Below are 102501 nucleotides of genomic sequence, written 5' to 3'. Positions count from 1 at the left end.
TATTGGCTAACTACAGACCGATCTCTAACCTCCTTCCTCTCCAAGATCCTTGAGAAAGTGGTCGCAAATCAGTTGTGCGACTTTCTACATCATAATAGTTTATTTGAGAAATTTCAATCAGGATTTAGAAAACACCACAGCACCGAGACGGCACTGGTGAAAATTACAAATGACCTCTTAATGGCAGCAGATAAAGGACTCCTCTCTGTCCTGGTCTTGTTAGACCTTAGTGCTGCATTCGACACCATTGACCATGACATCCTGTTACAGAGACTGGAGCAGTCGATTGGCATTTCAGGCACGGCACTAATTTGGTTTAAATCCTATTTATCAGATCGATCTCAGTTTGTATTTGTAAACGATGACGCCTCGATAACCACCAACGTTAATCACGGAGTTCCACAAGGTTCTGTGCTTGGACCAATTTTATTTACCTTATACATGCTTCCTTTGGGCAATATTATCAGGAAACACTCCATAAACTTTCATTGTTATGCAGATGACACTCAACTATATTTATCGATAAAACCAGAGGAGAGCAACCAACTCTGTAAAATTCAAGCATGTCTTAAAGACATAAAAACATGGATGACCTGCAACTTCTTGATGTTAAACTCAGACAAAACCGAAGTAATTTTAATCGGCCCTGAGCACCTCAGAGATCAATTATCTGGTGATGTGGATTCTGTAGACGGCATTGCCCTGGCATCCAACACCACTGTAAAGAATCTTGGCGTTATCTTTGATCGGGACTTGTCCTTTAACTCCCACGTAAAGCAAATCTCAAGGACTCCATTCTTTCATCTACGTAATATTTCAAAAATCAGGCACATCTTGTCTCAAAAAGATGCAGAAAAATTGGTTCACGCGTTCGTTACTTCGAGACTGGATTACTGCAACTCCTTATTAGCAGGCTGCTCTAATAAATCTCTTAGGTCCCTCCAGTTGATCCAGAATGCTGCAGCTCGTGTTCTCACTAAAACTAAGAAAAGAGATCACATCACTCCTGCACTAGCTGCTCTGCACTGGCTCCCAGTAAAATCAAGAATCACTTTTAAAATTCTTCTCTTAACCTACAAAGCCTTGATTGGTGATGCTCCATCATATCTTAAGGAGCTTGTCGTACCATATTGCCCCACTAGAGAGCTACGCTCACTAAATGCGGGACTACTTGTAGTTCCTAGAGTCTTAAAAGTAGAATGGGAGCCAGAGCCTTTAGTTATCAAGCTCCTCTTTTATGGAACCAGCTTCCAATTTCAGTCCGGGAGGCAGACACAGTCACCTCGTTTAAGAGTAGACTTAAGACCTTCCTCTTGACAGAGCTTATAGTTAGGGCTGAATCAGGTTTGCCCTGGTCCAGCCCCTTGATATGCTGCTATAGGCTTATAGCTGCCGGGGACGTTTTAGGATGCACTGAGTACCTCTCTCCTCTTTTTCTCTCCTTAAGGATGCATTTTCATCTCTCAATCACACGTTACTAACTCTGCTTTCTCCCGAAGTCCTTGACTTTACGTCTCATGGGGTCATCGGACCCTATGAGACGGCATAGATCCTATCTGCCTGATGGATCGTCTGGGTCGTGGAATTCCTGCTCATGACTACGCCACTGTCCTGTTGAGACTCCGCCACTCCTCCTCCCCACCGCCATCTGCCTGATGGATCGTGGAGGTCTCCATCGTGGAATATGCCTACTATGAACTATTCATACACTCTGTCATATTCATTGAATGTATTTTAACTCTAAATCTGTCCTTCTGTACACATTACATCTATTGCATCTGTCCATCCTAGGAGAGGGATCCTCCTCTGTTGCTCTCCTCCAGGTTTCTTCCCTTTTTTTCCCCTGAAGGGTTATTTGGGAGTTTTTCCTGGTCCGATGTGAGGTTTTGGGGCAGGGATGTCTATGTGTACAGATTGTAAAGCACTCCGAGACAAATTTGTAATTTGTGAAATTGGGCTATACAAATAAACTGAATTGAATTGAATTGAATATATACCGTGTATATATATACTGTGTACACAGATATATACAGTATATATATACAGTATATATATACACAGTATACATATACTGTGTATATATATACAGTATATATATACAGTATATATATACTGTATATATATACTGTATATATATATACTGTATATATACTGTATATATATATATACTGTGTATATATACACAGTATATATATATATACACAGTATTGTGTATATATATACACAATACTGTGTATATACACAATACTGTGTATATACTGTATATACTGTGTATATATACACAATACTGTGTATATATACTGTATATACTGTGTATATACAGTATATATATACTGTGTATATATATATACTGCGTATATATATATATACAGTGTATATATATCTCTCTCTCTCCCCCCCCCCTCTCTTCCTCTCCTTCTCGCCTCACTCTCTCTCCCCCCCCCCCTCTCTCTCTTCTCTCTCCTCTTTCTCCTCTATCTCTCTCTCTCCTCCTCCTCCTCTCCCCCTCCTCTCTCTCTCTCCTCTCTCTCTCTTCTCTCTCTCTCCTCCCCCTCCTCTCTCTCTCTCCTCTCCCCCCCCTCTCTCTTTCCGTCCTCTGCAGTAATTCCCTCTCTCCGGTCTGTGTGTGATCCTCCCTCTCCCCTCGTTCCCTTGCTCCCTTCCCAGTGGGCGGGTCAGAGGTCCTGTCCTCTCCACTGGAGCCGGTCGGAGTGACGGCCGGCAGCACCAACATCAACAGAAAGGGGGGAGGAGGGGGGAGAGAGATGAAGAGGAGTGGAGGGAGGGGCGATCTCACGTTATGAATCAGTGCAGAAAAATGTACTTAAAACTAGAAATTAAGCGGATTCCCAGATGAGCAAATGACACATTGAAGACACGCCCACAGAAACAGAGAGGCTCCTCCCCCTTTTACATCACATGAACATCTGTTTACCTCCACAGGGAGACGAGTCACCGACACTATACGAGTATTAATAATTAGATTAATACAATTCAGTTTATGTTTTATTACCCAATAGCGCAAATTATGAATTCCCCTCCGCGGGCTCGACAGTCGACATCCCTGACCTTTGACCTCACAACGGCCCGGGAACAATGTTCACGGGGAAAAATGGAAGAAACCTTCAGTCAATATTAATATTATTCAACATGTCGGCATCTCTGTGTCGCGTGAAGATATTAAACGTGCTTTAGGCTCCGAGTGAATAATTCATATTTAATGCAGAGTTTTACAGATTATTGCAAATTATTTATTTGCATTTTAATTGCATGAGATCTCGAGTGAAAAGAGGCGGAAAAGGAAATCGTGACGTCATGGATCCACGTCCAGGTGAGACTGAGAGACTCAGGTGATGATTACCCAGCATCCTTCAGGGGCCTTTGCTTGATACTTACATAAGACTGTGTGTCTCTTTGTCTCTCTCTCTCTCTCTCTGTCTCTCTCTATCCCTCTCTCTCTATCCCTCTCTCTCTCTCTCTGTCTCTCTCTCCCTGTCTCAGTAAATCTTCCCTCAGGGCCGGTCGTGAGTTTCCTCTGAAGCCACGTCTGACTTCGCTGCTCCAGAAACACGACGAGGCGGCGAGGGTCAGCGGCTCGATGTTTAAGGTTTAAGAAATGAACGACTTATTTACAGGGTTGATGGTGTAGGGACTCACAGGGGACACACACAGACGCACACACACACATACACACACACACACACACACGGAAAACACACACAAAACATTTCTCTTTTCACACACACACAGACACACACACACACACACACACACATGCACACACATAGACTCACACACACGCACATCTTGTTCACATACACACATACAGACACACACACACAAACACACACACAGACACACACTCACTCCCTGTCGCCGCCTCAGCCATCACTCTGAATGATGTCAGTCACATTAATTGCTGCTTCCTTTGCACCTCGAGGACGTTTCCACAAGGACGGAGAACCCTCAAAGGACAACGGCCCGGAGAACCCTCATAGAACCCTTAAAGAACCCTGAAAGAACCTTCAAGGGAACCCTATAAGAACCCTTAAAGAACCCTCATACAACCCTTAAAGAACCCTGAAAGAACCTTCAAGGGAACCCTATAAGAACCCTTAAAGAACCCTCATACAACCCTTAAAGAACCCTGAAAGAACCTTCAAGGGAACCCTATAAGAACCCTTAAAGAACCCTCAAATAACCCTTTAATTAAGAACCATTTAAGAACCCTTTAAGAACCCTCAAAGAACCCTCAAAGGACAACGGCCTGGAGAACCCTCATAGAACCCTTTAAGAACCCTTTAAGAAACCTTTAATTAAGAACCCTTAAAGCACCCCTAAAGGACCATTAAAGAACCCTTGAAGAACCCTTTAATTAAGAACCCTTAAATCACCCTTAAAGCACCCCTAAAGGACCATTAAAGAACCCTTTAAGAACCTGTAAAGCACCCTTTAAGAACCCCTAAAGGCCCCTTAAAGGACCCCTAAAGGACCCTTAAAGCACCCTTTAAGAACCCCTAAAGGACCCTTAAAGCACCCTTTAAGAACCCCTAAAGGCCCCTTTAAGAACCCATAAAGGCCCCTTAAAGGACCCCTAAAGGCCCCTTAAAGAACGACTGTGTTCATGTGTGCAGCAGAGAGAAGAGGCGTCATCCTCACAGCATGTTTCACTTCATCAGATTCCTAACGAGCAGCAACTCTCCGTGATGAGACTCTGTCCTCGACATCTTGAGCGACTCGTTTAACGTCGATGAGACGAGCCGTAACAACTGTTCCACTCCCAAATTAATCTGATCCACAGCTTTATGGTTATTGAAGACGGCTGCAGAGATATTAATCAGGTCTGGGAGACTAAAGACGCATTTTTTAATCTTTAAATTTTGATTTAATTCATCATTTAAGAAACGCGTCGCAGAAACCCGCTCGTCAGATTCCTCCAGCATTTAATCTGAATAGCTGAGCAGCGCAGCTCACTCCTCTCCTTCCTTCAGCTCTGACCCAAAATGCATGTTTAGTTCCAGTGTATCGATTGTTGCAGGAGTTCAGTCCATTGTTCGGGGTGGAAAAGCACTTTAGTGCAGCGAGCGCCCAAAAGGTGAGACGCCGCGTCCTGATTGGTCCCTTTACCAACGGCGGTTATGTCACAGGGACGTGAGACACAGCTGATCCCGTTAAGTTTGACCCTTTAGACTCATGGTGTGAAAAGTGCTCCGGGAGGTTTGATCTGTGGCGGTCAAAGTCACACACACACACACACGCACACACACACACACACACACACACACACACACACACGCACGCACACACCCACACACACACACACACACACACACACACACACACACACACGGTCTATTTCACAAGCTGGTCACATAGACTTCCATTAAGCTGCTTCCACATGGCTGAAGCAGACAATTCACAACAGTTTCTGTTTTTTTCTCCTGACGGTTTATTCTGCCACGAATAGAACAAAACAAAACACACATATTATAAATATATTGTTTCAGCCAGGTACAAACATCTACGTCTTTTGTTTGAGTCACTGAAGCTAACGAATGAAGCTAGTTAGCACATGTAAAAATAAACACAGTATAAATTCATCCTCTTCCCCCAACGCGTCGTCTTATAGGATCATTCTTGGGTCGTAGACTCTAATATCTATCTGTCATGAAACTATTGCACTCATTGAGTTAAAGGACCGCTTTCACATTTAGTTTATTCCAGAAGATCAACGTCACGCTCATATTTGTGAAGCTAGTGTTAGCTTATAGCTTAGCATAAAGAATTGAATGAGTGGGAACCGGCTATCCTGGCACTGGCTAGAATATAAAATGTACAAAGTGCTCCAGCATCTCTAAAGATAACTTATTTACTTGTTATTTCTTATTTGTTAAACCATATTATGGGGTTATGCCTATTGTTGCGCAATGACTTCCTCGAGTCTCCACGTCTCTGTCAGGTTGTCACACTTCAAAAAGACAGGAATTATTTATTTAAAGAGAAAGTCGTCCACTTTTTACGTTTCTGTGTAATTATTGTCGATGGTAAACGTGGTGAGTTGTGTTTTCCTCCATGTACCAGGATGCATTGTGGGCCAGCTGCTCATTCCAGAGCTCCCTACACATCCTGATGCACGCCGTCGTATTGATTCAGCCGTGTGTCGATTCTGGCTCGAATTAATACACAAGAGTCAGAAACCCTGAAGAGTTTCCATCCTCGCCCACAACATCTTCTGAACTCATATTTTGGGATTCCATCTTTGCTTCTTCGGGAGCGTAGACACACAAGAACAATGTTAGCTGTTGAGCTTCTTCTCGTGCACGGCCTCTTGGCGATATATCACATTAAAATCAACATCCGTTTCATTTTTTGAGGCTATATTTAGATGTTTTTCAGCGCTTTATCTGACTGAGTGAAGATACATCAAAAGATCTGGATTTCTCGAGGAGGGATTTTCTTGTAAGAGTCTTAAATACCGATCCGTCATAATTTAGTGAATTACAATTCTTTATCAGCTCCTAAAACGAGCACAACAGTCAAACGTAGGAGCAACACTTCTCCTTTAAACACACGACACACAACGTGTTATGAGAATCTCTGCTGCGTCCGTTTGAGGTCGTGATGATTCCACGTGAGGAGGAGACGTCGGCGTGGCGAGCTGCGTCCTCCACGTTCACTCCCCAAACAGATCCAGACCTCAGTTCCCACGAGCGTCGACTTCACAGAACGCTTTGAAAACCACGGCGTTGACGGATGGATCCAGATGTGGAATAACATCTGCTGTGGAGGTCGTCCTTGAGATGTAAACGTAGCGAGGGACGCCATTTCCCCGCGTGCACGCTGGGCGCCGCCGCCACGCTGTATCGGGAGCAGCGTGTTCTGAGTGTGTGTGTGTGTGAGATGGTACTGAAGAGTGGTGCGTGCTGCCCGGTCGTGGGATTATCCATCCCAGGGGCATGTCGGCGCCCCATGGCACATCGGCGGGCCGCCTTCATCTCAATCCCTAAATCCCCCCCCCTCCCCCCCGCCGCCTCATGCAAACAGGGGGGTACGTGCGGGGTCGCCGCATCCCTTCAGTCGCACCGAGAGTCTCCAGCGATCAGACCGGCGTCCGCGGGAAAACGGCGAAGATGAGTCAGCGCTGCGAGAGGAGCGAGAGAGAGAGAGAGAGACAGAGAGACAGAGAGAGACAGAGAGAGAGAGAGAGAGAGAGAGAGAGAGAGAGACAGAGAGAGAGAGAGAGAGAGAGAGAGAGTCAGAGACACGAGAGAGAGAGAGAGAGAGAGAGAGAGAGAGAGAGAGAGAGACAGAGAGAGAGAGAGACAGAGAGAGAGAGAGAGACAGAGAGAGAGAGAGAGAGAGAGAGAGAGAGAGAGAGAGAGAGAGAGACAGAGAGAGAGAGAGAGAGAGAGAGAGACAGAGAGACAGAGAGAGACAGAGAGAGACAGAGAGAGAGACAGAGAGAGAGAGAGAGAGAGAGAGAGAGAGAGAGAGAGAGAGACAGAGAGACAGAGAGAGAGAGAGAGAGAGAGAGAGAGACAGAGAGAGAGAGAGACAGAGAGAGAGAGAGACAGAGAGAGAGAGAGACAGAGCGAGAGAGAGAGAGAGACAGAGAGAGAGACAGAGAGAGAGAGAGAGAGAGAGAGAGTCACTTCTTGTTGTGGCCTCCTGGATGCAGCCGGCTGCAGCCCAGCAGGATGGAGAAGGCCTTGCGGAAGTCGGCGTTGAAGGCGTAGATGATGGGGTTGAGGGAGGAGTTCGCCCAGCCGAACCACACGAACACGTCGAACGTGGCGGGGCTGATGCAGGGGAAGGCCTCGCCGCCCTCGCCGCCCTCGCCGCCCTCGCCGCCGCTCGGCTGCTCGCAGAAGGGCACCATGCAGTTGAGGATGAAGAACGGCAGCCAGCAGCACACGAACACGCCCATGATCACCGACAGCGTCTTCAGCACCTTGGTCTCCCTCTTGAACGTCGCTTTGAAGGAGCTCTCGGACTCGCCGACGCTGGAGGCCCCGCCCACGCTGTCGTGTCGGTTCTTGGCGCTCGCCGCCGCTCGCTCCAGGGCGGAGATGCGGCGGATTTGCCGGTGGGCGATGCGGTAGATCTGCGTGTAGGTGGCCACCATGATGGCCACGGGGATGTAGAAGCTGATGAGGGAGGTGGAGATGGCGTAGCTCCGGTTCAGGCTGGAGTCGCAGTTCTCAGACGTGGCGTTAGCGCCGGAAGAGGAAGAGGAGGAGCCGGGGAGGTGAGCCGCGTGGGGTTTACTTTGGGCCTTGTGCCAGTTGAGCTGCACCGGGATGAAGGAGATGAGCACGGACAGCGTCCAGGCCACGCCGATCATCACGCAGGCCACCCGGGGCGTCATCTTCCTCTCGTAGCGGAAGGGGCTGGAGATGGCCCAGTAGCGGTCCAAGCTGATCACGCAGAGGTTCAAGATGGACGCCGTGGAGCACATGATGTCGAAGGCCACCCAGGTGTCGTAGAAGGAGCCGAACGGCCAGAAGCCGGCGATCTCCGTCGCCGCCTTCCACGGCATCACCAGCACGGCGACCAGGAGGTCCGACACGGCCAGCGAGATCACGAAGAAGTTGGTGACTTTGGAGCGCAGGTGGCGGAACTTGGTGACGGCGGCGCAGACCAGCGTGTTGCCCAGCAGCGTGGCGAGGATGAGCAGCGAGAGGAAGCAGCCGGTGAGGACGCGGCTGGGCGGAGCCTCGTCCAGGAACCCGGCGTCCGCGACGGTCGTGAGGTTCACGAGATCCATCCCCGAACAAGTTACATCCGCGCCGAGCAGAACCTCGGAGGCTCCCGCGCTTCAACCTCGCCATATATGGCCATCGCCGTGTCTTCTGATAAGGGATGAGGGACGAGGCGTCGGAGGCAAAGCGTCGCCGGGCAGAACTTCTTCCCTCCGACTCGGTGATTCGACATCATTTGAGCTGCAGAGAATAAGTCAACGTGATGACCTGAGCGCCTCTGCCTGTTCGCTCCTGCGGAATTACACACACGCATTACGCAACATCGGATACATCTGTTTTCATTTAGATAATTCATTGTTGTCTTGTAAAATGCAACACTGGTTAAAAAAACAACTTTATTTTAGTTAATTGTTCATAAATTCTGATTGTGTAGCGGATTATATTGCGCTTTGGCATGCAGATGTTCCCAAAAATGGATTTTCCAAATGTTATTACAAAAAGTTACACACCTTACGTGCAAAAGCATGAGCACATCTCTTTAATCTCCATCCTCACAGACTCACCTGCCAGCTGTCGCTCGGGGTTCTAGATTTCAAAATAAACGTCCCGTCGCGTCCGCGAGGAGCGCAAAGTAAATCCAAAGCGCACCGAGTCCCCAAAGCCAACCGGAGAGCGGCCCCGGTGGATTCTCCGGTGGTTCCACGCAGTGGCGTCCCTAGGCTAAAAAACCCGGGGCTAAAGCCCCGGATGTTTTATCATTAGCCCCGAATGTTTTCAACCAAAACAGCGGAGTCAGACTGGCAGCAGGCGCACGTAACAACGCTCGCACTGGCTAAGCCCCGGATGTATCCAAATCCTAGAGACGCGCCTGGTTCCACGTCGCTGAGTGAAGTCATCACACACACAGCAGCGTCCACATGTCGCAGCCGCCGACCGACGCGCTCTCACTGGAGTCCTCCCCGCCGATCTGCTCGCGTCTGCGCCGCAAACCGTGCGCTGCGCTCTCCTGCGGCTCCGACGCACAGCCGCGCTGAGACGTGGTCCCATTCAAAAGAAAGTGAAGTGGGGATGAGGACGCGGGATTGTGGCCCCCCGCGGCGACCGACTCCAGTGTGCACGTAACGCACAGCCCGACATGCGCACGGTGTTCTCGTGCGGAGTTTAGAGGTTTTAAATATCGTATTTCAGATTAAACCCACGTGTCGTCATCAGTGTTCTTAAGTTTGCACCCTGTAGTTTAATTGCATTTAAAAAGTTCGTTATAAAACTGACTCAGGACCAGGGGGGCAATGGCCCGCTGAGGCCACCTACTGGAGAGAGTGAGAGTTGCGCCTATACGAGATATGCCCCCCCCCCTCTGAAAGGATTTTACATTGACTAAAAAGAGATTTTTTTTAATGAAAGACAGATTTATGCTGAGACATAATATTATATGACAAACTCCCCTTCTCCATCGAGCCGTGGCAGAATGTTCATGTGCAGACCAAAGTCACCTTCATCATCATCATCATCAGCATCATCATCATCATCATCACCCTTCGCTCTGCTCTGACCCATAAACTGCGAGCCGCCTGTCAGAAACCTGGCCGTGTCTGTCGGCGGCGGCGTTTCCTTCGGTGTCTTCGCGTGCCGAGCGTCACCAGCGGAAACAATCGTGACATGCCAGCTGTCACCTCGCGGTGACTTGAGCGGTGCTGACAGGAGCAGAAGAAACAGCTTCTGCTCCTTCTCGAGCAGCCGCACCGCGAGGCGGGAAGAAGCCAATCAGGCACCAAGGGAACAATAAGAGAGCGTAAACATCTCACTACAGTTTATCCTTTAATGCTTAACCCAAATCATACAAACATAAACACTCCTGAAAGGGAATTGTCACATGATATTAAATATTTACCTATTTCATGTTAGGATGCACATTTTGCTTTTATTTGACAAATAATAGAACATTAATCATTATCTATTTTTGATAATCCACTGACCATCAATGAGGATGTTCTGCAGTCAGCATCTTAGTGATGGTCATATTCATATATTTAGACTTGGATCTCACGATAATGTCTTTTTATACACAATCAATGGATGTATCCAAAGAGTCGATGACAACAATGACATGAACCTTAACAACAACAACAACAACAACAACAAGGAAGACGGGACAGGTGTCTGCTAGCAGGATGCCTTTAGTTGTTTTTCACATATCAGAGACTATATCTGTTAATGAATAGTGATCTTTAGAGGAGTTGGTGTCTGTGGTCACAATCGGGCGAAGCAAAGATAACCTTGTATTGTAGAAAAACATTTTTTGTATATTGTTTGCATTCTTTCTTTGTTTATTGTTTGCCTTATTCTTTTGTATATTGTTTATATAATTTGTGTGTATATAGTTTGCATTCTTTTTTTGTATATTGTTTGCATAATTTTTGTGTATATTATTTTCATTTTTTGTATATTGTTTGCATTATTTTTTAGTTTATTGTTTGCATTATTTTTTAGTTTATTGTTTGCATTATTTAAAAAAATATTATTTTCATTCTTTTTTTGTTTATTGTTTGCATTATTTTTTGTATATTGTTTGCATTCCTCCATAAAGAAGATGTTCTGTTCTTCTTTTTCCCCAGATGTGTTTCTGGGGTTCAAAGTGCTGCCCACGAGCAGCCGAGGCACAGCAACAGTGTCCAGAGGTCAAAGGTCAGAGGTGAGACCAGGGGGAGACAGGCAGGCTGAGGTGCATTGTGGGTCTCCTCCACCTGCCTCCTGCTCCACCTCTCCGGGTGAGCGGAGCAGCTGCTGCTCCCCGGCTCAGAGGCCTCTGTGTCGCCTTGTGTGGAATGTTGTGTCTTCTTTTTGTTTGTTTGTTTGTTTGTTTTATGGTTTTATTTACTTTAAGATCTCCTGCTCAGCGGTTTGAGTGCTTTGTGTCTGATGAGGGACGACAGGTACCTGGCAGGTAACCGGCAGGTAACCGACAGGTCCATGCTGCTGCTACATGCTGCTAGATGCTGCTGCTACTGCTGCATGAAGCATGCTGCTGCTGCTATATGCTACTACTTCTGCTACTGCTACATGCTACTACTGTTGCTGAATGCTGCATGGTTCTACTTCTGCTGCTGCATGGTGCCGCATGCTGCTGCTGCATGGTGCTGCGTGTTGCTGCTGCTACTTCTCCTGCCTTCATGTGTGACAACATAACGCTGCCCATGTGTCACTCAGACATGTTTCTGCGAGGAGTCCATAGTTGTTGTTTCTGCCATCATGGCAACACGTGACGGTCCACTGCTGTCCAGATGATCAGAGGCAGAGGGGCAGAGATCAGTCTGAGCTTTCTCCTCTGAGTGAGGTCGACTTGCTTTGCTTCTGGCTTCCTGCCTGTGTCACCGTCTTGTTTCAACACAGCAGAGACAAACACGCAATTAAAGTTGATTTATTGGACAGCAGAACAATATCCCTGAACTGTGAACACGGTTTCTCACAGAGTGAATACTCCATCCAGCTGATCACGTCACAGGATCGCTGAGGGAATCAGTTTTATGTCAAGATATAAATAAGTACACTTTGAAATAAATAGATACTGTCAATAAATAATACTGATAAATACATAAATGCACATTTTGAATCAATTCCGAATTGGAAACGGCTTAAAATGTCATATCCAATACATTCATTTGAAATATCTCGTGCAGCTCTGCAGAACATCGTCGTCTTCATCTTCATCTTCATCTTCTCGTTGAGGAGTTTAGTTTCTGGAGGAATTTCAGGAATGGCTGAAAAGGCCGCAAATTTCGACATTTTCTTACTTGGCATTTGTGGTCAAGCTGGAAAAGAAATGGAAAGTGTTTCAGTCGTGTTTCTGTCATGTTTCTGTTGTGTTTCAGTCGTGTTTCAGTCGTGTTTCAGTCGTGTTTCAGTCGTGTTTCAGTCGTGTTTTCACTCGTGTTTCAGTCGGCTAACCTCTTGACGTGAAACGACCAGTTCCTGCAGGTTGGCCTGGAGTTCCTGGAGAACGTGCTCGTCGGCTCTGTGCAGCGTCACGCGGTCCAGGACGTGTTTCAGCTGCTCCACGAAGACGCTCACGCAGGAACTCTGCGATGGAAAAACAACACGTCGCTAAGTTATCGCGTCAAACAAAAGACGCACTCGTCAGCGTGAACTCAACGAAACGGGAAGACTCTTCTCCTGAGAAGCTTCAACACTTACCGCATGTTTGTAAAAGTCGCTCGTGAACATGAGGCCGGCGTCTTCTGGCTGTGAGGAGAGAATTCATTGATGAAGCAGTGGAGACTTCACTTGTGTCAGATGATGATGTAATCATTCAGAGACGTGAGGGCGTGTTATATATTAATATATTTATATAAAGTATCAATGCGTTATACTTACTAAAGTGATGCTGCCGTTTCGGGCTTCGTGGAGGCTCCTCAGGGTCTGCAGTCCTCTAAGAATCTCTGAGTTCAAGGTCATGTTGGACTTGTATCCACAGCAGAGATGCAACAGGACGACAAGAGCAACCAGCAACTTCATCATACTGCAGCGTAGTCTCTCTCTCTCTCTCTCTCGCTCTTCCTCAACAGCTTTTCTTCGTTGTTTTTTCTTCACGTGAGTAATTAAGTGATCGCTATCTGCCCATTCTTGTTTATATACAGTGCATCCGGAAAGTATTCACAGCGCTTCACTTTTTCCACATTTTGTTATGTTACAGCCTTATTCCAAAATGGATTAAATTCATTATTTTCCTCAACATTCTACACACAACAACCCATAATGACAAAGTGAAAACTGTTTTTTGCAAATTTTTGCACATTTATTAAAAATAAAGAACGAAAACATAACATGTCAATAAGTATTCACAGCCTTTGCCATGACACTCAACATGTAGCTCAGGTGCATCCTGTTTCCACCGATCATCCTTGAGATGTTTGATTGGAGTCCACCTGTGCTACATTCAGTTGATTGGACATGATTGAGAACACACCTGTCTATATAAGGTATCACAGTTGACAGTGCATAAACCAAGCCATGAAGTTCAAGGAATTATCTATAGACCTCCGAGACAGAATTGTATCGAGGCACAGATCTGGCGAAGGGTACAGAAAGATTTCTGCAGCATTGAAAGTCCCAATGAGCCCAGTGGCCTCCATCATCCGGACATGGAAGAAGTTTGGAACCACCAGGACTCTTCCTAGAGCCGCCCAGCCAGACTGAGCGATCGGGGGAGAAGGGTCTTAGTCAGGGAGGTGACCAGGAACCCGATGGTCACTCTGACAGAGCTCCCGCATTGTTCTATGAAGAGAGGAGAACCTTCCAGAAGGACAACCATCTCTGCAGCACTCCACAAATCAGGCCTGTTTGGTAGAGTGGCCAGACGGAAGCCACTCCTCAGTAAAAAGCACATGACAGCCCGCCTAGAGTTTGCAAAAAAGCACCTGAAGGACTCTCAGACCATGAGAAACAAAATTCTCTGGTCTGATGAAACAAAGATTGAACTCTTTGGCCTGAATGATAAGCGTCATGTCTGGAGGAAACCAGGCACTGCTCATCACCTGGCCAATACCATCCCCACATTGAAGCATGGTGGTGGCAGCATCATGCTGTGGGATGTTTTTCAGCGGGAGGAACTGGGAGACGAGTCAGGATTGAGGGAAAGATGAATACAGCAACGTACAGAGACATACTCGATGAAAACATGCTCCAAAGCGCTCTGGATCTCAGACTGGGGCGACGGTTCATCTTCCAACAGGACAAGGATCCGAAGCACACAGCCCAGTAACAAAGGAGTGGCTTCAGGACAACTCTGTGAATGTCCTGGAGTGGCCCAGCCAGAGCCCTGACTTGAACCCCATTGAACATCTCTGGAGAGATCTGAAAATGGCTGTGCACCGACGCTCCCCATCCAACCTGATGGAACTTGAGAGGTTCTGCAAAGAAGAATGGGAGAAACTGCCCAGAAATAGGTGTGCCACGCTTGTGGAATCAGACCCAAGAAGACTTGAGGCTGTAATTGCTGCCAAAGGTGCTTCAACAAAGTATTGAGCAAAGGCTGTGAATACTTATGTACATGTTATGTTTTCCTTCTTTATTTTTAATAAATGTGCAAAAATTTGCAAAAAACAGTTTTCACTTTGTCATTATGGGTTGTTGTGTGTAGAATGTTGAGGAAAATAATGAATTTAATCCATTTTGGAATAAGGCTGTAACATAACAAAATGTGGAAAAAATGAAGCGCTGTGAATACTTTCCGGATGCACTGTATATAGAGGTCAGAGAGGAAGTCGTATGCAATACACCTACCTGGAAATGCATATAGTTTTTTTCAGTTGAGTGGTTGTGTGTTATGTGCCAGTTTCACATTTTGCAAGTGAGCAACACAAATTTAAATGTTGTGGCAAAAGATTTGAATCTTGAGTCCAGCAGAGCAGAGTCCATCATTTCATCACGTCGGTTCTGAAACATCTTGTTTCCCTGCATTGTGTAAGATGGAGATGATAAAGCTCCGTGTGAAACTCACCCTACACACCACGGTCTGGACGCCACTCTGTTTCAGACTGAAACACGACAGAAACACGACTGAAACAAAGTAACGTGACGTGTTTCTGTCGTGTGTATTTTAGTGTATTTTAGTGTATTTTACTGTATTTTACTGTATTTACGTGTATTTAAGTGTATTTTACTGTATTTAACTGTATTTACGTGTATTTTACTGTATTTACGTGTATTTTAGTGTATTTACGTGTATTTTAGTGTATTTTATTGTATTTACGTGTATTTACGTGTATTTTAGTGTATTTAAGTGTATTTTAGTAAGGAATTCAGGTGTTCACTGTTACATTGTGAATTTCCTGCAAATATTTTAAACACACTATAACACACTTCTCTCTGTTGTATTATTACACTGTAGGAAATCTGAGTATTGTGATCCAGGAGCGGTTAATGGACGACTTCTAACAATGACATCACCTCCGTAGTTTCTGTGGTCAGTTATATCTATAAATCATTAGTTACGGTGAGCAGCTTCATCCTCAGAGAGTGAGAGAGTGACGTCATACCACCAGACGGTCACATGACTACTCACCATAACTGTTTAGATATGTCAACAGTCCTCATAACATCCTCTCTAATTCACTCCTCGCTGCTCCAGGGGATCCGATATTTACCGGGAATACATATTACATGTGGACGACAGCTTATGGATGACAAACGATTCATCCTCACTGCTGCAGGTGATGGAAACAAAGTCATGAAGCGGTGTTTCTTTGAGAGGAAGAGTGAAAGATAACAAGTTCTTAGCATAAAAGGAAGTGTGTTAAAATAAACTGAGAAACTCTTCTTCTGCTTTTTCTTCTCTCACTCGCTCCGAAAATATCCTCAGACTCAGATTCATGGTCAGAAAAAAACCTATTATGACTGTGTTTCCTATTCTAATTCATTATTAACTACGGGTAATGTCATAGTTTCTGTTGGTCTTTCCCCGAGTGGACAGCAACGCTGATGAGGAAGAGGAGGAGGAGGAAGAGGAGGTGATGGGGACATCCCGAATGCGAGCGCTGACCTCATGTGCCGTGACATTAACGTTGCTGCAGTTTCTCTGGGAAATGCCTAAAAAGCTCAATTTAATATGAAATGTGTGATTTTTACCAACACTTATAAAATAAACATGAACAATTAGAATTAGAGACAGTTTATGGAACTTAATATCCATTATATTATATATTTTTTTCATTTCAGAACAACCTGTGTAACTGTAGGTGTGCTTTTCTAAAATTAGAGAACTTGAATAATAATACAGTCTCCTCTTCCATGCATCATGACCACCATCATTGGACTCAACAGCCGCCCTGAGCAGCACGTTCTCCACCTCATCTGGCAGGAAAACGTCTTTATTGTCTCTCAAGCATGTTTTTTTAACAGCGATTGCATAAAACCTTCACCGATGAGGCCCCTGTGAGACATCTCCCTGTTCCACTTGTCCTTTATTTCTCTTCATTCCCCTCCGCGGCCCGTCCATGTGCTTCTCTTCTAGCCGTTTTCCCTCAGTGCCTTCAATGTGATGCTCAACCCTCCGGCGTCGCAGAGCCTGAACTCCTCCTCCGCTGCGTCGTCGTGCTGAGGGGCAGCGCGGCGAGCTTCGTCCTCGTCTTCTTCGTCCACGTCGGCTTCCTCGAAGTCGTCCGGGTACTCGACTTGCTCCGAGACGTCAGACGCCTCCGAAAATACTGCGAGAGGGAGAGAAGAGAGAAGAAGAGTGTTTGAGGCCTTTGCTCTGAGAAACTGTCAAACATCATAAAACAACTCATGAAGAATCTACAGTCCTCTCCATGTCGCTCAAAGTAAAACATTGTTGTTGAGATTTTGGTTAATAAATAACTATTATTTTCTAGGGAGAATATTTTGGAGGCATCCTAAATTTAAAGTCCGTGAGACCATTTTCCAGAGAATCGCAGCTTCCTGTTTTTCTCTCTCAGCGTTGACCTGAAACGACCTTTGAGAATGACGAAATGATTTAGAGAGATGTCCAGCGAGTGGTGACATCATGCTTATGGATGATGCACGACAGTCCCCAATAACAATGTAACAGGCTAAATATAATAACACATGCACATTGTACTCTTTAGGTGTTGTTCGTTACCAAGAGGCTCAGCAGACTCGCTCCTCGTGGGCGACCCCACTTTCTCCTCGAGAGAGAGAAAGCTTTCATCTTCATCGAAGTCCTCCGGATAGTCGCAGTGGTTCGATCCTCCCGCGCACGACGCATCGCGCTCGGCCTCCTCGTCGCTGGAAGCGGCCTCCGGGTCGAGCTGCTGCTTTTCTTCCTCTCTCTTCGTGACGTGTTCGGCAGACTCCAGGTGGCCTCGCACGCAGGCGGAGTCGAGCAGCCGGGCGGCGGTGGGCCTGTCGTCCGGGTCGAGGCGCAGCATCCTCCGGACCAGAGAGGAGACGTCGTCGGAGTAGACGCTCGGCACGCCGTCGTACTCCCCTTTGGTGATCTTGTAGAACAGACTCAGGAGGTTCGAGGCCGCAAACGGAGGCCTGAGGGCACAGATCTCATACAGCAGGCAGCCCAGAGCCCAGATGTCCGACTTGGAGCTGTAGGGGACGTCCTGGCACAGCTCTGGACTCAGGTAGCTGGGCGTGCCCACGCACGTGGACGACATGTCCGCCGTGTCCGTCATCACCCTGGAGATCCCAAAGTCTCCTAACTTCACCACACCGTCCTTTGTGAGCAGCACGTTTGACGTCTTGATGTCCCTGTGCAGTATCCTCACCCCGTGGATGTAATTTAAAGCCACAACCAGCTGTGAGAACCAGCCCATCACGGTGCACTCTGGGAAATAGTCCGTGGGTTTCCTCCCCTTCACTTGGTCGTCCAGCGTGCCCCCGTCGCAGTAGCTCATCACGATGTAAATGAAGCCGTCGGTGGCGAAGGCTTCGTGGCATTTGACCACGTGAGGGTGCTCGAGCCTGCTGAGGATCTCCGCCTCCTGCAGGAGCGCGCGCTGGGTTTTGGCCGTCCCGGTGTCCGGGACCTTGATCCTCTTCACGGCGCGCAGGCTCTTGGCCTCGACGTGCCTCATCAGGAACACGTCGGCCGCTCCTCCCCGGCCCAGACACAACACCTGCTCGTACTTCTCCATTGGCGTCGTTCCGAGGAGCGTCGACACGTGCTTTTGTGTGTGTGTGTGTGTGTGTGTGTGTGTGCAGTCTGGTTGCCGTGGCAACGCGCCTCGCTGCGACGAGAGTTCAATGCTTCTCTGTTTATTTCAATGACAGATTTTTTTCTTTATATTTTCTTTATCAGGGTTACTATACTATCTGTCTAGCTCATTTACATTCTATTAAAATCCATGTCGCGGCTAAATAAATTAGATATTGTTTAATAAGTAATGCAAGCTAACGTTTTAATCACATAGAAAAGCATAGTAAACGTCTAGAGTAGGTCCATAACAATAGTATAGGCCAGGATAGATCTTGAAACTAAGGATTGAAAGATAATATACGTGCCTATGTTCCTATTTGTGTGTTTGTTTATGTTATATTTAGGCCGGTTGTGTCGTTTGAGGTACATGCCACTAGGTGGCGGTGTAGACGTGGAGGGGCTGCAGTCTGCCAACACACGAAGAAGAAGAATACAAACCGCCTGTGAGCAGCTTACTGCGCATGTCAGGAACACACGCTGCTGCCGTGTTTACTTTTGCATTAGGGAGCCTACTATTTAACTCTGGCGCATTCACATCCCATTAAAGCCTATGTCGTATAGCTAAATAATTAAGATATTGTTCATTAAGTAATCCATGATAACGTTTTAATTACATGACAAAAGGATAGTAAACGGGGTCCATAACAATAGTATATGCCAAGATAGACCTTGGACTGCACTTGAAACTCATGAATTAAAGATAATATACGTGCCCATGTTCCTATTAGTGTGTTTTTCTATACCTTTCGGTCGGTCGTGTCGTTTTACGTACATGCCACTAGATGGCGGTGTAGGCGTGGAGAGGCTGCAGTCTGCCAACACACGAAGAAGAACACAGAGCTCTGTGCGCAGCTTACTGCGCATGTCAGGAAGCTAGCGCAGTGTTTTCTTTTTCACTCACTCTTGAATTTCAGTAAATGTTGATCTAGAAATGCCACCGAAGGGAAAAGGTGGCAAAGGCGGTAAAGGTGAGTGTTCCACGAGCTCCGTGTTGGTATGAGCTGTAGTCACCACCTGTTTGAATAACTACACGCGTCCACGTGATGACGTGACGTGGTTGTGGGTTTACGTCGGCGTAACGGTTGCTGTGTTGCGTGTTGTGCAGGAGCAGCTGCAGGAGGTGCAGACGCTGAGAAAAAGGAGAAAGCACCCAAGGGAGGCACCGCTGTGAAGGTAACGTCGATTACACCTGCAAACACGTCTCATATGACGTCACGAGGACTGTTCTTAAAGTCATGTTTAGCTCAAAGGAAATTAAACCTGAACGAGAAGTAAAACAACAAAGTGAATCAATAAATACCATGTAGCCTACACGTTGCTGTGTTCTAAAATAGACGATATAGAAACCTGTTGAAATAATTCAATAGTAAAATAATTTGACTTGTCCTGACACATTAACAATTGCAATTTAACTGGCAATTATGGGAATAGGTATTATTTGGTATTATGTCCACACCAGAGCTGTAGTTTGTTCTCTGAACATATTTGGATGTATTTAGTTTTTTCTATCTCTCCACTATTACTGGAGGGGGGAAAAGCATTATGGCTGGAAATACATGCACACAGAAGAGGGGGAATAATGTATCTACATCATATCCTGTATCCATGATTTAGAAGTTCCAGGTTGCCTCCCAGCCTGTTCATTCATTGACGTCTGACTGTGTGTTCCACAGGTTCGACACATCCTCTGTGAAAAACATGGGAAATGCATGGAGGCGATGGAGAAGCTGAAAGCTGGAGTCCGTTTCAGCGAAGTAGCGACGCAATACAGTGAAGACAAAGCGAGACAAGGAGTAAGAGCACGCAGTCACAATCAGTAATAGTCTGTTTGTTTTTTAACACAACTGTGTTTGCTTTTTTATAGCTTGATTTACAAGATGCCACAGTATTATTGGCTGTAAGCGTTAACTGCGATGGTCTTTTCTATTGTTTCCTGTCTCCACAACACACAATTATGACTGCATTCTGTTTATTTGGTAAAAGCTTGTGTTGAATATGAAATACAATAATCAGGCCGAAACCACATAATAAGTATTCATGGGTGATGAATTCCAAACTGGTGAATAATACCTCCCATTACTCATCATATAAATTTGGCTGAGCAATTGCTATTTTTTACCAACTTTGTACATCTTTTCACTGCACCACACCAGAACACTACAACAGGTGTGCTTATATATAAGCGTACACATCTATAGAAACTGGGAAACCTCAGTGGAAATAAGGCTGTCACTTGCAACAAAGCTTTTACCTCACATCCTTATATGTGACCTAATTGGGCCTTATAACTGAAGCCATTATAATAGTTTAAATAATGTTCTTAAATTCCTGCACTAGTTCTGCAATAGTTTTATATATATTTGTAATACCTGCACACATGTGTTTAAAATCTCCCTTTGCCTTGGTTGCACGTCTTCACTCGCTTGGTCCCAATATTAGGTGCATAGTATGTTTTCTTTCATCATGATTGTTCTGTTTATGACAGGGTGATCTGGGATGGATGACTCGAGGATCGATGGTTGGACCTTTCCAGGAAGCAGCGTTTGCCCTCTCTATCAGTACCATGGATAAACCAGTGTACACGGACCCTCCTGTCAAGACAAAGTTTGGGTACCACATCATTATGGTGGAGGGGAAAAAGTGACATGCTGACATATAAATAACACAGGGTGCTATATTGTGAATTTCCTAATTTTACCATTTCAACGCAATGATTGCCTTTTAATTTACAGACTGTTTAAGAAGAGAACAATTAAATGATCTTTGTGTGTCAACTTTGTCTTTGTCAAATGTACAATTCAACCTGAGGGAATATTCTTACACGTTTAACCTTTTTCATTTACACAATTCACCGGGGATCTTTAACAGTGATATAGTTGGTGGAAATCAAACCACAAACGGCAAAAATAAATGTATTTACACTCAAGTAGCACAACATGCGTTAGGTTTGTTTCTGTGTGTATGAGAGCGACAGAGAGACGCGATAGAAGTGGCATTTAAAGTATTTCAGAAAGGGAAGTATTTTTCACCATTTACATAAATATAACTCATATCTGATGGCAATAACGTACGTTTATGTATATTAGTTATACAGCAAGTGGGGTGCTCACTGAACAATTATAATAGTTTTAGAATTGTTCAGATAAAACACTGATATCTAATAAATAAAGCAGCAACCGTGACAAAAACATATTAACTGAGTAGGGCTGCTGCAAGCTAAATATCATTTTCACAATAATCCGCCGTTTAGTGTCTCGGTTAATTATTTGGTCCATCTTAATAAGGCCACGGTGACGCCATCAAACTGCATCAATTTTGTGTTCTCATTGTTTCACAGTTAAGGACCAAATGTGACATTGACGTAGATAGTTTCCAGTATTTTTGGGAGACCGCGGTATTAATAAAACCCCGGTACCCGTCCGGTGTCGCGAGCCCACCGATGACATCCCGGAAGCTAGGCGGCGGGAGACCGCAGACCTCGCGAGAGCTCGGGGAGCATCAGGAAGAGACCGCAGACCTCGCGAGAGCTCGGGGAGCATCAGGAAGAGACAGTCACGTCGTTACGCCTCGCTAGATGATTGGCGAGGTAAGATGGCGGCGCCAGAGGAGCCAGAATTATCTCAGGCGCAGACAGAAAAGCTCCTTCAATTCCAGGTAGACGGCCTGAATTCAGCACTAACATTCGTCCACCCTACCCCCGCGTGTCGATTACACGACCGTTGACACCGAGTCGGCCGTAAATAAGTGGAACCGTTCACGTTTAGATTTTTTTTTTTTTGCACAGTCAAGTTGCGCGAGCCCCCTAGCGGCCGCCGTTAACTTGAGCCCGAGCTAACGCTAGCATAGCTAGCTGATATTAGCTAGCTAAGCTAGCTGGCTGGTGGGACTCGGGAGGGCCGTTGTTTACTTTAAACTGCTCGATGCTTATGTTACACTCAACACACCGAATCCAACCGTGTTAACCGACATCACCCGCGCTGCATTTTAATGAAATGTATGTTATCCTCGGCTAACGGTCACGGCGGCGTCCAGCGGCGATGGTGAAGACTCGCTGAGTGAACAGCGGCGTCGCTGAAAGTTCATCAGCCACAGAATGGCGATTTTGGGAAACTCAATTTAATTTAGTTTTGTTTGTGACGATACGAGCGATGCGACCGTCTGCTCCGTTCGATCCCGTAGATGTAGTCCATTCTAACGGTGCCGGTTCACGTCGGTATCTCCCGTTAGAGGAGCGAACCGGTAACGCGCTGCTGCTTCAGGATGGACGTGAGGTTTCTCTGGGAATGTTGACCTTAGTTTCGATCTTTGTCAACCGTTTAATTTGGGATGATTCTTGTCATATTTTCATTAAGAATTTGACACACTGCGACGTACGGAAGCGTTATATAAACAAACACACTCGCGTGATTATCTGATCAATTTGAGGCCTTTAACTTCTTATTTTTTTATTGTCTAACAGGACCTGACTGGTTTGGAATCGATGGACCAATGTCGTCGCACATTAGAACAGCATAATTGGAACATAGAGGTAAGTCACACGGTGAAAGACTCAGTCATACATGCTATCTTTCTATTTTTAGGCTGAATATCTGCACATCGTGTATCTCAGTGTTTTAAAAAGATAACGTGAGATATCACGAGCGCTGTTATCAACATGTGTATTGTGTGGCTAAGCTATGTTTGAGACACATAATGAAGCTTTGCTTTAATTCAGTAAGTTCAGTCATATAGTCATGCCATTTTCAACAAACAGGCGTATATATTTATATAGTTTGCATCCTATAATAATTATGAACATGGCCACAGCCTCACGTGTTGCTCATCAGGAGCTGCATCCACATGCAAACTGAGAGATACGTTTACTGTTGATGTCCGTGCGTCTTCTGTTGCTCTGTCACTCGACCACAGAGCTACACCATGTACTCTTATAACATATGCATCTAACTGTGTCGGCACCCTACAATGACACATTTTTTTTTCTAAATACATATACAAGAAACTACATTTTATTGGCCTACAGAAAAAAATCCATCTGTATCTATTGTATGATCGATCAGAAACTTTATCATGAAACTGCCGATGGTGTAATGTAATCGCTGACTTCAACCGTTGCATCATCGCTCTGGCATACTTTTGCGTTTATCGGCCCCCGCTTAGCTGGAGCTCAGCCAAAAACGGGCGAGCGGGGTCAAGTTTGTGCTCATGCATGGAGAGCGGGACCGGGATGGGGAGGAGGGATGCCAAGAAAAAGATTAAATCAACATCAAGCTATATCGATGTGAACAGGATTGTCTCAAGATATATTAATATGAAGATATATCGATATACCTTAAAGCTTTTTACATGTTTAGTCCTATTTACATATAGTGAACTGTTCCGTCTTTCTTTTGGTTTATTGAAGGACTTCTCTCTAACATGATGGACTTTAATGCTTCCGTTTCAGGCGGCAGTACAGGACCGACTTAATGAACAGGAAGGAATGCCCAGTGTGTTTAACCCTCCGCCAACCAGACCATTACAGGTTAACACAGCAGACCATAGAGTACATAGTTACATCGTCTCGAGGCCACAGCCCAGGGTGAGTCTGCAGGTTCTTTTAATGTTTGTATTCTAAAAGTTTATTATTTTTGCCCCACAAATGATACTGTATTTCTCCTACAATATTCAGTAAAACTATTGCTAATGCTTGACACACAGCCACATGGTGGCGTGTGTTTCTTTGAAACCAATCATTAAAAAATGTCATTTACAATTGTATTTTACTGTCTTCTTGAATTTGTTTTTCTACCTATTTTCTACTGTCTTAATCTCATGGACTGCTTTGTGTCTTTTCAGGGATTATTAGGATGGAGTTACTACATGATAATGCTACCTTTCAGATTTACATATTACACACTTCTGGACATATTCAGGTAATCTAGGCACATTTAAACCGCGTAGCTGCAGATGAGAGACAGGTCTCTAATCACCACGATGTCCTCTTCCCTCAAGGTTCGCTCTGCGTTTCGTCCGGCCAGATCCTCGTGGCCGTGTGACGGACCCGGTGCGTGATGTCGTGTCCTTCATGCATAGTTTTGAGGAGAAGTATGGACGCTCGCACCCTGTATTTTACCAGGGAACGTACAGCCAGGTGAGTTCCGTGAGCAGAACATACACCTGTCCTGCTCTGAATCAATTGTAGTTATTATAATGTTGCTTTTGTTCTCCCTGGAACGCGTGTAGGCACTGAATGATGCCAAACGGGAGCTCCGCTACTTATTAGTGTACCTTCATGGGGAGGATCATCAAGACACGGACCAGTTTTGCCGGTACGATAGTTATTACCTTACGTCCCATCGATTGTCAGCCATCAGAATGTGTCACAGAGCGACTCGGTGTCGGTGCATTTCTGTGACGTACGGAAACCCAAGACCGATATTGGTATATTTATTTAAAACCTGTGTTTTTGTATCCATGTTCACTTCTAAATGGTTCATTTTGTGACTTTCCTAGCTCCACGTTATGTACAGAAGAGGTCGTAACCTTCCTCAACACACATATGCTCTTCTGGGCATGCTCAACCAGCAAGCCAGAGGGCTACAGAGGTAACCACATCTATTGTTATGCAACCATTGCGTGTTTCCGCTGATGAATATGTCACATGAGCATGACAGAAATCTATCCCTCACGCATGTAGGCACACTTCATATATTCATCTACTTCTGTATGAAGGAGGTAAGAGTCGTACTAAAACTGAAGGATTTGAATCTGGGTGAAAGGCCTCTCGTCTTTGATCTAAGCTGTTGGTTCTGAGTTCATTGAACCTTCTGTCACCACACACACAAGGAAAGATGTTTGTGTTGTGAAGATCATCAAAAGAATAAAGGGTGCAATGAGTCCTGTGGATTATCATATTATCATTAGTAACTGGGAGGTGGAGGTTGACTTTCTCTAAAGTCTCTATCCACCCCTCCTGTGTCGCAGTAGCTACTGGGAGGCGAGCTAACATCCTGCTAGCTCCCACAGGGACTCAGTGGGATGTGGTCTGTGTGTGTTTCAGTGTCCCAAGCGCTGCGAGAGAACACCTACCCATTCCTGGCCATGATCATGCTGAAGGACCGCAAGATGACCGTGGTGGGCCGGCTGGAGGGTCTCATTCAGCCGGAGGACTTCATCAACCAGCTCACGTTCATCATGGACGCCAACCAGACGCACCTGATGTCGGAGCGCCTCGAGCGGTAAATCAACACGCTCACATTCGATTGCTTGACATGAGATATCTCGTCACACATCGGAGGGCTTTACAATCTGTACGCACACCTCACACCACCTTCCAAAGCACAGGTGTGAAACACGAGGCCCGCGAGCCAAATGTGGCCCCTGATGGCTTGAAGGACGTATGATCGTCTTTTCTTAAAGAAATGTAAGAAAAATATCCTGTGCTTTTATTTTGAAGGTTTCAAATTAAATCGATTTATGATATAAGAGAACATTTCTTATGTACAATATTTCTACACTCAAATAAACAATAATCAAATGCAAAGAGTTATTTAACAAAATGTTGTGGAGTATTTTATACGTGTATATGTTTCAGTTACGACCCTTTGAGGGCAGCTGATGTTTCCCACGGTGAAAATGAGTTTGACACCCCTGTTTTAAAGGATCCCTCTCCCAGAATGGAAAGTGTAATAGATACCATGTGTATAGAATGAACTATTTAACAGAGTTACAACACATATGACATGTCTTATTCCTATATTCAGAGTGGTAAGACAGTCATTTATATATCCTGTTTTGTGGTTTCAGTGATATTTGACCACCGTGATTCCAAATGGATGTTGGTGCCTAATTTAAAGAACGGCATTAATAGAGTGGTGGGAGGTTTCATCTTCGTCCCGTTTGGTCACGGCGTGGATTTTATTAGTACCGTTTTTTATTTATTACAATAATTTAAAAATCAAAAGTGGATCTTTGAGCTCATCTGTGACACGACGCGTCACCCAGCAGGCAGAGAGCGATCGGCGCGGCGGGACTCTCCTCGCAAATGAAAATGAGTGACATCATGTTGGGATGGAGCATTTACAACCCTGCACCCAGCCGCTCCGCCAAAGCTTCCCCGGGTTCCTTGAACGCATCGTGTGTTGCAGGGAGGAGAGGAGCCAGACGCAGGTGCTCCGGCAGCAGCAGGACGTGGCCTACCTCGCCTCCCTCCAGGCCGACCAGGAGAAGGACCGGAAGAAACGGGAGGAGGAGGACCAGATACGGCAAGAGGAGGAGAAGGTCCGACAGAGCGCTCTCGCCGAGGAGCGCAGACAACGAGTGAGTTCTCCACGACTAATTATTAGTGTGTAGTTTAATGTTATCATGTATGTTTTCTGTATTTTTAAATATCTTGTCATTGTTTTATGTATACGTTTAGTCTATAACCAGAATGAGCGGCGATATTTGACGGCAAGGCTCCAGGCAAAATAGTTTTTACCATAATCCTGGAAAATCATTAAAATTATTCAGTGGAAACTGTTAATAATAAATACTATCCCTTTACTTTGTTATTGGGATTAAAAGTGGCGACTTGAATGAAACAATTAAAATGATAACAAAATTAATTATTGTATTTTTATTTAAATATATATTTTTATCAATATACGTTGCCTTCAAGGACTACTGGGGCGAAAATTCAAGGAAATGTTATCTTATCAAATTTAGTTTTTAAGTGAGAAGTGTGTGATATATTTTCACAGCAATATAAATTAGATATTAGGAATTTACACGAGCTCCAAGCAGTTTATAATAGATTATTAATACTAATGATCACACGGTTTTATTTATGTATACACAGAATAATTTATCTTTAGCATTATAATTGTGTATTTTTATGCAATAGTTGACATTGATAAAGTAATAGAACACCATCTTGAATTGTGTGGAAAAAGTAAATTATATTTCTTGGGAAGAAAATCCTAAACAACTAATAAATAAATAAATAATCTGAATTGGCCAGTATTTGGTGCATCCATAATTATGACCCATGACGTGTCGATGGGCTTCACCATGGGGTTATGTCATATAGTGTGTATATATTTACCGGTAAACCTGCTTTATTGTGATGTATTGTTAACCCTCACTGCTCGATGCTCCACACTGTCGCTCTTCAACATCGTCTTCTCTCCTTTGTTCGGACTGCAGACCCTCGAGGAGGAGAAGGAGAGGAAGTCCGAGTGTCTTCCCCCGGAGCCGCCGGCAGATGATGCAGAAAGTGTCAAAATCGTGTTCAAGCTGCCCAACGACACGCGAGTCGAGCGCCGGTTCCTCTTCGGCCAGTCTCTGACGGTGAGTCATCGCGAGGACGCGCCCGGCGGTCTCCAGGAGCTCTGAGACCTGCTCCACGCTGAGAGGATGGGAGCGGCCGAGCTCCTGGAGGCGCTCCAGCCTTTATCCGGAAGTTTGAGTCCACGCATACAAACACCGTTCTACACGGATCCGACACGATGCGCGTTAAAATATGACTCACAAAGCACTTAAAATAAGTTCATAATTTAATGAACTTGTCAAAAACATCGTCGCCTATATGACCCGGTCCAGAATCTATTCTTAGACTACGGCCTATTAGTCGTATTAATGCCATTTTCATGACAATTGCTCATATGCTGGAAGCCTAAATAAGTATATTTAGTATTTTTGAACAAAGTTTAAAAAGTGCCCCCAATTTCTTTTTAAATGCACCTCGTTTGTTTGTGAAAACATTCATTCTTTGGCAATAAACCTGTTTCTGATTCTGATTCTGATTTCAGTCAGTGGGGCAAAAATTGCCCCCTAAAAAATATGTAAATGTTCCTACCCTGAACACACGTATTTATGACTATGATACGTGCAGGGTGTTGCGTAATAGTACACGCGGTCATGGAAAACCTGGAAAAGTGATGGAATTAAGAAACTGTTACCTCCAGGCCTGGAAAAGTCCTCGGGGGGGGGGGGGGGGGGGAAGTCATGAAAATGTGTTTATATTTATTTGTTAATTTACACTGTTTGATTAAAAGAATAACATTTATATTTATTCTTTTAATCACATTATTGTCTCTCATTCATGTACGGTTAAAGTCATGGCTTCACGACATGCTTACAACATGTCCTGTAAATCTATTGGTCAACATGTGAATAAACCCTGTATGGAACATGCAGGGTGTTGCGTAATAGTACACGCAGGGTTCGTACGGTCATGGAAAACCTGGAAAAGTCAAGGAATTTTAAAAAGGTGATGTCCAGGCCTGGAAAATCCTCGGAAAAATGAAATCCCAGAAGTTTTAGAAAAGTCAGGAAATGTTGTCATATTATTTTTTTCATTTAGGCAGTTTGATTAATAGAATAAACATTTATATATTTATTATTGTAATCAAACTATTGTCTATACGGTAATATACTTGTGTGTACATGGGGTTTCACAGAATGTTTGTTCCTGGAATCCCATTGGTCCCCGCGTGTACGGACCCCGTGCGTCACTCGTGGTGATTTGACTTTATTTTGTCTTCCCGCAGGTAATTTACGACTTCCTGTTCTCTTTGAAAGAAAGCCCCGAGAAGTTTCAGATCATCACAAACTTCCCCCGTCGGGTCTTGCCGTGCCTTCCGACCGAAGAGCGGCCCAACCCCCCCACGCTGAAGGAGGCGGGACTCAGTCGCTCTGAAGTCCTTTTTGTTCAGGACCTAACAGACGATTGATGGATGACGTGCACTCCTGTTTTCCTCCAGATCCCAACCCCCCCCCCCCTTTTTGTTTTCTTATTTTGTTAAATGGCCATTATGCACACAAGTTATCATTCAAGATTAAATCATAACCTGGAGAGAAGAAACAGACCCACATGTAACCACCCTGCATCCAGTCCTTGTTTGGTTGTGTGTGTGTGTGTGTGTGTATACAGGGTTCCCAGTAGCCTGGAAAGTCTTTAATTTGATCAAATAAATATTTCTTGAAATCGTTCCTGGAGCTCCTCTTTGTATCCGCGTGGACAAAGAAGTTTGTTTTCCATTTTCTCTGCTAGCTAGCAAAGTAATTATCGTCCTTCTCTCACCAGGAATGTTAGCATCATAAATCACCTCCTGACATTCCCTGGAATGTTAGCGTAGCTTCATGCTAACCTAGAAGCCCATCCCAACTCCTTATGTGGGAGCAACTGTCACCGGCTGCTGGTCTCTCCCAGCATGCAGTGCGGCGCGGTAGAAGCGAGGGATTCCACCTCGGACCGGATGTGAGCCACGTGGTCCACGATGACGGCCGAGCTCAGTGCTGGTCTTGAGTGGTTGTCATGGCGACGATGGTTAATCCATGTGGTGGTGAGAGCTAATGCACTTGTAGGCAGCAGGAGAGTGGATTTGGACTTGAAGTCAATATGGGAACCCTGTTGTTAAATGAGCCATGCCCTGTACATATGTTTAGATATTTAAAATCCCCACATGTACCTTTACATTTTTCTTTTTTAAATGTTTTTCTTTGACTCGTGTCATAAAATGACCAAATGCAGGTTGTTTACTCTGAAGCAGACCGCCTCGAGCGACTGCAGGAAACACGATCCTTACGGAGGCCACAGTTTTGCAGCCGTCTGCCGTAGCGCCTGTGATTACTCGCCACGCCCGCTTCACCTGTAACACCTACATGGGCTCGTATGAAAAGACTATAAATTAAAGAATTTAAAAAATGTGGGTTTATTGAGGAAATGTGTGTTAATGGTGCAAAACACAAGCAGAGCTTCACTGGACTGTTGAGTGAAGAGACACCCGGATGTTTGAGTTTGATATCTAACATTTTGTAATGATCATAGTATTGTCAATAGGGCTGCAATCAGCTGTTAAAAGATACACAATTATATATATATACATATTTGGATCTATAAATATATATAAGTGTATATATATTTGATTTAAATTGAAATATTTAAAAAAACATTTAAATATAATATTTATATTTTATACATAAATATATAAAACTTTATATATATTTATACATATAAATATATATGTATATAAAAGAATATATTCATTTATCATATTTTTGGACCTATTTTTTTTCTTTCTTAACTGACATTTATGTTGTACTTTACTATGATTTCAATACATTTTTCAGTAAATATATCATGAAATATGACATAAGTAAAATAAGACAATAGTAATATTGGTATACATTATACATTTATTAGTGAACAACCCTTTCAAATCAGCCACAATTAGGAAAAAATGATTGCACTACTTGGTAAAGCATAACTAGCAACTTTCATTTAAAAAAAGTACAAATCTTAAAAATTTCAAACAGTATACAGATGTCTATATAATACACTAACTAGGTATGTTAAATGCTACAAACAATATGATTCCAATGGAATGAAAAAGTATAACATTAATAAGAACCATTTCCTATATATAATATATATTAGTTGTTTCTCCCCCCCCAATACAAACATGGAAAACATGAGGTAACTGTAAATGTGCAAGTACCAAAGCAAAACATATCTTCCTATCACAGATCACGTGACCCTGGCTCTATGGCAGGTGGGTAGTCTGGTGTCCAGGCGAGGCCCCCTACAGGCCAGGGAGTGTAACAACAGCCAACCACTATCCCACCACAGCAAGTCATTGGTAAACAATACATGGCATCTACGGAGCAAACAAATCCTAAATAAAGGTTTTTTAGATGCTTATCGGAAACAAATCATTTTTTGCACCACACAAGCTGTGAGATTATTTAATAACTCTTTAAACAGAAAGACTACAAGACTCTATTCTCAGTTCAACGTCACCGGGGGGGTTGTCTCTTTTTTTTCTTTTTAAAAAAAAAATCTATTCGGGTAGAGCCGCATATTGTCAATTAAATATTAATTCCAAAAAACAAGTGTTAATATTAAACATCAATTAAGGTATGTATATGTGAACAATACATGTTAAGATATTGATACACAGAGCAAGAGCCTGATCGGCAGGTACAATACACTGAAATAAGTATGACATTATTCATTTGTAATCCCTTAAAACTATATTGATCTTCACCGACATTGTTCAGGGGTATTAGTATAACATGCTGGAAGAATACATGGGATTCATGACAAACTATTGCATGTCTTCATAGCTAAAAGCAGAACATCTAGCACCGGGTCACTATGGCTTTTTGATTAACTACAGTAGTTTCAGAGCAAGTCATCTTCAGTCGCCGGGGCGAGAAACAGAAACACGACGCGCGCGACAATTCTGGATTTGAGGACCATCTATCAAATGAAAGTTAGCGCGATAAGATAAAATCTTGTAGTCATTCGGTTCCATTACAAAACGTGTGCAGTAACAATGCATGGCAGTTATCAGCTGAGCGGTACGATCCAAAAAAAAAACTCCGGGACCCAAAAGAGAGCTCAAAACCATTCGGGATCCGGTTGACAAGCATGCATGTTGTGCACCGTTCAATAAGTCTCCACCAGAATCGGAGATATCCTCCACCGGAACAAACTCCTTTAACTTATTATTTTTAAAATGTCATGCAAAACACCTCTGAAGTAGATTTAGGAGAGAATTAGGTAGGATAGTGTTAGAAAACATGTGGTCTGAGCAGAAGGACGAGCGTGTGCACTTGTAATGAGGTGCAGTGCACGTCCGCCTCTTTTCAGAGAATATTAATAACATATTTACTGATCTTATTTTTCTTGCATGCCTGTCTTTAAATTATGTAATATCTACCGTTTCCAACTAAACTGAATATTATAATCGATTACATTAAATTATTTGTGGTGCGAGGAAAGAAATAAAACAAAACGACCACCACTAAATAAAATCAAGATATACTTTTCATGGCGACCTTTCCATTAGAAATGGACTGTTCTCCTTTAAGTTTATATACCGAGAGGCCCTGAGTGAGTTCTATTTTTTTCCTTCTTTTTAACTTACAATATATGGCAGCGGGAAAAAAAGAAGATATGTACACGTAGGTTAAATTCTCAAAGCTGTGGGGTTATAACTCATTCAATGGCTTCTTTTTTTCTCTCTTGAAGGTGGAACACACACACGAAAGAAAGGACAACATCCCTTTACACCTACAAGCAAAAAGGTCACACCTGCCGGTTAGTGCTTAGTGGGGCAGTTAGGAGATGAGTGAATTCAAGGAATCCACTTGTTGCTTTTTTTACCCGAAAAAAAACGCATCCCGTGTTATTTTGCGTGAAGTCGAAGCCGACAGAGCGTCCGCGCCGCCGAACATCGGCTCCGGGGTGGAGGGACAGCGGCTTTTAGACATTCTTCTGTCTTCAGACGTTTTCTCAAAGCTTTCACGCGGACTCCAAACATAAAGTTGCTCGTCTTCGTCACAGAGACACGCGAGCTGACGAAGACGCTAGAACTCAGACATCACGACAACGTGTTCGTGCTCTCACCGCTTCCTTCAACGCATTTCTTTCTAGAAGATAAAACAAATATATCAACATTTTCTTTTCTTCTTCTGCTTTTGTTTCTTCTTTTTTGTCCTACAGCATACTTTAAAAAAACCAAAGTGGAAATGACAAAGTGTTTTCAGGAGTAGTAATAATAGTTTTGTGCTTGTCGGGGTCGTACGAAGGCAGATCTGAAATCTTGGACCAGGAGGCTATAATCTGGATCTTGGCTCAAAATTTCCTTAAAAAAAAAAAGAAAAGGAGGTGGGGGGGGAACAAAAGTTCATTTAAAACTCGCCTCTCGCTGCACATATTGCTGTCTGCACGGAGTGTTATGGCATCGGCCTCCGGACGAAGGGGGGGGGCACGTGCTTCCTTCACAGCGCTCTCAGAAACAGCGAGCGTTTATTTTTTCTTCTTTTTTTTCGCTCATCAGTCTCTCCATTTTTTCTTAATTTTGGTGGCAACGCTCGATTAAAATATTGCTCGTCTGAATCAACAGTTCATGCAAAAAAAGAAATCCCAGCATGCTGCCGTGGATCCAGTGGTTACACAATGCATTGGCTCCGCCCACAGGACACGCATACACACTATATGTACACACACATACACACTCGCCAGAGGAACAATGCTGACCGTGTGGGGGGTGTAGCACTTGTGCAGTTATGCCAGATGACCTCAAAAAAAAAAGAAGATGCGGTCCATTAATCCGCGACTGTTTTTTTTTTTTTTAACAGCTCCGTGTTTCGGAGAGGATGGTCGGGTCGGGGGTCAAAAGAGACCCCGGAGTCACGTGTCCCCCCCCCCCCCATCACTCGCAGTCCATAAAACTAAATGGGGCGTAGCGGAATCTTCATCCGCTCTTCAACCACAGCAAGTCAGTCACAAGAGAATTAGCAAAAAAATCAAAAAAACAAATTTTAAAAAAGGGTCAAACTGTTAAAAGGATCAATACATTATTGCAGAACATACATTATTAACAAAGTCACATTGCCCGACATCTACACAAACATGCATCTATGATGGCCGGGCGTCGCCCCCCCCCCCCATGTCCTCCTATTATTTTTCTGCTAATTGCACAAAAGGTGTCCAGCCTCTCGTCCTCCTCCTCTTCCTCCTCCGACTCACCGCCTCCAATGCAGGACTTTCCCTCTTTTCAATGAACCCCACGACCAAATCCACACGGAAAAAAACCCTAAAATGAAACCCTGTAAACAAAAGCAGCAAATAATGCATTGTAGGGGGAAATCTTTGGAATCTGCAACGAGGGGGGGGGGGGGGGGCAGCAGAGAAAGAACTGGCCGGTGCTCCCAGAACTCTGGCTATAGGCTGCGGTAGGCAGTGGGTTTCATGAGACGTGGACGGCGATGCACAGCAGAGGTCCGACGGGCCCTGGAGAACCGTCCTGGGACGGGCCCGCTGTGGTGGAAGGGGCAGGAGTGGTGGGGGGGGCAGCTGGAGGACGTTGTGGTGGACGCAGGTCAGGTGGCAGGTGGCCCCAGAGTTTCTGGGTAATGTGCAGCTTTCCAGCTCAGCACTCGAGAGACGTCTCACTCCGCCTCCCGCTGGACCTCAGAGGCGTCGGCTCGGCAGATGGGACACGTGCGATTGGTCTGGAAGTGTAAACATTAAAAATGAATGCACACTACTGTTCAACAGTTTGGGGTCACTTAGAAACTTCCTTATTTTTAAATGAAGATAACATTAACTGAATCCTAAATACTCTCTCTCCATAGTTAATGTGTAGATGACTATTCTCTGGCGTTAGTGAAGTCTCTACAGAGGTGTGTAGAGGCCCATCTCCAGGGTTCTAGTGGTACATTGTGTTATCGCCTTAGAAGACTAGCGGAGGGGTAGAAAACCCTTTTGATGTGAGCGCAGCTGAAAACAGTTATGCTGTCGAGAGAAGCTATAAAACTGGCCTTCCTTTGAGAACAAGAAGAACTACATTAATATTTACTATAAAAATCATTATTTATAACCTCCTCAACGTCTGGAGTAGATTTTATATTCATTTTATTTTCATTTGATAAATATAAAAGTGAGTTTTCATGGACAACACCAAACCTTTGATTGGTAGTGTACGTACAGATATTAATGTAAAACTATGAGAACACGATGTCATATTTGAATGATCAAACCTGTCGTGAACTCACCTTCAACCATTTGTCCACACACTTGGCGTGGAACTCGTGGTTACACGGTAAAACACGAAGTAGCTGCCGGCACTCGAAGTCACTAAAGCACACGACACACCTGGGGAGGAGACGGAAAGGAGTTATGAACAGGTGAGGAAGAGGAAGAGGAGGCAGCCGATCGGACCACAAGGCTTACAGCGTCTGCTCAGAGAGACGATTCTCAGAGTTGAATCTGTAGGACGGAAGTTGCTCGATGTCGGCTTTAGAGAGTCCTCGAGGTTTAGCTTCCCCCAACCGCTCCGCCAGGTTCAGCAACGCCTGCACGGACAAGATGTGGGGGGGGGGTGTAAAAGCCATGCCGTGGAGACAGCATCGAGTAAAAACGTGTTTTAAAAAAGAGGGAAAATGCTCCTTAAATATGATTTGTGCTATTTATAGCTTTGAGAATGCATAAATTAAAATGAATAACTTTATTGTAACACTAGGTCAGAATTCCAATTTTTTGCATTTCATCAGATGAAATCTTACGTGAAATAAGTCGGCCTTAAAATACAATATTATTGTTTTGCCTGGGCTACATTACATTAATATTTCAGTCAATGCAGTGGAGCATCGATATGAATCTATATAATCTAAAGAAAAAGGAACTCATCGACTTAAATCGGGGAATTAAATCTACACTAAAAGGTGCAAAGATAAAGACTAAAATAGAGCAGTAGTGTCTAAAACAATGGCGGCCAGAAGGGAACTCGCCTCATAGTTCTCCATCTCCACGTCGTCCACGTCCAGGTCCAGGCTGATGGCCGGGCCCACGGCCGTCGGAGGCACAGGAAGCATCGAGCTGAGGAGAGAGGAGCACGGCGTGCACCGCGTTAACACGACTTCAGCGCCCCGTGGAGCTCTGAGGGGGAACCGGGCCGTGGAGCCCTGAGGGGGAACGGGGCCGTGGAGCTCTGAGGGGGAACCGGGCCGTGGAGCCCTGAGGGGGAACCGGGCCGTGGAGCTCTGAGGGGGAACCGGGCCGTGGAGCTCTGAGGGGGAACGGGGCCGTGGAGCCCTGAGGGGGAACGGGGCCGTGGAGCTCTGAGGGGGAACCGGGCCGTGGAGCTCTGAGGGGGAACCGGGCCGTGGAGCCCTGAGGGGGAACCGGGCCGTGGAGCTCTGAGGGGGAACCTGGCCGTGGAGCCCTGAGGGGGAACCGGGCCGTGGAGCCCTGAGGGGGAACGGGGCCGTGGAGCTATGAGGGGGAACCGGGCCGTGGAGCCCTGAGGGGGAACCGGGCCGTGGAGCCCTGAGGGGGAACCGGGCCGTGGAGCTCTGAGGGGGAATGGGGCCATGGAGCTCTGAGAGGGAACCGGGCCGTGGAGCTCTGAGGGGGAACCGGGCCGTGGAGCTCTGAGGGGGAACCGGGCCGTGGAGCTCTGAGGGGGAACCGGGCCGTGGAGCCCTGAGGGGGAACCGGGCCGTGGAGCCCTGAGGGGGAACGGGGCCGTGGAGCTCTGAGGGGGAACCGGGCCGTGGAGCTCTGAGGGGGAACCGGGCCGTGGAGCCCTGAGGGGGAACCGGGCCGTGGAGCTCTGAGGGGGAACCGGGCCGACCCCCGGGCTGAAGAGGAGAGGCGCAGTAACCAGGATGTAAAGTATTCAGTGGGGTAGTCGACTGCTGAGGCCACTTCTTAGTTTACATGCAAGTAAATAACCACAAGATTAAAACTTCACAAACGGGGTTAATTAATTAATAATAATAATAATAATTATAATGACACTCAAGCACAGGGGAGTCAAACTCATTATCACCGAGGGTCACATCCACATATAAATATATAAACTACTTAAACATGTTGTTAAATAACTCTTTGCATTTGTTTATTTGAGTGTAGAAATATTGTACACAAGAGAATTCCTCTAATATTATAACGTAAATCCATTTAATTTGAAACCTTCAAAATAAAAGCACGGGATATTTTTCTTCAATTTCTTTAAGAAAGGTGATCAGCTGCTGTCAGGCTGCACAACACACTGCATACATCCCCAACACACTTACACACTCAACACTTCAACCTGGACACTTTAACCTGCTGACTATTCACTTTAATCACTATCTTGTATATACATATATTTTGTATTCCTCTTTATATTTAATATTGTTATTGTATCTTTTATTAATGCTCTAATGTGCACCCGCTGCTGTGCACCTGCAATTTCCTCACTGTGGGACTAATAAAGGAATATCTAATCTAATCTCATCGTACTTACAGGAAGTACGGCAGGAAGCCTGGGTAGTAGGACGGAGGGGGGGGAGGAGGGGGGAGCGGCTGCTGCAACCGGTATCTCTGTCCGCTCACTCTCCGGGGCAGCATGTGGGGATATGGCTGAGGGGGAAACACGCAGAGACGCAAGAGTGAGACTCGGACACAGGTGGAGTCGACACAAAGGTGAGAACAGGACCTCCGGAGGGTCTCACCACGCCAAAGGGAAGCTCCTGGTGCAGAGGCTCTTGAGGAAGATACTGCAGCGGCAGAGGAGGAGGCAGCGCTGGTGGGCGATGGGCTGGAGGGTAAGAGAAGGTCCCCAACGGGTGCTGGTCCCCCCGAAGGTCAACTTCATTGTCTACCCTCTGTAGAGGCTGGGGGGGGGCAGACTTTTAGACACAACACACGCACAATAGAAACGTCCTTATTTTTCAAAACAATGAAGATAACATGAATGAATCATGACTCTCTACATGGTTAATGTGTACATGACTGTTCTCTGGTGTTTAATGAAGTCTCTACAGAGGTGTGTAGAGGCCCATCTCCAGGGTTCTCGTGGTACATTGTGTTATAGCCTTAGAAGACTAGCGGAGGGGTAGAAAACCCTTAAAACCCTTTTTATGTGAGTGCAGCTGAAAACAGTTATGCTGCTGAGAGAAGCTATAAAACTGGCCTTCCTTTGAGCCACAAGAAGAACTACATTAATATTTACAATAAAAATCATTATTTATAACCTCGTCAACGTCTTGACTAGATTTTATATTCATTTGATGAATAAAGGTGAGAGTTTTCATGGCAAACACCAAATTTTTCTGGGTGACCCTAAACTTCTGAACTGTAGTGCATGTATGCAAATAAATGAAACACAGGTCACATGTCACTTGACCTGTGTGTTCATCGCCGTGGACCGCTCACCATGCGTGGGTGCTGAGGCTGTAAAGGGACGAACTGGCTCAACGGAGTAAGGTGCGGCGGCGGCGGCGGCGGGACCGAGGGGGGCGGGTGCAATACAAAATGTTCGCTGGAGATCAGCGGTGGGAAGGCTTGGTAAGACACGGGCATGTGCTGCATGGTACACGCCTGGATGAGCTGCACACGGAGAGAGAACACAGGGGCACACAGATATTTAAATAAATACACAGATTTAAATGAATACAGATATTTGTCCCCTTCATTTTATGGATGTTGTAGTGGCCATTTATCCTTAGAAATCAAATAAAACTATAAATTAAATGGCCACTGACGCACCGCGGGGGGTTTCGGAGTTGACGCAGCCAAAAATAAAGTAATGTCCATTTTGGTACGTTATGATTGTGATAATTTATTTCCTAAACAAACAAAAAGAAAACAACAAAACGCTGACACTTCCTCTCTTTGCTGATGCTGGTAAAAAAAAACATCGGCCACCCAGGTGCATGCTGGTCCTGTGCCTCCCCCCCTCTACATATAACCACAGGTGCCCAGTGTTACCCAATCAGTGAACCCTAAAACTAAATACATTTAAAACAACAATCACAATGAACTAAACTAAAACTAACATAAGAAGTTGGCTCTTCTAACAAATCAAAATATAACCTAAACTAGAATGGGCACTCGGTAGAGCGCATACCTTCGCATATCACAAGATTGGGCATTGAATTATGAACATTTTGGCATTATTTGCATGCCAATTGGATAGAAATTGACCGCGCTATGGTAAAAAGAAGATGTTGACCTTTTCATGACCTTGACCATGACCTTTGACCCGATCGATCCCAAAATCTAATCAAATGGTCCCCGGATAATAACCAATCATCCCACCAAATTTCATGCGATTCGGTTTAATGCTTTTTTACTTATGCGAATAACACGCATACAAATAAATAAATACACGGCGATCAATGCGAAGGTAATAAGCAATGAATAAACAATATTGCTTTACAAATACAAAATAAATAGCTCCAACCGATGTTATAATCTAAATTACACTTAAATAAAGCAAATGTGCTCCTTACATAAGGCCATGATAATGAAAGCATGTTATAAGCATGTAGTGATGCGTGACATTAAAAACACCACAGCACCTAAGCACTGGCACAAGACCAAATATTATTTCACGACACATTATAATTATGTTTAATGTAGCGTCACAGTTTCTAATGTAAATATTAAACCCCTTTAACCCTGCACAGCAACACCAGCAGACACGTGTTAGTCATGAACGGCGACGGCGTGCATGGCGGCTATGGCGTGCTACACGGACATGTTTCTGGGCTCTTCCTTTTCAAACTCACAGGAGGAGGAAGGCAGCAGAGCAGAGAGAGCTGTCCGCTGAACATTACCGAGCATGCTGGGAGCTGCTGAGCGCCGCACCCCGGGAGGGGCGGCCCGCCGGCGTGGATGGGGAAGCCGTGGGTCGTCACCGTGGTGACGGTGTACGATATCGGAACGGATCCCGGGTGCATCTTTAGGAAGAAAGAAATGGGGGGGGGGGACTTATGTTGACCAATATATTTACAGGACATGTTATAAGCATGTTATAAGCATGTCGGGAACTGAAGCCATGACCTTTCCATGACTTTAAACCAAAATAAACCAAATTTACAGAACCAAACATTTTGTATACACGAGTATAAACCTTTAATGAATGAGACAATAGTGTGATTAAAAGAATAAATATACATGTGTATTCCTTTAATCAAACAGCGTAAATTAACTTATGAATATAAAAAATGTACATGACTTTTTCAAAACTTTAATGATTTTTTTCCTTCGAGAACTTTTCCAGGCCTGGAAATATATATATTTTTTAATTTCTTTACTTTTCCAGGGTTTCTATGACCGCGTGTACTATTACACAACACCCTGCATTTATCATTGTAATAAATACGTGTGTTCAGGGTTGGAACATGTAAATATTTTTTATGGGGGCATTTAAAAAGAAATTGGGGGCACTTTTTAAACTTTGTTCAAAAATACTAAATATACTTATAGCATATGAGCAATTGTCATGAAAATGGCATTAATACGACTAATAGGCAGTAGTCTAAGAATAGATTCTGGACCGGGTCATATAGGCGACGATGTTTTTGACAAGTTCATTAAATTATCATAATTATTAGAGGAAGTCACGGGGGCATTGTTTGCCTCTCCTCATCATATCAGGGGCAACACGATATTTCACAAGGGCAGTTGTGCCCTCTTCCCTGGTGTATTGCTGTGGTTCAGCTACCTGGTCGTGTAGATCCACCATGATGGGGCTCTGCGGGGGCAGGTGGAGCATGCGAGGCGGTGTGCTGGTGCGGTCGTACTGTCTGGACTCATCTAAAGGGACCGGCTGGTGGTGCTGGGCGAACAGCAGGTGGTGGAAGTTCTCATCCTGGATCAGAGGCAGCGCCGCCGCCGCCGGCCGGTCGCGTCTCCCCCACTGGCGCCTCACTGGTGGGCTGAGGAAACACATCCCATACAGTGAGACCAGTGAGACGAGGGTAGTGCTATACAAGTGTAGTGCACGTAATTGACCATTTATTACCAGCACACTCTTAATAAACACCGTTTATATGTTTTAGATTGGATATTCCTTTATTAGTCCCACAGAGGGGAAACTGCAGGGTCAGAGCAGCAGGTGCACATTAGAGCAGCAGTAAAAGATAAAAATACAACATTAAATATACAGAGGAATACAACATATATACATGGTAGTAATTAAAGTGCATCGTCAGCAGGATGAAGTGTTGAGTGTGTTTAGGTGTTTTAGTTTACTATTTTTATCCTTTGGAATCTGAAAGAACTTTGAGGAAACGAGCAAGTCATACTTTTGAGTTTTAATTTGTCTATGTTGATTTAAATGAGTCGGTGTTTTGCTGCTAAACATGTTTAAGTGTGTATACATGTGTATATAAATGTGTGTATGTATGTATAAATGTGTATATAAATGTGTTTAAATGTGTGTGTAAATGTGTATATAAATGCGTGTGTAAATGTGTATATAAATGTGTTTAAATGTGTATATAAATGTGTGTATAAATGTGTGTGTAAATGTGTATATAAACGTGTGTGTAAATGTGTATATAAATGTGTTTAAATGTGTGTGTAAATGTGTATATAAATGTGTATAAATGGGTGTTTAAATGTGTGTGTAAATGTGTTTAAATGTGTGTGTAAATGTGTGTATAAATGTGTTTAAATGCGTGTGTAAATGTGTATATAAATGAGTTTAAATGTGTGTGTAAATGTGTATATAAATGTGTTTAAATGTGTGTGTAAATGTGTATAAATGGGTGAACGCTGCCTCGTACATCTAAAATCAAACACGGTGCACATTTCTCATATTATTGGAATAACAATTTAAAGCCACAGTAAAAAGGGGCTTTACTTCCTGAGGAAGGGCAGCAGTCCAAATTTGTTGGGAGTTTATTCTCGATTCACATCTATAAAAAAAACCTCAGAAAGTCGAGCATTCTGGAGCAGAATCAAACACTTCTTTCTCCTCCTGGTCCGAAGTGGACCAGGAGGAGACGCGTTTGTCTCCGTGGTATTCGATGAGCTCGCTGTGAGGTGCCCGATAATGCTCCGGACTCGTTTGATATACCTTCTGCACGTCCCTCTTTTTGAGTTTACTTTTGATTCATTTATCTGGTTGATGAACATGTTTTTTTTAGGGCTGTGAAACGATTAACATTTTTAATCGGATTAATCACAGGTTTTTGTGGATTAATCATGATTAATCACATATTACCGATATTCTCGGTATATTTTGTGAGAACATAGAGATTTATGACAAAAGACGGATATATACATTTATACATTCTTCTATACAATGGTGCTGCAACTCAGCAGTTATTTAGCAGTTTTCTTCCATATGGAACATTAATACATCTTCATCCTAAACAGAATGTTTAACCCTCCTGTTACCTTTCGGGTCAATTTGACCCCATTCAATGTTTAATGTCGGTGTTCTTTGGGGTCAATTTGACCCCAGGCTGTTTTTCACTGTGTCAAACATATCAGAAATATCAACTTTTTTATTTATTTAAAGGGCTATTTAGGTAGTCAACAAACAAACATAAAGTACCTCACACTTAAAATTGGGAAGCAATATTAATTCTAATAATTTTCTGGAGGTTTTAATTGCTGGGGTCAAATTGACCCCGAGGGTAAAATATGTTAGTAAATGTAAAGGTAACAGGAGGTTAAACAGAGCATTTTTCTCTTGTTTGTCAACCATTAACTCCACCATGATACAATCTAAAGGCCTCTAGTCTTCCTCTAGCAGCTGCTGAGGCAAACTGACTGTGTGGGTTTTCTTCATGAACTGGGCCGTGATGAAAGGGACGGCGGGGACACCGCTGCAAAGCTGAAACCTCACCGGCCCGGACAGGTGGACAGGTGACTTTTTTTTTTGCTCGGTCCCGATGCGCGCGCACGGAGCTCTGTGGCGCGTGAGACGGAGATCGATAAGTGTTAACGCAACGCGAAGAGACAGAAATGACATGCTGCTGTGGAGATACGATCAACAACAGACGTTTAGTTTCATAAAAGAACAAAGACGTGCTCTAGAGAACATGTCAGGGGGCGGGCCAATCTCTTTAATGTCATGCGATCTACCGACACTACGCCGCGATCGACTGGCAGGTCGCGATCGACGTGTTGAGACCCTGATCTACAGGAAGTAGAAGTCGTAACAAGGTTTCCGGAGGTGAACCTGCGGAAGGATCATTACCGATGAACAGACCGTCTGCATGAGAGCGGACAGAGTTCAGATTGAAGTGGTGGATTGGAAGCTCATTTTGCAAGTGACTTTTTTTTCGTCCCGACGACCAACAACAGACGGATTGGAAGCTCATTCTGCGCATGCGTTAAATGCGTAAAAAAATAAATAACTAGTTAAACCTGTAATTGAATTAACGCGTTATTTTTCACAGCACTAGTTTTTTTGTCTGTATGGAACACACAAAACGAGTATCCCAGACAATCCTACCTTCTCCTGAGCTGCACCGGGATGTTGCACGGCTCTGCGAGGAACCTCCGGGGGTCTAAGGGGGCTGTTGGTGGCAGCCTAGTTACTGCTACTTCCCATGGTCGCATTGGTGACGGCGTGCAGACGGGTCACACTCTGGGAACGGGAGCGGAGCGGCGAGGGCGCTCGGACCGGGCCTCTGATGTGGCGTCTTAACCCTGCAAACACACAACGACAACATCACAACCAGCTTCAAGATGCCAGGGAAACATTGAGGTCACATCTTTACACACTGTATAAAACCATACAGACGTTCAGGCCTGGTTCCCCCCGATGGGATTAGATGCGCCCCTGGAACTGATTTATACCATTATGTGCAAATAAAATGGGGGTTAAAATAATAAATGGGTCCTTTGAGGAGCACTCAAGGTATCTGGACCACATATTGGTGACAGCTCTACTTTACACTTTAGGTTTAATCTCAAACAATCCAATAGTACATTAAATTATAATATAGTTATATTAATTATAGTTAAACTGGGTTAAATGTAAAAAGTAGATCTGGATTGTTTGTGGAGTCACATTTTACAGGAGCAGCTGCTTTTTTTAAGGTAAAATGTGGATTTCAACGTCTTATATTTTATTAGTGGTCTAAATTGAAATAACTGTAGGCACATTCAAAGTGATATCGAGCTCTTTATGACAGCGGGTTTTTAAAGTTTTTTTTTTTTACACCTGCTTTATTAATTTACTTGAAAACAATCTTTATTTTTTATAATACACAAATTATATAAAAGACAAATAAAAAACATGGTGTCGAACTAAAGTGATCAATATTTGGGCCTTTTGAACCCAATTCAATGCAATTTTGAACAGAAAGTCACATGCGTCAGTTCAGTTGTTCAAATCCCATATTTAAATTTGTTTTAGGGTTTGACAGAGTACACATGCACCGCGCGACAATTGGCAATGTTAAAAAGTGAATATCGATATATATTGTTTAAACCGGCTTCATTAATTTACTTGAAAACATCACTGCATTTTAGAAAAACACCAATTATAAAAGACAAATAAAAAAGGATGATGTCAAATAAACCTTTTGAATATAAAATGAATGGAATTTCTAGTGAGTTCAGTTTAAATCCCAGTTACATTTATAATTTTAGGGTATGACAAAGAGAACACAATTGGCAATGGTAGAAAGTGGATATCGATATATATTGTTTAAACCTGCTTCATTAATTTACTTGAAAACGTCACTACATTTTAGAAAAACACAAATTATAAAAGAAAGAAAAAAGGATGATGTCGAAAAGTTAATGCAATTTCGAGTCAGTTTAGTTTAGTTATATAAATCCCATAGTTACATGTTTTATTTTAAGCTGTGCCAAAGAGTCCTCGTGCACCGACACGTCCCTCCGGTGTGTGCACCGTGCACGCGCCGGTGTAACGCCGCGGGTCGTCGGGGTAAAGAGGGGTCGCTGCAGCCCGGAACACAAACAGGAGAGCCATGTGCTCCGGAGACAAAGCAACAACAAAGAGGATAACCCGACCTGCGCCGCGGGGGGGCCTCTTCCCCCGTTACACCGCGGATCACACACCGCCGCGGACACACGCGCCCGGTGTCACGGTGACAGTCGGTTCGGTACCGCCCGGATAATCAACGGGTGAACACAAGGAGCGAAGCTAACTTTAGCGCGGCTATGCTAACGCTTTGTCCCGAGAGCAGCGAGACTCGCCCGGCTGCAGACGCCTCGAGAACACGGTACTAAAACACATTTTGGGGACACGTGCACGGTCCCCGGTGCACGTTAACGTGAGACGACCCCCCCCACACACACACACACACACACACACACACACACAGAGCAGCTTTGTGTGCACAGGTTTGACGTGAGGCCACGTGAGTCGGGCAACAACAGACCGGAGCTTACTTTATTCTGCTGGTCTCGACGAGAAGAGCCGAGGTGGGAGGAGTTCCAGCCCTCCGGTTCTCCTCTCACCGAACCCCGGTATAAAACCACCGCGAGCTGACTGTCAACCGACTGTTGTTGTTGTTGTTTTCTTTCCCAGCCGACCGCTTGTTTGTGTTTAGCCGCCGTTAGCTCGCTAACGCTCGTTAAGCTAGCACGCGCATCCGGAGCCGCTGCATGTACACAATCACGGTTCTTTTCTCCCAGAAAACCCGCGAAAACTTCCATGAATGGCGGCGTTTACCTGCGCAGGTGAGCCCGCGTTACACATGTGGGAGGAAGACGGCTACACGACGACGGCGGACATTTCTTGGCGCGTGTGCTCCTTGAATGCATTGTTATGACTAAGCCACGCCCTCCTGTCGGGGCCGACCAATCACAGCGCAGCTGGCGGACGTCAAGACGGTCTGAGCTACAATGTATCAAAACAAGCCCGTTCGCGTTGTGACGTGGAGCTTCACAACAAAGAGGTCACGGGGTCACCCGACAGACCATAATACACACGTCCTTCACCCAGTCGACCCCATGTCAGACTGACCGGACCTACAGCCTCCGAGCGCAGAGGAGTTATAGTATTTAAAGGTGTTATCTATAACTGCTTCTACTTTTATTTCTATTTCATACATTGATGTTTTATTGTTATAGAGTAAACTACATTAACACGCTTGCATGGATGCATTAGTATTAATGATCCAGAGACATCCAGCACCATTAATATTTAATAACAAATATCACTTTAACTCACACTCCTTGTCTACAGCACACTCGTGTGTGCACTTTTATTTTAAAACATTGTAAATATAATGTTTATTATTTATAATTATTGCACTATGTTGACTGTTGATTGTTGTTGGTGTTAGACACAAGAAGAATTTGACTTGGCGGCTGGTGTGTATGCCGATTCTGATTAATGGGGCCATGAGTATACTTTTACTTTGAAATGCACTATTGTGCATATACTTTGACTTGTGATGTATTTATTTTTAGTGAGGTATATAGTTAAATAAATTATGTAATACTATACAAAATGTTGTCCACAGGTCAAAATGAGGAACGTACTATTTAATTTTACTGACCTGAAAAGCTGTTGAGGATTTCTCAACTTAAGCATCTCTCTTGTGGCAACCTGTCTCACTTCAAAAACAGAGAAAACAGAAAAGTGATCAATTTAGCAATTTTAAGCATTTTTTTATAATGAGATATGATATGCAGCCCAATGAAAACACTACGCGTCTCTTTTGAGCGTGAGCCTTTGAAAAGTCTAAACATGTTGGTCTGAAACTTTACTGGAGGCCACACTGTCCGGTACCCAGACGGTTATGTAATATTCCACTTGCATGATCAAGTGAGAAACACACTTCATCATCCATACTGTATATATATATATATATATATATATACGAGTGTTTGTATTCCAGCTGCAACATACTTGATGTGATGCTTCAGTTGAACCCTGCCCAGCTGTAGTGGGCTGAATAAGCTGCATATCAGGCCCTTTATCTGCACTAAGAGTTCATGTCCTCGCATGGTGTGAATGCCCCAGTGCAAAGCACGTGAACGCATCACCGAGTGTTCACCTCACCCAGAGCCGTGCAAGGACAGCGCCACTGACTGCATGTAAACATCACACCATCGCACTAGAGCAGCTAAACAAGGAGGGGCTGGAGCTCCAGCCGGGATGACCGCTCCTAAAGCCCGTAACCCTCCCCGGTAAACACGCCCTGTGCAGCTCACCAACGCCACCGGGCCACCGGGCCACCGGGAGGAGCGACGCAGTTACCTGGTTGTTCATGTGCACACACCTCATGGCCGACGCTCCCCTCGGAACGTCCACATCCCGTCAGGCTGCGCGCTGCGTCCCGCGGTCAGCTGTTCCGGTGTGGTGGAACATTCCGGTGGATTTCTCCACTGGCGTCCCAAGAAAAGGTGTTCGCCGTCAGCCTGTCGTTTCACCAGCGCGCGCTCGTGTGCACGTGGAGCGGGTTTAAGGTTTCGTGACGCGAGAGATTCCTTCCGTCGTCGCCACTTGTTGGTGTTGGAGACGTTAATCCGGTCCCAGGGCTGCTTTGAGTGCCTCCCGGTCCCGGTTACACCCCCCCATGTCTGCGCGTTTCAGGAGCGGAGAGCGCGAGCGGCGCCGCCATGTTTACCGTAATGCACAGACAGGAGGCGCACCGGTCCGGCCAGGAGATCCAGCGCCACCTTGTGGACAGAGTTATTAGGCCAGAGTAGTTGTAAAAAATTAATGGGACAAAAAAAGAGTCGTTAGGCCTATTTTAGGAGGGCTTCAGCTGTAAATCCAGGTAGTTACAAGTTACAGAATGTGTCTGTATATATAATATAATACATCGGTAGTTAACGAGTGTTACCTGCTTATATTTAGCTTTACGTGAGCTTTAAATGAAAGGGAAGAGTTAGAAACTGTCTCCAGTGAGCGAGAGTGAACAAGTCAATTCGAAATATAAGAAATAACTATCGACATCTCTCTATTCTTTGCATATATGTATATTATTATTGTATTATGTTCCATTGAATGGTATATTTGAGACTTAACTATCTCAGTGATAGTCCCCCCCCCACAAAAAAAGCCCTTTGGGGCTTTGCAGTAGTATTATTATTATGGAGTTTATTTTATACCGACAGAGCCATTAGTGAGCATCATTCCCCTAGTAGTGATGAGTGATGACCTAAAACATGATTTTAACCCATGCTTCACATTATTAATGGAGACTTTTGATTTATTCACATTTGTTTGATTAGTAATTTTTTCACATTTTGGCATTCAAACTATCCAGTATAAAAAAGTTTTTAAAACACACACAAATAGATACACAAGTATTCCCCAAAAAAGTCATAAAGACAAATATCCTCAGTCGTAAATAAGTGCATCATAAGTCAACAGAAATAATGTTCCAGTATTATTGGCACAATATAACTATACAGTTATTGGCATGTGGCGTTCTCATCAAATAAATATGTTTCTTCATCGATGACCCGGTGTGCGTCATTATTTATCGATACATCATTCCATCACGCTGTTCATGTGGAACGCCCTGACCCTCCCTCAGAGGATCAGTTAATCAAGTTAGATTGAGTTTGTTATGTTTCTGTTTACTGGAACTGCTCCGGTGACGTTGCCATCTAGTTATACAACTGCAGGTGCAGCGTGTGAACCATAAACCAAAGTCTAATTGGTTTAGAATCAGATGAGACCAGACTGACGTCGCTCATGAGGATGTGAGTGAGAATATTCTGGATTATATACGTCTTTGTAGTTGTGATGTTGATCCTCACACACACTTCTACTTCTGACTAAAGACACATGACATGTCAGGTCAACACATCAACTTTGATAATTACCTCCGGGTTCAAATGTAATGTTGCGCAATACTTTGGTTCCCATCGGCCTCCGTTGTTCTGTGCTCAGCGCTAGCTGTGAAGCGCTCGCATGCTAACACATTAAAGTAAGACGGGGAATTTGGCGAACGCCATATTGTCGTGGTGAACATGCTAACGTTAGCATTTAGCTCAAAGAGCTGCGAGCGTCGTGACTCGGTGGTTAAATCATGTAAATCCACTTTTCAATTGTCTCTCTCAAGGGCAGCTGATTTATTTTATAACTTCACTTTGACGACTTTAAAATGACACTGGGAAATGTTTTCTGTCGGGGGGGGGTTAATGAATGAATGCAGTGTGTAGAGGAGAAGGTTCTCCTTTGTGTAAGAGCCTTTAATTAGGAGGGCAGACAGAGGGGGGGGGGGGCTCATTAGGGGCGCACATGGACCGCCGGGTCCACTGATTGGTTCCGATGAGGCGTGTTTTCAGAATCACACACACACACAGAAAGGTCCCGCCCCCTGGTTCTGCCGACCCGTCATGGCATGCTGCCACATGGTGACGGGCCGGCCCACGATGGCGTGAGACGCTCGCCGTTCCTCTCATGGCTGGAACAACCGGAACGCAGTCACAGCCAACAGGCGGACGTTTCTGTTGATCTGCTCCGTTTCCCTTCAGTTCAACTCTCTCCACCAGGTTTACTGCCGCCGTGTATTTCTGGCCCGCGTTAATCATTCATGTTTACAACCGGCAGGCAGTAACCGCAAGGAAGAGGCAAAGGTCTCGTCTCCTCAGAAAGGAGAACCTCGTCCGTGAGAGTCGGCCGGTGAGTCTGATGGCTTGTGTTAGCGTCATGTTTTTAGTTCCCGTATAGCACGTTAATGGTGCCGCTCAACTTAATCTGACTTTAGCGTAACGCGTGACATCGTCAACTATATCGTAACGTGTGACATCGTCAACTATATCGTACCGTGTGACATCGTCAACTATATCGTAACGTGTGACATCGTCAACTATATCGTAATGTGTGATATCGTCGACTATATCGTAATTTACCGTGTGACATCGTCAACTATATCGTAATGTAACGTGTGACATCGTTAACGATATCGTAATGTACCTTGTGACATCGTCAACTATATCGTAATGTAACGTGTGACATTGTTAACTATATCGTAACGTGTGACATCGTCAACTATATCGTAATGTGTGACATCGTCGACTATATCGTAATGTAACGTGTGACATCGTTAACTATATCGTAAGGTGTGACATCGTCAACTATATCGTAACGTAACGTGTGACATCGTTAACTATATCGTAATGTACCGTGTGACATCGTCAACTATATCGTACCGTGTGACATTGTCAACTATATCGTAATGTAACGTGTGACATCGTCAACTATATCGTAATGTAACGTGTGACATCGGTAACTATATCGTAACGTGTGACATCGTCAACTATATCGTAACGTAACGTGTGACATCGTTAACTATATCGTAATGTACCGTGTGACATCGTCAACTATATCGTACCGTGTGACATCGTTAACTATATCGTAATTTACCGTGTGACATCGTCAACTATATCGTACTGTACCGTGATATTTAAGTGAAACAGTTCTCAGATACGTGCGATATCAAAGTGATTCATCCACTGAAGTCCTACAACAAGAAGTTTATTCTCATATTATTAATTAATTCTAACATTATAACATCCAATAGAATGCCGATAACATTTTCTTATGAGACACTCAGTGATATCACAACAGCTGAACACACCTGATATGATGTCGTGGGTGTGGCCATTTGCAATTTGCTGTTAAATGTTAACCCGTGAGCCAGAATCGTCAAAAGATCGTGCATCGCGATGAGAACGAGAAGTTAAAAAAAGAGAAAAGCAGCGAAGACTCACATTTGAGAAGTTTACAAGCTGAAGTTATAGATTCATCATTTTTAGCAGCGTGTAAAGGTCTGACAGTCCAACTCTCTGGTGCCGGACTGAAATATGGTTTTCAGAATGAATTTAATGAATGCAACGAAGACTCAATAGTGTCAAGTAATACGTCATGAATTGACTTGTGTCAGATTCTTTTCATTTGCAGCGATGGAGCGTCTCACAGGACTCGTGCTCGTCTTGTGTCTTATCGGCTTCAGTCATGGTGAGTATTCACCTCATTTTATTGCAATTTTGCCGTTATGTCTTTATTACATGACGTTTTACTGAAACTGTATGTTTTCCACAGCGAACCTAAGTCCCACGATCAACATTAAGATCTACGAGGTGTGTGAAGACGCCCCCGTAGGTACAGTATATATGTGTGTGTGTATCAAAAAGTTTTTTGTTTCATTTTTGTGACATTATACGTCAAAAAATACTGACATGTTGATATGGCTATAATGTTGTTCCCACAGGCGCCTACGTGTTCACTGTGAACGCAACAGACAATGAAAATGACCCGCTGACTTATTCATTTACTGCCCCCAACGACGGATTCTTCGTCATCAACAAGAACACTGGAGGTGTAACAGTCAGTCGGCCCCTAGACAGAGAGCAGGTGTGCTGGCTCTAGGGAGCGTTCACTATTCAACAGTTTCTAATTTGGATTCTGGATGTGTTGATCAATTCCTCAGCGTTGTGCTTATTTCCTTTATTCTAGGATAAAGGCCTGATAGAACTTGGAGTTCGTGTCTCGGATGGTTCCAATATTGTACGTTTCAGTTTATGTTAATCATCCATTCAAATCAGAGTGAGCTCTTTATATTCAGAGTGCATCCCCCCATTGTCTTTCAGGCAACTGCAAAATTAATTATAGTACTAAATGAAGCCAATGACAACCGACCCATATTCCAGAAATCTTCCTACGATATTACGATCCCAGAAGTAAGTCACACATGTGCCGGTTCATTATTTGATCTTCAGTTTATCCACTTCAGCATCGCGCCGTTTACCCAGTTGATAGTGCTGAGTCATGTGTTTTTACCGCCTTCCTTCTCCCTAGAACACCACCGTGGGGGCGATTCTCTTTCGGGCATATGCCTCGGATCGAGACACTTCCACCGGTGCAGAGGTTAATTACAACATTGATGAAGTGAGCTTTCTTGTGTGTGAACCTTGATTCATATCACAATCTGCTGATCCATAAACTTTATTCAAGTACACTTTTGCTTTTTCCAGGTTACTCCAAAATCTGGATCGGGTCTTTTTGAAATATCCCCGCTTGGTGATGTGAAATTAATTGGATCCCTGAATTTTACTTCTAAGAGCTCTTTCTACCAGCTGAAGATCAATGCCACGGTGAGTACCGCTGAACCGGCGCGTTTCCCCAGAGCGACGTCGTTGGACCCGGTTGTTTTTCCCACGATACATGTTACGGCCTCTCGTTTGTCTCGGGGTGCACAGGCTGAAACATACAAATAACTAGAATGGGCACTCGGTAGAGCGCATACCTTCGCATATCACAAGATTGGGCATTGAATTATGAACATTTTGGCATTAGTTGCATGCCAATTGGATAAAAATTAACCGCGCTATGGTAGAAGATTTTGACCTTTTCATGACCTTGACCTTGACATTTGACCCGATCGATTCCACAATCTAATCAAATGGTCCCCGGATAATAACCAATCATCCCACTAAATTTCATGCGATTCGGTTTAATACTTTTTGAGTTATGCGAATAACACGCAAACATGCACACACGCATACAAATAAATACACGGCGATCAAAACATAACCTTCCGCATTTTCAATGCGAAGGTAATAAGGGATCCAGCTAAGGGAGGAACAAAGGAGGCGAACAATAAACTGGAATACTTCAGAAAATAAGGAATATTTATTTAGCAGAGTTAAGGCTGAACAAAGGTAAACAAAAACAGAAGCAAACAGGCGTCAGGGTCTCCAAGGCCAACACAACAAAACAAAACCCCCATGCTAACTAGCAACCAGAAGATCCCACTGACCTACCAGAGAAGAAAGGAAAAACAACTCTGAGCTCCCTGTCTGACCACAAAACAGGAGAAAATGGACACAACAAAAAAATGGCGGAGAACCCCAACACAGCTTCACCCACAGAGACACACATGGTGGCCGACACTTCGGCACCATGCCACAGAACGCTCGGAGGTCAAGAGAGAGACGGAAACGCTTGATATCGAAGCGTATTTGTGTCCCGCCCACTGATCATGTGATGCCTCTCAGGTGGTGTTGCTCCAGACCTGAAAGAAATAACTCCACCCTCTTCCTGGATGAGGGCTTTCTAAGTCAGGGGACGTAACACGACATTTGTACACGTCACCTCCATCATGGCGTCAAAAGTCGAGCGATTAAAAGAAGAGTTTCTGTTCCTTTGTGAATCGAAGGCAAAAGTGACCTCTGGGAAAAAATATTAGAACGAGACGAATAACGACGAGAATGAAATGCAATGTTACGAATCAAGAATTATAATTGCGGCATTACATTTCAACACGTCGACCACCTTGTTTGTCCCACGGCAGGATGGCGGCGGCCAGTGTTATTACGACACAGTCAATTACTTCTCAAGCGTCGTTTACTCCTTCATCACGGTGGAGGACGTCCCGGACCTCGACCCCCTGTTCATCAGCGTTCCCTACGTAGGGAGCGTGGAGGAGAACTCTCCTCTGGTAAGTGCGGATACATTTTTATTGCATAACTGGACTGATGTTAATGTTCAAAGAGTATTTAGAAAGAAGAAGATGGACAACACATATGTTATCCGGTGCATTTCATTCAGTTGTTGCACATTTTGACATTTCTTTGTGTTATATCTGCTGTGAGTTCTGGCGTAGCCGCGTGTTCTTGTGCAAGTCCGGAATGATTCATATGTGTGTTATTATATACACGACCGGCTACAAGTTTGGGGTCACTAGAAATGTCCTTATTTTTCAAAGCACTGTTTTTTAACATTAAATGAATCATAAATACTCTCTCTCCATAGTTAATGTGTACATGACTATTCTCTGGTGTTAGTGAAGTCTCTACAGAGGTGTGTAGAGGCCCATCTCCAGGGTTCTAATGGTACGTTGTGTTATCGCCTTAGAAGACAAGCGGAGGGGTAGAAAACGCTTTAACCCCTTTTAATGTGAGCGCAGCTGAAAACAGTTATGCTGGTGAGAGAAGCTATACAACTGGCCTTCCTTTGAGCCTCAAGAAGAACTACATTAATATTTACAATAACAATCATTATGTATAACCTCCTCAATGTCTGGACTAGATTTTATACTCATTTTATATTCATTTTGAATTCATTTGATGAATAAAAGTGAGAGTTTTCTTGGAAAACACCAGATTGTCTGGGTGACCCCCGACTTTTAAACAAGTATAATAATCTGCAGGCAGTCGTCGTGGGTAGATGATGACGTGGTTTTTGTCTCTTTGAGGGCACGACTGTGTTGGTAGTGACCGCCCTGGATCAGGACAAAGGCGTCGACGATGTCATCACCTACAGCATCGAAGGTGAGCTTCACGAACACAGCGACAACAATGGCTTCTTTGTAGCGAGCGAGTGAAAGACGTTTGTGTTTCCTCCTCAACGCTCCACAGAGTCCACGGCAGAGGGCCTGTTCCACATCGCACCGGAGACCGGCGTCATAACTGTAAAGAAGAAAATCGACAGAGAAGACACCGGAGACTCTGCTACCCTCACCGTGAAGGTACACTCCTTCACACCTCGACTTTGCATCTGTATTCTATGAATTTACATAAAACACTTCTTTAACGGTAATGAGAGACGCGGAGGTTAAAGGAAGAATACAAACGAGTGTAAGAACAAACGTATAGACGCCCTGGTGGAGGGAGACAGGCACAGGACGTCAGAGGAAGAAGAAGGAGGAGAAGAAGAAGAAGAAGGAGAATGAGAAGAAGAGGAAGAAGAAGAAGGAGATGAAGGAGAAGAAGACGAAGATGGAGAAGGAGAAGATGAAGAAAAAGAAGAAAGAGAAGAAGAAGATGAAGAAGAAGACGAAAATAAAGATGAAGGAGAAGGAGAAGAAGAAGAAGAAGAAAAAGAAGAAGATGAAGACAAAGAAGACAAATAAGACAAAAATAAAGATGAATGAGAAGAAGAAAAAGAAGAAGAAGAAAGAGAAGAAGAAGAAGAAGGCGTTTGTTCTTCTCCTTCTTTAGAGCCAGGCTTCTCTCGTTCACAGAAAACAGATCTTCTGGTTCTAGAGAACTTTATTTAATGGAGAACGTCTGTCTGTGTTTCTCTCCTTTAGGCGACTGAGGCTCACCTAAACGTCCACGGGTTCCAGGCCATCGCCACGGCAACCGTTCAGATCAGCATCATCGACCTCAACGACAACAAGCCCGAGTTCTACCGATGTGGAGCGGAGTGTGTGAAGGAGAGCAGCTTCACGGGGGAGGTGGTGGAGCACCTGCTGGGCGCCGTCTCCTTCAACATGACCGTCAAGGACCTGGACAAGGTGAGAGGAGAGAGGGACCATCCCTCAGAGAGGAAGAGAGAGAGAGAGAGATCACCCCTCAGAGAGGAGAGAGAGAGAGAGAGATCACCCCTCAGAGAGGAGAGAGAGAGAGAGATCACCCCTCAGAGAGGAGAGAGAGAGAGAGATCACCCCTGAGAGAAGAGAGAGAGAGAGAGATTACCCCTCAGAGAGGAGAGAGAGAGAGAGGGACCATCCCTCAGAGAGGAGAGAGAGAGATCACCCCTCAGAGAGGAGAGAGAGAGAGAGAGATCACTCATTAGAGAGGAGAGAGAGAGAGATCACCCCTCAGAGAGGAAGAGAGAGAGATCACCCCTCAGAGAGGAGAGAGAGAGAGAGAGAGAGATCACCCCTCAGAGAGGAAGAGAGAGAGAGAGAGATCATCCTCACAGAGAGAGAGAGAGAGATCACCCCTCAGAGAGAGAGAGAGAGAGATCACCCTCACAGAGGGAGAGATCATTGCATGGTGAGTGGATTAAGGAATATTCTTTCCTGGCTCCTCCCAGATGAAGCGCGTGTCTCTCAGCCTGGAGGGAAAGTACCAACACGTGTTTTCTGTCCAACCACCAATCACAACGTCCGACAGCGCCGTCCAGCTCCAGGTCCTGCAGCCCCAACTCCTGGATTTTGAAACAACCCACCGAATGGTTCTGAAAGTGAGAACATGTAAAAAGCCTCATCGTCGTGACAACAGTGCCGTTGGTCATCTGTTGGTCTGAGCTGCTCCCCGTGTGCTGCAGGTCATCGCCGTAGATCTAGACGAACCCACCTTCAACTCCACCGCCACGGTGACGATAAACATCCAGGACGCCAACGACCAGAGCCCCACGTTCCCACAAGGCTCGTATAAGTTGAACGTTTCCGAGCACTCTGCTGCGGGGACAGAACTGGGCACCTTGATTGTAAGAGTTTCACTCTCCACATTCTGACTCACACAGTAACATTGGCACAGGGCCAAGTTAACACTGAAAGAGGACGTTAGAACACTCAGTCACATCCCTGATGCACAGAGTTAAAGTTACTCTGATCACAGTGTTAACATTTCAGAGTTAACTCTGGTAAGAGTTATTATTTTACTCTACACTACACTGAGAAGTGTTCATTTAGATTAACGCTAGTCCCAGCGTCAAATATAATATAATATAATATTCAAAAGGAACATTAAGTGTAGAATAATAACTCCTATCAGAGTTTATTCAGAGTGAAATATGTTTAACTCTTGAATATTTACACCAACACTGGGGGCGATTCACTGTGGATATTGTTGTAATAACTCTGTGTATAATTGACTGTGGAGCACGTGAGAAACACGAAGCACACAAACACAATGTCCCCCCCCCCCCCCCACAGGCAGTGGACACCGACACGATGGATGAAGGCAACATAACCTACAGTCTCCTTCCAGACAGCATGTATGTGTAGCCGTCTGCTCACTTCAATGCCGCCGCCGCCGCTAACCGAGACGCCGCCGCCGCTGAATGCTTCTGTGTTTCAGACGGCTGTATTTCGACGTGCAGCCGCACACGGGCGTAGTCTACGTGAAAAACGCCACGCTGCTGGATCGTGAGGTCCGATCTCTGTATTCAGCCACGCTGCAGGCCAGAGACACGGACAACAAGCCCGGCAGCACGGTGCTGGAGATCACCGTGACCGACATCAACGACCACGCCCCGGTCTTCAACAGAGGCACCTACCGGGAGTTTGTGAAAGAGGGCGAAGAGCTCGAACTCAAGATCGGGGTAACTGTAGGACAGCAAGAGGACACATCGTCTACCCCACTGGTGTCAAACACAAGGCCCGCGGGCCGAATCTGGCCCGCCTCGTCATTTTCTGTGGCCCCTGATGACTTCAAAGACACGCGATCACTTTTTCTTAAAGAAATTCAAGAAAAATATCCCGTGCTTTTATTTTGAAGGTTTCAAATTAAATGGATTTACGTTATAATATTAGAGAAATTCTATTATGTACAATAGTTCTACACCCAAATAAACAATAATCGAATGCAAAGAGAGTTATTTAACAACATGATTGAGTAGTTTATAAAGTGTTTCAGTTACGACCCTTTGAGGGCGGCCATGATGCCGATGTGGCCCACGGTGATAATGAGTTTGACACCCCTGAGACTGGTTCTCAACTTTTTTTTCAGTGTTGTACCCCCTGTGAAATATTTTTTTCCAGCCGAGTACCCCCCCTCACCAGTGCAAAGCATTTTGGGTTGACAAACAGATGTAATAAGAAGCATTGTGACATCAGAGCCTGATTTAATGTAGTTTCTTGACCTTTTCTATCCAACATTTGTCACTTCCACAGGCGACCGATGCGGACGACTCCGAGACCGAAAACAGCCAAATAGTGTTTGGAATATTGCCGAGCAGCTTCAGCGATAACTTCACCATCGACCCGAACACGGGCGTGTTGAGAAACCAGGGGGAGCTTGATCGCGAGGCCATGGACCCGAAGCTGAAGGGGATCATCGAGCTCAATGTGACCGCGACTGACAAGGGCGCCCCCCCGTTATCCACCGCGGTCACCGTGACCATCGTCGTCGAGGTACGTCTGCAGCAGTTTGGAGCGTTTGGTGCTGAAGCTGAACGACGAAGACGATAACTGTGTTTTCTTTTGATGCATCCCAGGACGTCGATGACAACACGCCAGTGTTTAAAGACTCCTCTTACACGTTCTATGTCAAAGAAGGAGAGAAAGGTCAGAATTTAACTTTACATGTCATTTAGCTGACGATTTTATCCAAAGCCACTGACAGTAGTGTTTTTGTTTTGTAGTCTTTGGGTGTATATGTATGTGTGTGGGTTTAGGTATTTTATTTTCTGTATTTATTTCAATTAAAAAAAATTGTTTTTTTAAATTTTTTTTTCTTTATTATTTATTTAAGTGACGAAATAGTATTTAACTTAAAATTCATTTAGCTGACGCTTTTATCCAAAGCCACTTACAATCATGTTTTTTTTCTTTCGTCTTTGGGTGTGTATGTATGTATGTGGGTTTAGGTATTTCATTTTTTAAATTCAAATTTAGTTTATTACATTTTTTATCACATATTTGTAAAAATATTTTTTTATATTTTTTATTTTTCAATTCATACATTTTTTTAAATTATATTTTTTCATTTTATTTATACAATTTATTTTATTTATCTAAGTGACAAAATAGTATTTAACTTTACAATTCATTTAAATATTCATTTAATATGCCTACTATGAACTATTCATACACTCTGTCACATTCATTGAATGTATTTTAACTCTAAATCTGTCCTTCTGGTCACATTACATCTATTGCATCTGTCCATCCTGGAGAGGGATCCTCCTCTGTTGCTCTCCTGAAGGTTTCTTCCTTTTTTTTCCCCTGAAGGGTTATTTGGGAGTTTTTCCTGGTCCGATGTGAGGTTTTGGGGCAGGGATGTCTATGTGTACAGATTGTAAAGCACTCCGAGACAAATTTGTAATTTGTAAAATTGGGCTATACAAATAAACTGAATTGAATTGAATTTAGCTGACACTTTTATCCACATCCACACACCATAGACACAGGGAGACATTCAGGGTTAAGTGTCTTGCTCAAGGACACATCGCCTTGGGCGGGGATCGAACCGACAACGATTGAAACCACTGACCCACAGTCGGCCCATTTAACTTTGCAAAAGCACTTTCAAGTGTTAATAATTGTGCGTCCGGCTTCTAAATCACGTGTCTCTCCATCCCCCCAGGTGTCTTTGTGGGTTCTGTTCAGGCCGAAGATATGGACCAAGAGTTCGACCGCATTTCTTTCAGCATCCTCGAGGGAAGCTTCGGCAGCTTCATCATCCGCTCCTACGAAGACGAGCGCGGCGGCGGCTACCTGGGAAACATCACCGTGGACCCCGATATCGAGCTGGACTACGAGAGCGATCACAAGAGCTTCAAGCTGAAGGTCGAGGCCACCGATCTGGGCCAGAACAACGCCGGAGTGACGGTGCAGGTGGTCGTGTTGGACGTGAACGACGAAAGGCCCGAGTTCGAGCCGACGGCGACGGTGACGGTGAAGGAGAACAGCGCCCCCGGCGAGGCCGTCGGCCGCTTCACGGCGAAGGACAAAGACGGGAACCACTCGCTGGTCTACCGGCTGGAGTCCCAACAATGCCGATGCAACGGCTCCATGGCGTCCTGCGGATGGTTCGTCCTGGATCCGACGGGGGAGGTCCGGCTCGACCCGGAGCACACGGTGGATTACGAACAATGCGACCAGGTGGTGTTGGAGGCTCAGGTGGTGGACGAGAACACGGAGAAAGGAGAGAACAACAGCGCCGTCGCAGGTGAGCAGCGCATACACGTGATGTGCAAACACACACGAGTCAAATGAAGACTTTCACACAGCTCGCCTCTCTTTCCTTCGCAGGACGAATGGAGATCGACATTGAAGACGTCAACGACAACGCGCCACAGTTCATCCTCTCGGATTCAGTGTTTGGTGAGTGTGTGTTTGAAGTTCTATTATATATATAATTTAATCTTATTTGAGAAGTCTTTGTTTGGCTTGGGAACTGAACTTCAAGCCGTGATGCTCGACAGAAAGCATGCAACGTTAGTCATGAGCAGACCCCCCCCCCCAAATGTTCTTCGGCCCCCACCCCCCAAAATAATTTGGCATTATTTGTTTTAAACGTTTTATTTATGTCATTAACTAAAATGAAACTATTGTTTCTCACATGAACACGTTATTTATAATCCTAACATGCTATGTATGTGCGTTCTGGTTTGTCTGTTTTCTCCCCCTTTGAATTACAATCCAACATCTCTATTCTTTGCATTAATTCATATTATTATATTTTTTTCCCATTAAATGGTACATTTGACACTGAATTAGTTCATCTTTATCTAAATGGTAGAGTCCAAATGAGCATAAAATATCACTATGACCCTGAATTTCTGTCTAACAAGATATCCAGGGGGCGCAAGCATAACCATGCATATACCGCTCCCCCTGGGGTTTAGCCCCTCCCCTTTCTTTGACTTCTACATTAATTTAAACAAAGCAAAAAGGGCAAAGATACAACTTGTCAATTTAGTGTATTTTAGCAACATTATAAAGTTCAACACTGACTTTCTCTCTTTGGATTTTAGTGGTGGTGTCAGAAAGTGCCAGCAAGGGCACATCGGTGGCAAGAGTCATTGTGAGTACCGACGGGATGTCAGCGTGGGAGATGTGAGGAGTGAGGAGTGAGGAGTGAGGAGTGAGGAGGAGAGAGGTGTGAGATGTGAGATGTGAGGAGTGAGATCTGAGGAGTGAGATCTGAGGAGTGAGATGTGAGATGTGAGATGTGAGATGTGAGATGTGAGGAGTGAGATGTGAGGAGTGAGATGTGAGGAGTGAGATGTGAGGAGTGAGATGTGAGGAGTGAGATGTGAGATGTGAGATGTGAGATGTGAGATGTGAGATGTGAGATGTGAGGAGTGAGATGTGAGGAGTGAGATGTGAGATGTGAGATGTGAGATGTGAGATGTGAGATGTGAGATGTGAGATGTGAGATGTGGGTGAGATGTGGGTGAGATGTGAGATGTGGGTGAGATGTGGGTGAGATGTGAGATGTGAGATGTGGGTGAGATGTGAGATGTGAGATGTGAGGAGTGAGATGTGAGGAGTGAGATGTGAGGAGTGAGATGTGAGATGTGAGGAGATGTGAGATGTGAGGAGTGAGATGTGAGGAGTGAGATGTGAGGAGTGAGATGTGAGGAGTGAGATGTGAGATGTGAGGAGTGAGATGTGAGATGTGAGATGTGAGATGTGGGTGAGATGTGAGATGTGAGATGTGAGATGTGAGATGTGAGATGTGAGATGTGAGATGTGAGATGTGAGATGTGAGATGTGAGATGTGGGATGTGAGATGTGAGATGTGAGATGTGAGATGTGAGATGTGAGATGTGAGATGTGAGATGTGAGATGTGAGGAGTGAGATGTGAGATGTGAGATGTGAGGAGTGAGATGTGAGGAGTGAGATGTGAGGAGTGAGGAGTGAGATGTGAGATGATGTCATGAAGTCTGAACCTTCTCGTGTTTCCCTCTCAGGCGACGGACCGTGACTCCGGCGTAAATCGTCAGATTGACTTCAAGGTCACTGGAGTTCAGTTCAGGGACACCAACAACCAGACCAGCCCCATGAAGACGCTGTTCGACGCCGTCACCACGCAGCAGAAGGACATCTACGTCGGCATCATTCAGTGAGCACGACGACCTCCGTCAGCATCGCTACACAGAGTCACATTAGGGGTCAGAGGTCACCGTGTCTGATCTCCTCCACTTTCCCCACAGAACTAACGCAAAGCTGGAGAAGTCCCTGAAGGGGAAGTACCTGGTGGCCGTGAGCGCCACTGACCCCGGTGACCTCTCCTCCGACACCGTCCTGGAGGTGAGTGACATCATGACATCATGACATCTTCACCAGACGGCGGCGTGACCTCCACCTGGACTCTTCTTCTCTCCAGATCTTCGCCGTCGATGAGTCGTACCAGGTGGCGCTCGTCTTCATGAAGTCCAAATCCTATGTCGAAGAAAACCTCAACAAAATCATCGGGTTCGTTTCCCCACGCAAAAAAAAAGAAAAGAAAAGGAACATTTTAATCCCATGACACTGAATTGAGGAATTCCTCAATCTTGTTATCAGGTTGACACATGAAGGTGGATTTGTGTCTTTCATACGCAAACAAAAAAGATTTTGTCGTTTTTAAGTAAATTAATTGTTAGTTTTGCCGATGAAACTATAATCTGTTGCTGCAAATCCAAAAACTTTTTATTTTGAGAGCAAAAATCAGAATTCATTTACTTACAAACAAGAATAGTGAAAAGTGTTAGAACACTTCCCCAATTTTTCCAGTTTTATTAAAATGTAAGAAGTGAATAGTGATTAACTTGAAGGTCAGCGGCTAACGGCCCGAGGTTAAACAAAAGTTGACATTACCAAAAACTGAAAAATAAAGTACAATTCAGAGTTCTACAAAAAGGGAACAAGTGATGGGTTCAGAACTTTCTGAACTATATTTGATTTCCATTGTAGAAACAAAGCTCTCCGAGAGAGTTCAGCTCCTTTGATGAGTCAAACATGCAGATTTTATTAAACAAAACGATTCCACGATTTTTATTTCATCTCCAATTTGTTTATTTGTTCTATGCTTCTAATTTCTGAGTAAATTGAGAAATTAAACTGAGTATGTCAATAAAAACTGCATAAATGGAGTTTTTCTACAACCTTTGACCTGCACATTTTGTCATGTTTTTCATGTTTGTCATGTTCTTCATGGGACTATTTTCTCTCTGATGTCTGAATCCTCCAGAAAGCTGATGGCTGCAACCAAGGCGGCCGTTGAAGTCGCCTCCATCGGGGCCGACGACGCGGAACCATCCAGGTACGAACTCTCTCACCTCTGAACCTCAAGCCCCGTGCATTGAAATAGTCTGTGAATGCAGATAGAAGATAAACCAGCAGGAACTCACATCATCTTCCAACTCCTCTCTCGAATACATATACCGTTGTCCACCAGGGGGCGCCAGCGTCCCTGTAAATACAACAGTTGACATTTGCAGTAACAAAAAAGATGATTTTGACCTAGAATTTCAAACATCTGACAGTCTTCTTCTTCACGTTCCTCGTTTTGAGTGTGTCCGTTGTGTTTCTCCCTCAGGGCCTCTGTCAACACTGTCATTGTGGCTTATTTCATCTACTCCAACGGGACGGTGCTGACCTCCACTCAGGTGGAAAAGATGATCTCTGTTCCTCAGCACTCGCTGGGACTCATCGAGCTCGGCCTCACCAACATTGTGAGTCGCGTTTCACCTTCCTCGAATTGAAGAAGCATTATTCTCTGATTGCGGGGAGAAGATTTCCATCACTTCCTCTCCTGTTGTTGTTGATTGCATAACTGGACTAGAAGAGATTTACTTTTATACGCACAGTGAGGCTCCTCCCTCCCGTTAACTGCAGACGTTTCATTGCCTTGTCGTGTCTGATATGTCAAGTCAACATGTTATATTGTTGTACAATATTAATTACAATATATTGAGCCTCTTTGGAAGCTAAAATGATAGACACTATTTTTTAAGAAGGCCAGATAGTCACACATTAATTAATATTGTCATCATAGTGCGTCTTATCATATACTCTATTTAATTCATGAGATTTGTTTCACCTGGTGAAGGGTGTGAATACCAAAATAATCACAAACAATTTTATTAATCATGACTATAATAACTATATTTTACTTTTTCAATTTTTTTATCAAACCTTTATTTAACCAGGTGAAACCCAGTGAGATTAAAAATCTCTTTTTCAAAGCTTAAATTTGACAAGACAGGCAGCGACACAAAAAACAAACAAAAAAGTTAAAAGAAACTAAAAGTTAAGAGACATAAACAATTTAATTTAAGAAACTTTGACATGTTTGGGAACCTGCCTCCATTTCTTACTTTAATGTACAAATATAATGTGAAGATAGAGGAGCTGATTGCATTGTTTGTTTCACTTACATATAAATGAACGTGTCCGAGCTCGACCTGAGACCTCCCAGGTCCACAGACTGGAACCCCTTAAAGAAGCGGAAATGTTAAGAAATGTTCTCTCATATTATAACATGAATCCATTTGATTTTCAAGTTGTCAGGGGGCCACCTGAAATGCTGTGGCGGGCTGGATGTGGCCCGCGGGCCTGATGTTTGACACATTTGCTTTAACGTCTCTGTCGTGTTTCAGGGGAAGGCTCCGACGGTCGTGGAGCCCGTGGACCCTCTGAGGTACGGCCTGCTGGGCATGGTGGCCGGCCTCATCGTGGTGCTGGGCGTCCTCGTCACTTCACTGGTGTGCACTCGCAGGAGGTGAGAAAAGGGACTGAGAGACAAGGTTAACCACGAAACCACTAAACCACTAAACCACGGTTCACCCGCTGGAGGCAGCTCAGGTCTTTGAGGGGTTCTCTGTCTCCCTCCCACAGCTTCAAGAGGAAGCTGAAGGCGGCTAAAGCCATGAACTCTGCCGCCATGGTGACGTCGGACAACCAGAAGAGCGGTCCTGTGGTGCCCGGCACCAACAAGTACACCATGGAGGGGTGAGGAGACAACGTGGTGATGATGATGATGATGATGATGATGATGGATGACCGGCCTGAAGTACGACTGTCTTCATACTCGTCTTCATCTTTAATCCACAGGGCTAATCCGGTTCTCAACCTCAACATCGACACGACCATGGACCTGGACCTGGACGGGGGGAGCTCCGACGTGGACAAAGTCAGGTACAGGGAACCCTCTCCGGGACTCGCCTCCACCCGCTGGTGGTTGTTTGACTCCATCACGAGTTCAATACGCAGAGACGGGGTTTACAGTTTAGTGCAAAGTCTTTATGGAGATTGGACTCCATCCTGAATGAGGATAAGATATCAGGGTAGAGACGCCGATATAAGAAGAGTTGCTGTAACCTGATTGGAGGAGCCTGGGGGGGAGGAGCCTGGTGGAAGGAGGAGGGAAGAGTCTGGGTGGGAGGAGTCTGGGGGGGAGGAGCCTGGGGGAGGAGCCTGTGGTGGAGGAGCCTGTGGTGGGAGGAGCCTGGGGGGGAGGAGGGTCGCATCGATTTGAGCTGAAACTGACGGCAGAGAGGAGAACACATTTTAAAGTTTTGCCAACGACGCTGTGATTGGCTTAGAGAACTGCGCCGCCTCTGATTGGTTGGTTCATTCTTTGTGCCCGCCCCCCAATCAGCTGACGGAGTAATCGCTGCAAGACTAAGAGACTTATGAATGAAGCAGCCTGAAAAGACGGCGTGGCGTTACGATGTGACCGCTCTCCACATCGAGAAGCTGAACGCGGGTTTGAGGAGGAAAGAAAAACTCTTCATGAAATAAAATAATAACTTTAATCCACTTTATTTTTGTTTTTCCACAACAGCCTCAACTCCCTGGACTCCAGCGGCTACATGGACAGCCATGAGAACGGCATCAACATGGTGAGCGTCTGAAAGGTCATCCTCTCATTTATGTTGATTAGAATACGGTCTGAATGAAATAAAAACGCGTCTCCTCCTCAGAACGTCATCGAGGAGGAGGATGAGGAGGAGGAGGGCGGGCCCCCGGTGTACATCGAGCCTCTGGGTGCGGCCCTGGCCCAGCGGGGCCAAAAGAAAGGCCACGACAACCCTCTCCTCGGGTTGAGCAACCCGGCGTTCAGCACCACCGACCTGTGACGGCTCGGTGGAGAGACTGTGACCTTTGACCTCCGGCCTCAGACGGACGTCACGCTGCTTCTAATCAAACACGTTGATGGAGATGCACGACGTCTCCAAAATAAGTTATTAATATGATGCACGCGCTCAGAGCGCCATGTGGGGCTTCGTCAGATCATTTCATTTAAGGATTACCAGGAAGGAAAAGCAACATTAGAGAAAACAAAAGAAAATCATCGATGAAAAATCCAAATTTCGCAATATCTGTGGTGGAGGAGACTGGCGGAGGAGCCTTGGTGAGAGGAGCCTGGGTGGGAGGAGCCTGGGGGAAGGAGGGGGGAGGAGCCTGGGGGGGGGGAGTCGCATCGATTTGAGCTTAAACGACAACTGACGGCAGAGAGATGAACATATTTCACAAGATGACGCGTCGATATTGTGAAATTTGGATATTTCACAAACGATTTTCTTTGTCAAACCATGAAACGAATAGTTTGACATCTTGGGGGATACGCCTGTCTCTGTTCCTCACAGCACCTCAGAGGCTCAGCTGGCTGCTTCCAGTCTTCAGGCTGTGGCTTCATCCAGAGCGACGAGCATCAACCGGCACTCCAAAAATTCCCCAAATATTCCCTCAAATATCAAAATGTTCCTCTCACAGTTGCAGCTCGACAACACAAACAAACAAAAGAATTGTTTGTTGCACATCACTTTATTTTTTTTGTTAGAAATGATTTGTTTGCTTTGAAATAAACTTTATTATACGTTATGTCAAACACACAGACGTTCCAAAAAGAGTACAATATTGCTGTCAATGCGTGAAATAATTCATTTTTTGATGACTTTCGGCTGTTTAATGTGTCTTTGAGTCTGAGATCCTCATGCTGAAATAAAACCTCATGCAATGTGACTTCCTACAAGCGGCGGAGAGAACAGATTCGTTGACTGTTCCCTGACGTCTAAATGAATGTAATGGAAGTGCAATCTGAATAAAATCAACTTCGCCAAATGTGGATTTGATCCCACTTTTATGAATGAAACGAATAAACACGAGCATCACCGTAACAACCTCAGAGTCAAAGCACACTCAATCATGTAATCATTGCATTGTAAGACATTAAGTTAAGTCAGGAAGTAAAGACTAAAGATACCCTCATATCAGCTGTCGATTGTGCTCGTCGCTTGTACATTTTTTATGCTTTTCACAACACAATACGAATAAAAAAAAAGTCAAAATTGTGCCGAATCTAAAAGCAGAATATAAGTCGTACAAAAAGCCTGCGCGGACGCACACGGAGACACATCGAAGCGACACGCAGATCCATTTCAACGTCCACAGGTCGGCCCCCAGCGACCGACCTCCAGCTCATAAGAGACAATCAGAAAGAGTCCCCGCCTCCATCGTCTCGCTGTGAGCAACGCGGGGAAGGAGGGCCACGGCGCCACGTGGTCTAAAGGGGCGTCGACAGCAGCAGCAACGGCTAACAATGACTCTGAGTATTCTGATTGGAGAATAAAAACATCAAAGGAGAAGAAGAGCTGTCGGAGGCCTCGATGAATCTCACATTTCAAAGAGATGAACACCTGGATCTCCGAGGAGCGTGTTCGGCCGATGCTCTGGAGTTCAAAGTTCGCCGCTCTCGTCTCAGGCGAGGAGGCGCTCTCCTCCTCGCGACGTCGCCTCTTCTGAAATGACCTCCCGTCTCTTTCCTCTGAGCGCCGTCACTCGGCCGCGTGGGCCCGGGAGCAGCAGTGCGGCTGCTGCATGTTCTCCATCAGCTGGCGGAACGGGTTCCTCCGGCGCCGGCCGCCCTCGCCGTCGCGCTCGCCCCGTTTCCCCGGACGGCTTTTACCCGAACCGGATCCGGAACCGGAGCCCGAACCGCAGCCAGAGCCGGAGCCGGAGCCCCCCTGGAGGGCCTCCAGGGAGAGGGGCACGGCCTCCGGGCGGAGCGGAGGAGGCGGAGGCATCGAGGGCTTCTGCTTCTTCACCTGCTTCTCCAGGTGCTTCTGGATGGCGGAGCCCAGAACGGCCACCTCCACCACGGCGCCGTACACCTCCCACGTCATGCCGCGGGCATCCCAGCTCACCTCCTGCACCGGCTCCTCCTCCTCCTCTTTCTGCTCCTCTTTCTCCTCCTCTTTCTGATCCTCTTTCTGTTCCTCTTTCTGCTCCTCTTTCTCCTCCTCTTTCTGCTCCTCTTTCTCCTCCTCTTTCTGCTCCTCTTTCTGTTCCTCTTTCTGCTCCTCTTTCTCCTCCTCTTTCTGTTCCTCTTTCTGCTCCTCTTTCTGCTCCTCTTTCTGTTCCTCTTTCTGTTCCTCTTTCTGCTCCTCTTTCTCCTCCTCTTTCTGCTCCTCTTTCTGTTCCTCTTTCTGCCCCTCTTTCTGTTCCTCTTTCTGCTCCTCTTTCTCCTCTTTCTCCTCCTCTTTCTGTTCCTCTTTCTGCTCCTCTTTCTGTTCCTCTTTCTGCTCCTCTTTCTGCTCCTCTTTCTCCTCCTCTTTCTGCTCCTCTTTCTCCTCCTCTTTCTGCTCCTCTTTCTCCTCCTCTTTCTGCTCCTCTTTCTGCTCCTCTTTCTCCTCCTCTTTCTGTTCCTCTTTCTCCTCCTCTTTCTGTTCCTCTTTCTGCTCCTCTTTCTCCTCCTCTTTCTGCTCCTCTTTCTCGTCCTCTTTCTCCTCCTCTTTCTGCTCCTCTTTCTGCTCCTCTTTCTCCTCCGCTATCTCCTCCTCTTTCTGCTCCTCTTTCTCCTCCTCTTTCTGCTCCTCTTTCTGCTCCTCTTTCTCCTCCTCTTTCTGTTCCTCTTTCTCCTCCTCTTTCTGCTCCTCTTTCTCCTCCTCTTTCTGCTCCTCTTTCTGTTCCTCTTTCTCCTCCTCTTTCTCCTCCTCTTTCTGTTCCTCTTTCTGCTCCTCTTTCTCCTCCTCTTTCTGCTCCTCTTTCTCGTCCTCTTTCTCCTCCTCTTTCTGCTCCTCTTTCTCCTCCTCTTTCTGCTCCTCTTTCTCCTCCTCTTTCTCCTCCGCTATCTCCTCCTCTTTCTGCTCCTCTTTCTCCTCCGCTATCTCCTCCTCTTTCTGCTCCTCTTTCTCCTCCTCTTTCTGCTCCTTTCGCTCTCCCTCCTCCTCCGCTATCTCCTCCTCTGGGCCCGCATCCTTCCCGATCTCGGGGAACGCCATGACGGTGGGCGTTCTCGGGGTCATCGGTGCCGTGGCGACGGAGCGGAACTCCACCCGCTGACCCTGCGGCTCGCCGTCTCCGCCTCCACCCGTCCCCAGAGAGCTGGGGAAGTAGAAGGCCTGGCCGCCCCCGGGCGGGGTCATGGGGCTGGTGGCCGCAGACTGACACTGCACCACCTCCAGGCTCACCTGGGTGCGGATGTGGTGGCAGCCGAAGGGCGCCGGGGACTCGGGGCCGGGGGCCTTCGTGGCTTCCCTCAACGCGCCGCCTGTGTTTTCCTTCCCCTCTGAAGCAGGAGACTCGCCCCGCCCACCAGAGGCAACCGTTCCCGTGGAGATGTTCTCCTTCCCACCCGCCCTCTTCTCTGCGAGTTCCTCACATTCGTCTATTTTGACCATCTCCGTCTCGAGGGTGCGAGATGACTCCGCCTTCTCCTCCTCCCCCTCGTTGCCATGGTGGGTCACCAGGATGGTGATGTCCTGATCCATGCTTCCCATCCTCTGCTGCTGACGCTGCTGGTGGCCGTCCTCCGCGTGTGAAGCCTCTGGAGACTCACTCTGCCGCTCCGCCGGGACGCTTTTCAGAGTCGCCCTCGTCGTCGTCTCCCGTTGGCCACGCTCGCCCTTCCTCACCTCCACCTCCTTTCCCCCGGCGAACTCCGGGAAGGCCGTGGGCGTCTTCGGCGTCATGGGCGAAGTGGCCACGGAGCAGAACTCCACCTGCAGCTCCGCCTCTTTAGCCGCCGACTTCCCGAAGGAGCTCGGGAAGAAGAAGGAATGGCCGCCCTCGGGAGGCGTCATGGGGCTGGTGGCCGCGGAGCAACACTGGACCACCTCCAGGCTCACCTGCGTGCGCATGTGGTGCTGGCCGGACGGAGCCGGGGACCGCGGGTCTGAGGGACCCGGGGCGGGAACCAACGTATTCTCAACGCCGAGGCTTTTATCCTGAGTCGCTCCGCCTCCATCACTCACGGACCTATCAGAGACCGCGGTGGTGGCGTGTGTCGATGGATCATCTTCAGGCTGTTGGGTCGGAGGGACGGCTTCAGCCTCACGACCCCCTCCCGAAGGCGCTTGACCTTTGGATGGTCCATCCCGGCCTCTCTCCTGAAGGTCGCTGGTGTCCGCGTGAGGAGCCGTGGACTCTCGGTTCGTGTCTTTCATCCGAGGTCCCTCCGGCGGCGCGGCGGCGTCCGTCTTCTCACGCGGCTTGCCGTCCTCTCGGAGACCACTCATCTCGTCCTTCAGACTTCCCATGTTGTCTCTGCATTAAAGTTGTGGAAGTACCTGCAGGGCACAACACAGCGATGACTCACCGAGCACATTCCACCAACTACGACAACAAAAGTGAAGCAAAGAACGGGATGAAGAAGAAGAAGAAAAAAACCGATATCGATGTCACTGACATGTAACCAAGTTACATCATCGCTGCTGTTTCATGGACATTATTCACATGTTTATTTTATATTATCGGACTCTGTAATATCTGGGATATGTGCTATTATTAAACACATGAAAAGATGCCTTTTATATTATGATAAAAACAACATTTTACAATTAGATTATATATCAGATTGCACCTTTCTAGCCTCGAGATGTATCCACAGATCATATTCAAGTTCTGTTTTCATGCAGTCACAGAAAAGCAAATACATGCAGGAGCCCACAGCACTTGTCAAATATTACCAATGAAAATAAACAGGATTAAACACAAATGCCATAAATCCCAGCAGCAAACATACCTCAGCAGTCCGACTGGAGCCTCTCCATCACTCACATTTGGGTCAAACGTTGCAAAAAATCTCCCCGTTGACGGACAGCCTGCGTGTAAACCTCCGCTGTTGGTTGATAGCGATAGCGGCGGCTACAGGTTCGTCTCTAGAAGAATCTATCTGAGGCAATCCTCGCTCTTTAAGCTGCGGCTGCGGCTATTGAAAAAGCTTCACATTTCCCAGTTTCCCTGGAAACCACGGTGGGGTTCTGGCAGCGAGTGGTAACGTAATGCCACAAAAAAATGTCTCTCCTCTTCTCTCTAATCAGCAGCGAATCATAGTAATTAAGCGCCAGGTTTTCATAGCAACACAATGGCAAACTTTGTGCAGAGAGATAAACCTTTAAGGGGGGGGGGAGGACAAGTGGAGATAGAAGCTTTCATGGTGATCAATGAGAGGGCTTCTAGAGGGAAGGGAAGGGTGCAAAAGACTTCTCAGTCGGGGATTGTTACTGTAGGTAAGACTGCAGTGTGTGTGTGTGTGTGTGTGTGTGTGTGTGAGGGGAATATTAGTGTCTGATGAGGATGCACAGAAGAAGGATGGAGAGATGAAAAAAGGCACCACAGATGATTCCTGCACTAAGAGTGCATGTGAGTGTTCTGCTGCAACAGGAAGACAGCGGGGGAGCCGAGCTGAAGGAGCCTGGGGGAAGAAGAGCTGCGCCTCCCACACACACACACACACACACACACTTGTAAAGCATCGCGTCTTTATACTCGTCCTCCTTCCATCTCCTCTTTCGTATAAATCTCGAGAGGCTCAATACATTTTCTTTTCCTCCAGTGACCTCCGTGGAGCTGAGGATGTTTACATGTCTCTTATTTTTTAGGAATCTTCCCCTTTTTTGGGGGGTGGGTGGTGCAGCCCACGATGTACTGACAGTCTCAGCATTAATTCAAAAGGTCTCCACCAATCCCCGGCTGCCACAGAGTGCCGTTGCCTAGCAACAGCGCCGTAGTGCGATGCAGGCCGAGGTGCCGAGGGCCGAAGGTAGACGATCGTCTTCTCATCAGGAGCCGGAGGCCGTCCGACTGTTCAGCGGCGAGGTGGAGGAAATGACCACGGTGACTCATTAGAGAGGACAGGAAGCAGCAGAGAGAGAGAGAGACAGAGAGAGAGACAGAGGGAGAGAGACAGAGGGAGAGACAGACAGAGAGAGAGAGAGACAGAGAGACAGAGAGAGAGAGAGACAGACAGAGAGAGAGACAGAGGGAGAGAGAGACAGAGAGAGAGACAGAGGGAGAGAGACAGAGAGACACAGACAGAGAGAGACAGACAGAGAGAGAGAGAAACAGAGGGAGAAACAGAGGGAGAGAGACAGAGAGAGAGAGACAGACAGAGAGACACAGACAGAGAGAGACAGACAGAGAGAGAGACAGAGGGAGAGAGACAGAGAGAGAGACAGAGAGAGAGAGAGAGAGACAGAGAGAGAGACAGAGAGAGATAGAGAGAGAGACACAGACAGAGAGAGAGACAGAGGGAGAGAGACAGAGAGACAGAGAGAGAGAGACAGAGAGAGAGAGACACAGACAGAGAGAGACAGACAGAGAGAGAGACAGAGGGAGAGAGACAGAGAGAGAGAGACAGAGAGAGAGAGAGAGACAGAGCTCGTCCTCTGCAGCTACACACACAGTTATCTCTCATTTTAAAAAAACAAGGACAAATGTGTTGGCATCTATTTTTATTTCCCCAAAATAGAAATAAAATCAAAAACAAAGCAAGGAACACAAACGGAAGAAAAGTTCAGAGGAGATTTCTTGTGGAATGTTAGCCGTGGTGTTTTAGGTTTTGTGATGCCGACTCAAACAGAGTCCAACGCGGCGAGGAGACGGGAGAACTTCATTTGTTCTCCATCTTCAGGCCGAACTCTTTGATGGCGTCGCTGGTCCTGTCTGCAGCTTTCCCGATGGCGGCCTGAGTCTGTCGGCCAGCTTCCTCAGCAGCTTCAGGGAGGAAGGGGAGAGAGGGGAGGCAGGGGAGAGAGTCAGGGAGGCAGGGGAGAGAGGGGAGGGAGTCAGGGAGGCAGGGGAGAGAGTCAGGGAGGCAGGGGAGAGAGGGGAGGGAGTCAGGGAGGCAGGGGAGAGAGTCAGGGAGGCAGGGGAGAGAGTCAGGGAGGCAGGGAGAGAGGGAGGAGGCAGGGAGAGAGTCAGGAGGCAGGGAGAGAGGGAGGGAGGCAGGGGAGAGAGTCAGGGGAGAGAGGGGAGGGAGGCAGGGGAGAGAGTCAGGGAGGCAAGGAAGAGAGTCAGGGAGGCAGGGGAGAGAGTCAGGGAGGCAGGGGAGAGAGTCAGGGAGGCAGGGGAGAGAGTCAGGGAGGCAGGGGAGAGAGTCAGGGAGGCAGGGGAGAGAGGGGAGGGAGGCAGGGGAGAGAGGGGAGGGAGGCAGGGGAGAGAGTCAGGGAGGCAGGGGAGAGAGGGGAGGGAGGCAGGGGAGAGAGTCAGGGAGGCAAGGAAGAGAGTCAGGGAGGCAGGGGAGAGAGTCAGGGAGGCAGGGGAGAGAGTCAGGGAGGCAGGGGAGAGAGTCAGGGAGGCAGGGGAGAGAGTCAGGGAGGCAGGGAAGTTAAGAAACAAATGATGAACCCACTCGACCATCACAACGCCTCAGAAAAAGGAGGAGGAGGAGAAGGATTGAGGAGGAGCTTCTTACCGGCGCCGGCTGTCTCTCTGGAGGCGTCCGCCGCCTGCTGCACGGCGTCCTGAGCCGCCTGCACTGGGAACACGTCACAGGCCGTAAAGCTCCTGACCTCTGACCTCTGACACCATACACCCCGAACTTTGACAAACTCGAGTCGTTTACACGCGAAACATGAAATAAAAACATCAATCGGAGCGTTTTCTATCCATCGAGTTGCTGATCGATGACCTCTTGACCTCTTGACCTGCGTCCTCTCACCGCCGTCCTACCTGCCGTGTCCGTGGCCCCCTTGGAGGCTCTCAGGCCCTCGAAGGACTTCTTAAACGAGGCCATGGCTCCCGTCTTCGTCCTCACACCCGACAGGAGAGGCAGTTTATACCCTCTGACGGAGGCCGGCGCCCCCCCCCCCCCCCCAGCTGGATTAATGCAAACAAAAGGACAAAAGGACCGCCCTGCAGAACGCCCCGAGCTCAGCACATTCCACACATCCTGGCATCAAACCCGCGGACGACGAGCAGAAAGGGGATTTTAAATAGAGCACAACAAGAGGTTTAACATCTAACGTCCAGAGTGAGTTTAAACATTCTTAAACAATACAAAACTTTTTTTTGTTTCTTTTAATCTTTATTTACAGAGGAATGTATGTCTGGCTTAACACATGAACCTTTATATTGACAAGTCCTGCAATTGAAAGCACATATTGATATGACAACCATTATGATTTCAAGACATAATATATTGACTTTAACTTGTTAAAATCTTCAGTACACACACACACACACAGACATGTACACTCTTTCAGAGGTCACACGTTTACTGGAATGATTTCACGAGCAAATATAAAGATACAATGTAAAAAAACTCTTACTTCAAAAAGGTAAAGAAACTTCCAGAGGAATGCAAAACGAGAAAAATAAAGAACCCACGAACAGGCTGTCGACACTTAGGAGGAGATTATTGTTTTCATATCTTGCAACCGGACATATTTATTTTTTCCGCTCCCAACGTCTCGTTGGAAGATGACAAACATCTATTGCACATTTCTAAATACACACACACACACACACACGCACGCACGCACACACACACACGGAGAACAACATCACGAGCCCTTCTCCGGTCTCATTTCATTGGGAGGGAGTCAAGGAAATGAGACAGAGAATCCTACGCCTCAATAATTACCTACACCCAACACGTCACGTTAATAACAAGACATTTTACAATATATAATAATAAAAGATTTCTCTTGAAGGAAGAACATTTTTCAGTGGGAATGCTTGTCTTATTTCGTAGATTATTTTTTTTTGCAACGGGGATGCAATAGTGATAGTTTCAGCATTTTGTCATTTTTATTATTATTATAAATGTTATTGTGCTGCTGGTTGGTTGGTGTCTTCTGACTGGAGCTCCTACGCCTCTGGCTCGTAGTCCTGCCTCCCCTGAGGAGGAGAAGACAGGAAGGTCACGCTCCAGACTTCAATGCAGCACTTTGATTACAACTTAATCTCATGAAATAAATGCATGAATAAATATAGGAATAAACAAATAAATGCATAAATGAATAAATAAATACAGGAATAAATAAATGCTTAAATAAATGTATAAATGAATAAAGAAATATAGGAATAAATAAATAAATGCTTAAATAAATGTATACATAAATAAATAAATAAATACAAGAATAAATAAAAAAATGCGTAAATAAATGTATAAATAAATACAGGAATACATCAATATAAGTTATACCTAAACAAAACATCATTAAATATATAACAGTGGGCTGTCATAACACATGATTTGCGGCCTGCTGAAGGTAATGACGTCACTGGATCACAGCTGTGAGCTCCTCTGCTGCTATGTCTCTCTTCGGCCAGCAGAGGGCAGCAACATCCTACACAGGCTTCAAGGACGTGTGTTGCGAGCACATGCACAGCCTCCTCTTTAAACCGTGCACGCGCCTCCTTCACGCACGTGATCGTAAATTATTATTTAAAATAAAATATAATAAAACGAGTGACGCCGGGCGAGATGGGTTCGCATGTGCAGCATCCTTCCCGAGGGCTAGGCACTGCAGGGAGACCCATGGCATTACCCACAATGCACAGAGGCAGAGCGCGTCATCGCCACACCCCGTTCAGACAGAGCTCACATGGCGCTGGTGTAGCAGAGGATGGGGGAGGGGAAGCGATGCGGAGGGGAGGAGGAGGAGGAGGAGGAGGACATGGATGACACCAGCCTCTGAGAAACATCTCTGTTTTATATCTTTAACCGAAGAATTAAATAATGAAACAAAAGGAAATTCAACTAAATTGAACATCATTAGCTGAATTAAATCTCTTCCTCTAACTGAAGCTGATTCTGAATATTTTATTATTCTCTGAGAATATAAACATAGCTGAATCAGAACGTTATATAATTATTACATGCTAGTGAGATGATCGTTTCCACGTGAATTTCATCGTGATATATTTTTATTTACTCTTATTTAAAAACTGCTTCCGAAGCGATTGGTTGTGCAGAGTTTGTCTCGCCTCTGTCACCCAAATTCCCAAAATAGCCACCGGTGTCAAACTGACACCCATCCTACACACACACACACACACACACACACACACACACACACACACACACACACACACACACACACACACACACACACACACACACACACACACACACACACACACACACACACACACACACACACACACACACACACACCCCTAACACTCATTGTAGGCAGGTGGTGCATTATTCACTGTACTCGCTATGTTGCAATTGTGTTTTAATTTCCAGTCAAATGAATATTACAGAAATGTATGTGTGTGTGTGTGTGTGTTGGGGGGGGGGGGAGTGTGAAATGCAATTGAAATGAAATACAGCACACCATCTACTGCGGGTGTGACTGTATATATATATATATGTATCTATATGTATATATATATATATATAACAAATAATATATATATATATATATGTATATATATATGTATCTGTATGTATATTTATATATATAAATATATATATATTTATACATATACATATATATATATTTATATGTATATATACATATAAATATACTCTACCTGTATATTCCATCCATCCATCCATTCTCATCCGCTTATTCCGGGGTCGGGTCGCGGGGGCAGCAGACCCAGCAGGTTGACCCAGACTTCCCTCTCGCCCGCGACACTTTCCAGCTCATTCTGGGGGATCCCGAGGCGTTCCCAGGCCAGCCGGGAGATATAATCTCTCCAGCGTGTCCTGGGTCTTCCCCGGGGTCTCCTCCCAGTAGGACGTGCCTGGAAAACCTCTAACGGGAGGCGTCCAGGAGGCGTCCGAATCAGATGCCCGAACCACCTCAGCTGACTCCTTTCGATGCGAAGGAGTAGCGGCTCGACTCCAAGCTCCCTCCTGATGTCCGAGCTTCACCCTATCTCTAAGGCTGAGCCCGCCACCCCACGGAGGAAACTCATTTTGGCCGCTTGTATTCGCGACCTCGTTCTTTCGGTCAAGACCCAAAGTTCATGACCATAGGTGAGGATTGAACGTAGACCGACCAGTAATTGAAAGCTTCGCCTTCGGCTCAGCTCTCTTCACCAAGACAGACCGGTACAGCGCCTGTTTTACTGCTGCAGCTGCACCGATCCGCCTGTCGATCTCCCGCTCCATCTTACCCTCACTCGTGAACAAGACCCCGAGATACTTGAACTCCTTCGCTTGGGGCACTCTGTCCCCACCTGGAGGGAGCAATCCACCGGTTTCCGGCAGAGCACCATGGCCTCAGATTTGGCGGTGCTGACTCTCATCCCTGCCGCTTCACACTCGCCCCAGTGAGTGCCGGAGGTCATGGTCTGAGGATGCTAACAGGACCACATCATCTGCAAACAGAAGAGAGGCGATCCCAAGACCCCCAAACCTGACCTGCTCCACCCCCAGGCTGCGCCTAGATATCCTGTCCATGAAAATCACAAACAGGACCGGTGATAAAGGGCAGCCCTGGCGGAGACCAACACCCACCGAACGTGTCTGACTTACTGCCGAGGATGCGAACACAGCTCCTACTGCAGGCGACAGAGACCGGATAGCCCGTAGCAAGGGGTGCGGAACCCCATACGCCGCAGCACCCCCCACAACAATTCCCGAGGGACCCGGTCGAAAGCCTTCTCCAAGTCCACAAAACACATGAAGACTGGTTGGGCAAACTCCCAGGACCCTCGAGGACCCTTGCGAGGGTGAAGACCTGATCCACAGTTCCATGACCGGACGGAATCCACTGCTGGTCTTGAATCCGAGGTTCGACCAGCGGTCGGAGCCTCCTTTCCAGTACCCTGGCATAAACTTTCCCAGGGAGGCTGAGAAGTGTGATTCCACGATAGTTCGAGCACACTCTCCGGTCCCCCTTTTTGAAAATGGGAACCACCACCCCGGTCTGCCAGTCCAAGGGTACTGTTCCTGACCCCCACGCGACATTGAAGAGGCGTGTCAGCCAAGACAGCCCAACAATGTCCAGCGCTTTCAGCATCTCAGGGCGGATCTCATCCACCCCCGGCGCCTTGCCACCAAGGAGCTTTTTAACAACCTTAGCGGCCTCTGCCAGGGATATTGGTGCGACACCCCCCAAGTCTACAGGCACTGCCCCCTCTAGAGGGGACATGTTGGCCGGATTTAGGAGTTCCTCAAAGTATTCTTTCCACCGTCCGACGATGTCCCCTGTCCGGGTCAGCAGCTCCCCCCCCACGCTGAGAACAGCCTGGGGTAGACCCTGCTTTCCCTTCCTGAGCCGTCGGACGGTTTGCCAGAACCTCTTTGAGGCCGACCGAAAGTCCTTCTCCATGGCCTCCCCGAACTCCTCCCATGCCCGAGTTTTTGCTTCCGCGACCACCGCAGCTGCAGCCCTTCTGGCCTGCCGGTACCCGTCAGCTGCTTCAGGAGACCCCTGGGCCAGCCAGGCCCGGTAGGCCTCCTTCAGCTTGACGGCTTCCCTGACCCCCGGTGTCCACCACCGGGTTCTTGGGTTGCCGCCGCGACAGGCACCGATGACCTTCCGACCACAGCTCCTGTCGGCCGCTTCCACAATAGAGGCTTTGAACATGGTCCACTCGGATTGCATGTCCCCAACCTCCCTCGGGATGTGTGAGAAGTTCATCCGGAGGTGGGAGTTGAAGACCTCCCGGACAGGGTCATCGACCAGACGTTCCCAGTTCACCTGCACTACACGTTTGGGCTTGCCAGGTCTCTCTGGCCGACTCCCCGCCATCTGATCCAACTCACCACCAGGTGGTGATCAGTTGACAGCTCTGCTCCTCTCGTCACCCGAGTGTCCAAGACATACGGCCGCAGATCAGATGATACGATTATAAAGTCGATCATCGATCTCCGGCCTAAGGTGTTCTGGTACCAAGTACACTTATGAACCACCTTATGTTCGAACATGGTGTTCGTTATAGACAAGCAGTGGCTAGCACAGAAGTCCAATAACAGAACACCGCTCGGGTTCAGATCGGGCAAGCCGTTCCTCCCAATCACTCCCCGCCAGGTTTCTCTGTCATTGCCCACGTGAGCGTTGAAGTCTCCCAGGAGAACTATGGAGTCGGCAGGCGGTGCCCTCTCCAGGACCCCTCCCACCGACTCCAAGAAGGCCGGATACTCTGAACTGCGGTTTGGTGCATAAGCACAAACCACAGTCAGAGCTTTACTCCCCGCAACCCGTAGGCGCAGGGAGGCGACCCTCTCGTTCTCCGGGCAACCCAACACGGCAGCGCTCAGCCGGGGGCTTGTGAGTATCCCCACTCCCGCCCGGCGCCTCTCACCCTGGGCAACTCCAGAAAAGAAGAGAGTCCAACCCTTCTCCAGGAGCTTGGTTCCAGAGCCAGCGCTGTGCGTGGAGGTGAGCCCAACTAGATCTAGTTGGTACTGCTCCACCTCCCGCACCAGCTCTGGCTCCTTCCCCGCTAGCGAGGTGACGTTCCACGTCCCTAGAGCTAGTCTATGTCGCCGGCGATCGGCTCGCCCAGGCCCCCTGCCCAGCCTGCCGCCCGGTCTACATAGCACCCGACCCCGATGATTGTCCCTGCGGGTGGTGGGTCCACAGGGTTGCTGCTCGATGTCGTTTCTTCGGGCTGAGCCCGACCGGGCCCCATAGGCGAAGGCCCGGCCACCAGACGCTCGCCGACGAGCTCCCCTCCTGGGTCTGGCTCCGGGAGGGCGCCCCGGTTTCCCTTGTCCGGGCGAGGTAGCTGAAGCTCGAGTGCTGCTTTTCATCAGGGTTTTTGAACTCTATATTGTTTTTATATATATGATATATATTGTTAGATTTTGTAACTTTTTTTCTTCAAAAAGCTATTTCCAAAGACACGCGTGTTCATCGTGAGGCAGACACATGAATGAGGAAGAGGAGGGTTACCTGCTGGGACCCATATGTCTCCCCCTCTGGCTCCAGCATGGCCTCTCCCTGGCCCTCCACGGCCTCCTGCCCGTACTCCTCCGGCTGCAGAGACCACAACAAATCCACGTCAACACGTCAACACAGTGAAGGTCGCCACATACAGCACGGGCACATGTACGTGTGCATACATGTGTATGTGTGTATATATGTATATATGTGTATATGTGTGTATATATGTATATATGTGTATATGTGTGTATATATGTATATATGTGTATATGTGTGTATATGTGTTTATATATGTATATATGTGTATATGTGTGCATACATTTGTATATGTGTGTATATATGTGTATATGTGTGTATATATGTATATATGTGTATATGTGTGTATATATGTATATATGTGTATATGTGTGTATATGTGTTTATATATGTGTATATGTGTGCATGTGTGCATACATGTGTATATGTGTGTATATATGTATATATGTGTATATGTGTGTATATATGTATATATGTGTATATGTGTGTATATATGTATATATGTGTATATGTGTGTATATGTGTTTATATATGTGTATATGTGTGCATACATGTGTATATGTGTGTATATATGTATATATGTGTGTATATGTGTTTATATATGTATATATGTGTATATGTGTGCATACATGTGTATATGTGTGTATATATGTATATATGTGTATATGTGTGTATATATGTATATATGTGTGTATATGTGTTTATATATGTATATATGTGCATACATGTGTATATGTGTATATATGTATATATGTGTATATGTGTGCATATGTGTGTATATATGTATATATGTGTATATGTGTGTATATATGTATATATGTGTATATGTGTGTATATGTGTTTATATATGTATATGTGTGCATACATCTGTATATGTGTGTATATATGTATATATGTGTGTATATATGTATATATGTGTATATGTGTGTATATATGTGTATATGTGTTTATATATGTATATATGTGTGCATACATGTGTATATGTGTGTATATATGTATAAATGTGTATATGTGTGCATACATGTGTATATATATGTATATATGTGTATATGTGTGTATATATGTATATATGTGTATATGTGTGTTTATATATGTGTATATGTGTATATATGTGTATATGTGTGCATACATGTGTGTATATATGTATATATGTGTATATGTGTGTATATATGTATATATGTGTATATGTGTGTATATATGTGCATTTATGTGTATATGTGTGTATATATGTGTATATGTGTGTATTTATGTATATATGTGTATATGTGTGTATATATGTATATATGTGTATATGTGTGTTTATATATGTATATATGTGTGCATACATGTGTATATGTGTGTATATATGTATATATGTGTATATATGTGTATATGTGTGTATATGTGTTTATATATGTATATATGTGTATATGTGTGCATACATGTGTATATGTGTGTATATATGTATATATGTGTGTATATATGTATATATGTGTATATGTGTGTATATATGTATATATGTGTATATGTGTGTATATGTGTTTATATATGTATATATGTGTATATGTGTGCATACATGTGTATATGTGTGTATATATGTATATATGTGTGTATATATGTATATATGTGTATATGTGTGTATATATGTATATATGTGTATATGTGTGTATATGTGTATATATGTGTTTATATATGTATATGTGTGCATACATGTGTATATGTGTATATGTGTGTATATATGTATATATGTGTGTATATATGTATATATGTGTATGTGTGTATATATGTATATATGTGTATATGTGTGTATATATGTATATATGTGTATATATATGTATATATGTGTATATGTGTGTATATATGTATATATGTGTAGATGTGTGTATATATGTATATATGTGTATATGTGTGTATATATGTATATATGTGTATGTGTGCATACATGTGTATATGTGTGTATATATGTATATATGTGTGTATATGTGTTTATATATGTATATATGTGTATATGTGTGCATACATGTGTATATGTGTGTATATATGTATATATGTGTGCATACATGTGTATGTGTGTATATATGTTTATATGTGTGTATATATGTATATATGTGTGTATATGTGTTTATATATGTGTATATGTGTGTATATGTGTTTATATATGTATATATGTATATATGTGTATATGTGTATATATATCTGTATATGTGTGTGTATATGTGTTTATGTGTACATGTGTATATGTGTGTTTATATATGTGCATATATATATGTGTATATATATGTGTATATATGTGAATATAAATATGTGAGTATATGTGTATATATGTATATATATGTGTCTTTATGTGTATATGTGTGCATATATGTGTATATATGTGTATACGTGTGTATATATGTATATATGTGTATATACAGCATGTGTACATGTGTGTATATCTGTATATATGTGTATGTATATGTATGTGTATATATGTCTGTATATATGTGTATATGTGTATCTATATATATGTGTATATGTGTGTATATGTGTTGTTTATTTGAAGTGACGCCGACATTGATTGACATCTCGACCCCGGGACGCTCTCCTCCAATGACAGTGCTCCATCTGGAGGCCCCTCCCACTTTGAGCCCTTAAAACAAAGCTATGGGGTCAGCACGCGTGTATTTTTAAACCGGCACTAATCAAGCTAATTAGGTCAGGGGAGACCAGACCATAATCCCATGTCCTGTTTCACGCTGGTATTAATGCTGATGAGAAACCATGAAGACACATCTGACCAGCTGATTGGCTGAGAGAGTGAACATGAACAAGGGATGAAAACAAGAGAACGAGGGATGAAAACAAGAGAACGAGCCTCTTTGTGTCTGATCGTCTCAAAACACGAGCGACGGCTTCGTGGGAAAGTTCCCCTGAAAATTAGATTATTGGAATATCCCTGTAGGAGGAGCCTGTCAGGTTCATTAGTCAGGAAGAGACCAACTCTGAGGGGTGGGGGACAGACAGAGGTCCTCCCTGTCTTACAGACAGAGGTCCTGCCTGTCTCACTGACAGTCAGAGGTCCTGTCTGTCTGACAGTCAGAGGTCCTGTCTGTCTCACAGTCAGAGGTCCTGTCTGTCTCACTGACAGTCAGAGGTCCTGTCTGTCTCACAGTCAGAGGTCCTGTCTGTCTCACTGACAGTCAGAGGTCCTGTCTGTCTTACAGTCAGAGGTCCTGTCTGTCTCACTGACAGTCAGAGGTCCTGTCTGTCTTACAGTCAGAGGTCCTGTCTGTCTCACTGACAGTCAGAGGTCCTGCCTGTCTCACTGACAGTCAGAGGTCCTGTCTGTCTTACAGTCAGAGGTCCTGTCTGTCTCACTGACAGTCAGAGGTCCTGTCTGTCTGACAGTCAGAGGTCCTGTCTGTCTCACTGACAGTCAGAGGTCCTGTCTGTCTTACAGTCAGAGGTCCTGTCTGTCTGACAGTCAGAGGTCCTGTCTGTCTCACTGACAGTCAGAGGTCCTGCCTGTCTGACAGTCAGAGGTCCTGTCTGTCTTACAGTCAGAGGTCCTGTCTGTCTCTCTGACAGTCAGAGGTCCTGTCTGTCTCACTGACAGTCAGAGGTCCTGTCTGTCTCACTGACAGTCAGAGGTCCTGTCTGTCTCACTGACAGTCAGAGGTCCTGTCTGTCTTACAGTCAGAGGTCCTGTCTGTCTGACAGTCAGAGGTCCTGTCTGTCTCACTGACAGTCAGAGGTCCTGTCTGTCTTACAGTCAGAGGTCCTGTCTGTCTCACAGTCAGAGGTCCTGTCTCACTGACAGTCAGAGGCCGTCCTCCAGCAGACAGCAACCAATAGGAAGCGTGTCTCAGCAGGTCGACCTCTTTACATCGAGTTGAGGAACACGTCCTCTGTCCTCCGTCTCTATCCTCTGTCTTGTGTCCTCTGTCCTCTGTCTCTATCCTCTGTCCTCTATCCTGTCTTGTGTCCTCTGTCCTCCGTCCTCTATCCTCTGTCCTCCGTCTCTATCCTCTATCTTGTGTCCTCTGTCCTCTGTCCTCCGTCTCTATCCTCTGTCCTCTATCCTGTCTTGTGTCCTCTGTCCTCCGTCCTCTATCCTCTGTCCTCCGTCTCTATCCTCTATCCTCTGTCTTGTGTCCTCTGTCCTCCGTCTCTATCTTGTGTCCTCTGTCTTGTGTCCTCCGTCTCTATCCTCTGTCCTCCGTCTCTATCCTCTGTCCTGTGTCCTCCGTCTCTATCTTCTGTCCTCTGTCTTGTGTCCGCCGTCTCTATCCTCTGTCTTGTATCCTCTGTCCTTCGTCTCTGTCCTCTATCCTCTGTCCTGTGTCCTCTATCCTCTGTCCTCCAGCTCTATCCTCTGTCTTGTGTCCTCTGTCTCTATCTTCTGTCCTCTGTCCTCCATCTCTATCCTCTGTCCTCCGTCTCTATCTTCTGTCCTGTCTTGTGTCCGCCGTCTCTATCCTCTGTCTTGTATCCTCTGTCCTTCGTCTCTGTCCTCTATCCTCTGTCCTGTGTCCTCCGTCTCTATCCTCTGTCTTGTGTCCTCTGTCTCTATCCTCTGTCCTCTGTCTTGTGTCCTCTGTCCTCCCTCCTCTGTCCTGTGTACTCCGTCTCTATCCTCTGTCCTCTGTCCTATGTCCTCTGTCCTCTGTCCTCGGAGCGTAACTCAAGCTCACAGCGTGTGATCGAGTTTCCTCGTCGCAGCAGATGAATAAAACAGATGCGACTCCATGATGAGGAGACGTTCATCAGCTCAAGTTCATCTGGCTCTACAAGCTTAATCCAGACTTTAATGAACTCAACTTTAGGCTCATTGACCAACCGTCAGGGAATCCTGAATCTGGAACGAAGGTTTCATCTGTGAGCACGTCCATCAATTCAAAAGGTCCTTCACTGGCGCCATTGATTTAAATGTGTTCCAGTCTTATCATTGGAGGGGTCTTTCACAATAAATAATTAAAATTTTTATTTTGTTATCGATGTAAAGGTATGAAAAAATGGTCAAATTTGCATTTTTAAATTCATATTAGTTTTGGGTATATCCAGAATCTAGAGGTGTTTAAAAAATATATAAATATATATATATATAATCACCTCTGATGTCACCTCAGAATTAAGGGCCACTGAGTTCCTGTCGGTCCATACTTCGTCTAAAAACAGGAACATGCTGAATAAACTATATATTTTTAATTTATCATCTTTCTTATAGTCATGTTTTATGTTTTAAGAGGCATCTTCTGCTGTCGTGTGTTCCTTGTCGTGTGTTCCTTGTCTGTTGTGTTCATTTTGTTTCTGTATGACTTGTTGGTGGATTAATAAAGTTTGATTAAAGTTTTTTTCAATATCAATCCCGGTGACGATGCGTCGCTGCCGTACGTACGTTCATGTCGGCAGGGAAGTCGTCCTTCTTCCCGAGGCCGGTGGCAGCAACGATGTTCCCGTAGGCCCCGGTGGTCTTCTCAGCCACTGCACACACACACACACACACACACACACACACACACACACACACACACACACACACACACACACACACACACACACACACACACACACACACACACACACACACACACACATTACCTCTACAGATTAAAAGCATGGGCCTCTATAGCGTCTCCATTGAATCATGTACATAATGACCACTCACACGAGCCCCCCCCCCCCCCCCCCCCCCATCACTGTAATGAAGTGTCCCAGCCAGCAATGAGAGGCTGGTCAGGGTAATGAAACTGAAGTGAGAGAACTCACCTGAGCCCACGCCGTCTTTGGCCTTGTTACCTGAGTGAACAACACAGTAAAAGGTTAGAGAAGCTTCTGGAAGGACCGGTTGACATTTTGCGTTTCGGACTAAACCAACCGCTGCGGCGCTCGCCACTCGGAGTTGTGATTTGTTTTAACGCATCGTTTCTGAAGAGCACCTCGCTCTTCACCTTGATAAGTCATCTACCTGAGAGCATGATTCATTCACGCTGCTGCAGGAGCTCATCACGGGCTGAACTGTGAAATGAAACTCGCACGATTCTCTTTGATGTGCAACTATCGATCATTTGATTCATGCAACTGATGCAATATAAATGTAGTTCTTTGTTTCCAGCTCCAGGAGGTAAACAGAACCATCACGGCTGCCGGTCGAGGGCGGATCTCATCCTCCGCCTCCACTCCATCAGGACGTTTGGGCCATCAAACAGTGCCCACCGGTCCTGACCACTCAGACCCTCACAGGCTCTCCACTGCGCGGCAGTCACATGATCGGCTGGCCCCCGGGGGCCTCTAGAAGCCCGGTGAGGAGAGGTGAAATGAACCGTTCAGAACCGGCACGACAGAGAGAAGACGTTCCTCTAAGACGTGACTCCAGTGGAGCATCTGCTCTGGTGAAGTGCAGCTACCACTTTATATATATATATATATATATATATACATACAGTATATATATATATATATATATTTATATAAATATATATATATATATATATACATGTATTTATATATTCAGTAATATAACACACGATTTGATCATCTTTTTAAAATCCATTTAAAGCTCCTTGTGTTGAAATTGAAATTAAATGAAAATAGAAATGGATTAAAATCACCTTGATGGTTATAAAAAAAAATTGTTATTATAGTTCTTGGGTGTGAAATATTTTATATTTGTTGTTACATAAACATTTATAATAATATATTTGAAACAGATTACTAAGAGTTTTATTCGAGAGCCAAGCAAAGTGCAGCTACCACTATATATCTATATATATATATATATATATATCTGTTTATATATATTCAGTAATAAAACACACAGTTTGATCTTTAAAAAAAATCAATTTTAAGCTCCTTAAATGCTGAAATTGAAATGAAAATAAAATAGAAATGTATAAAAATAACCTTGATTGTTATGAAAAAAATGATTATGTCTAAGTTCATTGGTGTGAAATATATCATATTTGTTGTCACCTAAACTTTGATGATATACATAAATAAAGTATGTGAAACAGATGACTTAGCCTGTTGTTGTTCAGCCGTGCCGCTGTGGTTCCGCGTGTTAGAGACGCTGCTCACGCTGAGTCAGGCGGTTAGTCGTGACATTAAATGGTATCTGGTGCAGCAGGTTTCTGCCTATCCTGGTTTTACTCCGCTCAGTTGGGGAGTGTAGGAGAGGGGGGGGGGGGGGGTCTGCAGCAGCTGTCGAGAGGCGGGCCCTCGGCCTATCAGATCGCTCCCACCCCTCCTCCAAGAGGGGCCTCGCAGCGAATCACACGCAGCTTTCTAGGGCAGCGCCACGCTCGGCGAGCAGCAGGCAGGAGGACAGAGATGCCACACGACACGGACAAGCTCCTCCCCCTTTTCTGTGCACGAGGAGACGTAGCAAGGCGTGAAAAACATGTTTGGCTCAGGGGATGAGGGACAGGGACACGGTTTACCGTGGAGCTGCCAGCAGGAGAGGCACCGGGAACGCTGGTTCCAGGACCCAGGGCCCAGGACCCGGTCTGAGGGCCCCGGGGCCTCTGGTCCTCCACACTCACCCCCATTAGACCAACTGGAAAGCAGATCTGGCCAATAAGGAAGAATGTAGTGACCACAGCTGACACGGGGTGTGTCAGTAGAGACGTTCAGCGTGTGAAGGATATGAACAACGTTAAATATAATAAATCAACCTCAATTATCTGGTAAAGGACTCGATGATGAACAACCAGCCTCAGCGTCATGAGCGAGTTTTGCTTTTCTGTTTCTCATGAAACAAAAACAGTCTTTGGACTTTCGACTTTGGGTTGTTTTCACTATTTTTTACATTTTTAAGACCAAATATCCATAATCTAAAGAGGAAAATAATACTCAGAAGAATTGCTCATCCACTGATCGGTAGTTCATCTCGAGGCAACTCAAACTAGCTTCTTAAAAATATAGTCGCTACCAGTCTCTTCAACATTTAAATTATTGAGCTTGTTATTAATTATTAACACAATATTTCTCGTTATAAGGGCTTTATGGATATTAAAATTACATCATTACCTTCGCATTGAAAATGCCGGAAGGTTATGTTTTGATCGCCGTGTATTTATTTATTTATTTATTTGTATGCGTGTTATTCGCAAAACTCAAAAAGTATTGAACCGAATCGCATGAAATTTGGTGGGATGATTGTTTATTATCCGCGGACCAGTTGATTAGATTTTGGGATCGATCGGGTCAAAGGTCAAGGTCAAAGGTCATGAACAGGTCAAATCTTCTTGAATCACATGGAATTTGGTGGGATGATTGGTTATTATCCGGGGACCATTTGATTAGATTTTGGGATCAATCGGGTCAAAGGTCAAGGTCATGGAAAGGTCAACATCTTTTTGTTACCATAGCACGATACATTTTTGTCCAATTGGCATGCAACTAATGCCAAAATGTTCATAATTCAATGCCCAATCTTGTGATATGCGAAGGTATGCGCTCTACCGAGTGCCCATTCTAGTTCCCTCATGAGTTGACACCATTAAAGAATAACTTTAAATAATTGCAACAAATACAATTAAATTGTGCGTCGCACTAACTTAACAAGAGAGGCATGTTGTCTCATAGTGTCTCATGGTGTCTCATGGTGTCTCAGGGTGTCTCATAGTGTCTCAGGGTGTCTCATGGTGTCTCATAGTGTCTCATGGTGTCTCATAGTGTCTCATAGTGCCTCATGGTGTCTCATAGTGTCTCATGGTGTCTCATAGTGTCTCATAGTGCCTCATGGTGTCTCATAGTGTCTCAGGGTGTCTCATGGTGTCTCATGGTGTCTCATAGTGTCTCATAGTGCCTCATGGTGTCTCATGGTGTCTCATGGTGTCTCATAGTGTCTCATGGTGTCTCATGGTGTCTCATGGTGTCTCATGGAGTCTCATGGTGTCTCATGGTGTCTCATAGTGTCTCATGGTGTCTCATGGTGTCTCATGGTGTCTCATGGAGTCTCATAGTGTCTCATGGAGTCTCATAGTGTCTCATAGAGTCTCATAGTGTCTCATGGTGTCTCATGGAGTCTCATGGTGTCTCATGGTGTCTCATGGTGTCTGATGGAGTCTCATAGAGTCTCATGGTGTCTCATGGTGTCTCATGGAGTCTCATGGTGTCTCATGGTGTCTCATGGAGTCTCATGGTGTCTCATAGTGTCTCATGGTGTCTCATGGTGTCTCATGGTGTCTCATAGTGTCTCATGGTGTCTCATGGTGTCTCATGGTGTCTCATAGTGTCTCATGGTGCATACCTGCAAACTCATGAGGGGTGAAAAAGGTGACAACGGGGGGGGGGGGGGGGGGTGCAGGTGACGTTTTTTTTTTTTTGTCACACCACATCCACGTTGTTTGAAGCCTCAAAGCTTTTAGAACCACAACTACAGTCATTTTATTGTTCTGACCACAAATCTAAATAATGATAATAAACAGTTTAAGAACAAAAGGTCCTCCGCTCTGACTCAGCCCTATAATGATAGTAATAACAAATATACATTGTCATTATATATAATATGGTTAAAGTCATTCATGAACCAACTTCCTTTTTTTTTGCCTGAATAGTCCTCATGGACTTCTCCCTGAATCTGTTCTGTCTCTACCTGTTTGTCACGATACTCATATTATAACTTCTATACATATTACATACCTGCCATAAATATCATGATACCCGATACCAGAATTCAATACACCATACAAACAATATGGTACCATAATTACGAGACTGGTATATTTATCTATAATAGTAATAAATAAAACATCTGTATGGTTCACTTTTTACCAACTTTTTCAACACTTAACAAATGACAGTAATATGAGTATTCATACAGCCAGATATGAATGAAACTACATGGTTCCATCATAGCATTGATTATACACTATGAGGCCGTTAGTCTCTGACCAGATGGTCCACAGTTCATCAGGATGAGCAGCTGGAGAGTTACAGAACTTTACAGACTGAAACATTTCACTTCTGGCATCTTTTTATTTTTTAAGCCGAAGTCTCTAAGCTGCGCCACTTCTCTCGCTGTGAGCTGCGCAGCGCAGTGTGCGCAGACAGCTCGCCACGGAGCAGCGCGTGCGCTCTGATCGCTCTCTTAATGAAGTATCGATACTAAAAATATGCTAAATCACATCGTGTTTAACGTAAGGGTACTTTGTTAGCATCGCTACACCGTGCAGCGTGACAGCAGCAGATGTAGCGGGCTAACATTCAAGCTATCCTGAACCCCCAAACGCTGTGGACATCTGAACGCTGATTGGCCGAGACGCGACACGTCCATCAAAGATGTTTTATTGCGAAGAGCAACACTTCACACTTTTCTCCGCGTCTCACTGCAATCTCAACGGCAGCGGGCCAGGTGAGCCCCCAAAAAAAAAACTCTTCGGATCTCCACGATTCACGTGGATGACCTATTTTGAGTTCAAAACGGTGAATTTCACCGAAAGGTGACAAGTTTGCAGGTATGATGGTGTCTCATAGTGTCCACTACAGATGAAACTATAAAGGACAAGATGTCTTTTCACGTCTCCGTGGGCCGTCCACTGCGCCGCCATGTGGCAGGAGCTGCTCCCTCCATCCTGCTGCCCCACCCCCACCCATCTTCAGCCTGTAGCCCAGCGGGCACAAGGCCATTCAGATGCTCGTATTACATCACACACACACACACACACACACACACACACACACACACACACACACACACACACACACACACACACACACACACACACACACACACACACGCGCGTCAATAACCTCTTCATCTCGGTGCATCGTTTTTTAAAACCACTCAGATATAGGATAAAAAACTGATAATTTAATAAACTGCATCGGCTTGAATAAATAAATCAAAGATATCGATCGGCTGTCAGGCGGATTTATTAAACGCCTGCTGCCGTAATAACTCTGAATCCTGAGGAGAGCGTCCAGCTCCTCGCACGCCGTGCACCTCACGCCCTTCTGACTGGCCTCACCTCGAGTCCACGATGAATAATAAAACGATTTACTCGACAGGAAGTCGGTGCATAATTCCCCCGTTTGTCTCAGGGCCTGATGGAGATGCTGCGGGACCTGCATCATACACTCTCCTCTCCGCCGCTCATGCATTCATGCAGAGGGCCGCGAGCAGCCGCCGTGTAAAACTACCTGCAGACGGCGGCGTGATCGTCTTACCTACAAACATCACGCCTTCTTTAGTCTTCTCGGCTGCGACCGCCACCCCCTCCTTGGTCTTCTCCGCGGCCACGGCCATCCCCTCTTTGGCTTTAGACAAACCCTTCATGAACACATCCATCTTGGCAGACTGTGGAGAGAGAGAGAGAGATGGAGCAGAGGCCGGCCGTCAGTCACCGCCACCGCCGCGGCGTGCACATCGTTGTTTTAACCACGTGGCGTTCAGTAGCTCTTCATAAAAACCGACTTCAACTCCATCATTTATATCTTATTCCTACAAACCTCTATGGATGTGAGTCCTTTACACGACCGTGTACGTTTCAGTAAAACATAAAGAAGGCAACAGCGCCCCCTGTGGCGGAACCTGGCAGCTGCACTCCAGCCGACCGGGCTGTAGTAAAAAGCCCGTGTTCACTCACGCGCTCACCCCCTCCTCTGCACATCCTCGGCTGAGCATGAAATATTCAAAGGCGGAACACACATTTCAATGAAATGGTGAATTGTGGAGGCTCATTCATTATTGCTCGAGTGAAATGCGACTCCGAGTGGCTGAGAATAAGAGCAGGCCGAATAAATCTATATCTGTATTTATATATATATATATAGAACAGAACACATGTAGCTGGGGGAAGGGAAGCACGAGCTCCACGGTCACGTCCACACGGTGCGGGTTACTGTGTGATGCAATCTGAGCTCGTCACGAAGGGGGGATATTTAAAAACAGGCTTCAATCGATGTCATATTGCTTTTTCACACCGACTCCATGCCAGAGTCCCACCCTGGGTGTCGCAGGTCAGAGCTTGAATCAGCACACATTGCACATCCTTCCGCCTCGTCGAGCATTTGAATCTTTATCGCGACACAAATAGATAAATAACACGAGAAAAGCAGGATATTAAATATATAGAAAGAGCCTGTTGGATCTTATCGTCTTTTCATTGCACGGTGCAGAAACCATCGACTTCTCATGACGACGCTCACATGCACGTCCTCACATTACAACTATTAAACGACTCAAACTGAGACACGAGTGTAGAGTACATGCTCATATAAAAGGTAGTTACCTATGTCCAGGTGGCCGGGGACTTGTCCTCTTATGATTCCGTCTCACGTCGAGCGGGAGATCTGTTGAAGTGATGACTCGGTGGGCCTTCCTCCTCCGGCTGATCTGCTCCAACAGGGACCGCCCCCTTCACGCGCGGCTCAGGCTATAATGCCCCGCCCCCCCACCCCCCCTCCAATGGTTCATTCCACTACTGATCCCCCTGAGACGCCGGAGGACTTAACCAGCTCATCGTCCCGCTGTCCATCACGTGACTATGTGGATATGATGTTATATTAATACTACGTCATCTGGGTGGAATTATAACACGTTTAATTAAATATATTGAAACAAACCTTTTAATTCAGACTACTTTGACCTACTTTCAATGTTTTCTTGTAAGACTCCATTTTGGATTTAATTTGTGCAACTGCAATAATGATCTTATTGAACTAAAACTGGAACCTTTGTTATTTAATTATATTCATTTAAATGCAACCAATAAAAAAAAAGTCATTATTAACTGCCCCAATTAGTTTACTGAATAACTATTGAGTTAAAACACGTTTAAAATCAATTATCACACTTCTGTGACATTACTGACATGCGCAGAACAGATCGGGAGGGTGATACCATTTTAAGAAATGGGGGTAGGGGGTGAATAAAAAACAAATATTGCTATATATATACCGTCTATATATGTATGTGCGTATATATATATATACATATATATATATATACTGTATATATATAGCCATAGAGTATTATTTGATCTGTCATTAATTTAACTGTGTGATATTTGTTTTTGTATTCATATACACTGATTCATAATCCTTGAATAATTAAAACGATATACCAATAGGGTTATTTATTGTTTTTCCACAGAGACACGCTACTCTACGTAGTTTAAAACGTGAACAGAACCTCTTGTATTGTGATATTCACTAGAAACAACATGTACAATATCACCAGATATCAAGGAGGAAACTCTCAGCTCCCTCCAGCCAGTTGGTGAAATCCACTTGTGGATGAGTTACTGAGTCGTGAACAAATAAAACCCATTAATACTCGAGAAAAACACAATACACAGTAGATCATGGATATAGGACAAGTAACAAGTATTTATGATCATATTTCCCTGTGAATATAGCGGCAGAACAAATAGTGAGGCGTGCTATGAGGTGTAGAGCCACAACAACAAGTTATAGGCTGAGGCCATATGTGCAATGTTCTGTCAGGAAGTAACCGGGTCATGTATGACCACGGTGCCGCCGACACAGAAACATCATCTGGACCCTAAACGATGACGTGTATCACCAGGTGTTAGTGCTGTGAGCCGAATCTATCTGAGCAAACAGAAAGTACAAAGCTCCTTCCTCAGCCGAGCCCTGTCCAGGGTCCTGAACCGAGCCAGGGTCCAGAACCGAGCCCTCTCCAGGGTCCTGAACCGAGCCCTGTCCAGGGTCCTGAAGGGTGTCTCTGTCCAGGGTCCTGAAGGGTGTCTCTGTCCAGGGTCCTGAAGGGTGTCTCTGTCCAGGGTCCTGAAGGGTGTCTCTGTCCAGGGCCCTGAAGGGTGTCTCTGTCCAGGGCCCTGAAGGGTGTCTCTGTCCAGGGTCCTGAAGGCTGTCTCTGTCCAGGGTCCTGAGCTGAACTGCTTCAGTTTAAACTCCCACATCCCTGCAGGGCAGCGTTTCATGAGGTTATTAATGCATCAAAACACTTGGAACATGCAGTTCACCCAGCTGTCTTTTAAAGTTGCTTATATAAATATAAAGTATTAGCTGCACTTAGATGTATGTTTAGCTTTGCTCTCTAGTACAACTCTTAGTAATCTGTTTCAAATATATTTTTATAAATGTTTATGTGACAACAAATATAAAATATCTTGTTTTTCTCACTGAATGATTGGATTTGTTAGCTACATCTGCCCCCTTGTGGTCATTTGGGGTAACGACATGTCAGCAGATGACATAACATGAGCTGTTCATGAGTCCATGTCAAGATGTTCATATCAAACAGAGACATCTTTAATCTGATGTTAAACACGCAGCACCTCCAGCTTAGCATCTCCTGTTTAACATATTCAAACCAACAACAACGACAACAACAACAACAACAACAACATTCATATTAATAGACCACATTCAGAGTTCCTGAACAGAATTAGCATGTAAAGCAAAAAAATAATAGAATATATCTTTATTGTCAGGGTGGAAATGTGTCTTTTGATCATCAAATACAATACATAACAACATAAACAGCAGAAAACTAATTAATATTACATGTTATATCAGTTCATGTCAAATTTCTGGCATATTAATATATGACATATTAATGCACTTTGGAAGAAGGACTTTAACTTTAGGGGCCAGAGGGACTTCACAGCCTCAACTCAGCAGATAGAACTATCTGGAACTATCTGCCAGAATCCTTGTGGTAAAAAGATGAGTCTCAGTCTTTGGGGGATTTTAAAATCCTACATCTTCATTCTTCAGTCTGAGGTTCAGGTGAGTTTCTTAAAAAGACCCCAAAAAATGTAAAATGTACCTTGAAGTCCAGAAGTCTACCGAGGCATTTAAAGTTTTCCACAGTTTGAAAGGAGTGGAACTGCCTCAGTTTTCACGTCTCATTTAACGGAGGAACTTCTTTTGTTGTTTGTCTCGCTGGATTGATCCTTGATTTCTCTCTACGAGACTTTAAGGTACCTCAGATGGATGTGTTCTCCGTGAGATGAAACCATGTGATGATGAATCCAGCTAAAGACACATACCCTCTGTGAGGGGAAGAAAGTCTCTCCTCCAAAGAGCTAACCGCGTCACTTATGTGTGTGTGTGTGTGTGTGTGTGTGTGTGTGTTGGAAATGTGGTCCTTACAGGAAAAGGTTTCCCATTTTTCTTTTATTTGTCATTTTTTGGCAGTTATACAAACCAACCCAGCTGGCTGGTTGTCTGCTATTAACGTCAAAGCGTAATCACATTACATATAATTACATTACATATAATCACATTACATATAATCACACGATGCGTGTCTTTGGAGGAGTCGAGCAGCTGTGGCGCCGCCGCCTCTCCACCAGCTGACCACCTCCCGGCGACAGGCCGCTGGCCGTGTTCGGACGTGTGAAGAAGCTTTTAGTGTCGGCTGCAGCACTTTGAATGTATTTTGTCGTTGAAATGTTATATTTTATGTCCGGGGAGATTCGAGTCGTTTATATTCTGTTATCAGACGGCCGCTAATAAAACCACAGAAGACGAACAATGTCATCAGAGAGAGGCAGAGGAATCCATCTCTGGAGAGACGGAGATACGGAGAGAGAGAGAGAGAGAGAGAGAGAGAGAGAGAGAGAGAGAGAGAGAGAGAGAGAGAGAGGACTGTCTCTCCAGCAGGTGGCAGTGGCGCGTCGTGTTGGATCTTTTCTCTTCTCAGATGAAACGCTGCAGACCTCAGGGTGACACCTCACCTTGGGGGGATATCTGGTATCTGCTTACCGCCTGCTTGCTGCCTGCTTGCTGCCTACTTGCTGCCTACTCGCTGCCTACTTGATGCCTACTCGCTGCCTGCTTGCTGCCTACTTGCTGCCTACTTGATGCCTACTCGCTGCCTACTTGCTGCCTACTTGCTGCCTACTCGCTGCCTGCTCGCTGCCTGCTCGCTGCCTACTTGCTGCCTACTTGCTGCCTACTTGCTGCCTACTTGCTGCCTACTTGCTGCCTACTTGCTGCCTACTCGCTGCCTGCTCGCTGCCTACTTGCTGCCTACTTGCTGCCTACTTGCTGCCTGCTTGCTGCCTACTTGCTGCCTACTTGCTGCCTACTTGCTGCCTACTTGCTGCCTTCTCTGCTGCCCACTTGCTGCCCACTGATGCCTACTCGCTGCCTGCTTGCTGCCTACTTGCTGCCTACTTGCTGCCTGCTCGCTGCCTACTTGCTGCCTACTTGCTGCCTACTCGCTGCCTACTTGATGCCTACTCGCTGCCTGCTTGCTGCCTACTTGCTGCCTACTTGATGCCTACTCGCTGCCTACTTTCTGCCTACTTGCTGCCTGCTCGCTGCCTGCTCGCTGCCTGCTCGCTGCCTACTTGCTGCCTGCTTGCTGCCTGCTTGCTGCCTACTTGATGCCCACTGCCTGCTCGTTGCCACTTCGCTGCCCACTTGCTGCCCACTGCTGCCTGCTCGCTGCCCACTTGCTGCCCACTTGCTGCTCACTTGCGCTGCCCACTTGCTGCCCACTTGCTGCCCACTTGCTGCCCACTTGCTGCCTGCCCACTTGCTGCCCACTTGCTGCCTGCTGCCTACTGCTTGCTCGCTGCCTGCTCGCTGCCTACTTGCTGCCTACTTGCTGCCTGCTCGCTGCCTACTTGCTGCCTACTTGCTGCCGCCTGCTTGCTGCCCACTGCTGCCTGCTGCTCTTCTGCTGCCTACTTGCTGCCTACTCGCTGCCTGCTTGCTGCCTGCTTGCTGCCTACTCGCTGCCTACTCGCTGCCTACTTGCTGCCTGCTTGCTGCCTACTCGCTGCCTACTTGCTGCCTACTTGCTGCCTACTTGCTGCCTACTTGCTGCCTGCTTGCTGCCTACTCGCTGCCTGCTTGCTGCCTACTTGCTGCCTACTTGCCGCCTGCTTGCTGCCTACTTGCTGCCTACTCGCTGCCTGCTGCCCACTCGCCTGTTCTGCCCACTGCTGCCTCCTTGCCGCCTGCTTGCCGCTTACTTGCTGCCTGCTGCCCGCTTGCCGCCCACTCTGCTCGCTGCCTACTCGCTGCCTACTTGCTGCCTACTTGCTGCCTACTTGCTGCCTGCTTGCTGCCTACTTGCTGCCTACTTGCTGCCTGCTCGCTGCCTACTTGCTGCCTACTTGCTGCCTGCTGCCCACTGCTGCCTGCTTGCTGCCCACTGCTGCCTGCTTGCTGCCTGCCTTGCTGCCTACGCTGCCACTTGCTGCCCACTTGCCGCCTGTGCTGCCCACTCTGCCTTGCTGCCCACTTGCTGCCCACTTGCTGCCCACTGCTGCCCGCTTGCTGCCCACTGCTGCCCACTGCTCGCTGCCCACTTGCTGCCCACTTGCCCTCACTTGCTGCCCACTTGCTGCCCACTCTGCCGCTTGCTGCCCACTGCTGCCCGCTTGCTGCCCACTTGCTGCCCACCGCTGCCCGTTTGCTCGTGCCGCCCACTGCTGCCCGCTTGCTGCCCACTTGCTGCCCACCGCTGCCTGCTTGCTGCCCACTTGCTGCCCACTTGCTGCCCACTTGCTGCCTGCTGCCGCCTGCTCGCTGCCTGCTGCCCACTGCTGCCCACTGCTGCCCACTTGCTGCCCACTTGCTGCCCACTTGCTGCCCACTTGCTGCTGCCACCGCTGCCCACTTGCTGCCCACTGCCTGCCCCGCCGCCCACTTGCTGCCCACTTGCCGCCTGCTCACTTGCTGCCCACTTGCTGCCTGCTTGCTGCCCACTCGCTGCCCACCGCTGCCTGCTTGCTGCCCACTGCTGCCCACTTGCTGCCCACTTGCTGCCCACTTGCCTGCTCGCTGCCCACTTGCTGCCCACTTGCTGCCCACCTGCCCACTTGCTGCCCACTTGCTGCCCGCTTGCTGCCCACTTGCTGCCCACTTGCTGCCTGCTTGCTGCCCACTGCCGCCCTGCTGCTGCCCACTTGCTGCCCACCGCTGCCTGCTTGCTGCCCACTTGCTGCCCACTCGCTGCCCACCGCTGCCCGCCTTGCTGCCCACTTGCTGCCCACTGCCCGCTGCTCACTGCTGCCCACCGCTGCCTGCTTGCTGCCCACCGCCGCTGCCCTGCTTGCTGCCCACTTGCTGCCCACCGCTGCCCACTTGCCGCCCACTTGCTGCCCACTTGCTGCCTTGCTGCCCACTGCCCGCCGCCTGCTGCCCACTTGCTGCCTGTTTGCTGCCCACCGCTGCCCACCGCTGCCCACTTGCTGCCCACTTGCTGCCCACTTGCTGCCTGCTTGCTGCCCACCGCTGCCTGCTGCCCACCGCTGCCCACTTCGCTGCCTTGCTTGCTGCCCACTTGCCGCCCGCTGCTCACTTGCTGCCCACTTGCTGCCCACCGCTGCCTGCTGCCCACTGCTGCCCACCGCTGCCTGCTTGCTGCCCACTTGCTGCCCACTTGCTGCCCACTTGCTGCCTGCTTGCTGCCCACTTGCTGCCCACCGCTGCCTGCCTTGCTGCCCACTTGCTGCCTGTTTGCCCACTGCTGCCCGCTGCCTACTCGCTGCCTGCTTGCTGCCTACTCGCTGCCTGGCATTTGCCTGCCGCTCGCCGCCTGCCTGCTTGCTGCCCACTCGCTGCCCACCGCTGCCTGCTTGCTGCCCACTTGCTTGCTGCCCACTTGCTGCCTGCCGCTGCCCACCGCTGCCCACTTGCTGCCTCGCTGCCCACTTGCTGCCTGCTTGCTGCCCACTGCCGCCTGCTGCCCACTTGCTGCCCACTTGCTGCCTGCTTGCTGCCCACTGCTGCCTGCCGCCTGCTTGCTGCCTACTTGCTGCCTACTTGCTGCCTACTTGCTGCCTACTTGCTGCCTGCTTGCTGCCTACTCGCTGCCTGCTTGCTGCCTACTCGCTGCCTACTCGCTGCCTGCTTGCTGCCTACTCGCTGCCTGCTTGCTGCCTACTCGCTGCCTACTTGCTGCCTACTTGCTGCCTACTCGCTGCCTGCTTGCTGCCTACTCGCTGCCTGCTTGCTGCCTACTCGCTGCCTGCTTGCTGCCTACTCGCTGCCTGCTTGCTGCCTACTCGCTGCCTGCTTGCTGCCTACTTGCTGCCTGCTTGCTGCCTGCCCACTTGCCGCACTTGCTGCCCACACCGCTGCCCACTTGCTGCCTGCTGCCTGCCTGCTTGCCGCCCACCCGCTGCCCACTTGCTGCCCACTTGCTGGCCCGCTTTGCTGCCCACCGCTGCCTGCTTGCTGCCCACTCACTGCCTCCCCGCCTGCCCACTGCTGCCTACTTGCTGGCTACGTGCTGCCTGCTTGCTGCCTACTCGCTGCCTACTTGCTGCCTACTTGCCGCCTGCTTGCCGCCTACTTGCTGCCTATCTCCTAACTTCTTCACATGAGAAAAGAGACGAGACGAGCCGGGACAATCACGCTGGGTTATGGATATTAATGAAGTGGGAATGAAGTTGAGAAAAGAAATGGAGTAATACCCCAAAAAATAAAAAAGAAGAAGAATTCGACCTCAAACGGCTCCGGAGGAAGTTCTGTCGGTGCAACGAGTTAAAAGAATAATTATTAAAGAAATAAGAAACACGATGACCTCTGACCTCTGACCTCTGAACTCTTCTGACAGGTCAGAATCATCCGCTCCTCAAATCACCTGCACATTACAATCAGAGCCCCCTGGTGGATCCACGTGGTTTCCTCTTTCCTCTCCTCTCTCCTCTCTCATCTCCTCTCCTCTCCTCTCTCTTCTTTCCTCTCCTCTCTCATCTTTCCTCTCCCATCTCCTCTCCTCTCCTCTCTCCTCTTTCCTCTCCTCTCTCCTCTCCTCTCTCCTCTCATCTCTCCTATCTCCTCTTTCCTCTCCTCTCTCCTCTCATCTCTCCTCTCTCCTCTTTCATCTCTCCTCTCTCCTCTCTCCTCTTTCCTCTCCTCTCTCCTCTCCTCTCTCCTCTCCTCTCTCCTCTCTCATCTCTCCTCTCTCCTCTCCTCTCTCCTCTTTCATCTCTCCTCTTTCATCTCTCCTCTCTCCCCCTCCCCCCCCCCCATGACCTTCATCCGGACGATGAAGGTCAGCAGCGAGGTGTGCAGAGCAACGTGTTGCGCCGGGCTCTGATAATCTCCGAGGCTTTAGCTGATCCAGGATCTGTTTACCAAGTGAGTCACAAAGTCACCCGGCGATTGTTTTACCCTCTAAACCAAGCAGAGAGCTGGAATTGGCTTTTTGATCAATGACATCAGTGGTTAAGCTGATATATTTAACCTTAAGCCTCATAGAATTACCGTGTGTTACAGTGTGTGTTTGTGTGTGTTTGTGTGTGTAGTGTGTGTTCCTTACAGAGGAACTCCTATACGAGCATACGGGAGCCGTTTGTTTTAATTTCCTCTTCACGCTCTCATTAAACTCCTCTTCCTCAGTCGCCGGCCTCTGCAGCTGCTCCTCATGAAGTGCGTTGAGTTCTTTTTGCTGCATGTTTATCCCAAATCCCCAAACGTGCAATGTAATAATTAAAGAACTCTGAGCTGCTGAGTGTGCAGTAGTTTGAAATAGTGAATTTGGGGGGGGGGGGGGGGGGCTGTCTTGTCATGTGTAAGAATTATTGAATTTTCCAGCCGAGGCCGGGCGCAGGGAGCAGCGAGTCGGAGGAGGAGAGGGACCCTGGTGGCTCCTAGCGAGGGTTTATCCTCCGGTCGGCTCCGTGGCGTTCACGGTTGAGCGGATCTGATTGGACGAGCCTGAAGACTCAAACCCGCCCTCCGGATGTGCTGCGGGACGATGTCCCCAGCCGGCGTCTTCAGCTCAGATAAGCAGCGTGGTCACTGCCCCCCCCCCCCCCCAACTCCCATGTGTGTAAATATATATATATATATATTTATTTATATAAACCCTCTCTCATTTAAGTTATTAGTTATGCTGTCAGAGACAACCCAGAGGAGGAGGGGGGGGGGGAGAGAAGAGAAGAGAGAGGAAAGAGTGGAGAGGTGAGAGAAGAGATGAAAGAGGAGAGAGGAAAGAGGAAATAGGGGAGAGGTGAGAGGATAGAGGAAAAAGGAAAGAGAGGAGAGGTGAGAGGAGAGAGGAGAGAGGAAAGAGGAAAGAGAGGAGAGAGGAGAGAGGTGAGAGGAAAGAGGAAAGAGGAGAGGAAGAGGAAAGAGGAGAGGAAATAGAGGAGGAGAGGAGAGGAGAGGAGGAAGAGGAGAGAGAGGAAAGAGGAAAGAGGAGGAGAGGAAGAGGAGGTGAGAGGAAAGAGGAAAGAGGAAAGAGGAGAGAGGAAAGAGGAGAGAGGAAAGAGGAAAGAGGAGAGGGGAGAGAGGAAAGAGGAAATAGAGGAGAGGTGAGAGGAAAGAGGAGAGAGGAGAGAGGTGAGAGGAAAGAGGAAAGAGGAGAGAGGAAAGAGGAAATAGGGGAGAGGTAAGAGGAAAGAGGAGAGAGGAGAGAGGTGAGAGGAAAGAGGAAAGAGGAGAGAGGAAAGAGGAGAGAGGAAAGAGGAAAGAGGAGAAAGGAGAGGTGAGAGGAAAGAGGAAAGAGGAAAGAGGAAATAGGGGAGAGGTAAGAGGAAAGAGGAGAGAGGAGAGAGGTGAGAGGAAAGAGGAAAGAGGAGAGAGGAAAGAGGAGAGAGGAAAGAGGAAAGAGGAGAGAGGAAAGAGGAAAGAGGAAATAGGGGAGAGGTGAGAGGAAAGAGGAGAGAGGTGAGAGGAAAGAGGAAAGAGGAGAGAGGAAAAAGGAAACGTGTGGAGACGATGTTTTTCAATCTGCCGTTTTGCTGCGTGGTGTGAAGCATGAAGAAGAGTTTCTTATTTTTTTTCCTGACACTTGAGTTACCGTCTCTGTCTCCAGTGAAGGGGGAGGAGCCTCGCGAGGAGACACAGGGAAACATTTGCCTCCATGAATAAATCATGACAGCAGACGAGGAGGTGCTGGCGTCATCTGAGGAGCAGGAGGCGCACAACAGTGTTCAGCTTTAAAAAAATATATTTATTGGGAGATCGTTTACCTCACATTGTGTTACAATATGAAGACATAGAAACGGTGGAGAGGAAACTTAAAACAACTTGATCGTTAATGAAGTGGAAAAACAACTTTTTATTGTATCAATAATTTAAATGCAAACCAAGAAGACTTTGAACCGAAAGATATAGAAAATAAAAAAAGAGATATTTCATTTGATACACACGACCGATCAGAAGTTCGGGGTCGCCCAGACAATCTGGTGTTTTCTATAAAAACTCACACTTTTATTCATCAAATGAATTCAAAATGAATATTAAATGAATATAAAGTTAATATAAAATCTAGTCAAGACATCTACGAGGTTATAAATCATGAATTGTATAGTAAATATTAATGTTGTTCTTGTTGCTCAAAGGAAGGCCAGTGTTATAGCTTCACCAGCAGCATAACTGTTTTCAGCTGCGCTCACATAAAAAGGATTTAATGTTTTTCAACCCCTCCGCTAGTCTTCTAAGGCGATAACACAATGTACCATCAGAACACCGGAGATGGGCCTCTACACACCTCTGGAGAGACTTCACTAACACCAGAGAATAGTCATCTACACATTAACTATGGAGAGAGTATTTATGATTAATTTAATGTTAAAAAACGTTGCTTTGAAAAATAAGGACTTTTTCTAAGTGACCCTGAACTTTTAGAACAGTGTGTATATTAAAGGAATATGAGCTTTTCATTCTTCACTTCTTCCTCGTTCATGAATCCGTCAGCGTGGTAACATCTACTTCTGGTTTACATTAAATATATTTTCAACTGCAGAATCCTTTATTTACAGGAAAGCTTTACTGTGAATTCACTCGTACCGTGACACCGCCGCTCCTCCAGCGCCGCCGAGCCGACGGAGACGTCAGCAGACCCCCACTGAGCATGTGCAGACGCTCCTTCGTCTTCAGGAGACAAGCTGTATTGGGAATCTGGACTTATATATCTTCGATAAGCAGCTTTCAGAATACTAATGAATGTCAGGAGGCAGAAACGCGTCGAGACTGCAGGCCGTTCACCTCTCGTATCGATGACCTCACGGCTTCGCTCTCCAGCCTCTGAGGAACATCTCTCTTCCCGCTACCCGAGGAGGAGAACCCGATGTTCTGGGTAAACATCCTCAATAAGAAGAGCGATGTTCCCCCCACGTGGAACATCAGCGTGTGACCATGAGGTATGACTTCACTTAATGGGAAGACTTAGGGGGAATAAAAAACCTTAATTAGCGCCTCCAGAAACAGATCCAAGACTTCAAGGACAAACCTCAACAGTTTATCTCCCCCAGCAGAGAGTCGTCTTTAGAGGCAGAGATACACAACATGGCTGATGAAGACATGAGAGGAATGAGGAGAGAGGAGGGGGAGAGAGGAGAGAGGAGAGAGGAGAGAGGAGAGAGGAGGGATGAAAGATGAGAGAGGAGAGGGAGAGGGGAGAGGAGAGAGGAGAGAGGAAATAGGACAGAGGAAAGAGAAAAGAGGAGAGAGGAGGGGGAAAGAGGAGAGAAAAGAGAGGAGAGAGGAAAGAGAGAGAGAAAGGAATGCGGTGCAGTACCACGGTGATCCACCAGGGGGCGACAGTGTTCCTCGTGAACAGAGACTTGGAGATCTGCC

At 46.0% G+C, this 102501-nt stretch overlaps 7 protein-coding genes across 15 annotated transcripts; 3 read left to right on the top strand and 4 right to left on the bottom strand.

Moving 5' to 3' along the window:
• Positions 1-7648: 7648 nt before the first annotated feature.
• On the bottom strand, positions 7649-9674 carry LOC130209731 (D(1) dopamine receptor-like). Its single transcript, XM_056439539.1, has 2 exons — positions 9266-9674; positions 7649-8993 (listed from the first exon to the last, which is right to left on the bottom strand). The coding sequence occupies exon 2, from the start codon at positions 8765-8767 to the stop codon at positions 7649-7651; it is 1119 nt and encodes a 372-aa protein (XP_056295514.1). The 5' UTR covers positions 8768-8993; positions 9266-9674.
• Positions 9675-16305: 6631 nt separating this feature from the next.
• nek12 (NIMA-related kinase 12) lies at positions 16306-18333 on the bottom strand. The gene is made up of 2 exons (XM_056439628.1): positions 17317-18333; positions 16306-16903 (listed from the first exon to the last, which is right to left on the bottom strand). Exons 1-2 carry the CDS (start codon positions 18320-18322, stop codon positions 16707-16709), a joined length of 1203 nt encoding a protein of 400 aa, XP_056295603.1. The 5' UTR covers positions 18323-18333; the 3' UTR covers positions 16306-16706.
• A 912-nt stretch (positions 18334-19245) lies between these two features.
• On the top strand, positions 19246-21158 carry pin4 (protein (peptidylprolyl cis/trans isomerase) NIMA-interacting, 4 (parvulin)). The gene is made up of 4 exons (XM_056439461.1): positions 19246-19352; positions 19490-19557; positions 20058-20177; positions 20870-21158. The coding sequence occupies exons 1-4, from the start codon at positions 19316-19318 to the stop codon at positions 21026-21028; spliced, it is 384 nt and encodes a 127-aa protein (XP_056295436.1). The 5' UTR covers positions 19246-19315; the 3' UTR covers positions 21029-21158.
• Positions 21159-21934: 776 nt separating this feature from the next.
• faf2 (Fas associated factor family member 2) lies at positions 21935-30054 on the top strand. Its single transcript, XM_056439951.1, has 11 exons — positions 21935-22038; positions 22844-22912; positions 23828-23962; positions 24220-24296; positions 24376-24514; positions 24607-24692; positions 24877-24968; positions 25424-25601; positions 26511-26682; positions 27550-27693; positions 28896-30054. The coding sequence occupies exons 1-11, from the start codon at positions 21976-21978 to the stop codon at positions 29076-29078; spliced, it is 1338 nt and encodes a 445-aa protein (XP_056295926.1). The 5' UTR covers positions 21935-21975; the 3' UTR covers positions 29079-30054.
• A 3351-nt stretch (positions 30055-33405) lies between these two features.
• On the bottom strand, positions 33406-47466 carry rnf44 (ring finger protein 44). 8 transcript variants are annotated; one of them, XM_056439598.1, is made up of 12 exons: positions 46839-47466; positions 46135-46192; positions 43107-43303; positions 40359-40572; positions 39421-39591; positions 38063-38236; positions 37360-37521; positions 37152-37267; positions 35650-35737; positions 35093-35214; positions 34915-35014; positions 33406-34371 (listed from the first exon to the last, which is right to left on the bottom strand). In XM_056439598.1, the coding sequence occupies exons 3-12, from the start codon at positions 43211-43213 to the stop codon at positions 34309-34311; spliced, it is 1317 nt and encodes a 438-aa protein (XP_056295573.1). In that variant the 5' UTR covers positions 43214-43303; positions 46135-46192; positions 46839-47466; the 3' UTR covers positions 33406-34308. The 8 variants fall into 8 exon arrangements, with proteins under 8 accessions (XP_056295573.1, XP_056295575.1, XP_056295576.1 ...); XM_056439600.1 differs by having other exon boundaries at positions 46861-47466; XM_056439601.1 differs by lacking the exons at positions 46135-46192; positions 46839-47466 and adding exons at positions 44453-44566; positions 45303-45679.
• Positions 47467-49176: 1710 nt separating this feature from the next.
• On the top strand, positions 49177-65342 carry cdhr2 (cadherin related family member 2). 2 transcript variants are annotated; one of them, XM_056439540.1, is made up of 31 exons: positions 49177-49220; positions 50502-50558; positions 50643-50702; positions 50812-50954; positions 51057-51107; positions 51191-51280; positions 51399-51488; positions 51575-51694; positions 52894-53040; positions 53797-53872; positions 53960-54069; positions 54634-54840; positions 55365-55514; positions 55599-55760; positions 56209-56270; positions 56354-56597; positions 57169-57408; positions 57492-57561; positions 58583-59167; positions 59251-59322; positions 59976-60025; positions 60919-61070; positions 61162-61258; positions 61335-61423; positions 62181-62252; positions 62529-62664; positions 63592-63713; positions 63830-63943; positions 64046-64129; positions 64779-64836; positions 64918-65342. In XM_056439540.1, the coding sequence occupies exons 2-31, from the start codon at positions 50504-50506 to the stop codon at positions 65071-65073; spliced, it is 3864 nt and encodes a 1287-aa protein (XP_056295515.1). In that variant the 5' UTR covers positions 49177-49220; positions 50502-50503; the 3' UTR covers positions 65074-65342. The 2 variants fall into 2 exon arrangements, with proteins under 2 accessions (XP_056295515.1, XP_056295516.1); XM_056439541.1 differs by lacking the exon at positions 49177-49220 and having other exon boundaries at positions 50327-50558.
• Positions 65343-73222: 7880 nt separating this feature from the next.
• Positions 73223-91349, bottom strand: sncb (synuclein, beta). The gene is made up of 6 exons (XM_056440068.1): positions 91248-91349; positions 90184-90313; positions 84781-84810; positions 84410-84495; positions 79027-79110; positions 73223-74059 (listed from the first exon to the last, which is right to left on the bottom strand). The coding sequence occupies exons 2-6, from the start codon at positions 90302-90304 to the stop codon at positions 74030-74032; spliced, it is 351 nt and encodes a 116-aa protein (XP_056296043.1). The 5' UTR covers positions 90305-90313; positions 91248-91349; the 3' UTR covers positions 73223-74029.
• Between the last annotated feature and the right edge of the window lie 11152 nt (positions 91350-102501).

The sequence above is a fragment of the Pseudoliparis swirei genome, chromosome 19 (genome assembly GCF_029220125.1).
Source record: "Pseudoliparis swirei isolate HS2019 ecotype Mariana Trench chromosome 19, NWPU_hadal_v1, whole genome shotgun sequence".
Taxonomy (NCBI): domain Eukaryota; kingdom Metazoa; phylum Chordata; class Actinopteri; order Perciformes; family Liparidae; genus Pseudoliparis; species Pseudoliparis swirei.
This window is presented reverse-complemented; position numbering and strand designations above follow the sequence as displayed.

What these genes read in the sequence shown, in the direction of transcription:
- rnf44 (XM_056439598.1), bottom strand. Translation starts at nt 43,213, where the DNA reads ATGCGACCATGGGAAGTAGCAGTAACTAGGCTGCCACCAACAGCCCCC. An exon ending in TCTGCTGCCTTCCTCCTCCT is followed by an intron (nt 38,237 to 39,420) that starts GTGAGTTTGAAA and finishes CTCCGTGTGCAG; the next exon opens with CTCATCCAGGCGTGTACCAT. An exon ending in CGTCTCTCTGAGCAGACGCT is followed by an intron (nt 35,015 to 35,092) that starts GTAAGCCTTGTG and finishes TCTCCTCCCCAG; the next exon opens with GTGTGTCGTGTGCTTTAGTG.
- faf2 (XM_056439951.1), top strand. Translation starts at nt 21,976, where the DNA reads ATGGCGGCGCCAGAGGAGCCAGAATTATCTCAGGCGCAGACAGAAAAG. An exon ending in TCTCGAGGCCACAGCCCAGG is followed by an intron (nt 23,963 to 24,219) that starts GTGAGTCTGCAG and finishes GTGTCTTTTCAG; the next exon opens with GGATTATTAGGATGGAGTTA. An exon ending in ACACTTCTGGACATATTCAG is followed by an intron (nt 24,297 to 24,375) that starts GTAATCTAGGCA and finishes TCTTCCCTCAAG; the next exon opens with GTTCGCTCTGCGTTTCGTCC.
- LOC130209731 (XM_056439539.1), bottom strand. Translation starts at nt 8,767, where the DNA reads ATGGATCTCGTGAACCTCACGACCGTCGCGGACGCCGGGTTCCTGGAC.
- nek12 (XM_056439628.1), bottom strand. Translation starts at nt 18,322, where the DNA reads ATGGAGAAGTACGAGCAGGTGTTGTGTCTGGGCCGGGGAGGAGCGGCC. An exon ending in CGAGTCTGCTGAGCCTCTTG is followed by an intron (nt 16,904 to 17,316) that starts GTAACGAACAAC and finishes TCCCTCTCGCAG; the next exon opens with TATTTTCGGAGGCGTCTGAC.
- cdhr2 (XM_056439540.1), top strand. Translation starts at nt 50,504, where the DNA reads ATGGAGCGTCTCACAGGACTCGTGCTCGTCTTGTGTCTTATCGGCTTC. An exon ending in CTGCTACCCTCACCGTGAAG is followed by an intron (nt 54,070 to 54,633) that starts GTACACTCCTTC and finishes TCTCTCCTTTAG; the next exon opens with GCGACTGAGGCTCACCTAAA. An exon ending in AACCTCAACAAAATCATCGG is followed by an intron (nt 61,424 to 62,180) that starts GTTCGTTTCCCC and finishes TGAATCCTCCAG; the next exon opens with AAAGCTGATGGCTGCAACCA.
- sncb (XM_056440068.1), bottom strand. Translation starts at nt 90,304, where the DNA reads ATGGATGTGTTCATGAAGGGTTTGTCTAAAGCCAAAGAGGGGATGGCC. An exon ending in AGAAGGCGTGATGTTTGTAG is followed by an intron (nt 84,811 to 90,183) that starts GTAAGACGATCA and finishes TTGTTCACTCAG; the next exon opens with GTAACAAGGCCAAAGACGGC. An exon ending in AGACATATGGGTCCCAGCAG is followed by an intron (nt 74,060 to 79,026) that starts GTAACCCTCCTC and finishes TCTCCTCCTCAG; the next exon opens with GGGAGGCAGGACTACGAGCC.
- pin4 (XM_056439461.1), top strand. Translation starts at nt 19,316, where the DNA reads ATGCCACCGAAGGGAAAAGGTGGCAAAGGCGGTAAAG. An exon ending in AGGTGGCAAAGGCGGTAAAG is followed by an intron (nt 19,353 to 19,489) that starts GTGAGTGTTCCA and finishes CGTGTTGTGCAG; the next exon opens with GAGCAGCTGCAGGAGGTGCA. An exon ending in AAGACAAAGCGAGACAAGGA is followed by an intron (nt 20,178 to 20,869) that starts GTAAGAGCACGC and finishes TGTTTATGACAG; the next exon opens with GGTGATCTGGGATGGATGAC.